The 144,179-nt window shown below is 37.0% G+C and overlaps 1 long non-coding RNA gene and 1 pseudogene across 2 annotated transcripts; both read right to left on the bottom strand.

Annotated features, from left to right (window-relative positions):
• Nucleotides 1-33,874: 33,874 nt before the first annotated feature.
• Nucleotides 33,875-126,693, bottom strand: LOC113918571. 2 transcript variants are annotated; one of them, XR_003518614.2, is made up of 4 exons: nucleotides 126,541-126,693; nucleotides 125,000-125,069; nucleotides 106,618-106,710; nucleotides 105,874-106,194 (listed from the first exon to the last, which is right to left on the bottom strand). It is a non-coding gene; the product is annotated as an uncharacterized LOC113918571 (long non-coding RNA). The 2 variants fall into 2 exon arrangements; XR_003518613.1 differs by lacking the exons at nucleotides 105,874-106,194; nucleotides 106,618-106,710 and adding an exon at nucleotides 33,875-34,079.
• A 10,170-nt stretch (nucleotides 126,694-136,863) lies between these two features.
• LOC113915882 lies at nucleotides 136,864-137,971 on the bottom strand (annotated as a pseudogene).
• Nucleotides 137,972-144,179: the final 6,208 nt, after the last annotated feature.

Raw genomic sequence — 144,179 nt, 5'->3', positions numbered from 1 at the left:
ATTCTTTTTTTTTTTTTTTTTTGGTCTGTTGATTCTTTGATGTGAGAATCCCAACATAATAGTTATAGGTTTAAGTTCAATGGAGCCTTTACTGTTGGAACAACCTCTTTTTCCTCTAGGAATTCTACTCTAATGTGGGAATAAGAAGCAAAAATTCTGCAGGTGTATTAGTGGGAGGATTGAATATAAGGGTTGATCATATTTCAACCCCTTGGTTTATGGACCTGTGTATTCTAATTATTGGGACACAATATTAGCTTTTGGTTTTGGTTCATTAACTCATTCTGGAGGTAAGGGCATGGACTCTACAGGATCTTGTCCCCAAGCTGGCACATAGCTGAGTCTTTAACAGGATACATAGCATGTTTCTACTGGGTTGAATGTTCTGGGTGGCAAGGTTTGTAATAAAGCCAGAGGATCCATTGCCATTTCCCCATTGTTATACCTCTTTCTGTTATAAATAAGCCCCTTACTCTCGGACACTACTGTGTAACACACGATGTGAATGACTGATGGCGCTAGAAGAGGGATTTGTGAAAGGAAGGACAGATCCATATTCCAGAATAGATACTGAGTTGGGTAAGGATTCGTGACTTACCCTCCAAGATATTAAAGGTCAGATGTAGTCAAAGTGCCAAAAAGTGGATAGCTATTCCCCTTGAGGGATGATGCCAGATTGAAGGCATTGTATCATTTTTGCTGCTGGTCAGTTGATTATTTAGCAGTGGCAGTAGTCTGATCCATCTTGCTGAGAGGGAACCCATGCTGTTGGGTCCATGGTCAGCCTCCTCACCTTCATTCATGGCTTATTTCTCCAGCATTGGGTGGCTGAGGAAAAAGGCCAGCATTCCTGGGACATGTAATTCTACCTGGTTGAATGTTCCATCTTTTCTCTGCAGTGGATACATTCTTATGAGCCTTATTGTGGGATGAGAACCTCTGCATACAGAATTAATGACCAAGCATACTGCTCACAACTTTGCTATGTGGAGGTTTTCCTATCACCCTTGTTATGTACAGCCATCCCTGAATGAGAGTAGAGTGTAGCAACATTCAATTTGTGGCCAGTACCAACACCAGCTTTCTGTAAAACAGGTCTAAGAATTTTCCTTCTTGGGCATGTCTCCAAAAAGACCAAGTATACATCTGAGTTAGCTGACATGGGGCCTGGGTCTTTTTTTCTTGTAACTTATTTGCATTTTTCGGATTTGCTCAGGCATCATTCTGAATGTGTCATTTCTATGATGCGGTTGGTTGATTGCTGCCTGCTCTGTTACGGGATGGGCAGCTCCAATTCACAATCACTTAGTATCTCCCATTAGGTCTTAAGATTTTATTAAGACTCATTCACACAGGAGGTGTTTTTTAAGGGCTGGGAGTTCTGCCACAGAAAACATGGTCTTTTTGCAAAATCCTTAGAATTTGTACAGGGGACTCCTCTGTCGTGGTTTACCAGAGACACTGCAAAGATTTTTTTTTGTTTTGTTTTGAATCCACCATTTCTAGCATCATCAGACATGCTAGGTCATATGACCTGAGTGTCAGGACAGCTTCCACTCATTTGAGACTTCCTGCAGGGGCTTCTGTTACTCTGGAAACTATTCTTCTTTTTTTATTTTTTTAAAAAGATCTTATTCATTTATTTGAGAGATAGAAAACACAAGCAGAGGGGAGGTGCAGAGGGAGAAGCAGACTCCCCCCTGAGCAGGGAGCCTGACAGAGGGGTCAATCCCAGGTCCCTGAGATCGTGACCTGAGCCAAAGGCAGGTGCTTAACTGACGCAGCCACCCAGGCGCCCCTACTCTGGGAACTATTAAAAACTGTCAGCATCATAAGTTACTTAATAAATACTTCAAAACAGAATTTTCAAATTTCTTCCAGCTATCAAAAAGGGCTACAAACTGACGTGTTTCTTTTGTCATCACAGAGGGTGCAAAATGCAGCATATTGTCTTTATCTTAAACAGAACGTCTCAGTATTCTTCCGACCCTTGGACATCTATAAACTTCACAATAGAGGACACCCCTGAATTACCATGATATTTATTTTCTACCCTCTGGCAATTCTGTCTTACCAGATTACTTACCACTCTTGAGTGCCAATTAGCAGTATTTTACGTTATAATTGACCGATAATGTTGTTCTGCAGAATCTCAAGATGATCAAATTCTCTGTGTAATAAAACTGTTCCCTGAGGACAGAGAGTGGGGTAGTTAACAGTCCCGAGGAAAGAGTGAATGTGGAATGTGTACTGGTCTCTCTTCCAAGCAAAGGAGAGCTGCTCTCTATCTTCTGTACTGGTAGTGGTTGGAAAGAATGTATCCAGTAGATGAATAACCACATACAAAGTGCCAGGGGCTACCTTGATATGTTTCAGTAAAGAACTACTTCTAGCACAGAAGCAGCTGTGAGTAAGGCTACCACTTGGTTATATTTATAATAGTCCATCTTCATTTGCTACAATCCATCTGCTTTTTCAGAGGCGAACAGGTGAACTGAAAAATAGGTTTGTGGGAAGTGGGAGTCGTATTTAAATTCCTCCTGGATTGAAATACCGCTTTTTCTTTGCCATCCGGCCAGACTGCAGCGGCAGGTTCAGTTGCTCCACTTGCCCAGCCTACCATATGGCTCTTTCTTATGTCAGAGGCTGGAGAACTAAAGTGAAGAGTGTGCCCACTGCCTCCTATAGCCTGTCAACGATGGAATTAGACACTGGAGAATTAACACCAGAATCAATCAACAGGAATTTGGGACCATTGTGAAATGGAATTGGACCAAAATTATCTTTATTACCTGGTTTTTTATAAATCCTTTAACAAATCAGAGACTCCTGATGGGGTTTCATGTCCTCTGATATCAGCGTCTTAAAACAAAACAAAAACAAAAACAAAAAACAACTTTGAGTCCTATCTTTTCCCCACTTTGGGTCATGGATCTCTTTAGGGAGTTATAAAAAGAATGTTTATCATTTTATCATATATGCTTGTGGAGGTCTTTTCTCAAGGGAATCTAACATTCTCTTTATTATGGGCTGCACTGTGTTCCTCTCAAACTCATATTATGTCAAAAATCTAACCCCTGGAACCTCAGAATGTGACTATTTGGAGATAGCATCTTTAAGAAGGTAATTAAGTTGCTTAGTTTTTTTTTAAGATTTTATTTATTTATTTGAGAGAGAAAGCACAGGAGAGAGAGAGATAGAGCAAGCACATGAGTGTGTGTGGGGGAGGGAAGGACCGTGGCAGAGGAAGAAGCAGGCTCTACACTGAGCAGGGAGCCCAACATGGGGCTCGATCCCAGGACTCCAAGATCATGACCTGAACTGAAGGTAGATGTAGGTGTAGATGTAGATGTAGAAGGTAGATGTAAGGTAGGGCCCACCTTAATGGGCCCTAATCCAATATGACCGGTGTCCTTATGAGAAGAGAACATTTAGACACAGTCAGGAGCAGAGGGAAGATCAATGAAGAAATAAGGGGAAGATGGACATCTACATGTCAAAGGGAGAGGCCTCAGAGGAACCCAACCCTGCCAACACCTTGGTCTCAGATATCTAGCCTCCAGAAGTGTGAGAAAGTAAATTTTCATTGTTTAAGCCACCTAGTCTGTGATACCTTGTTAGGGCAGCCCTAGCAAAATACTAGACTCTTTAAGTAATGCAGTCTGGGTATGTGGACTGACTTGGCTTTGGAAGCTGGGTGAAGGATTGTGATTATGCAATAAAGCAATTCATCTCAGCCCTCTTACTTCCAGACCTTAATTGTATTATTTTTAGGTTCATAGAGAAAAGTAACCTCATAATCAGCTGTACATCCATAATGCCTCTTCAAGTACATAATCTCTTAGCCAAGCATCACCACTAATTTCTATGGGTTAAGACACTCTGTCTCTCTGGCTTTACTCTAACATCTAAGTGCTGCACCTGACCTCTGCTCTTCTGTCATTCTGTAACTGCTATTGATATTAGTGAGTTCAGTACAAAGTATCTCCTATTGTCATCCCCTGCCTGTGGAAGTCATTCCCACTGAGTTTTTCAAAGATGCCAGTGCCTCTCTCACTATTTCATTTCTTGTTATCTTTATGAAGACATGTCCTCCAGGTCCTCCCAGGGAACATAATCAGGTAGTAGGCTTTTCAATCGCTAATAGTAAGTTCGTTTAAATATTTTTATTTCCTTAAGTCTTCTGATCCCCTTTTCAGTACCATTCCAAGGACATTTTGTAATCTCTAACTCATTTAATATAGACCAAGCTTCAAAGAGCTAACCCTGTGGTGTGTTAGGACCAAAAGCAGTTGTCCTTCCTAGGACATTGAAATCTGAGTCACAGGTTTCCAAACCAATAAACTATCCTCTATTCAACCATATATTGTGCTTTATCACCCACTGACCACTGCCCAGTGTAGTAGCCTCAAGACCCACCCACCACTCACTCACATGTATATTCTTCTGTTTCTGCTTGTACATGTTAGCAGCCCCTGTAATTCTTTCAATGTGTAAGAAATTTCATTTCCCTGTTTGGGCTGTACTGAGACCTAACCTTGCTTTTTGGTCTGAAAGCAGTGAGGAGGTGTGGATATATATTGCGAAGAGGACAAGCAAAATCTGGCTAGGAATCTGCCTTAGAGTCTTTGCAGAGTCATTGCGAAGGGGAAGGCTACTTTCTTTATCAAGGGGGAGAAGGCTGCTTCTATTGCCTTGAAGCATTTAGGGATATCTTTCGGTTTGAGATTTTTAAAATTTTCCACCAAGAAGATTCCACCTTCAGGTTTCCATGGTGAGATATATATATTTTCATATATATATATATATTTTTTTTCATATATATATATATATATCTCACCTTGAAATATATATATATTTAATAATATTTTTATTATAGAAATATATATATTAATTTTTTAGCAGTGTTCTGATTCTGATTTAGCAGATCTATCAAGGCCATATGCTGAGTCCTTTTGCAGCTCAATAAAATCTTGGGTCTGGTTTTCAGTAAGATGTATTCTGTGGCTATAGGAGATGTGGATCTCTTCAAACACTCTTCTAGAGTTCTTTCTTTTCAAGCATGCCTTGAGTTGATGAAAAGCCAACCTGAGCTTGGCACTTCTTTTTTCAAGGCTTCCGAAGCAATCAGTTAAAGACACCTAAATCCATTCTGTAATATCACATCCTGTAAAATGGCATTCTAATAGCCATGGATACCAACACTTGAACTTTCCATGTGTATACCATTCTAATCCACCTAAGTTGAGATTCCTACTAACTGTGATGCTCTTGTATGCCAGGGTCCTACCACAAATACCATCACCTGACTGATAGAGCTTGATTCAGCTTCCAAAACCCATTCTGAAGTTCGGTTATGTAGACTCAGTTCAAGTACCAAGTGTGTTAGGAGGGTACCCAAGAAAGCAGAGCCTGGGGCAAAAGATTACAGGCAGAGAACAGGAGAGAGGGGTGGGAGAATAAAACAGGGAAGGAGGGAAACTAAAATAAAGATGCATCATTAAGTTGGCAATCAGTATGAGAAATCGTGGGTTGAATTTGTTGCACTTTATGGAGTGTTTTATGAAATGTGTCAGAACGATCTGCCTGGGGGATGAAGGAGGAAGCATTTTTCCTTTGGCTTTCATCTCACGTTGGTTAAGGATGACTCCCGGGCATTCGCTCTCCCCCACTTCCAGATTGGTCATGCCTAAATGCTGAGCAGGCACCTGCAGACATCCCAAGCTGTGGCATTAGAAAAATCCTAAAGACAAGAGCTATGAAGCAATGACCTGAAGTTTCACCTATGTGAAGCTTATCGAAGTTAGTGAAAATGGGTTACTGGCACATCAGCCAGAATAAGAGGTGGGGTCAGGAGCACTTCAAGTGGAAACACAGCATCTCTGATTTGTAGGCCAATAAGTGGCTTACTGGTAAAACATTCACATGTTTTCTTCCTTTAGAAAAATACCGTGGTTATGGGAAAGTCTCAGACGATTGGATTTTGACTATAATGTAGATTTATCTTATGTCTTGATTGTAAAAAATAAAAAGAACTAATAGGGGCGCCTGGGTGGCTCAGTCAGGTAGAGATCTGCCTTTGGCTCAGGTCGTGATCTCAGGGTCCTGGGATCGAGCCCCGCATCAGGCTCTCCGCTCAGCGGGGAGTCTGCTTCTCCCTCTGCCCATCCCCCTGCTTGTGTTCTCTCTGTCTCAAGTAAATAAATAAAATCTTAAAAAAAAAAGAATTGATAAAAATCAAGAATTTTGCAGCTTCCTTTTGTGCACATCATGTCAATAGGCTCCCAGTTTGTTGAACAAGTCCCCTCATAATGCTTCTTTCCATCCGGTTTGTGCAGTGGCCTTTACCTATCACTCTATTCATCAATGACTTGTATCTAGTGGATGTTACACGCCAGAGTGGTGCTGCTTCAGATAAAATAGGTTGCATTATTCTACTCACGAATGTTGCCTGGAGTTGGAGTAAAGCTCATGAGCAGCTCTAGAAAGGTGAAGTAACTTTCCAGAGTTTCACCAGCTTCTTGTAGAAACACAAATATGAAGGTAAGGTGAGATTTGAGCTCTTTTCTCCTTCATAGTTCTGGGGACTGGTTTTCCAAATAATCAGTATCAAATGGGTAATCCCAGGTGATTGAAGATAATGATGATAGCTTGTGAGTTATTTATCATTATTATTTATCATGTGGCACATGGTAAGGGTATGCAATAAACGAATGCTCATCTAAGCTTATTTTTATTTCCATGGCTTTCCTATTCAGTTTTATATAACTTATGACCACTCACCAGAATACCGGAATGCAGTCTGTAAAATAAAACAGATTTGTGGCATCGAGGTATGCTTCATATACATGAGTATGAATGAACTTAAAGTAGCCTCTTTCAGATTATTATCCTGTCCTTTCCCTGTGCTTTATCACTGCTGATTTAACTTTGGTTAATTTTCCCTTACTAACTCCTTTTTCCTATGGTAAAAAGTTTCCTAGTCTAGTTTTATAATTATGAGCCAATTTTCCTTTTAAAAATCAGTTTAAATTTGGCCTTTTGTTTCTTGCAGCTGAAAGCGTTCTTTCAGATGCAGCCCTATTTTTCTTGTATTTTGCTTCTTTGGCCTAGAATGACATTATTCTCTACTGCTGTTTTCTACCAATTTCGTTGAAGTATCATCATCATAGAATAAATCACACATACTTAAAGTGGACAAAGTTTTGCCATATGTGTATATACATGAAGCTATGTAATCAAGATAAGGCACACACTCATCACATCCAAAAGTTTCCTTGCACCCCTTTCTATGCCTCCCTCCAATTCCTCTCTCACTTCCCAATCAGTAATCTACTTTCCGTCACTCTACATTAGTTTGAATGTATTCAGTTCTGTGGATCTGCCGCAATGTTTATCCATTCACCTATTGGTGGACATTTGGGCTGTTTCTAGCTTTTGCTTATTAAAAATAAAGCTGCTATTAATTTTGTGTATAACTTTTTGTATGGATGGATTCTTTAGTTTTTCTTGGATACAATTTCAGAGTGGAATGGCTAGATGGTATGGTAAGTATATGGGTAACCTTTTTTCAAAAACTGCCAACTGCTTCCCCAAATCGTTATCCCTAGAAGTGTATGAGACATCTAGTTGCTCCATATCCTCACCAACAGTTGATGGGGTCCTTGAAACCTGAGCACTCAAAGACATCAGGTCCTAATCTCAAAAACTGTGTATGTTATCTTATTTGGAAGAAGGACTTTGCAGATATAGTTAATTAAAGATCTTGAGATGAGGACATTACCGACATGATCTAGGTGAGGCCTACATGCCGTCACCAATGTCTTCATCAGAGGGAGGCAAAGGGGGTTTTGAGAGACACAGAGAAGAGGAGGAAGTGATTTGAAAGTGGAAGCCGAAACTGGAGTGCTGTTGCTTCAAGCCAAAGGAATGCTGGCAACCACCCCAAAGCTGGGAGAGGCAAGGGATGGAATCTCCCCAGAGCCGCCAGAGGGAGTGCAGGCCTGTCAGTGTCTTGATTTTGTATGTCTGACCTCTGGAATATATATTTCTGTTGTTTTAAGTTCCCAAGTTTGTGGTACTTTTTTATGGCACCCTCAGGTAACTAATACAGTGGCTCTCCAGTTCTCAGAAACATGGTCTGCTCTGGATCAATTGGACACTTCTCCCTAGGACCTTGATGCTTCAGTGAGTGGTACTAGGACATTAAAGAGAATAAATTCACAGAGGTGAAATGGAATATTTCCGGCAGTGGTGCTATAGCCGTATCAGTAGGTGCTGGTCATATGTCCTTGACTAGCTGGAGTAGCTGATATCCTGGCCACACTGTTCTGTTAGTTGTGCTTTATATTTTGTGCATGTTAAAAGTTGCCTTAGCTTCTATTTTCTATTTTAAGCCCGATTCACTGCACTCCTATGGATTTTGTGAGACCCCCCACCCCCGTTTTGTTTTGTTTTTTCCCCCAAATAAATCCCTTGAAACTATAGTTGATTTTTATTAATTGCTATTTGAAGTTTGTAACTGATTCAGGCAATCAATCAATCAATCAATCAATCAGTCAAACGCTTTACAGTTTGAAAAAGAGAAAGAACAGTTTTCCTAGTACTCAAATCCTTTTTCTTTTGGTTAACAACTAAACATACAAAATGCTTCAGAGTTAATAGCTCTTGGGTACTTGTCATCGTCTCTTACTTTCCTCAGAAGCCCAAATTTAATAGCAACAACTTTTAAATCTTGCAACAACAGTGTTATCCCCTAACCCTCCAATAAACAAAATCAACATTAAGTTCCCATTGGGGTAATGCTTTGAGTTCAATACAGATGGATCTGACCATCATATTGTACAATTTAATATTATTTTCGATTCCAGCGATTTATCCTACTCTTCAGCCCACTTCCTTCTACACTTGAAAGACTAGTCCTCTGTTGTACATTCCTGATATAATGGGTTTTATGTCACATTCATAGATGCCACCATTTTTCTCCGTGTTCTTACATAACTAAATATGTTTGTTGTAGTTGAATATGCCTTAGGGGTATAGTGAACTTTGCAATGATTAATTGAAAAAGTTTTAGATATACACAGGACATTTTTCAAAATATCTTATACATCCAAGAAATGTTTAGAAACCAAATAAACAGGAGATGGACATCTCATTACAACAATCCAAACAAACCTGGACGTGAACTTCAGTTTAGTGTAGCTTTTCTTAAGCTCTGTTTACATAATACCATATGAACAGCCCATTGTCTGAAGGAAAAATCAGTAAAAATATTGGGTAATTCATAGCAAAAATTACTGCTTAGTTAATTAATTTTTTTCAGTAGTTGGTGATAGTTTTATATAGAAATAGCCTCAGGGCCAAGTGTTAGCTTATTTCTCTCTCCTGTCAAATGTAATTCATAGAGAGTTAATTATAATTTCCTATGCCCTTTATCCTTTTACTCAAGTGGGCTACACTTGAACAATAAAAGGGAATTAAATGGTGTTGCAGGAGATTAAACACATGCCAATCTAGGACACTGGGGCCAAAAAACATATTCCTTGTTCTCATTTTTACAATTCTGACACTGGATATACAGCCTTAATTGCTTACAAAGAGAAAATATTACATTTCACATGGCCTTAATACTTAGAATGATTAAAATCAACTTAACATTATCACTATCTCTTTGTACAAATAGGAAAACCTGTCACTTGAGTGTTGGGCCAGCTCCTCAACAGTTACTAGTTACTATTATCAAAGGTATCTCAAAAAGCACAATATCTTTGCAATGCCATCACTCTCTAGTGACAAGCTTTTATATTTTTAACGCAACTATATAATTTCAGTCTCACATAAGCATTCTCAAGGTTGTTAGGGCATATCAGCAATATGGTACCATTGAGGGGACCCTGGGTGGCTCACTAGGTTAAACGTGGGCTCTTGGTTTTGGCTCAGGTCATGATCTTGGAGTTGTGAGATCAGCCCCATTCGGGCTCCTCACTCAGTGCAGAATATGCTTGAGATTCTCTCCCTCCCCCTCTGTCCTTCCTCACACGTGTGTGCATGCACTCTCTCTCAAATAAATAAATAAATAAAATATTTTGAAGAAAAGATGGTACCTTTGGAAAAAAATAATAGAATTTTGATTATTAATCACACCATCTATCTAAATTTGCCTCTTCCAGAGAAAGACATGTAGATGAATCTCCTTTAATATTCTTCTAGAATGGGAATGTGACAATAATCCAGATAAATTATGGGGACATATTTTGCATTTGGGAGGAATTTTTACTTTTTCAGAATCATAAGGTTGAAGGGACTTTAAAGATTTAAAAAAAATAATCCCTGTATTTTTCAGAAGAAAAAAAGATGCATCAGAGTGTGATGATATGCTAAAAAAACAACGCAATTTATGACAGAAGTAATGCTAGCATATGAGTCTTCTGATATGTAGTTCTGGGTCTTATCTGTGATAGGAGACATTAAAAGGATTCACAACAGAATCGTTTTAGGTAGTACATGTATTTAGTGCCTACAATATCAGCATATTTGCAAGCATTGCATTTGATAGTATTTTTCTGACTCACATTTAATTAACGCCAATAGTTTCATAGAAAGAGTGCTTTGGTCCTGCCCTAACCATTACTAGTTATAAGACATGAGGTAGTAAGTCACTTTGGCTTTACTTTTTCAACTGGTGATTAGATTATGTGACCTCCAAGGCCTTTTCCATTCCTTAACTCTTATTCTACAGTACACATTTATATCACCTACTGTGTCATTCCACATCTATGTGGGAAACTCTTGATCATGGATAAATTGGCAATACAGGATTTTTGGTGAATGGATTGGTGTCTTACCTCTCTTTAGAGTGGAGTCAGAATCAGCCTTCTTTGCTCAGTTTCCACGTGCCCCCACCCAAACCAAGGCTTCTCCCTGTGATACCACTCAGCCTGGCACAGCCTGGCTTTCTAGAAAGCATAGCTGGCTGAAGTGCTGAGATATTACTATGAGTGGCCAGAAATATTTCTTTGCTTTGAACACTTTCTGAGGATTGGAGACATATGTATTCCATAAGCACATACCGCCAAACATTCAGCTATATTTCAAATATATGAATGTACTATCGTGAATAGGAAAAAAAATATTTTTTTAAGACACCAGTTCAGGGTAAATTTTTGTCTTTTATTTTCTCAAATACTAAAATTATCTAATGTACTAAATGAATACTATTATTTGGGGAGTCAGCACCCCAGTGTCTTACCAGTGTCCTTATTCAGGAAAAGGTTTGGAGGGTAGTATAATGGTCTCAGGTAGGGATAATTAGATAAACCAGTATGCATTGAGACATTTATGGTCAGTAGTGGTTTAGTGAATAATATCTTCATGAAAATATTTTTAATTTGTATTAGAGGCTTGAAGTCTGTAGCAAGTCAGGGTGGGGATTTCCAGGTGCTATGACAGGCTTCTGAGGATTGCATTTTATTTTTTTTATTTTTTATTTTTATTTTTTTAAGACTTTATTTATTTGAGAGAGAGAGAATGAGAGAGAGCATGAGAAGAGGGAGGGTCAGAGGGAGAAACAGACCCTCCGCTGAGCAGGGAGCCTGATGTGGGACTTGATCCAGGGACTCCAGGATCATGACCTGAGCCAAAGGCAGTCGCTTAACCAACTGAGCTACCCAGGTGCCCCTGAGGATGGCATTTTAGGGCAAGAGTATTTTTGTTGCCTCTCCAATCCTGTCTGCTCTGGCGTTGGGTGTTACCTGCTCTGCATACTCATTTTAGTCCTCAAGTTCCTTTGATTATTAGGAATCTTCATGCTTGAAAAGCTGGCTCTGCTACTCCTCCACAGAGTGAGGGAGGAAAATGGCACATTTTGCAAATTTCAGTTCTTTTGAAAGGAATAATGAAAAGGAGGCGGTGCTGTTTCAGAAGGCGGGCTACAGATGGAACAAAAGGTTAACTCAAATTTCTGCTGAAAATAGAAAGTAAAAATAGTAATGATGATCTATACAAGAGCAGAAAACATAGCAAAGTGAAGTTATTCATTTTGAATCAGCAGCTTCTTTTAAAACATCCAACATCCTCTGATTGTTCAAAAGGGTTTTATTTTACAAATTGGCATTCAGTAGGCACGTCTGACAACTGGTTCATTGTGTCTTTTTTACCAATTGTCAGCAATAGTCTTTCTTTGAATCCACTGAGGAACTTCAATGTTCTGAGGTAGTTTCTTTGAGGACAAATGATCTAACTTTTTTCCCCCATGTTTGCTTAAAAAGAATTCAAACCTTAACTTTGCACTCAGTGGCTTCTCTTTATTATGTCTGCAGCTGCTTTCCACTTCCCCCATCAATGGAAGTGGGAGTTTCCTTGCTTTCAGGTATCAGTCTTTTGTCTGTCTGGTACCTCACACCATAAAAAAAGGTAATCCATTTTCACAGAGGTTTCATTACTGTTAAAAAGAGACTGCTTCTATTAGAGACTTCTGAGGAAGGTACAAGTGTTATATGCACAGGAATGTGACTGAAATACAATCATTCCTCCTGAGCATTTCAGATGTGTGGCTTTGAAAAGGTACAGAGCAATCTGACAGGATTGGCTTCACTTACTTCTTGTTAAACCTTAACCCCAGCCCACACTTGAAGAGTTTCAGAGCTTTTGAATTAGGAAAAGCCGTCCTTGCTAAAGAGAAAGATAAAGAATGATACTAAGAAAACTTCAAGTGGCAAAAAAGTATATTAAATCTAGTGATGAATACTTGAAGTCTTTTCTTCGTTATAAACAGAATCTTTAAAATCATGTTGCAAAAGTCATGCCTTAAAAATGCAGTGACATGGGGGCGCCTGGATGGCTCAGTCAGTTAAGCGTCCGACTCGTGCTTTCAGCTCAGGTCATGATCTCGTGGGTCCTGAGATCGAGCCCTTGTCAGTCTCCACACTTAGTGGGGAGTCTGCTTGAAGAGTCTCTCCCTTGCCCCTACCCCCACTCATGCATTCGCACACGTTCTCTCTCTCTAAAAATAATAAATAAATCTTTAAGAAAAAAATGCATTGACATTTGTCCAAAGTGTTCTCTTTATTGGTAATACAATATCCTATTTGCAGATTTTTCTATTCATAGACTCTTATAACCAAATAACACCTTAGGTCTACATAGGACTTAAATGTAAACACATTGTTTTACAGGTGTGATACTTTCAAATAGAACATACCATCATCATTACATTATGGTAACATAGACATTAAAATGCCTGTTAGAGATGACGGATTTGTTGTTTAGGATCTTACATCACTTGCATAAGGTCACTGTGGCAGAGACTGCTAGTTTTCTATCAGTATATATTCCTGGAGTTTGGATGAAGTACATGGCCATGAATGAAGACTGTATTTCCCAGCTTCCTTTGTAACGGTGGCTAAGGTTTGGCAAATACCGTATCAGTGTATGTGCAGGGATATGACCTCATTTTCTCTCTGTCCTCCTTTCACCAGCTCTAATAGGGATCTGATGGTCAGAGCTTGAGCACTGAGGAAGGCATGACAGAAGAATCAGATAAGAAGAACTTAGTTTTGATTAGCTTGCTTTTGCATGAGAGATTAAAAATTTGTGAGTTTATGACAGATTATTTTTTAATAGTCATAAAATACAATCAAGAAATTGAAGACTGGAATTTAATCTCATATTATCTAAATCTGATGTAAATGTTTTTTATATTGCACAACTTCAACACACCTGCCATGCACCAATACTGTAATCTTTTGTCCTTCATCTTGAGTCCAGCCTGTTTAATTAAGGTTTCTTCATCAACTATTGAAAAATCATTGTTTTACTACATTTTATGGGATAGCAGACTATATTATGATCTGGATGCATGTTTAAAATGCTTGAAATACTAAGGATTTTAAAGTACTTCTCAAGCATGAATTTTTATGTAAGTAGAAATGTCCACCTTATAACAGTTTATAGAGATGTAAATGAAGATATTAAAATCTTTTACAAAAGTCCCTGCAACATGTGAGAAAAATAGGGAGTTGGGATAAGAAATGGAGCTGCTAGACTTGATTTCCTCTCCTATCACCAATCTGTCTTATTCACTTCCTTCCAATGGATTCTTTTACTAAAACTCCTATTTCATTCAAACAGCTGGTAGTAGTCTTATCTCCTAATGATATACACCACATTAAAAAAATGCTACTAATCTAAAAATTCTACTCTGTGAAGATAAGCATATGGTTTAGAAGATGAAAAATGCTGACTATATGATTACATTCCCGTCTACTTGTACAATGCATGATCATTAAGCCATTCATCATTCTTTCTGTGGACTTAATTTTGGGGCTGGGTAAAGGGGAGATGAGGTAAGTAGAGAATCAATTAACTTTCACTTGGCAGACAATAGTTCTTGCCCCTGATATTATACATGTTCCTTATTTTAAAGGTGATTAAAGAGAAGTTTAGTGACTTGTCAGTTGGTCACAATGTCAGGGCTTCTCTCTCTGGGTTTTTAAAAGACTCTTGAGTCTAGGGTTTTTCGCCTCCTTGGTACTGTTTTTTCTGTCTTCGCTGTTACCTTTTGGGAAGGAGGAAGAACTGGTCTAAGACCCCCGCCAGGCCCCTTTATTAACCGGGTGATGATGAGGCAACTTACTGAACTTCTTTTTCTAGTTATCAGAAGAATTCAATAATCATCTCTACATGAAGGGGTGGTTGTACTGTTTAAATGAGAACGGGCTGTCAAATACTTTGCCCAGAGCCGAGCACATTGTAAGTGCTTGGTTATTTACTGGAAAACTTGTTTAATCAACAGTAGGAAATATAAAAGCAGTTGAGAAGAGGACTACTTGGTAGGGTTAAGTGACTTAGTTTGTCAAAACTAAAAAAAAAAAATACTTCTAATTTTTCACTCAAGGGACAAGGACATACTGGGAAGGAAAATGTAAGTACAGGTAAATGAAGGAGCACTAAGTCTGTTTTATGCCATAGAAGTGCAAACTTAACTCACAATTTAGTTTATCAAGCAGTTTTGATCTGCCATAAATAGGGCATAGTGAGCCAGTGGAGTTTTCAAAAGTAATCTGATTTACGTTTATTTTCAAATACATTCTATAATTGATGCTCTTGAGTGATTGAAACCTGTGAAGCACCTTTGAATTCACATATATTTTTTTGTATTTGTTGAATACATGAAAGAATAAATATTTACAATATGGTTAGAGGCACGCATTCTTTTTGTTAATGTGAGCCATTCAAGGTTTGTTTTTCAAAAACAAAGAAATAAAGAAATAAAATCCAATCAACTACCCCACGGACTAGTTTAAGCCAAAGACTGAAACACATTATTAACATTAGCAGGGAATTTTCGGAAGTTCCATTGATAGAATTACTGAATTCAGCTTCATTTTTCACTTAACAATAAGAGTCATTCTCCCAAGGTTTATTAAGGGATTACAGAATGCAGGCTCCTTAGGAAAGCATTTCTTTTACGAGGGTGAGGAGAAATGAACATGATTTTTCTACTTTTGGAGCTCATAGCCTAGGGAGGTGGATAGATGTTAATAACAAAAACAGAAAGCTGTCATCAACCTCTGTTCTCAGAAGAGAGGTTCATGGTGCTATGAGATATTATATATAAGGAATTTGACCTAAAAAGGGAGGTCAGGGAAATGACAGGTATGCCGAGATGTGAAGCAGGAGGTTACCCTGATGAAGTAAAACCACCTTTTGCAGAGACGGTGGCCAGAGCAAGCAGGGCCAGTGTGGCTGAAGTGGAGGTGGTGAGCCCAGGAGAGACCAGGCTGCCCCTCCTGGGCAGGCTCACAAACACTGAAAACTCTGGCAAGGAGTTTTGTGTTTATGGCTAAGTGCGTTGGTATTTCAATGAAACATTTCATGCCTTTAGTTGGGGGTGGAGGCAGGGGAGGGCGAGGACGTACTCAGATATGCCCTTTGGAAAGATCACCCAACATGCATCGTGGAGAATGGATTTAACAGAGACCACGGTGCCTTCGTCGTAGTTCTACTGGAAGATGATGGTGTTTCCTTCTTTCTCCAGATGGTTGTTAACTTCTTGTGGGCAAAGACTTCGTTTATAATTTCTTATATTTTATAGTGCTAGACTCAGATTATATAGGAAGTTAATATTTGCAGATTAAATGAAAGAATGGCAAGCTCATCTGTTATTTAGATGATAGAATAATTAGGCTGATTAATTATTATCATTTAATTTAGCCCTATGAACAATCGAAGCTGATCGGATAATTAGTGTTCCATAGCATACTCTGTTTTGAAGCCTCATCATAACAGAAAGGAGTAGAAATTTGGGTTCTGGGAGTTGTCTCTTCATCTCAGGTCACTTGACATGCAAATCAAAGTAGGAGGCAGTTGCTGGTTGTTTATTTTTAAATTTTCTGAGATTTGCTCTATCAGATCTACATGTCATCAGGACTTTTGACTTTTTTTTGTTGTTTTTTAATTTCTTCCTTTTTTTTTTAGAAAAAGAAAAACATGAGCAATCTAAAAAACAGATTGTGCCTCCTACTTGGGATTTTTAAAACAATTTTATCAGCTCATATTTTGTTTTGAATTAAAAATGAAGCAGTTAATTTATTTTATTTGTCTTAGAAATATTCTTGCATGCTAAGTTCTTCAAACTGTCTTTTTACAAACAAATTTCCTTAGGAGTTAACATAGAAGAGGAAATAATAATACACTAAATACTAAATTGATTATCCTTTGAGAGTCCTCATAACATCCTTCAAAAGACTAGATAAGATGTTGGATGGTATCTACATGCTGCTTTCTTCACCATTCCAAGTAGGTACTCCAAAATTATCTTTGGGCCATATTTTTTAAAAACATGATATCAGAAATATTAAAAAATAATGCTTTTTGAAAAAAATAATGCTTTTTGAATTCAATAGATACTTATATCTTAAGTTTCTCTTTCAGTTGACTTTAGAATCATATAAGTGACATTGAAGTACTCTAAAAAGGTATGCAGTGAGATTTTTGTTTTTGGGTTTTTTTTTCTCTCCTCCTCAACCCCCCCCCAACCTTACTGGGTTTCTAATTCTAACAAGTATGAGAAATAGATCAATTAATCTAATACATACACAAAATCATTTAGGAAAGTTGAAGAACAAAAATAGAAATATCAACAAACTTGGACATATTCATGTAAGTAATGTACCTCTGACAAAATCATAGGTAGAATACAATCCATTAAAAGATACTTGTAAGAGAGTCCTTGGGATATTTTCTTTAGTAACTTTAATAAGCAAACACAGAGTGCCTGGGTAACTCAGCTGGGTGAGCATCAGACTCTTGATTTTGGCTCAGGGTCATGAGATCCAGCTCTGCACTGGGCATGGAGCCTGCTTGGGATTCTATCTCTCTCTCTCTCTCTCTCTCTCTCTCTCCCCCCCTCTCCGCCGCCCGCCGCCCACCGCCCCCAAGGCAACTCAACTAGTTCTCACTTCTACATTGTTTTCTGAGTTTAGTGAGGATCTGTCACAGCTACTAGCTTAAAAACAAAAACAAAATAAAACACACACACAAAAAAAACCAAACAAAAAACCCCCTGAGAATGAATAGGTTCCCATACATGATTTTTAAGTCCTCTGCCATGTCTGGTTATCTTTGAGTCTCTCTAAGTTTCTCCCTCAGCTGCCTTTAGCCTGTATCTCTCAGTCTGTTTCCCCTACCCCCATCCTCCTTTTTTATTTTATTTTCTCTATCTTTCTCAGTCTATCTCTTCTCTTTCTCTCTCTCTGTAGCAAGCTATATTAAAATATCAAAGTTCAGTGAATGCCTCCCAGTACCATATGTGACTCTCATTACCCACATAGTCCTAAAAAAAAATCTGATATAACTACCACTCTTAATTAGCAACCACAACAAAAAAGGAAATGTTTTTGTGCCACAAAATCCAGTTTTTCTTTGAGAAGCTCTTCAAATTATTTTCAAAGTCCCTCTCTTTCCTTTTCCATCAAATGTGTATTAAAAATTAGAGTAAAAGGACTGGGGACTTCTTAGTTCTTATTTATGTTTAAAAAAAACCAAAGTGAAATATAGTTTCATTTCTCCTTGTGAGACATAGTAAAGAAATTAAAAATGAATTATCACTGGGTTAAAGGTTATAATGAAATAATTTAGAGTTTTAGGAGTTCTGTTTGATTTAGCTTCTTGTTTTGCTAATATATTTGCTAATATATAGAGAGTGCAGGTTAAACTGGTACCAACCAAAGACCTCAGAATATAGGCTGTAAAAAGATAGATCTTTGTCTCTTTATCATATTCCCGACCAGCAGTCACAGCTGGTTGCAAAATTTTGCTCATTTTGATGAGTTACTTCCATCTCTGTTCCAGTGCTCATTGACTTGTCGGCAGCCACAAAGGGGAAAGAGCCAAAATAGCAACTTGCATTCTCTCTTAGGACCGAGAGTTGGCACCTGTATCTTTTGCTTGCATCCCATTAGCCCATCCTTAGTTACAAGGCCTGCAGGAAATCTATTAATGAGCCAAGGGGAAGATGGACATTGGAGAACCACTAGCAGTTTCTGAAAAATTTAACTGAAGACAAATTGTTTTAGCAAAATTCTCTCCATCCTCAGAATGCATTTAATTTTAAAATCTGGTTTATTTCAGCTTTATTATTGATCAGTTTGTGACAACAAGAAATTTTTTTAAAAGTTGGAGTTCAACCATGAGCCTTATAGTGTACTACCAAATGAACATTTTTATAGGAACAGAAGATGATTAAAATGTATCCAGACATAGGTTGGGCCATACCCTATGTCACTCAGCTTTAACGAAAAAGTCCTTACAATGGTTTTCAAGGCTTTACTAGATCTGATGTCTGGAACCTCTGTATCTCTGTCTCTCATTTCTCTCTTCCTCTCTAATGACACTCCAGCCATATTGTCATTCTTGATATCCCTCCCAAGCACCAGCCACTCTCTTACCTCTGAGCCCTTGTCCTTAATACTCTTCTTCTAAAATTCCCTTTCCTCAAAAATTTCGGCAAGACTTGCCCCATTCTTTAGGTCTCCTTTAGGTCTTTCTTTAAATGTCACTACACAGTAAGACCTACCGTAACCTTCGTCTTTAAAATTTCAAGTCCATGTCCAACATTTTCTATTCCCCTTTCCTGCTTTGTTTATTCCATTGGAGTTAATCACCATCCACGATTCTATATATTTGCTTATTTACTTTGTGTATTGACCATCTTCCATAACCAACTAGAATGGATGCTCTCTGGAGGAATTAATTTTTGTTTAGTTTATGTTTGTTTCCCATGGCTGTAATAGTGCCTGGAACATAATATGATCATCAATAAATATGCGATCACTAAATGAATGATAAACAAATGAATGAGTGATTGAGTAAATGAATCACAAACCTAAAATGGCATTAACTCCGGTCGTCATTTTGGGAAAATTTGATTCATGCACTGACATTTTTTAATATTCTCTCTTTACTTAGGCAATCACACTACGTTTCACACCTTGAAAAGAACTCAATTTATTTTTTATTAGTTTTATGCACCCAAAATATCTAAGGAAAATAAAGTCTTCTGTAGGAAAGAATATTGCATAAAATTATGAATGTTTATCTTGCATAGAAGCTACACCTGGGGTTAAAAATATCCAAGCATTGATTTTAATCATCCCATCTACATTAAAATCTCTTTAAAAGCAAAATTAAATTATGTTTTTGGAGTATCGTTGTAATAGTAAAACTGTTATTTATGGTTTTCTTACATAATGAAGAAAATTCTTAAGGCTAATAGCAAAGCTCTAAATTTCATGACTTCTTATAGGCTTATTTTTAATGCAGTAAGTATAGTTCAAATGATAATTTCAATCATTAGCATCATTCTGTATTTAAACATAAGCTCTCAGAGCTAGTTATTGAGCAGAACTTATTTTTATATTAAGTCATGCCATGCAATGTTCTTCAATATATGTTATCTGAGTGCCAATTAATACCCAAGCAGTAGTTAAGCACCCAGATTAATGTTTCTACTCACCACATGAAGTGATTCTAAAAATCCCTGTGGAGGTAATTGCAAATTTGTTTTAAGTACAAATGCACTGATTTAGTTATATAGTCAGCAAAGTCAAATCTGAATGTAGCCCAAACAAGGTGTGGTTGAGCAAATTGTTCTGAGCATAATTGTCCAGAATGCTTCAAAGTGATAATTAGGATGATAACAAATGAATCCCCAAGGGAGGCAATTGTCAGGTGGCGTATAATAAAATTGGAGTTTTTTTGCAGAACTTAAGGAAGTACTGAGCATATATTTAAAACCACCTCACAAAAATAAAAGTGAAATCGTAAGATTTTTTTTTGATGACCATAAACTTGTAAATTCCACTACATTTATGTAAATGGGAAAGATTTGGTATATACTATCAAATGACATTTTTTCAAATAAGGATTTTTTTCAATCTTGATAAATAGAGAGGCAAATGTTCTATTATAGAGTATTTCTCACACGGAGGAGAGACTGCTGCTATAGCATCCTTCTAAGGAATGTCCTCACCTCCTGCCAACACAGAGGATCTAACATGTATACTTTCAGAGATGAGTGCTAAAATTTCTGGTCTTACAGTGGCAACTCAAGCTAAAGATAATAATAACATTAATAATAATTACCATAATAAAAATTAATATTTATTGAATCCTTACTATGTGTCAGACATTCATGTTAACCAATTTATATACATAATTTAGTTTTCACACCAATGTTGGGAGATGAGATTGTTATATTCATTTGACAGATGGGAAAATGAGTCAAAATTAGCCAATAATAGAGCATGGATTAAAATTCAAGTCTGTCTTGTTCTAGAGTCCTTAATCTTAACCACCATATTACGCTGGTATAGTCACAGGTTGAGTTGACATCCTTTATTGGCATTAATATTCTGTACTATGTTTCCACAATTCTGTTGATCACATACCTCACATTCTCTTAGATGTCAATAGGGCCTTCTTAAATACTTACTTAAAGTGATGGCTTACTTACAGGGATGGCTCTAGCTAGCCATTGATACCTTCTCTTCATCATTCTCTATTTCCTGAACTTGCTAAAGAATCAAGTTACTAAAAGAGCGTCCTTTAAAATGGTCCTTATATAGCTTGTATCTCATATTGATGAGATCCTATTGGCCTGCTATAATGCTTGAAATACTTACATAACTTCTCATTTGGACATTGGTGTATCTAAACATTTTGGAAAATCACGTAACTATTGTTCATTCAGTTTTCTTCTCTGTAAAATGGGTATAATATGACATACTTCCATTGCTGTGTTAGTTATTAAATGAGAAGATATATTTCAAGGTCATGGCACAGTGCTGGGGAAGCCTGGGTTGGTCAGCTTACTGGGGGGAAAAGGCGGCAATTAATTAAGAAGTTTTTTGTTTGTTTGTTTGTTTTTATACATATAATAGGTACTCAATGAACTCTGTTAAAATTGAGTGTTATTTAGCACTGTACCAGGTACTGATACAATGGTGAATGAAATAGATTTTTTTCTGACTGTATGTGAACAAATAGTAGAAAAAGTCAAATTATGGCAAAGAAGAACCAGACCAGGGAGTGATGAGGGGTAGTGATGGGCTGAGGACCTAATTTGGAGTCCACAGTTGGAGAAGTCATCTCTTGAATAGGGTCATGTTTATGCTGAGACCCAGCCAATGAGAAGGAACCAAACCAACGAAGAGTGTTTAAGGCAATATGCTCAAGCTCCGCAATTGAAGGAATTCCACACTGAAGGAATTGAGAAGACAGTAGCAAAGACAGTGGCTACCATGATGGGAATGAGATATATATGTAGAGAGCTGATGTGGCCTAGGAGGGGCAGCAGAGGTCACTGAATAGGTGCACAAAGGTGCCAAAGAGTCATGGGAACAATGCTGAAGACAGACCTGACAAAACTCCCAATTCTTTTTATATGTAGTGCCTTATGGGGCCACGTTGACCTGTGGCCCAAGGACCATCTGCAAGCGAGGAGCCTGCACTAGTGCACTACCTCAGCATCACCTACCCACCCCTATCCCAGTCCCTCTTATTTCTAGCGAGCCCTGGGCAAGCATTTCTATTCTCCAGTTGCCAAAGCAGACCCCAAGAAAACAGCTTTGTGAAGGGCTCTCTGTTGGAACATTTTTCCCTTACAGGCTGTTTCTGCTTGAGGAGCTTATCTGCTCTTGGCCTTGCAGCCCCCCACAAGGTTGCTTTGCTCAGTCAGTTTTGCTTTAAGTCTCTTAAAAATGAATCAGCCAGGTCAATGGAAGGTCATATTTGTAGTCTTTGATGATTAAAGGTAAAAGTAAACATGCTGATAGCTGGGGAAAGAGCACTTTAGGCTGTGTTTTGAACTGTGTGCTGACTTGGAGGAACTTGGACAATTAAGGGAATTAAGCAGAGCCAAATGAAGGCCCCTAATGAAAGGCCCACAGAGTTGATTCTGTCATCTTTCTGACCTCTGCTAGTGACAGAATTTAAAACATTTGTTATTCCGTTTTGCCTGAGTAACAAAGTATCATGACCCAGATAAGTACTGTGACTCCTTGTTTATCTTCTGGGAGAGGCAGGGTGAGGCTGGGGAGAGGGGAGTGGGGAGGGAAAGAGGAGGAGGAGGGGAAGCGGACAGGAGGGAGGGAGAGAGGGTGTATGTGAGTATACAAAAACAAAGCAAGACGATTCAACAAATTACAGATGTGGCTTTCTGTTTCCTAAGAAGCTCTTGGTCCTTGTTGCCTATAACCAAACTGAACACCAGAAATTTGTTTTAAACAAAGGACATTAATTCGCTATCTAGCTGCCAGCCTGTTAAAGCAGAGGTAGCAGTGAAATGGTGCCCACCACTGTGTTTTCAACAACTGATACTGGAAGATGCATCAGGCTGGGAGGGCTGTATCAACACAAAAAGGAAGTGTGTCTGATCTGAGGCATTGGTTCTGTGTCTTTTTCCCAGAGCTTCTAGAAATATCTTATTTGTATTCAGCCAAGTGGCAGCCTGCTTTGAGAAATCACAGGCACACCGCACAACGCCGGGCAGTTTCATGTGCTCTTGTCTCTGGCCACAAGGGGCATAATGTGCTCAGGATTGCCACTGACATATTTGCATCATATTCATTGTGTGGGAGGACTTACAAAGCTCCTGTGTTTGAACACCCCAGCCAAGTGAGTCCCTCAGAAAAATGGAAATTCCCACAGAAGCTCTTCACCAGACTTCTCTTTCCCTGTGTGATAGTCAGACCTGGCAGGTGGAAAAATAGCAGTGGTTTATCCGAATGCCTGCGGAAGATAAGGTATGATGTTTCATAAAAGAGAGCCAGAGGCCTATAGATATTTAAATGGCTGGAGAAATTGAACTACCAGTGACCAAGGGAGCTGACTCAAGGTAGCTGAAACCCTCCTTGGAGAAAGGGCAGCATTAAGTGCTAAGTGTCAATACCTTAACAGACAATGGAATCATTACTGGGCTTACACCTGGGGTATTGGTTAATAGTGAAGATAAATAGGATTGACTTGCTCTGTATAATTCAAGGCATCCTGTCATATCTTTCAAGCTGTTTGCATTTACAAAACATCTACTGGCTACAATGTGCCTTACATTTCTAAAAACAAAAACAACCTGCTTTCCCACACTCTAGATTTTCTCTCTTATTTTTCTGATTTCTCTTCTGCCTACCTTAAGTCTTTATTCCTCCTGCATTCTCTGCACCTGCATCTGTGCAGCTAAATGAGGGTGGAAAAAAAACACAGAGCCACGTTGGTCGCTTTGGCTTTAAATTCACAGCTATTAGCTTTGTGGGCCTTTCGTGTTGCAGCATAACATATCTACATATCTCTGGATCTCCACTCTCCACTCTCCCAGATGTGTGGTGAATGCATTTTTTTTCTCCTCAAACCTGCAACAACTTGACCACCACTTTTACTTTCAACTGATGACCTTGCTTGCTTATTTATTTAGAAAGTGGAAGCCATCAGAAAAGAGCTTCCACAATCTCTCACCACCACATCCGTATGCTGAGTTCATTAGCTTTGCATTGGATGAATATCCACGGTCTCCCCTTGAGCTCTGTGTGCTCACCCAAGGACATTGCTCTGCTAATCTCACACTATTCTGCATCACCAAGTTCCCCCTTTGTACTGGATTGTTTCCTCAACGTAAAACGTCTCTGAAGCATCTTACAATTGGTAAATGGTTGAACAGTATTCCATGGTACATCCATACCGTGGAATACTACTTAGAAATAAAATGGAACTAATTATTGAAACAGGCAGCAACTTGGATGGATCTCAAGGGTATTATGTTGAGTGGAAAAAAAAAGTCAATATGAAGAGGTCACCTACTGTATAATTGCCTTTATATAGCATTCTAGAAAATGCAAAATTAGAGAAATGGAGAACAAATTAGTGGTTGCCAGTGGTTAGGAATGGTAGCAGGGAAGAGGAAGGTCGTGCCTATAAAGATGTAGCACCAGGGAGATCTTTGTGGTGATGGAATAGTTCTGTATTTTCAGGCTGGCAGTGGTTTCATGAATCTACACGAGTGATAAAAAGACAGAGAGCTGTATATACATGTTACACCACAGTCACTTTCCTGGTTTTGATATTGTATAATAGTTATATAAGGGGAAAATTGGGTAAAAGGGTTTTTTGTCCCATTATTTTTGCAAATTTATGTGAATTTATAATCATTTCAAAATACAAAGTTAAATAATATACACACAATAAATGTTAGATGTCAAATTTTAACATATCAAAGACCACCAAATACATTAAACTTGTACTGCCAGGTTGACTAAAACAGAACAAGACAAAAAACAAAATCAAAACAAAAACACCTCTCTTGATCCTATCCCCTCCTCCAACTACTATTTCGTTTCTCTGCATTCCTTCACAGAGAATCTAGAAAGATTCATTTCTACTCCCTGTCTCCAAACTCCTCTTTTCCCATTCTCTGTTGAATATACGTAATCAGTAGTTAATGCCCATCATTCCAGTTTTCTTGGTCTTATCAAAGTCAACATTGGCCATATTGCTAAATTCAATGCCCCACCTTTTCTTCTCATGTTAATAACTCTACCAGTAGCATCTGAGAGGGTGTATTACTCCCTCCTCCTTTGAATAATTTTTAAAAAGTGGTCTCCAGGGTATCACACTCTCCTGTCCTTCCTCCTGTAGCTAGCTGTTCCTTCTCAATCAGCATGGCTTGCTCTTCCTTATCTCTTAGACATTTCCATGGATAGTCTTAAAACTCAGAGTTCAGACTACATCTTTTCTATTTCTACATTTCATATTTAAACACTATCTGTTTACCAAAAACTTCCCAAGTTTTTATCTCCAGCCCTGACTTCTCAGTTCAGGTCTGGACATACACATTTGACAGTCTTCTTGCCATCCTTCCCCTGTACATTTATCAGGTACCTCAATATCAATATATCCCAAACCGACCTCTGATCTCTCCCTCCCCCAGTCTGTTCCTCCTGATTCTTTACCTGTTCAGTTAACAGCAGCTCCATTTTTCCAATTACTTAGGCTAAATGCCTAGGAGATATCCTTGACACTTCTCCATTTTCTACAGCATACATCCAATATATCAGGAAATACACTAATGTCTCTCAAAAATGTATGTAGGATCTGCTATTTCTTACCACTTCATCATCACACCACACTGGTTAAACCACGTCATCCCTATCCACATTGTTGTAATTGCTTCCTAATTGGTCTCCCTCCTTCTGCTCCTCACTTTTCCAGAGCCTAGTCCAAATTCAGCTTTCAGAAGGATCTCTTTGAAACATAAGCCATATCATGTGTTATATAAACATTCTATGAACATTCGTGCATGTGTCTTTCTAGGGACATATGCTTTTGTTTATCCTGGATAAATACCTATGAGTGAAATGTCTAGGTCACAACATAGGTGTGTGTTTAGTTTTCGAAGAAGCTGCCAAACTATTTTCCAAACATATGTGTACCATTTTACATTCCCACCGGCAGTGTATGAGAATTCTAGTCCTTCCACATTATAATCTAAGTAAAGAAAGGTCTGTGGTTGTCTGATAGGAGGAAAGAGGAGAGAGGAGAGATGGAAGGGAGAGATGGATTACACATGAGCACTAGGAAACTTTGGGGAATGATGATTGGATGTCCATTATCTTGATTCTGCGGATGGTTTCGCAGGTATATACATAAGTCAAAACTTATTAAATTTTATGCTTTAAATCTATAGTTTATTGAATATAAATTACACCTCATAAAGTACTTATGGTTATGGAAATGATAATAATAATGTTTCATCTAGTTATCATGAGTATTAAATGAGGTAATACATGTACTAAGCATAAGCCTGGCTTTTGGTAAGTGCTCAATAAGTGGTGACTATTACAACTTTATTGGTAATAAAAGAACCAATCTTGTACTTCACTGTTCTTTAGATATATGGAATCAATTTAGAGTAGGAGAGGAAAATAATCTTTATTCAAGTATAGTTGATATAGTTGTACTTTTAAGGAAAACGCTTGGGCATTTCTTAACACACATAGAGTTCTAAAACATTTCCGCCAATATGAATGAACACATTTAACCCATCAAAAGGAAAATGTGAAATTAGAGTAAATTTTACAAACATGATGAATATGGATGTAACTTCCTTGTTTAATCCTCGAATCTGGCCCATAGGTTGGAATCATGGAACATTAACCAGGCTATGAAGCAGTGGCCATAGACACAGTGAAACTAAGTGGTTAGCTTTGATCTTCCTTAATAGGGAGTTTTGAACTGAATCAGTGCTCTTTCATTTAATAATACCACTGAAAAAAAAAAACAACTCGTATTTTTCTTCACTTGATGCCCTTCTCTTATTGCCTTCTTGTTAAATTTCATTGTCATTTCACGATTCAAAAGACACGTGATTAATTTATTATTTGCCAATTTGGGCTTCCATTTTGAGGAAAAGCATCTTTGGCCTCTATGTTTGCCATGTTGCTTCATTGATAAGAACATAGTTCATTTAAGGGAAAAAAAAGAAAAAGAAAAAGAAAGCAATAGCAACAAAAATCTGAGTATGACTTCTTCTGACCCTCTCCTCAGCAGCTAGATCAGATAATGCACTTTTAATTGAAATAGATGTGTTAAAAATAATCAAGGTTGCTCTGGTACAATGGAGAAAAATACAATTAGACTTCACATGATAGAATGGAACATCATTAAAGATATTGATTTTCAAAGAGAAAAGTTACTGTTTTTTTTTCTTTTTGGAATTTGTTATTCCAGTTTTTTTAATGCTCTGTTATGTAGTTAAACTTCTTTTTGAGTTTATAAATGGGACAAGGAAAACAAATATAGCACACAGTCCTTAGACTGACTGCAGTAATGACCACTGAGTTTATTAAGAACCTTTGCTGTGGTGGTTTCTTAAGGAGTTTGGTTTCTGCAAGAGAACAATAGTTTGTTGTGAAAAAAACTGACTTACTATATATATATATCTCTCTCTGGTATTTTGGGTGCTAAATATGAAGGCAGTTTCAGGGGGTGTCTGCCTGTTGTTAGGGTTGGGTTGGCTAATCTCTATGTCTAGGCAAGATCCTTTTTAGTTTAATAATTCCATGGATATTTAGTTGACCTAACAGGGTATTTGTTGCTATTGTTATTTTTAATTCTCCAAATATTTTTGGGATGGTCTGTAGGTGTTAACTGCAAGAGTTTTGGGTGCTAAAGCCAGAATTGTAAAACTTCGACCTAGTCTATTTAGTTACCAAGAGATGAATCTAGTTAACACCATACAAGGTTATAGAGAGAAGCTATCAGAGCATGGTTATCACACTGGAAACACAGATCCAAGCTTCCTTATCCAGAACGGATGAGATGTTTCTCATATATTATCAATGTAAACTCACCTCAGTAGCTCCTCAGACCAATGGACTTATGTATTCTTGTGGTGAAATAATGAGTACTGATTGACAGGACCCATTGTATTCTTTAAGTGTGTAGTTTGCCTTTAATGCTTCACTGCTTCAACCAACTAGAAAGACAATACCGGATGTGGCTATTAAAAAAGTGTGTTGGTGGGGCGCCTGGGTAGCTCAGTTGTTAAGCGTCTGCCTTTAGCTCAGGTCATGATCCCAGGGTCCTGGGATTGAGCCCCGCATCAGGCTCCCTGCTCCACGGGAAGCCTGCTTCTCCCTCTCCCACTCCCCCTGCTTGTGTTCCCTCTCTCGCTGTGTCTCTCTCTGTCAAATAAATAAATAAAATCTTAAAAAAAAAAAAAGTGTGTTGGGTTCCCTGACATGATCAACTTTCAAACTGGTTCTGCCTGAAGAGATACCCAGTGTGGTGAAAGTGGTTGGCCATATGATATAGTAAGCAATCTTTATTGGCCTATTTGAGATTGAAACTTAATATAAATGATGGATTTCTATCTTAATGGTACAATTTTCATTCAGCATAGGAGTAAGAAATGCAAAGAGAATTATAGTTCAAGGACAGATATTTTGTGGTGCAATAATTCAATGTGCAAATTTTACCTCATAAGTTGTAGCGAACAATACCGAGGGATCAAATTGCAAGTATCTTGCAATGAATTTGCACTTAGAGTATTATTATCTGTTATCTTTGCTTTCGAAGAAATAACAGCAATTCTTGGGCTGATCTACTTTAGTACACGCACGTTTTTGGAGGACAACAGGGAGAAACATAGGCTAATGGAATACACGCAGTTTGTATGTATGGGTTTCCCTTGTAGCTGTAATTTCTTTGGGAAGCAGAAAGTATAGGCAATAAGCAGGCCAGAACTTCTTCCTTCCAGACTTTTTATATGCTTCTTAGTTAGCCACTCTCTCTAGTGGTGACGATTCTTGGTGATACTGAGATTACTTTCAGGTATTCTATAGTTTCTCTTCATTGGAGGATGATGTTAATGATTTCAATTTGTTTTTTTTTCTTGGTGGGGGGGGAGGGAGAGCCTTTAATTTGCCCAAGAGAATAAAGCCAGGTTTTATTATTTTCCCAAATCAGATTTTAACTTCTAGCTCTGTCATGAAGCAGGGATATTTTCTTGCACAGAAAGAAGATGTTTTCTATTTCTTCTAGGCCATAAAGTACCATACAGAAAGATAATAGGTCATTTCATCTTTGTATTCCTAGAGCCCAGCATTGAGGGTGTCAATCTATGCTTATTGATTAGAAGGAAGAGAAGAAGGATGCTAGTAATTTTATTATTGGCTTCTAAAATCAGTTGATTACTTACATATTTCTTAAGTGGTTCATAGATTATAAATTTGAGAATTGTGTTCTACTTTTTGTGAAAAGTATAAATAAAATGCCTGAGGGACAAGTCTTCTTGGACAAGGACAGTTTTATCTCTCTTTTCCCCAATATTCACTGAAAAAGAACTGTGAGTGATAGAACTAAGTTCTTAATCACCATGTAATTTGCTTTGGCCAGTGAAATGTGAACAGAAGTGACATGTATCACATCTCCTGCAATTGTATGCTTTTCCCCTTTTCTTCTGTCATGGTATCCAGTGAGGTTCCAAATGATGGAGTCTAGGTCTCTAAAAGAGAGTGACATGGAGCTGTTATTCCATATATCATAGGAGCAACCTATCATAGATATATCACAAGGAATAATCTTTTTTTTTACTTTAAATTTTTTATTGTTATGTTAATCACCATACATTACATCATTAGTTTTTGATGTAGTGTTCCATGATTCATTGTTTGTGCATAACACCCAGTGCTCCACGCAGAATGTGCCCTCTTTAATACCCATCACCAGGCTAACCCATCCCCCCACCCCCCTCCCCTCTAGAACCCTGTTTGTTTTTCAGAGTCCATCGTCTCTCATGGTTCGTCTCCCCCTCCGATTTACTCCCCTTCATTCTTCCCCTCCTGCTATCTTCTTCTTCTTTTTTTTTTCTTAACATATATTGCATTATTTGTTTCAGAGGTACAGATCTGTGATTCAACAGTCTTGCACAATTCACAGTGCTCACCATAGCACATACCCTCCCCAATGTCTATCACCCAGCCACCCCGTCCCTCCCACCCCCCACCACTCCAGCAACCCTCAGTTTGCTTCCTGAGATTAAGAATTCCTCATATCAGTGAGGTCATATGATACATGTCTTTCTCTGATTGACTTATTTCACTCAGCATAACACCCTCCAGTTCCATCCACGTCGTTGCAAATGACAAGATCTCATTGCAAGGAATAATTCTTTTATTTTAAGTCACTGAACTGTTATTTTTTGCTACCAATAGAGTTAAAGTTCTAATCACTGCTCTCATTTACCTTATTATTTTTCTGCCATTAATTTTGCAACCATATTTTTATACCTAATACTCTAGGAGTTCTCCTGTAGCAGGGAAATATTATCAAATACATTTTCTTATAATTTCACAGATAATGCAGGCTTTTTGACAAAAATGTGGAATAACTTCTTAGCACTATCCACAGAATTTATAATTCCACTTTTCAAAGATAACCAGTGTCAACATTTGTGTATTTGTTTTTGAGCCTTATTTCTAAAAAAATCCTTAAATAACTTTTTATATGTATATACCCATATACTTCACAGCATAAAGTAATTTTAAAAATGCATAATGGAAATCAGTGGAACAAATAGTCACCCATATTATATTCTAACTTTAGGAACATTTTTTTTTCCTCCTAAGAACACATCAGGTTCCCGTGTTAAATGATAGCTATATCCCATTTTTAGGATGATGATGTGAAATGACATTCTATTTTATTTTGTAATTTACCACATTTGGGTTCTCTTACAGTGACATATCTAGAAAAGAAAAAGTCGTGCTTATAAAGTGCACTTTTGCATTTCATCTCATTTATGCCCCCAAGCCAACCTGCGCGATAGAAGTGGCTGGCATTTTCTCTGTTTCATATACATGAAGATAGGATTTGGCAAGTCTGATAGCTGGTGCTGGGGAAATCTAAGCGACAGCCCCAGTGCTCTTGTACTCATTTTATTCACCCTGACAGTGTAAGATTTTCCTAAAAGAAGCTAATGATTTTCACTTGCCTCGGAGAATGATAGACATGAAAACCGGGATATCATCTATTTCAACATTTTGCAGAGCAAGACATTTATGGTACATCCCTAACATTCCAGCTGAAAGCATACTGAGGGTGTGCCTGCGTCTCAGGATACCTCACAGAGTGTGCCTTCCATGATTAGAGGCCCACCCAAGGCATTTAATCAATCTAAAACAATAAAGAGTTATTCTGCATGGCTCAAAGGCTGTCAGATGTAGTGGAAGAGCACTCAACTAAGAATCAGAAGATTTGGTTTCCAGATCCATTGAGCTCCTAACTAATCTCAAGGTAGTCATGTCCTCTGATGTTTCTGTATCTCCTGGGTGGAATGGGGCTAAGAGTAAATGCCTTCTAAATTTTTTGTTTTCAGCACACACACACACACAAACACATGTATTTAGAAATAGGGCTCAATGATTGTCAAATAGTTTCTACTTGATAAATGGCATATATTATCATTTATAAGTGGGACGGACTTCCATTTTAAAGCCACAAGCAGTTTTTCTATGTCTCTAGTGTTGGAAGATTGAGCTCAGGTACGGGGGAAGACTGCTCCTTTGTTTTGGGAAAAATCCCTCTATGGCTAAAAGTAAAGCAAAAGTCACATTTTTAAAAATGAGAATGGTCACTACTCTGCAATAATAAAATAAAAGTTAATCTTTATGGGCAGAGTTCAAAATCTATGGATTGTTTCTTCTGGGAAGAAGTATTTCTTTTCTAAATAGATGTTTAGACTGCATCATCTTGATGAATTCTTTTCTAAAGCAGTTTTGGAATAGTGGTTGAGAGAGAAGGTTTTGAAGTCATTCTACCTGGGCATGAATCACAGATTTCTCATTTACTGTTTGACTTTGGGCAAGCTATATAACCTGTCTGTATCTCCAGGTATAATACTGGAACCCATCTCATAGTGTTGTCAGAAGTGGAGACCTAAAGATGGCAGCCAGGATATGGGGACATATATTCACAGCATGTAATTAGAGAGACCCTTAAAGGGCACAATTTGAGATTCTGTGTTTATTTTTGACGGTCAAAGTACTCTTTGAGATGGTATTTAAGAATAAAGTAACCTGACTAGGGAAACAATACAAGAATGTTAGATTCTGATGAATTGCCCTCATAGCAACTTTAGGCAAAGCCAATCCTTATAGTAAAGGTAGGGAGAAATACGCATTCATATTGTCACGCATCCAGGGAAGAAGTTTAGCCTAGGGCAGAAATGGGTAGCCTAAGCTACAAGCCTTAGAATGGGGTAATAGGGCAAGTTGTTAACTTCTTCCAGGACCGAGGTAGCTAGGGCTTGGGTCCTGAGTGGAGGGAGACATACTTCTGTGCATTTAGCCTGGGGAAGATACGTACAATGACACTAGGTCGTAGGGGGAGTGCCACACAGGAAGAAATGCCTAATGGAGGGGTAAGGCTGAAAATCTGAGGATGCCACAGGGCACAGGTTTAAGCCCTCAGCTTTGTAATTCTTTTGTCTTATTACCAAGTCTCTGGAAAATCCTTACATGGGTTGTAGCCTGGTCACCAGTCACTCTGGAGAATCAAAGAAGGGCTGGTGCCAGTGTGTGAGGGACAGTGTGTTACAGGGAAAGTACATTGGTTTGTGGGTCCCCAGTCTCAAGAAAATGGGAGGTGGATTGTGGAAGGGGTAGTAGTGATCATAAGCCTGACAGCTGGCTAAGATGATTTGTAAAAAAGCAGGGTAAATCTGAAGAACGCCTAAGTATTCCTTAGATATATTCTCAAGAACCCATACAGATTGGAATCTATTAGAATATTGGAAATCTGGTTGCAGATGAAACTGTCATAATTTGAACATTAAAGGAGAAGCTGAGCTATAATGTGGTGAAGTCTGGAATGTTTTTTAATACTGATGTAGGAAAAGTTGAGGTTTGGAGCCGATGGCCAAGAAAGAATTCTTGAGAAGCCTTCGGTGCTAAAAGGTGGTTTTATTATATTGGGACAGGACCTTGGGCAGAAAGGACTGCCCTGGAGTGGTGAGGAGCAGCTGATTACACACTTTGGAGTTGGGGAAAATAAAGACAAATAGAAATTTCCAAAAGGACTTTCATATGCTAAAGACTCACAGGATCAGGGAGGCCCTGCTATAGTCAAGAGAAGGTTGTTTTTTTCCTTCTAGCAAGGCATTAACATTAAGATGGTTGGTTTCCTGGAGGAATGTCCTACTCTGCCTGCCTCAAGTATTTGTCAATGGGCTGCAGGTTATAAGGACATTTAATTTTTTTAAATTAATTAATTTATTTTATTATGTTCAGTTAGGCACTGTATAGTACATTATTAGTTTTTGATGTAGTGTTCAGTGATTCATTAGTTAATATGACACCCAGTGCTCATCACAACGCGTGCCCTCCTCAATACCCTTCACCCTGTTATCCCCTCCCCCCACCCTCAGATTGTTTCCCAGGGTCCATAGTCTCTCATGGTTCATCTCCCTCTCTGATTTCTCCCCCTTTGGATTTCCCTCCTTTCCCCTATGGTCCTCTGTACTATTTCTTATGTTCCACATATGAATGAAACCATGTGATAGTTGTCTTTCTCGGCTTGACTTACTTCACTTAACATAATCCCCTCCATGGAAGGACATTTCATTTTATCTACATTCCCTTCTGCCTTTTCCCCCACATCAGTACCACCACCACCACCACCACTGCTGCCACCACCACCACCACCACCACCACCATCATCATCATAATCATTAACATCATCATTGGTATAAACTGGCTTCACAAATCTGTAATGAAAAATACAGATTTATGTTTATATTAAATTCTTCCATTACAAGCACCAGAGTAACAGAAGTTGCATCCCTCCAAGAGTGTTCTAGTCGTTTTGTGATTTTTCACAGGTTTCTGACAGTCATAACTTCCCTCGGGTCTTCTGTTCCAGTCTCCTCCTTCTGGTCCCTCTTGTCACCTCTTCTGCCTCTACTGTGGCTGCTCTGTTGGCATAGTCATCTCCCAGTGGTGAGTTCCATGACACTGCCTATCTGGCCTCTGGGAGGAAAAAAGAGTTTTTTCTTATTCTCCAGAGCACAAGCAAACCAGGCTGCAACTTTTTAGAAGCCATCCCTAAATGTCACAAGTACAAATATAAGCTGTGACTTACTTGTGTTTCTTATTATTAGAACTCTCAGACTTCAGATTCAAAATCTGAATTCCCGTTTACCCCAAGTATGCCTCCAGATAGATAGTGGAAGCTCACCCACTTGCCCCACACCAATGAGATTCTTCAAAACCATTGCTATATCTCACCTGCCCTGGTCCCATCCCTGTCTTCAGCCTCTGTACTCCTGTCCTCCCAACTCAAGAAAGAAGAGGTGTTCTTTGATATCACACATTGCTTAAAGTCTTGTCTCAGGGTTAAACATGTTCTAACATGATGGACAGTGAGAACATCCACTCCCTTCAGAAGGAAATCCCCATTCCAGCACTAGCCATGTGGCTGGTACAAGACAGTCACAATAGTTGATGGCAGGTTTTTGGTATTTTGGTCTATTAAATCTTAAATAACATTACATCCTGGATACCAAATGTCCAGGACTGGTTGTTTTGTCAAGACCCTTCTCAAAGTCTGTTCTTTAGTGTGAAGTAGAGAGAGGGTCAGTTCTGCTGGCCAAACTAATAATCTGGTCTCAGGAAAGAGTCAAAACATGTATATCCCAAACTAATACTGTTTCTCTCTTTTGTAGCTTAGTATTTTGAAGCATTGCTAAGCTTCGATGTAACTTCTCACTGGAGTGTCTCCACAACCTATAAGACTGCCCAAACAATCCTTCTTAGTGCAAAGGAAAGTCTACTCCAAAGAAAAATTCCATTTCTCCCCAAGAAGACACAGATTACTACCAATCTCTCAGTTTCCTGTTTAAAAAAATGTTAAAAGCTGAAATCTGCCAGGTGGGCTTAGTTTCAGTTTCAGTATGTCCAAAAATAGTAGTTGGTTTTTGCATGGAACATTGACCAATTTCTATTCCTATTGAAAACTGCAAAGATTAGTGCTCTGCAGTGTTCCATAATTAGAATAAAATCACATTCTTAACTCATTTATTTGTATATTCTTTAATAGACCTAGACAGTCTTAATTTATGTTAATAGAGACTTCTGTAAGGGATATTTAAATACCCTTGGTTTCTACAAGGGTTCTACTACTTGGGAATTCGGAAATACTAAAAATGACTCATTGAGAATGCCTTCCCGAAATCCTGGAATGGGAACTTCTATTTATGTCTCACTAGCTTTAGGTAATTATTCTAAATCCGTGTGATTAGGGGGGCCGTCTTGATTCTGTGCCAATTTGGTTTCCTTCTTATTGCATTACTCCAGTTCCAACATCAGTTTTTCAAATCTTATCTCAGAGGCTCTGGCCTGGGATGTCTTCTTTCAGAGCCCTCAGTACTAATGGCAGATATTTCTGAGTCTTTTCATTTGCAAATGTCCAAGAGTACTTTCTGAAACCTCTGTTGACTATATTTTAAAAGTCTGCTTTGTTCCAATGTGCACTGATAAATGGTTATATAGAGAGGTTAAGAGTTTCTACTTTGAAGCCAAATTGCTTGGATGTACATCCTGACTCTGCCACTTACAAACTACATGACCTTGCAAAGTTACTTAATATTTCTGTGCCTCAGTTTCCTTATCTATAAAATGGTGGTAATAATCGTAGCTACCTCATAGAGATGTTACGAGAATTAAATAGGAATGCATGTGTGCGTGTGTGCATGTGTGTGCAAAACATTGTATGCATTGAATAGATATTATTTACAAGTTTGATTACAAAATGGTTTTCCAGTATTCTTAAAAAAATATTGGTTGCCGGTTTTATTTCTGCATGTCACTTCAACTCTGTCTTTAATTTATTTTGTCTTGCATCTTTGCACTACAAGCCATAACTGTTCTACTCAAAGGTGAATGAAGAAATATTCTAAACTAGGAAATGTCAATTACAACCTGGAGCCCTAGTTGAAATCAGATCCCATTTGCATGACACTGTGATAACAAGAAACACTAGACCACCACCTCCTCCCCCAACAGGGGTGTAGCAATTCCAAGAAAATTATTCCTTAATCACTCATGGCCAATATTCTGTGGGCTACAACTGTACTATGCATCCAGGAGCACTGCCCTTTTACTAGAAGGTTCTGGTAACTCACTAAATTTAAATCTCTAGTTTTTTCTTGAAACGCAATAACTTATAAAAGTCAACATTGTGGTATAAAATATGGAAAAAATAAAGGTCTTTGCACGAGAGTCTTCTATTTAAGACCACTCATGAAATCTGACATGTCTAACTTCCTGTAATTATGCTGTCAGTTGCAGACTACTGTTTCTAATTATAATATTTGGCAGTTTTTCATCTCCTTGGCTTTGACTAGATCTTAAGAAAAAGATAAGGATAAAATACAATTTCTGACTGATCTTATTTCATGGATTATGATTTTTGGTACTGAGTTTTGAAGCAGAAACTTAGAATGAAGGAATACTCTTTAAATCCTCTAACAATCTCAGGAGGAAGTAGTTTTTGTGAGGTTCACACCTGATAAGAGCAATGTGTTGTCTTTCCTATAGAAATGGCAAGGGACAAGATGTGTGGTGGGTAAAGGCATGTGCCCTGGAGACAGACCACCTGGGTTCAAAGCTGGCATTGTCACCTACTAGTTGTGTGGCTTTGGTGTTTTCATTTAACCTCCGTCTCTGCCTCAGGTTTTAGCTAAGATATGTTATAATAATACTTGACTCAGAGCATCATTCTGAGCACTAAATGAGTTAATATATGTGACAAGAGTATCTGACACATATGCTGGATGAGAGCTAGCTTCTACTAATAACTTCCATCCAAGGTCATCGTATCTGAGTTGACTTATTCATGTGGCACCTTAAGACAGTAATAGGCATCTGTAATTTCTTTCTTTCCCTTCGCATCTAACTAGTTATTAAGGTTATTGATTTTTTAAAATAATCCTTCTGAAAGTTTCATTTTGATGGACACTAACCTTTTTTGTTCCTTACGATGTCTTCCTCAGATGAACAAACCAGTTTTCCATCTGATTTCCATGTCTTTAGTCTTTTCTCACCTCACTACATCTAAAAGCGTTACCGGCAGATCCATCTTCCTAAAAGTCAGATTGAGTCCATCGCTGTTCAGCTTTGGATCTTTAGTAGTGCTCAATTTCTTACAGTATAAAATCCAGACTCTTAATCTTTATATATCCAAGCTCCTTGGGTGTAGCTAGCCTCAACCTTGACAAACTTCAATTGTGCCAGTCTGCTCAGTATTCCTAAAGCATGTTTTCCTTTATTTATGTTGTAAGTTTCTTCTTTCCTCTCCTTCCTTTGACATATTCTCTTCATTTGTCATTTGCTGTTCAATTTTATGGGCACATATCAAAATAAATTATATACGTTTTTAAAGAAAGGAGATATTGCTGAAAAGCCTCCCATACAAGGCTATGCAAAAGGTAATAGCTTAGTAAATATTCACCAAGTAAATATTTTCTACCTTACAGCCAGTGAATTTCTCCTTCTTGAAGGAAGATGGATTTGGTTCAAATTTCAATAAATTGCCACATGAACTGATTGGGGACTATCCTTTAGGAACTGTTCCAACTGTTATCACATTATGTTAAATAACTTCATTCTAAAGAATGTATTTTTTATATTTTGGGATGTTACTTTTACATCTATTAATATCTATTTTTAGTTAATTAATAATAAAATGCCCCTAGGCTATGCCAGGTACTCTATGTACAATATCTTACTAAGAGTACCCCAGTGAATGAAGACAATCTATTACTATAATCCTTATTTAGGTAACCCGAGGCTCAGACGGTTAAGTTACTTTCCCAGGGTGTGTCAGCCTATATAAACTGGAATTCCTTAACTCTCAAGTCATAGTGCTTCAAGTTAATGAAAGTAAACAGCAACTCAATTTCCATTATTAATGGTTTTAGGATTTACTTCCCAAAAGCTGGCTAGGAAATTTAGTTGGGAAGAAGCATTTATCTGGAAGCAGGAGAAACTGGTCTGGAACTATCTGTAGCACCCCTTGTCTGGTTTCTAGAAGTTTAGTGTGATCAATTTTAGAACGTGATCAAGATTCAGCACGAAAATATAAGGAGTATTTAACTAGCAAGTATAATGTGACAGGCAGATGGCAGGTAACATACAGTTGGCAGAGATATGTTCCCTTGTAGATGATGTTCTAAGAACTGAGGAAACAATAGGTACCAACATTCTAATTTGATCTCCAAATAACCTCAAACAAATGGAGACACATCAACAGTGTATATGTATGCAAATCCATAAAACATTGCTTTCAAAATTCAGATATATGTAGCTTGACATGCGCCACAGATTTAAAAGAGAAATCTCTTTTGTGTAAATCTGATTTATCTCTGCTTGAAGAGAAAATGTAAAGCACCTGCCACAGCCTACATCTCCTTTGAAAGGGAGAATGTACGTGTATGTGTGGGTAGAAAGAAACTTTCCAACTTTCTCTTCTCCATCGCTGTGTGAATATCTATTATTTTTATTTTTTAAGCCCCCACTGCATGTTGCATCCAACACTACATTCTTGTCAAAAATCTGTAGTTTGAGACCACCTATGTTGTCCAGATGTGTATGTGTCCAGTTTGTGTGTATGTGTATAAATTCTAGGTATAGATTTATAGATACCAAAGAAAAAAAGCATTTCCTCAGACAAGCAATAATAATTTTTATATTAGAATTTATTCTCTTTGCATGCTTTTGAGTAACTATTTTCCTCCCCAAATCTGTTAGGTTAGTATATACTTTTTTTTTTCTTTTGTGAATTTAAGAAATTAAATTATTACATTGAAATGTAAAATTCTTTACATTGAAAAATAAGACCTCTGATGTGTTAAATGGAGTTTAATTAAAAATGTGGAGTGGATTTTATATGTAAACATGCATAATTACTTTTCTTATAAAAGATGCCTTTTATGCTGCCTCGGAAGAGTTTACAGTTCTGGGTATACTTTTTTTTTTTTTTAAACAGTGATTCAAAAGGCACAGATGTGCCAAGGAGCAGTGGTATTCAGTATGCCCTTTTGGGTGGGCTGGCCTGAGCAGATGGACCTCCAGTCTGCATTAAGGTCAAATGATGTGTGCTTTTGCCAAATCAGTTTGGGAAAGAAATTTCAAATTCTCTGTCTGATAAGTGGCTCACCACGTATTTTCTGAAAATTTAAATTTAGCTGTAATTGTTTCCAATTATTTACAGAAAGTCCTGGTGGCTAAATTTAAAGCCTAAATAAAATTTGAAATTTTTAGCCTGAAATTTGGCTTTCAAAACTCTCACACTGATCCTGGTCCATTATTTCAGCCTAAACTTCTTTATACTTTACAGATCCCTCCACTCCCCTAAGCTATGTCTCCTAACCAAATAGCAAATTCATGCAATTCTCTGAATGGGAAATGGCATTCTCTTTGTAAGTAATGAGAGGACTTTCCCTCATGCTCTAGTTTGAGTTCCCTCTTGCAAACAAAACTTTTTTTTTGATCACTCTAGCGAATAAAATTGTTTCTTTTTCTAAACTCCTTTATTCCTTGCTGTATATTTCATTAGTTTAATTTTTAACATTTTAAAAATTGATGTCATTCTCATTTATGCAACTATTCTGTAACCATGTGTGATATGTTAAAATGGGGACTACTGTAATTCCTGTAGTAGATATGGAGGAAAGTAACTGGCTTAGCAAGCTTTGTAATCAAGACATTTTTTCTGGTGTAATGGAAAAAAAAGACAGCAAGCCTGAGGCTTTGGCCTTTTGCTTTCAGTTCTTACTCTTCTGGGGGCTTCATTAACAACTCAAACTTCAGGCATGCCTAAGTTATTGGAGTGTGATAGGGAAGTTGTTCCTTATTTACCTATGTCAATGATGCTTGTTTGCAAACTGAGTTGAAAACCAACATGAATACATTCTTACTAGAGTGTGTCAACCTTTTTGGTGTTGCCTAATCTAATATCTGTCTAATTACATTTTGAAGAACAAGCATGGAATATGAAGATTCATATATCACTATGAAAGTCAAGTTCTACTAAGTGGTTTTATTCATCTTGAAAGTTTTTCTGGTCATTTGTGCTTATACAACTGAAGGTTATGCCTCACAATTAAGGTTAAGTCTAGGCCCAGGGACGAACACCTAAGGAGAGCTATAAAGTATCCTTAGAAAAGGAGTAATTGTGGGGGTGCCTGGGTGGCACAGTCAGTAGAGTGTCAGATTCTTGGTTTCAACTTAGGTTGTGATCTCAGGGTCCTGAGATTGAGCCCCCAGTTGGGCTCTGTCCTCAGTGGAGAGTCTACTTGAGATTCTCTCTCTCAATCTCTCTCTCTCTCTCTCTCCCCCTCTGCCCCTCACTGCCCCCTCCCCGAGCCCATGAGTGCACGTGCTCTTTCTCTCTCTCAAATAAATAAAACTTTGGGACGCCTGGGTGGCTCAGTTGGTTAAGCGTCTGCCTTTGGTTCAGGTCATGATCCCAGGCTTCTGGGTTCAAGTCTGGCCCTTGCTTCTCTCTTTCCCTCCAGCCCTCCCCTCCCCATGCTTGTGCTCTCTCTCAAGTAAATAACATCTTTAAAAAAAGTAAAAATAAATAAATCTCTGCAAAAAAGAAAAGAAAAAGAAAAAAGAAGAGGTACTTGTGGACTTTAACGCCTATTTGAAAAGCTTGAAGTTGGTTTTCTATTATGCTTCTCACTATGTTCTTCAAGTTTTCTTTGCTTTTCTTCAAGGAAGGAAAACATGCTGAGGAGAGTTGGGAAGGAAGGAAGAAGAGATAGTACTTGAAGCATTAGGGACGGAAAGGAGGGAAGAATGTGAAGAAGGGGCTGAGATTGAGAGCTGTGATTCCCTCTTCTTAATGCTCCATTCATTCTCTAGACAGGAGGTGCAAACCCTAGCTGTGGACTGCAGTTAGGTTTCCTTCTGCTGAAAGTGTGTTGTGCTCAATTCTCATCATATTGCTCTGCATAGTGTTTTGACAATCTTGAGGTAGATTCTAATATTTCAAAATTGAGAAATTTTACCCACAAATCTAAGTTATGGCTTCTTTGGGAAAAAATTCTTAATCCCTCTACAGGAATAAGTTGCTTGAATTTAGGGTAGTGGCTTTCCCTTTAGCCACGCCAAGAGTGCTTCAGGTTTGAAAAGGTCCCATTCAGCACATCCATTTCCTTCCGTTACATATTGGCCTTGAGGCACCAAGTTCCTAAACCCATCAAGTTGATGCTAAGGGACTAAGTATCAGATAAACTAGGACTAGTCTTGAGTAATGTAGATAGCATTTTTGTTGTTACCCTGATGAATAATATTACTGAAAAACAAAAAAAGCAAAACCCTAGATAGATATTAGCTAAATGTACATGAAATTTACAAATGTCCATGTTATTAAGTTGTCAGATATATGGAATTTCCCCTACTTTTATAAAAGTACTTATTAAAAAATGTGTCAACATAAATATTTAACAATGTAACTCATGAAAAATTTGGATCGACTTAAAAAATAGAATCAGCATTCCTTTTTAGTAATTTGGGAAGTAATCTAATGTACTTCATAGTTTAATTCCAAATATATGTCTGCTCTTTGAAAGCCAAAGGTCTCACCTATTATGCTTATCAAGGAATAGTTCTTGAATATTCCCTTTAATTTCATAAAGTCTTCATCAAATTGTTTTTGAAATGTGGACTATTCCCCAAGGAATAGTCCTCCTTTCCTTTCCTTTTCTTTTCTTCTTTCTTTCTCTTCCTTTCTCTCTTCTTTCTTTCTTTCTTTCTTTCTTTCTTTCTTTCTTTCTTTCTTTCTTTCTTTCTTTCTTTCTTTCTTTCTTTCTTTCTTTCTTTCCTTCTTTCTTTCCTTCCTTCTTTCTTTCTTTCTTTCCCTTCCTTCTTTCCTTCCTCCTTCCTTCCTTCCTTCCTTCCTTCCTTCTTTCTTTCTTTCTTTCTTTCTTTCTTTCTTTCTTTCTTTCTTTCTTTCTTTCTTTCTTTCTTTCCCTTCCTTCTTTCCTTCCTTCCTTCTTTCCTTCCTTCCTTCCTTCCTTCCTTCCTTCCTTCCTTCCTTCCTTCCTTCCTTCCTTCCTTCCTTCCTTTCCTCTCTTTTTTTCCTTGCTTCTTAGATCAGTCCTATTGAAAGCAAAGAGAACTTGTTTAAATGACCTCAAATAATTCACTTGTAAAATGTGAACTCTTTAAGGCTTCCTTCAGAATTATCAGTAGGGTTGTTTAGAGAGCTAAGATCTATCCATTTATTTCATATAGGCTGTTAGAAAGCTTCCAGAGAATAATGCCTTTTGGACATACCACAGAAGTATAGCAAGAGGCAGCTTTAACTTTATAAAAACAATGTAACTTTGGAAAAAACTTGGTGGTAGGCAGATTTTTAGGGAATTTCCCTCATTCACATTTATAGACTTGAACTTTCGCCAGAATACCTTTGGTGGATTTTAAAGATCTCTAAAAAGGTGCAAAAAATGTGCAGATACTTTAGGTAAAGGACTTTCTGTAGCTACTGCTCTGTGTAGGAAATATGTATGATGTTACTTTATTACAATGAGATAATTTTCCATTGGTGAAAACTGCATTTTTATTTAGTCGTGCTATCTAAAACTTTATCTAAGAATCTGACTGTTACTGTTTGGTGGCTTCATCCTAGAAAAAAGGAAGTACAATGACACAAATTGATACTATGTTTTTTGTTTGTTGGTTTGGTTTGGTTTGGTTTGGTTTGGTTTGGTTTGGTTTGGTTGTTGAGGCTAAGGGAGAAATGCTGTAAAAAATCCATTCCTGGGTGGCTCAGTCAGTTAAGTGTCTGCCTTTGGCTCAGGTCATGATCCCTCCTGGGATGGAGTCCTGCATCTGGCTCCTTGCTCAGTGGGGAGACTGCTTCTCCCTCTTCCTGACGCTCCCCCTGCTTGTGCTTGTGTGCTCTCTTTCTCTGACTGACAAATAAGTAAGTAAAATCTTAAAAAAAAAAAAAGAAAGAAAGAAAATTCATTCCAAACTGGTTGGTCATAGCTGGAAAACTCAGACAATGGCCTGTGACTTTGCAAGGTGAATGCACTGCAGAAGTAAAGATTATTCACTCCTTGGCTTGGTTTTATCTTTCTCTGTAACAGAGTAAATGGCTTTGGAAGACAGTCTAGCCTTAAACAAATGATATAGATAAAGTTCTTTAAAAACACTGTATTTTAACCAAATTGTCATTGCAGTTAATGAGCAGAATATGGCATTTCATGAGTCGATACTAACTTACATGAAATTTTTTTCTTAGTGGAAATAATGCATGTTCTCTGTGTCCTTAGGAATTGCAAAATTTATGAAATCCCTCATGAACTAGAAAAGCAGAGATCATTTAAAGTTGACATTTTCTTTTTCTCTGAAACTATGTGGTGAAATTGCAGCATCTTTAGGGAATGAAGCATTAAAATAGACTACTTTTACAAAGTAGTGAAATCTAGTTTATTTCATATTATCCTAGAAACACTGACATTAAAGGGATTATAAAAATTATCTTGTTCAACTATCATCACATGCTGGTATCTTTTCTGTATCATCTCTGACAAGTTAAAGTCCTACTTCTGCTTGAACTCACTCTAGTGATGAGAAAGCTTTCTGCCCTGAGGCAGCCTCTTTCATTTGTGAATATCTAAGATGGTTACAAAAGCCTTCTGGTCTAGTGTTGAAATTTGTGCCTTTGTATTTTATTTTATCGTAGTGATTCCCTCTAAACAAGCTGTATATTTTTCAATATGATAGCACTTCAGACAATTTGACGACAGTAAACAAATTCTTCTTAAGCCCCTTTCTCATGAGTAAGCATCCATAATTTCTTCGGTTACTCCAAAATTGATGTAGTTTTGAGTTCCTTTATTAGTTTGTTCTTTTCTTTCCAAATAGATTCTGATTCTTCAGTATTCCTCTTAAAATGTGATTCCCATAATTTTCCATAGATTCCAAGAGTGGTCTCATTTACATAAATTAAAATGTGATTTTTCACTCGATCATTTTTTTATGTCCATTTGAAAATTTAAGATTTTTTTTTTTTTTTTATTCATGAGAGACAGACAGAGAGAGAGAGAGGGAGAGGCAGAGGGAGAAGCAGGCTCCCAAGGAGCAGGGAGCCTGATGCGGGACTCGATCCCAGGACCCTGGGATCATGACCTGAGCCGAAGGCAGATGCTTAACCATCTGAGCCACCCAGGCGCCCTGTCCATTTGAAAATTTAAAGTTCTGTCTTGTTGGATGGTCTCATCACATTGCTGATTGATTGTGTTTCCTGTTAACTATAAACCTCCTAATATTTTACAGAAACTAGTACTAATTTTTATCAATCCTGGTCTTAAAATTTTATGATTACTCCTTTTAAATCCAAGTCCAGGTGCTTAGGAGGTGTATCTTAGATATTCGTTTTTAAATTTCTATTTAAGAAATATTTGCATCGTTGGACTTAAACTATTATTCGAACTCATTGTAAACATTTTGAACCTTGTTTGTGTTATCTATCATACTGACTTTCTTGACAAGCTTTATGACTCCACTAAACATGCTATTAAATCATTATGAGCATTTTGAACAAGACAGAGTAAAAATCTAACAAGTATTCGAGACCTCATTAGTATATTTCATGGCTTTTTCTCCCCAGGATTGATCCATTCCAACTTCCCCTTGACCTGGAGCAACAGTGAGATTGGGGAGGGATTGATCCATCATCTCTAGACTTGGGCCCTGATTGGTCGGAGCTGATCGGTATAATATAGCAATCTATGTCACAATGATTGGTTCATGGACAGCCCACTCAGAGTAAAGGATAGAATATTAGGTTGAGAAAAAAGAAATCTCTTTCTTTTGTTCTGGATAATAAGATATGCAGCAGATGTGAGGCCTGGAACTGCTTGTAGCTACTTTGCAACTGTGAGGGATACCAGCCTGAGGATGAAACCAAAACACATGGTTGATAAAAACATCCTATAAATGAAATTAAAATTCTGCTCTAACAATATTCAAGGCTTTTTCTATCTCTAAAATTTTTAGTCATATGAGTTATTATATGAAAGGAGGGAAATTAATGCTACTACCCTAGGATATCATGGAATACAAGTAGCTTAACACAACAGAAGCCTCTATTTTATTCACATAATTTCTGATGTGAATTGTCAGAGGTTATCCTCTCTCTCATGACTCAGAGAACCAGGATCTTTCCATCTTATGATGTCACTGCCTCAATCTGTGGCAGGGAAAGAGAAAGTTAGAGGGGGAATCTGGCTTTTAAACTGTCTTGGTCTACAAATAAAAAATATTGCTTCTGCTCATAATTCATTAGCCTGAACTTGTCACATGGTTCCATATTAAATGCTAAGGAGGCAGGAATTATAGAAGAATATTTTGAATATTTGATGAGCACTAGTGGCATCTGCAACTCAGCATCCTCTCTTCAAGGAATATAGATTTTCACAAAAGAATGAAGGAGCCACTGATCATAAACCCTGTCTGCTTTCTACTTGTAAACATCTCAAAGGTGGGGACGTATTAATGGCCTTACTCTTGGTTTAGAACAGTGAGAACACACACAAATTATGACAATAAATTCTAAGACACTATCTTTTCCTTTCACTTTGAACATTAGGACTCAACGTTTCTAACTTTGGATTCCTGGTCACATCTCCTATTTTCCCCAGGGGCTGGAAGATAAGAAATTTCTGTTCATGCAGTTCACTATCTCATCTGCAGGTTTTTACCATACTCTGGTATGTAATCTTCTTAGGCCTGGAGACTTGAAATCATTTAGAGAAGTTAAATGCTATCTTATCATGTCTTTACATATCTTGAGGTTCAATTGCTTTTACCAATATTGATTCTACCTTCTCCAGGCTAAAGATGATTCTCCTGGTCAGAGACTATGGAAGTAAAAGAAAAAATTCAGAATCCAATTTTGTGTCACATGTCAAATTTATAAAATCCTGCTAGACATATTATAGGTAAACTCTTTGTTCTTGCTCTGGATATAACTGTCACTTTAAAGAGTTTTATTTTCCTTATGCAGTTTATTCACAAACCTTAGTCCATTCTGGTTTTCCCACACTGTTCTCACAGGCTCATGTTCCTTTCATATTTGTGCTTGGTTAAATGCCTCTGAAACCCATTTCTACATGTAAATTTAAAAGTTTAAACCATCAAGTGGTCTTTATGAAGTCACTGTGAATCTTCAGATAATCTCCTCGATGAGGTGGCTTCTTTTTTTTTTTTTTTTTTGGTAATTTCAAAGGTGGAAATTCAATTTCAAGTGATTTCCAAACTCTCTGAACTTCCCTATATTAAGAGTCTGAAACTACATGACCATTTACATCTTTCACTTGACTTCTTTGACATTTTTCTATCTGAAGTTTAGGGTAGCTTTTCCCCCCACATCTCATGGTCACCATGTATTTGGAATACTCTGATGCTTAATATATGATTTTTCAATGAATGCGTTTGAACCTCACAAGTACAAGATTCCTTTTCCATGAGAATCCCATCTCTTCTTTTCTTCCTTTCTTTCCTTTTTTCCTTTCCTTTCCTTTCTTTCTTTCTTTCTTTCTTTCTTTCTTTCTTTCTTTCTTTCTTTCTTTCTTTCTTTCTTTCTTTCTTTCTTTCTTTCTTTCTTTTTCTTTCTTTCTTTCTTTCTTTCTTTCTTTCTTTCTTTCTTTCTTTCTTTCTTTCTTTCTTTCTTTCTTTCTTTCTTTCTTTCTTTCTTTCTCTTTTCTTTTCTTTTGTCAAATCTGAATCTTTGGTCAATCATAACTGATAGCTTTTTTTTAATTTTTTTTAAATATTTTATTTGAGAGAGAGAGAGAGAGAAACAGCATGAGAGGGGAGGGGATCAGAGGGAGAAGCAGGCTCCCCGCTGAGCTGGGAGCCTGATGCGGGACTCGATCCCAGGACTCTGGGATCATGACCCGAGCTGAAGGCAGTCACTTAACCAACTAAGCATTTTTTTTAAATGGATTTTTTTTTTAATAACTTCTGACAAGCTTTCTATTCATGGAGATCAAAACTTTTACATAGCCTACTAAACTCTTTTGAGTGAGTGTAACACTATCCATGTCAAAGTTACAGGTTTAACATCCATATAGACTGTTCTCATTCTACAGATAATTATATGTAATCTTGTATTCTTACCAACAGGCTACACTGATCATCAGAGACATAGGTCAAGAAAATAAAAATAGCTCAATATAATTCCATTATCATTACTAATGGCAGAAAACTTTTTTCTTTAAATTTTTTATTGTTATGTTAATCACCATACATTACATCATTAGTTTTTGATGTAGTGTTCCATGATTCATTGTTTGTGCATAACACCCAGTGCTCCACGCAGAACGTGCCCTCTTTAATACCCATCACCAGGCTAACCCATCCCCCCCCCCAGAACCCTCAGTTTGTTTTTCAGAGTCCATCGTCTCTCATGGTTCGTCTCCCCCTCCGATTTGCCCCCCTTCATTCTTCCCCTCCTGCTATCTTCTTTTTTTTTTCTTAACATATATTGCATTATTTGTTTCAGAAGTACAGATCCGCGATTCAACAGTCTTGCACAATTCACAGTGCTCACCATAGCACATACCCTCCCCAATGTCTATCACCCAGCCACCCCATCCCTCCCACCCCCCACCACTCCAGCAACCCTCAGTTTGTTTCCTGAGATTAAGAATTCCTCATATCAGTGAGGTATATTTGATATCTCTTTCACGTCTGTTTTCCTAAGATTTTATGAGACAAGCTAGTCTATATTCAATAGTCCATAACTTTATAAAAGTTTTACTCAATCTCATTGAAGTTCTTCAGTATTGCTTCAGAATAAAGGGAGAAAATATGTGCTAAGTTTAAATGCAAGTCATTAGCATCAGAGAAGGAAGCAGACATTCATGAATCATAATCATAGAACTATTATATATGAATACTTAAACCTCAATAAACCTGTAAGAGATATTTTAAAAGATTCACTATTAAAAGAAGAAGAAAAAAAGAATAGGTAAAGGCAATAATTAATCAATTAGCAGAAGAATTTTGAAGAAAAACTTGAATCTTTGAAAATGGAAGGACTTACCTAGATAACATGGTGGAATTCCTGCATTTCAAGTCTGATGACTCAATGAAAAGAAACTCACTTAATTATGGGAGACAACAAATGATATAGTCTTGGGAAAATTTATATTTAACTAATTTTGTTAATTATGAAAGATTGAAAATAAATGAGTGAAACATTTAACATTAGTAATTAGAAAGCAAAACAACAATAAGCCATAAAATACAGCTGTAAGTGTGTGTATCTATCTATATATTTCTTGTATTTTATTTTCTGACGTTAGTACTTATTATTTCACTTTTTTATCTGTGACATTTTCTAGCATTACTATAAAATATTGAAATATAACAGTGATAATGACTTCCCTGTTATCTATAATTTTAAGAAATTATTTGAAGTATCTAAAATTGGTTTAGGGTAGTCTTCATCATATCTAAGTTTCTTCTGCTCTTACCTTTTAGAGTTTTTATTGGATTCTGGAATCTTGTTAAATACTGTTCAGCATATATTTATATGACTTTTTTCACCTTAAATAGGGATTATGCTGATAGATTGGCTTTTTTGGATATCCTTTATTTCCTGGAATTAAAGGCCTATGGTTTTGGGTGCCCAAGTGGCTTAGTTGGTAGAATATGTGATTCTTGATCTCTGGGTTGAGAGTTCAAGACCCACATCGGGTATAGAGCTTACGTAAAAAAAAAAAGCTACAATACTAAATTCTATTTGTTAAACTCCACTTATATCTTTGCACATATATCCACAATAATGATTTATGTTTTTGCTGTATTTTATTGTCTTAATAAAATTGTGGCATTTTATGAACATTTCTATGTTTTCATATGTTCCGGAATATTTTAAATAATATAAGAATTGTCTGATCTTTTAAAGTTATGTAGAATTTGTTGTGAACTTATTCTTCATTCGAGCCTTTATTAATGCTAAAATTTAGAGTCCTTTTTTATTCAGATTTTGTCTCCTGTCTCAAGTTAACTTTGTAATTTATAGTTAGATTAAAACTCTTCAACTTTCTCCATAATTTTTCTTCATTTTTATAAATATGTATATAATAAACTAATAGTTATTATAATATGTGTATTTGGTTACTTTTCTTTTTAAATCTTAACTCACTATTTTATGTGGTTTTCCTTTTCCCCCCTAATTAAGCATACCAAGATATATGCTTTATTGCCTTATCCTTTCTGTATTTTTCTCTTTGAGGTATTTCATGATTTAGCTTTGTTAATTCCCAGAACCTATATATTATATATAATTATTGAGGTATAATTGATGCACAAAAATGTGCACATTTAATATAGGCAATTTGATGAGTTTAGACATATGCATACAATATGAAATCTTTATTTTAACCTTCAAATCTCTTACCTTTTCCTTCCTCATGCCCACCTCTTTGAGATTTTGATCAAGAATCTGAGACAGCGCTCTTAAAGTAGAGCAACTTATTTCTCCAGTTTCAACCATTTTGTATTTTAGTTTATTGTTATTTTAGTTTTGGTAAGTTTACAGTGATACAATTGTAGGTTAGTGAAAATAGTTAAATTTCTTCAATAGGAGCAATTCTAGTTGTTCAGCTTTATCTTCTTCCCTTAAGTTAGTATCTTCCTTTACATACTGGAACTCTTTTCATTGCTTTATTGTTGGGAGACAATTCTTCATAAATGTCTCACATTTCTTCTGCACAGTATGGATCCTCTGAGTGAAGAGATTTACAGCCAAGTTAAGGAATGTTTATATAAGGAGATTTTCTAATAGTAAATTGTCAGGTGTTTCCAAATTAATGATAAGGTCTATTCTTTCTGTCCAGAAGAGGATAGATATATCACCAACCACACTATATAAGATTAGAGTATCCTAAACTCAGGATTCCTCTCTAATGCATCCTACCATATGTGTGTGTGTATGTGTGTATAAGTATAAATATAAATGTCTATAAATATAAGCCCAGTGGTCTCCATAAGTTTAGAGATATATCCAAGATGGGCATGGTAAGTGCATAGAATTTATGGAGCAAAGTATCAGAGATGAAAAAGCTACAAAGAGGAAGAATGAGGGGCACCAGAGTGGCTCAGTCAGTTAAGTGTCTGACTCTTGATTTTGGCTCAGGTCATGATCTCAAGGTTATGAGATCAAGTCTCTCATGGGGCTTGGCACTGTGTGTGGAGCGTGCTTAAGATTTTCTCTCTCCCTCTCTGCCCCTCCCCTGCTCTCTCTCTCTCTCTTTCTCAAAACAAAACAAAACAAAACAAAAAAGAGAAAGAACTTAGCCAGTCCAATATGGCACAAAAATGAGAGACATTTAGATTTGAAAAGTAAAATTGTCATTATTTGCTAATGATATGATTGTAAACTTAATGGAATCTACACAAAAGCTCCAAGGAATAATGAGTGAATTTAACAAGAATGCAGGATACAACATCAATATACATGAAAACTTTTGGATTTTTATATATTTTTAACATTCAGAAATCAGAATTTTAAAAAATTCCATGTATATTAGCGTCAGAAAATATGAAATCACTAGGGATAAATATAAAGATGTGCAAACTTATATACTGAAAACTACAGAATGCTACTACATTTTAAAAGACCTATTTAAATGGAGAGATATACTCCGATCATGAATCAGAACACTTAATTTGGTTAAGATATCAATTCTTCCCAAATTGATCTGTAGTTTCAACTTAATCCCAATAAAAACCCAAGCAGACTATTTTTTTTTCATAGAAACTGAAAAGCTGATTCTAAAATTCATATGAAAATGCAAAGGACCTAGAATAACCTTAAACAACTTTGAAAAAGGGTAAAATTTGACAAATAGTACCACCTGACTTTAAGAAATTATAAGATTTGTGAAGCTACAGTAATGTTTTTATTGGCATTGCATAAAGGTAGATATATAAGTCAATGGAAGAGAATAGAGTGAGTAGACTAACTCACATATTGACGGTTTAGACAGAGGTGCAAAGACAATTCTGTTGAGAAAGGCTAAATAGTCTTTTTAACAAATGGTGCTGTGACAACTGGAAACATATGCAAAACAATGTACTTCAACCATCTAACACAATCTACACAATTTAACTCAAGATGGATCATTAGCCCAAATGGAAAACCTTAAACTATAAAACTTCTAGATGAAATCATTAGAGGAAAGCCTTTGTGATCCTGCATTACAACACTAAAACCATGATCCATAAAAATACAAATTTTTGTTAAACTCGTCAAAATAGAAAAATTCTAATTTTTGAAAAGCATTGTTAGAAGACAAGCCAAGACTGGAAGAAATTATTTGTAAATCATATATCTGATAAAGGAATGATTTCCAGGATATATGAGGAACTCTCAAAATGGAGTAATATGACAACAAAAATCAAATTTAAAAATGTCAAAAGGTTTGAACGGGCACTTGCAAAAAAGAAGACATATGGATGGCAAATAAGCACAGGAAAAGATGCTCAACTTCATTAGGGAAATGAATATTAAAATTACAATGTGATGCCTCTACAAACCTATAAGCATGTCTAAAACTAAAGTGACTGACTGTACCAAGTGTTGGTGAGGATGTGAATAAACTGGAAGTCTTGTACACTACTGGTGGGAATGTAAAATTGTATAACAATTTTGTAAAAAGTTTGACAATTTCTTAAAAAGTTTAACATTCACCTATCATGTGATGTAGACCTTCTCCACATTCCATATATCAAAAGAAAGGAAAGCATACACCCATAGCAAGACTTGTACACAAATATTTGTAGCCATTGTAATGAGTTTAAAAAAAAAACTGGAAACAACCCATATATCCATTCACAGGTGAGTGAATGAATGAACTGTGATAACCGCATAGTGGAACACTTCTGTGTAATCAGAAGGAATGAAATACTGATCCGTGATACAAAAGGAATGATTCTGAAAATACTTATCCTGAAACAAGTGAGGCCCAAACAAGTACATATCGTATGATTCCATTTGTGTAACATTCTAAAAAATTCAAACTGATCTATAGTGACAGAAAACAAAGTATTGGTTGCTTGGAAATAGAAGGTAGGGTGAGGAATGGGGTCAATGGGATGGCAAAAAGAGATTATAAAGGATATGAGAAAACTTTTGGGGGTGATCAATATGTTCAAATCTTGATTGTTTTCCAGGTACATATGATGCCAGATCTTATTAAATGTACACTTTAAATATGTGCAGTTTATTATACCTTAGTTATACTTCAATAAAGCTGATAAAACTAATAAGAGAATGTGGTTATGCAGTTTTATTAATACAACAAATAGCAGTAGCTTTTTTTTTTTAAAGATTTTATTTATTTATTTGACACAGAGAGAGAGAGAGAGACAGCAAGGGCGGAAACACAAGCTGGGGGAGTGGGGGAGGGAGAAACAGGCTTCCCACCAAGCAGGGAGCCCGATGCAGGGCTCAATCCCAGGACCCTGGGATCATGACCTGAGCCGAAGGCAGACACTTAACGACTGAGCCACCCAGGCGCCCCAGCAGTAGCTTTTTTTGATACTGGAAATAAAGACCTAATAGTGGAAATTGGAAACAAACTTTTTTGGTATGAATACCCAAACTATGGCATCTTTAGGAATAACTTCATTAAGAATGCTGTGGAACTCAAGGAAAATAGATTTTCAGTTTAATAGAAGGATATAAAATAGGATATAACAAAAGGAAATAAAATCATGTTCTTCTATGAGAAGACTTAATGTCATATGAAACTTAACATTTCCTATAGCTAATATTTTATAATCCAAGCCCTGTTTAGGGAGGATACAGATTTGATCAAATAACCTCAAAATATTATGCAAGACTATATGATTTAGAATAGCCAAGAAATTTCATTATCAATAAAAATAATGATTTGTGACTTAACAGATTTCAGAATATACTACAAATCTACTATAATCAAATTTATATCTTAGTATAGGAAGAGATAGATCAGTGGAAGATAATCTATAAATAGATTCTGGTACATATGATAATTTTATGTATATATAAAATGATATATAAATTCAGTGAGAGAGAATAGTTTACTTAATCTGAAAACAACTAGAAAAAATTGGATTGGACTCTTATGCAAATAAATTTTGGAATCTATACAATCAATAACTTGATAAAGTCAGATGTTATTGGTCCCCATCATTTCTCTACTTAACTTCACCTTTCTAGTACATGCAAAAACCAGATGGATTAGGTTGATTATTTTAATCTAAGCAGGTGATAGCTTTAATCACTGCTGCCTGGAATAATCTGAATATTAGACCCTCTGTGTTATAAGTTCAGGTATGACTACAACAACCTTTTGAATAATAGAAATTGTACACTTGATATTGGACCAAGTTAGATCCAGAAGGTACAAGGAAATTATATGAATAAATGGTCTAGAATCCCATGGTATTTACTACTCTTGCACTTCAACTACTATCTCCAAAGTCATTCCCTACACTAACTGAAAGGAGAGTAAAGCACTTGGATCTGATTCCTAAAATGCCAGCACAAGATGGTACGATGAACTCATAAACAGAGCAGCCATGGTGGCAGAGATGGAGGCTATAAATGGACTCAATAGCATAGTCTTCTTTTTACCAGGGTTTACTAGCTACTACTTTTTTTCTGAATGTCTAATCTGCCAACTTCAGAGATTGATACTAAGCTCTTCATATGACACCATTCCTTGAGAAAAACAACCAGCTATTGATCACAGAGTGACTACATTGGACCTCTTCCCTCTTGGATAAGAAGGCAATTTTCCTTTTTACAATCAATATTTATTCTAGATATGGGCTGGTTCTTTATCCATAATACTTCCATTGCAACCACCGTCTAAGTACTTACAGGATGTCTGGATTATAAACATGTTATCCCACAGGACATTGCTCAGACCCAGGGCCCCATCTGTTGGCAAAGGAGGCATAAAGAAAACAAAACAAAACAAAACAAAAAAACAGAACCATAGATTCCACCAGAAGCAAGTGATCCGTTAGAATGATGGAATGGACTGCTAAAGGCATAGCTAAGACACAAGCATATGGACAGCATCCTCCAGAAGCAGGACATGGATATCTAAGAGGCTATATATGTACTGAACTAACCATTTATTTTCTGTTGGGGTGTCTCCCAAAGCTAAAATACATAATTTCAGGCAACACATGTTGGAAAACGTATTGGTTCTTATCCACATCCTTACACTGTCTGCAGATTTAGGTTCAACAGAGGATCCTGGTTTTCAGGGAGGTAGCACAGGTGTCAGCCCAGGGGACAAAGGATATCACTGAATTGGATGCTTATATAGCATCCAATTGTTTTGAGCTCCTCCTCACAGTGGACCAACAAGCAAAAATAGGAACTCCTGTTTTGCCAGAAGTAATTAATGAAAATTACCATGAAGCATTAGGGTTGATACTACACAGTGGGAGCCAGCAGTGTCTAGTCTAGAGCCCAGCGTTTTCACTAGGGTAGTCCTCGGTGCTTCTGTGGTACTGTGCATTGTATTAATAGTAAATGGCCAATTTATGGACAGCTAAACACTCAGGAACTTTGGGGAAGAGGACTGGAAAACTCCATTTCAATTGGTTTTAAAAATATACCAAAAAAATGTTATCTTGAGAATTTACACATGACATATATTTGTTTTACATGTTTTGGCTTCCTTAATATTCCTTTACTTTGCACTCTTCTGTTCCCACTTCTACTCTTAAGTACATTTTCACATTTTTTAATGAAAATGGTTTTAAATCCTTGTATTTAAAACCTCTGAAGTTTTCTTTACTAAACAAAGATAGGTTTATCTTTTCTTCCTAAGTTCACCCAGTCAGGGTCACCAAACAATAAAACTATACTCATTGTATTTTTTACAGTTTAAAACATATTTTTTTCTAAACATTTTCCTAAGACACAGGGCCCTTAATTTATTTATTTGAGAGAGGGAGAGAGAGAGATTGAGAGAATGAGTGGGAGAAGGGGCAGAGGGAGAAGCAGCCTCTCTGCTGAGCAAGGAGCCTGATGTGGGACTCAATTCAAAGGGCCCTGGGATCATGACCTGAGCTGAAAGCAGACACTTATCTGACTGAGCCACCCAGACACCCAAGAAATGGGGCTTTTATATTGTTTCCATGTATTTCTTATCTCTGTGTGTAGGCTCCAGAAGCAAAAAATGTCCTATAGTTAATTGAATGAATCCCTTCCTCCTCAATATCCATTTCTTTCAAATAAGGAAAATAACACTAGAACAATTTGGAAGAAGCTTTATGGGATGTTACATCTATATTACAAATAATCTTGGGATATATCTTTATATTTATTTAACATAGAGATATACAGAAGAATATAAGAGAAGGAAGAAAACATTATATCTACTTTTATGGCCATCGGAATCACAGCTGGTTGTATAAGGAAGCATCTAAAAAATAGGTGACAGTTTCAAGGTATCTAGATCTGGTTTTACAAATTTTAGAATTTATAACATGGATTAATAGTAATATATTGGGAGACTTGAAAAAATGTTTCTAGTATGAATGTGTTTTACATTGAATAAGTTAGCCATTTAATACATTATATCCATATGCAAATTGTCTGTGCAACTTGGAAATATGTAATAAATAATATTTTATTATTTGGGAGGTCATATTTAATGGGTACAGAAAGAAATACATGAGAATTCCAGGTTAATAATTTCAATATTTCTATTTTATTTTAATATTTTATCCTCTACATCTGTCCAATCAAATAAGATCTTAGAATTTAAATCCTTACAGCATTTCATTCTTGTCCCTGGAAACAGAATGATCTGAGGTCTTATAATCTCCCTGTGCCCACCACAGTGAACCTCATGAGTACCCTGCATTAAATGACCTAAGAATATTACTTTCAGCCTTATGAATAATCTGGTATAAGTTTCTGATTCATGTATCAGTTTGATGACTTTTAGAAGAACCACATTCTAAAAATAAATCACTTATTAAAGGCTTAAGCCCAAATTTTGATGATTAAAAGTATTTTAAATATTTTTTTTTCCCTCAGGCAAATTTGTAGGCCCTGATGCTAAGAGCTCTGAAAAATCTGATTAGGTGTCCTTAAGATCTGAAGATGTTCCTAGTTCATCCAAACCCCTAACCACGGGAGTACATTCAGTTTAGACTAATCAAATTCAGAACGATTTTTAGCTGCAAATTTATTAAAGACTTTTACAAGCTCTCATTTACTTTTTCACTTACTATTATCATTGTTACTGTTGTAATTTTTTGGAGCAGTGGTTAAGCATTTCTCAAATTACAATGCTGGATAACAGCCAGAGTGCCAAATTAGGTCAAGGGGCCAGGGAAACCATGTACAAATGATCTCTAACGTTGCAGGTTAAGATTATTTGCTGTTGTATATACAAGTCCTAGGGATTTGTGTTGAGCTCTAAGTCTAGAGAGTACTTTAGCTGTTCTTACCTGAAGGAGAACAGTGCTGGGATTTAACAACTGGCAAAGCTAAGTGCTGTATGTGTACCTGTGAATGCACGTACTTGAGGGAGTTATGGGTTTAATTGCTTGTGCACTAGAGATTACCTCATAGCAGGCATTCAATCAGTCTTTACCAGGGTGTAAGACGTTCAAGGGCAGGAACAGGCTTTGTGTACTCTCTCTTATGTTCCTGCCTTGCCCCCTGCATATCCTATACGATATGCACAGTTCAAGACAAATAATTTATGTAAATGAATGAAGGAATCCTAATTTGCTGTATAACATACTATAAGAATGTCCTTTTATTTAGAGTATGTTGAAAGTGAATTTAGAAAGGCACAATGATAGCTTCCCTACTGTGCTTAAGCTTTTTTTTATTTTTTAAAGATTTTATTTATTTATTTGACAGAGAGAGACACAGTGAGAGGGAACACAAGCAGGGGAGTGCGAGAGGGAGAAGCAGGCCTCCCGCCAAGCAGGGAACCCAATGCAGGGCTTGATGCGGGGGGGGGGGGGGGGGGGGGGGGGGGGGGGGGGGGGGGGGGGGGGGGGGGGGGGGGGGGGGGGGGGGGGGGGGGGGGGGGGGGGGGGGGGGGGGGGGGGGGGGGGGGGGGGGGGGGGGGGGGGGGGGGGGGGGGGGGGGGGGGGGGCTCGATCCCAGGACCCTGGGATCATGACCTGAGCCTAAGGCAGATGCTTAATGACTGAGCCACCCAGGCGCCCCTTAACTTAAGCTTTTTTATGATGCAAAGAAAGGACTTCTCTGTTGGATTCATAAGTCAAAGGGGTTATGTCCAAACAATCTGTGTGTGAACAGATGTAGTCCTCTTTTTAAGTGGTCTTGATAATATTTCTTAATATTTGTTTGACTTTTAATTGGTTAAATAATATGTTTTCTTATCATAGTAAATGCAGATTTCTGACCAATATTGTTATGTCCTTTGGCAGAGAGGCCTTATATCTTTTAATAATAAGAGAAAGAAATTAAGTCAATTATAATATTATTAATTACAGGAGAAAAATGCTAAGATTGCACTGATGTCGGCAGGCCTTGATAAAAACTTAGGGCATTTAAACACTAATTTAATTTAATTAAACACTGTCATGATGCAGGCCTGTTGAAATGCTCCTGAGCTCAAGAACCTTGACATGACCCTGCAACTGCCCTAAGCAACCACTTACCAGGATCTATGGAGTAGCAAAACTCAATGTTAAATTGGGCTTATACAGACCATGCATTCCTGCCCCTTATGTAATGAGCCATGGCCTATACAGTAACTCAAAATATAAAACTGGTTTCTAGCATTTACAAAAACGGCAGAAATAATTATTGATCATTATGCTCCTATATGATCAAGAATGTGATTCGGTGTATTGTTACACTGATAAATTTAAGCAAATGTTGACAATTGCTCAAGGGAACAACAAAAAAAAGTAATTATATTGAGAAATTTAGCTTAGTCATAGCCTTGCTATTACTGGCAGCAAATTTAAGAAAAAGTTATTCTTTTTTTCATGATGCTCATTTTTTTTTTCTATATTTTAAAAACATTTGGTTTTTGTTTTACTTAAGAATAGGGGAATGGATCTGTTTTTCTTGGGTGCTAATTCCTTTTAAGTTTTGAATCTTTTCATGATTACAGCAATTTTTCTCATTTATATTTTACCAGTCACTTTATCATTAACTTTCCCACTTTGTTCTGAGTTCCATTCCAGCAGACCCATGTGGAAAGTCACTTCCATACAAGAGGGTTTGCTTTTCTGCCTTCAGACCCATTTCTGAGTGGGGTGGTAGAACACTAGCCACATACTTGCATCTAATTTTAGCGCACTAAGCAGATCCATTCATGATAAGGTCCACACCTTTTCCTCTTTTATTAACTTGTCATAGGGAACTTTCCACGAGACCAAAGATGTAGGTTGAGAAAGAGGCAGTTAAACAGTAGGAACAGGTACCACCAAAGTCTTAGTTATCTGCTTATGCAGTTCCTATGTCTTTAGGACCTATTAGAGCTTTGTCTTATATATCTCATCACTACTTTATAAAGGAATGCTGCTGTGCAAACCGTTGCTAAGGTTTGTTAGATCAGGAAACATATCATCATAATGGGCATTTTGGTTTATGGTCATTAGATATCTCACGTTCAGTCACTTAGTCCATACAAGGGCCTACTCACAAGCCAGGAGCTGCTTTTCAAATGTGGAACAGTTGCCAAAAGAGGAGGACATGATCTTATTTCAAAAAGCCCTAGGGATTTTGCTTATTTTCTTTCTGGAGTTTACCAAAAACTTCCTATATCGTCTGTATGCCACAGACAATTCCAAAACCCTTTGAACTACTGAGTCATTATGCCCAGGAGTAGCAGAACGGTGCTACAACCTAAACCTGATGAAATGAAATTTCATGTTCCAGACCACACTCAACACAGGCAAGTGAGGTACCTGGTAACTTGGTGCAAGAAGCTCACTGAAATACTAGATATCTTGTCTCCAAAATCCAAATATATCTACAGAACAATGTGCTTATTCTTTTTTGACGTTGGTCTTGTCTTTTAGTTTAGAAAGAATATTCTGACATGACCTAAGTCACTGGACTCCTGGAAACCCCACCAACAGAACAGATTGATGAACAGTAGTGGTTTATCTCCTCTCTTTTGGTACAGGTTTGTTGTACTAACTTGTCCAGAGTGCTAGCTAAGTAGCAAACTAACAAACTCTCTATTAGGAAAGAAAACTAGAGTTGACAAAACCCAGTGGCAAGACAGTGATGTTACAAAGTTGTCTCAGACTTGTAAATGAAAGTGTTTATGATTTTGCTTATTGACTTTAATAGAAAATCAATTATTTGCTGCATAACAGGTACTAAAAGCTGTGTTGAGTTGTGCCTGTAAAGATACCTAATCTGGAGCCATAGCTGCAGATGGGAATCAACACTTGATTAAGTTTTTGATATTCTACTGTCATTCTCCATGACCTGGTAGGCTTTTGCACTGACTGAACATAATAATCAATTGGTGCTGTGCTAGTAATCACAATCCTTGCATATCTCAAGTCCTTGATGGTAGCAATAATCTCTGTATTTCTCCCAGGGATGATGTTTTGGTTTACTATTTTCAAGGAGAGAAGAAATACAGAGGGTTTTCTTTGGTTCTATAGTAATAGCTCTGTTCTAAGTATTAGGGAACCAGTATAAGAATCCTGCATGCTTGGTATATTTGGTTTCCACTATAAGCTCTAGGACCACTGCTAGAACAACACAAGACTTACTTTGTCTAGTGGAACATGATGGTATTTGGGTCTCTGGGAATATGCATGAGTTCAGAGCCAGTATCTAATAAATTCTGATGTATGGGTATTTCCCTTTCTAAAAGCATTCTGGTAAATGGTAATGGGTCCATTTGGGAACCTAATGCAGGTTTCTTTTTCAAACTGATCAGCCTCAACCTTTATCATGGGCTATGTTTTGTCTTCAACTGACTGAGGTAAATTACGGTCAAATTTTTGCCCAGCAAATCTAGACTTTATCATCATATATAGCACTTAAGTTGACTCCTAGAGATCCATTTATTTAATTTCTGAAGCTATGAATAATTAGTAATAACCACAGATTACTATGAGTGAAAACACTATGGTGATGATGACCATTTTCTACCTACAGCTAATGGTATGGCACCATTATGGTATGGCACACCTTTTCTCTAGTAGTTGCATGCCTCCAGATGCCATTAATCTAGAGTCCCATTATTGCCATTGAGATCATAGAGGCAGCTTTTACTGTAGCATCTCATACTGGCATCTCTGGCCTACAGAGTATAACCACCAGAGACCTCATTGAGAATACCCATGACCCCCTCACGAAGGCATTTCTTAATGTCTTGTTGAGGGAATGTGCTCCCAGATATCCCAGGTGGATATGGCTAGGCAGTGACTGAGAAGGTTCCACTTAACAGATTTATTCCATCAAGTCTATTTTCTTAAGAATTACAATTTTCCTTTAGAGTATGACAGGTAGTTTTTTTGCCTTTCAATTTCATTAACCATAACTCTTTGTTGTGAAGGCTTAGATTAGCCAACCTAGCAGAGTATTTATGTCCTGCACAGGTGCTCAAGCCTGCACAACAAATTCTGAAACCAATGTGAGTGCATCCATGCCATTAATTAGAACCTAATGAATCTTAAATTATATCTGTGGTCTAACAGGCTTAGAGCCAATTACTGCACATGCTTCCCAGACTCCCAACAATTTAGATTTGTGAATGATTTTAACTCATTTGATGTATACATTATTTCCTTCTAGAACAGACCTTGTACCACACTGTCTGAACTATGCTGAGATATAAGCCTTGATACATATCTGGAAGGAAGGAAAGAAAACAAGATAGTTCTGGAAATGATTTCATCACCTTATGAAGCCAATTGCCTCAGTGCAACCAGGTGCTGAGGATGGACCAATCTAAATTCTGATTCTTAATTATGGTTATCATATTAGCCTATGTGATTAGTATGTTTGTTTGTACCTTTTTCATATTGGTTTGATTTCCTATTTTTATTTTAGCAATCTTATGCAACTTCTTTAACCTCTTCATATCTTTTCCTATACATAGTTATAAATTATAAATAAAATAAAACAAATGCATTTGGATGTTAAAAAAAAAAAAAAAAAAAGCAATGGCTAGAGTCTTGGAAAACCACAAAGATAAGTGCAGAATCCTAGAACCTTGCTACCAGAAGCAAATGTTACCCTCCTCAGGTATAAAGGTCTAAAATGTGTGGTAGGAGAGGTTTTCAGGACTGGAAGGAAATATAAAATGGGCCATCCTGAGTGCAGTAGTGCTGTCTATTCAGGAGGGACAGCCAGCCTGAGGTGACTTCAAAGGAAGGGAATCAGGAGAATTAAAGCTGACCTTGCTCTCATCCCTTCTTCCAAAATTTTCCTGGGCCTCTCCAGCTAGAAGTAGAGGGCACAGGAGATCTGATGATGTATTTCAACAGGTCAGCCTCTTGAGGCACAGAGTAAGATGAAACAGAGAAGAGAGTGGAACTGGAGGGACAAATGGGTGGAGATGCCAAGCGCACTTTATTTTCATTGACTTTTTATGAAATTCTGAATATAGCCAGAAATTTCATTTTTCCCTGATTGGGTGTATCTGTAATTTCTAAGATGCAACAGTTACCAAATGTCCTAAGGATGCTCCGTACACACAAGAAAGATGGTAGTACATGTGTATTTAACATAGTGATTATATGATTCAGGAAAATAGCATTAATAAGAGATTCAGTCCTGGAGACTGTATTTGGGTTTATGCTGCTCAAATTTACCAAATGATCCAACTTTTTCAGTGCAAACATGAAATTCAGACATTGGGATGCTATGATTTATCCTATAAATGATCTCCAGCTCTATCATAGCATGTAGGTAATTTCCTCAGATTAAAGAATAATTTGATCTTTATAATCGTCTTTTGTTTCTTCTTTGAAAATATGAAGTAGGCTGAGAGCATATATTGTAGTAAAGCTATGCACATAAATTTGATTTCAAATAAGTTTGATCTGGGATTAAGTGGTGTGTTATATACGATTTATAAAATAATATTATTTTGTAAGATAAAGTAATTTAAATTATATGACACTGTGTATACATTTAGGGTCAGATATTTTTGACAGCTCCGCATGAGTCCCTTTCACTATGCATGCTGAAATAATTTATAGTTTCCTCATTCTTTTTATCTACGGTACAGCCACTTAAAAGTCAAGGAAACTAGAGCAATCTGGGCTCTACTTTGGGGGAAACTTTCAATTTTCATAGCTCTGCTATAAGCAATAATGATAAATATATTGCTCAGATAAAATTTATAGTGGAAACATTTCCAACATCTCCATCTGCTGTTACCTTTTAGTTTAATATGTAAGTTAAAGCAGCATGTTCAACCTGCAAGCCACATTTACTTCACAGTAATAAATACCACTGATCTGGAACATTTAAAATTCAGCATCATTGTAGAACTGATGAAAAGAGACAGGAAGAGAATTTCTATTTAAACTAGTGCTATGTTAGTAACAAAAGGACCAGTAACAACAACTGGGATTCACACTATTTTTTTCCTTCATTTTTTGATGTAATATGAGACATCAGAATCATGAATGCTTAGATGGAAATAAAAATGTCTTTGCGGAAAAAATGCAATAGTGAATAATGTGCATACTTGTCTATGGCTTAGTTTTAATTCTTTCTTATTTATACTTTGATTTAAGGCTAAAAATAAGAACATTTTCTCAACCTTCACGCTGTGTCCATCTGGAAGGAAATGTGAATATTTCATGTTAAAAGACTCAGCTGATGGACAAAATATGCCATTGAGAAGAACAGTTATGGATTGTTCCTAATAAATAGCAGTTAAAGTCAAGTGTAATACAGATTAAATCACTAGGAGCAAAGCCAGAGTTTTAAAGTTTAGCTGATACCAGTTATTTTAGTTATTCACAAAACCAGGCTATAGAAGACCTAGAAAGGAATTATTAGTCTCTGATATTAGAAGTCTTAAGTAATCAGACTTCTTTGTAATTCTAATAACAGCAAAAAATTAACCTAGGGTTCTTAGCATTTTGACCTCAGAAAAACCGCATTGAAGATTTGCTCTTATTTATGCAGGCCATGGAATAAACTACTGTTTATTTGTCTTGTGGTCTGCTTCATACAAAGCAAACACAAATTGCTTAAATGTTTCAAAAGTCCAAATAAATTGAAACTATTGTTTACAAATAATTTATTTTGACTTTAATTGTCACCATAACTTCAGAATACAGGCTGAATATTCTAAAGCAGTATTTAATGATTTCTAACTGATTGATTAGAGGGAAAAGTGGATAAAGTGAGAGTAATCATATTGTTTCCTAGGTGAACTACAAAAATCAAGATTTATTTCAAGTTTTAAAACTCTGATTGACTAATCTATCAGAAATGCAGAGGAATAAGAAAATTCTGGTTGATTATTCTATCTGAAATTCAGAGGAATAAGAAAAGTAAAATAGTGACAGACAGAATTTGTTGTTGCTGTTTGAGTACAGTTGACACAATATTACATTAGTTTCAGGTATACAACATAGAGTTTCAACATCTCTAAACATTATGCTGTGCTCACCAGGAATGTGGCTACCATGTTACCATGCAACACTATTACAGTATCATTGACTATATTCCCTATGCCATACCTTTTATTCCCTTGACTTTATCATTCCATAACAGGAAGCCTTTACCTCTCACTCCCCTTCACTCAGTTTGTCCATCCCCCACACCCCTTTCCTCTGGCAACCATCAATTTGTTCTCTGTATTTATGAGTCTGATTCTGCTTTTTGTTTGTTTATTCATTTGTTTTGTTTTTAGATTCCACACATAAATGAAATCATATAGTATTTGTCTTTCTCTGACTTATTTCACTTAGTATAATACTCTCTAAGTCCATCCATGTTGTCACAAATAGCAAGATCTCATCCTTTTTTATGGCTGAGTAATATTCCATTATATATATATGGAAAAAATATATATGTAATTTTATATTCCATTATAGATAATATATAATATATATATTCCATATATACATAATGGAATATATATATATGTACTGTATACACACACATATATATATATATATGCACTGTATACACATACACATACATATAATTCACATCTTTTTTATCCATCCATTTTGATAGATACTTGGGATGCTTCCATATCTTAGCTATTGTAAATAATGCTGCGATAAACATAGGTGTGCACATATCTTTTCAAATTAGTGTTTTCATTTTCTTCAGATAGATAGATACCCAATAGTGGAGACATTGGGTCACATGGTATTTATATTTTTAGTTTTTTGAGGAACCTCTATATTGTTTCCCACCATGGCTGCACCAGTTTACATTCTCACCGATAGCACACAAAGTTTCCTTCTTCTCTACATTCTCATCAACACTTATTATTTCATGTCTTCTTTATTCTAGCCATTCTGACAGGTGTAAGGTGATCTCTCATTGTGGTTTTAGTTTGTATTTACCTCATGATTAATAATGTTAAGCATCTTTTCATGTACCTGCTGGCCATCTGTATGTCTTCTTTGGAAAAATGTCTATTTTAATTGCATTATTTAATTTTTTTTTTGGTGTTGAGGTATATTCATTATTTATATATTTTGGATACGAACTTCTTTTTTTTTTTAAAAGATTTTATTTATTTGAGAGAGAGAGAATGAAAGACAAAGAGCACAAGGGGGAAGAGGGTCAGAGGGAGAAGCAGACTCCCCGCTGAGCAGGGAGCCCGACATGGGACTCGATCCTGGGACTCCAGGATCATGACCTGAGCCGAAGGCAGTCGCTCAACCAACTGAGCCACCCAGGCGCCCCTGGATATGAACTCTTATCAGATATATTATTTTCAAGTATCTTCTCCCATTCAGTAAGTTGCCTTTTTGTTTTGTTGATAGTTTCCTTGGCTGTGCAAAAGCTTTTCAGTTTGGTGTCATTCCAATAGTTTAATTTTGCTTCCCCCCACCCCATGCCTTAAGAGGTATATCTAGAGAAATGTTGCTTTAGCAGAATTTTTTAGCAGAAATTACTGCCTATGTTCACTTTTTGAAGTTTTATGGTTTCAGGTCTCTTTAATCCATTTTAAAATTGTGTGTGTGTGTGTGTGTGTGTGTGTGTGTGTGTGTGTGTGTGTGGTGTTAGAAAGTGGTCCAATTTCATTCTTTTGCTTGTAGCTGTCCAGTTTTCCCAATACCATTTATTGAAGGGACTGCCTTTTCTCCATTGTATATTCTTACCTCCTTTGCTGTAGATTAATAGATCATATAAGTGTGGGTTTATTTTTGGGGTCTCTATTCCATTCTATTGATCTATGTGTCTAGCAAACTGCATTGAACTATACATTAAAAGAATCATTCACCATGATCAAATGAGATTTATTCCAGAGATACAAGGATGGTTTAATATTTACAAATCAATAAATGTAATATAACACATAAACAAAACAAAGGATAAAAATCATATGATCATCTCAATAGATGTAGAAAAAGCATTTGATAAAATTCAATATCCATTCATGATAAAAACTCAACAAAGTTAGTGTAGAGGGAACATACCTCAACATAATAAAGGCCATATATGAAAAACCCATGGCTAGCATCACACTCAGTAGTGAAAAACTGAGAGTTTTCCCTATAAAAAGTCAGGAACAAGATAAGGATGTCCACTGTCACCACTTCTAGTCAATATAGTACTAGAAGTCTTAGTCATAGCAATCAGACAAGGAAAGAAAAAAGGCATCCATATTGGAAAAGAAGTTAAAATGTCACTATTTGCAGATGCCATGATACTATACATAGAAAACTTTAAAGGCTCTACCAAAAAACTATTAGAAATAATAAATTAATTCAGTAAAGTTACAGCATACAAAATTAATACCCTAAAGACTGTTGTGTTTCTATACATGAATAATGGAGTAGCAGAAAGAGATATTAAGAAAACCATTCAATTTACAATTGCACTGAAAAGAATAAAATGCCTAAGAAAAAACTTAACCAAAAAGGTAAAAGACTCACTCTGAAAAGTGTAAAACATTGATGAAAGAAATTGAAGATGATACAAATAATGAAAAGATACTTCATGCTAATGGATTGGAAGAAAGTATTGTTAAAATGTTCATACTATCCAAAGCAATCTACTGATTCAATGCAATCCCTATCAAAATGCCAAGTAATTTTCACAGAACTAGAACAAATGATACTAAAATTTGTATGGAACCACAAAAGACCCCCAAAAGGCCAAAGCAATTGTGAGAAAGACAAACAAGTGTGGATGTATCACAATTCCAGGTTTCAAGATACACTACAAGCTGTAGTAATCAAATCAGTATGGTGATGACAGAATTTTAATGAGTCCAGACTTACCATATATTTCATAAAAGGTAGAATTATAGATTGGATAATGTGTTCTAACAATATTATAAACCATTCAAAGTGTAAAACTTCAAAAATGACTTGGGCTCTCATTTGTTATTGTGGTCATTCATATTCATTAATTCACCAAAAATGCCCTGAATCCCTTTAAAAGTTAGAGACTGACTAGTTTCTGGAGATTTTATAACAGTAAAAAAAAAAAAAAAGCACTTGCATTTAATAACATGATGTTTAATATTTTTTAATTTCATGAATGAGTTTATTAAATCTGTATTGTATTCGAAATAGTTGCTTTGTGCTTTCAGAATATTCAGAATATTTTTAAGTATACCTCTTTGCAGTGATTTTTGTAATAATTTGTTTGCATTTCTCCTACTAGAGACAGTGGTTGATTAGGGAGTTGAAGAATCATTTTCTGTGTTTCATGTTTTTAGTGTATACTAACAAGTGCTAAGCTTAGAGATTGTATCCACTCAATCTTTTTTCAGTGGGTGAATCAGTTAAAGTTGTGTGGTCATATAGCAATCCTATTGATCTTTGAAAATGAGAAGAAGAAAGAAAGATATATTAGTAATCATCAAAAAATTTTGTTTAGGTTTGACTGAATCTATCCATGCTACCCTACACTAAAATAAAATAAATGAACAAAAATAAATACAGCAAAGAAACTAAAAGATGAAAACCTCACAATTTCAGGATAGTCAAATTATTTGCTTCTCATCAATATGTTCTTGGAGAGATGTAAATGCAAATGCTTTACAAATGATTTGGGGAAGACAGTTGTCAAAATGAAATCAGTGGCATGGATGGATATAATTCAGTTGTACAAACATTTATCATTGTAAAGGCAGAATTCTCAGTTCTTTCTTCTTTAAAGAAGAGTGTTAAAATAAAGCTTGTGAATATAGTTGATTATTTGAAAACAAAAAAACCAAAACCCTAAGTGCTCTGTATCAGTAGAGTGCCACTTTGATGGGAATCCTGAAAAGCAACTTAGATGTGTATTTCTGGACATTTTCTGATGCTGATCATATCTCTTTCATGGATTTTAATAATATGTTCTGAATCTACAACATAAATTTTTATTGATTTATTCAATTTTGACCAGCATTTATTAAACATCCATTTCGTGTACAACACTGGGAATATAAAATTAATATGAAAATGCTATTCTTCTTTCAGGAAACTTATATGTGAAAGAATGCAGTATCTAGAAAATCTTCAAAATATTTAAATAAATGGATCATATAAAATGATCACTATGTGGTAACACAAATAAATAATAATAGTTAATTTTTCAAAATTAGGTAATTTATTTAAAGAAGCCCAGAGATAGGGAGACAAGTTAAGGGATCATTTGAACAGTTGAGGCTGAAGAAAATGTAGTCAATGAATATAGGGGCATAGAATATGCAGAAGCCTGTCCATGTTGCTGAAGTCTTTGGTACACACACAAACATTTGTCTTCTGGTCTCCACTTATATTCAGATTTTTCCCTCCCACTACACATTTCAAGATCCTTTTTACTTCAGCCAACACCACAGTTGGTAGGATTCTTTTTTTTTTTTTAAAGATTTATTTATTTATTTTGAGAGAGTGAGAATGAGAAAAAGAGAGAGTACATGAGAGGGGGGAGGGTTAGGGGGAGAAGCAGGCTCCTCGCTGAGCAGGGAGCCTGATGCGGGACTCGATCCCGGGACTCCAGGATCATGACCTGAGCTGAAGGCAGTCGCTTAACCAACTGAGCCACCCAGGCGCCCAGTTGGTAGGATTCTTTACCATATCATGATGGATCTGAACCTTTGTAGTTCTGTGTAGGGTTAATATAGTGTTCCATTAAACTGTAAAACTGTGTACATTAGTATAAGGAGAAGACCTAGGGATCAGTTGGGTTCCATCTGTATTGCTTTTTCTTTAAAAAAATATTTTGTTTATTTGTTTGACAGAGAGAGAGACAGAGATAAGGATAACACAAGCAGGGGGTGTGGGAGAGGGAGAAGCAGTCCCCCCACTGAGCAGGGAGCTCAATGCGGGGCTCGATCCCAGGACCCTGGGCAGTTGTTAAGGCAGACGCTTAACGACTAAGCCACCCAGGTGCTCCTGTATTGCTTTTTAATACAAAACACATATTTTCTTTTATAATCAAAAGGAATTATCAGAAAAAATGCAGAAACCTTATTTTTCCCCTTCAGTTTATTCAGTGGCATGAAGAACCCTAAAAGGCTAAATGAGTCTCTGCTTCCAATTCTGTGGAGCCATTTATGTGTCTCTTAGTGGAAGCATTACTTTCTTGGGCATCAGACTTCTCACAGATTTGAGAATAGTGAGATTGAAAAGAAATATTTCAGTAAGTGTTTAGGTGTATAAGGAAAATTATGATCCCTATTTATACCACCTGGTTCTATTAGAATTGTTGGAGAAACAGCACCACATCTTGGCTATTGGCTTAGAGCTTACCACACTCTGTCTTGCAGCACTGTAGTGGTTGATACTTAAAGTAATAGTACATCATTCCTCCTTTCCCTAAGGTCAGCCATTTTTGTGTGATGTGGTAGATGGTGAGCCCTTGGACATAAAAGTGTTGCTTAACTGCTTGCTACTAATTAAGTTGCTTAATTTAAATCAATGTTGTATGTGTTACTATAATGGCATATAAGGCATTTAGTTGGTCTATGGTGAATGCAATTCCACAACTAGATTAAGTATCTATTTTAGTAAAGGAAAATGTTCATCCAAGTTTATGGGTGGGGTTCCAGTGCAATCAACCTGCTATCAAGTTTTTATATGGCTCTTACAACACTAAAGTTTGAGAAACCCATAAGGACTGCATTTTTGATGGCTGCTAAGGAAAAATCTTATACTAAGTATTGGTATTGATTGGATTAATGGGGGCAAGGCCATTGTGTGGGCCCATGCATAGACTATCTCCATTGCTAGGGATGCTTTTTCATGACATCAATGAACATGCACTATAGTGACTGAGAAAGTATGGTGACAAACATGTACAGAGTGGTTCATCTTCCATTTGATTATTCAGATCTTTATACAAAATGGCAATCTATTGAATGTGAGTGCAAACAAGACTTAAATATTTTTAAAAGTGGGCCCATTTGAGAGATCCACACACAATCTCCTTTTCCAAGTCTCCAGGTCAACAATCTTCTAATATTCATTCTTAAAAATGCCTGAACATCTAAACTAAACAATTAGTCACTGCCTAGGGACCAATAAATATCCTAACTGCAAGCCTCAACTGATGACAGAGTCCTCATAGGTTCACTGGTTTATGTGGATGGAGAGTTGAGTTATAGCTGGAATACATGCCTTGGAAATATGAAGGAATTTCCAGTGTGAACCATCTGTACTTTCTGCACAAGACTGGGCATTGTTCCATATGTATGACTTTTACTTTATAATTAAGTGATATTTTGCACTACTAAAATATTTGTCAGGATAAAAATAACTAATTCATGACTAGAGACAGGTTAAAAGGTCATTTATTATTCCATGATAAATTGCTCAGGCTCTGTCAGGTTTTCTCAGCAAATCAGAAACTGTTTTGCCAAGGAGAGATAGTTGGTAAAGGAGACATACAACCAAACCTTCAGAATACGCACTGACCTTATCCCAGATACCAGACAACTTTCTTATGCACTGGAGATCTTTGAGCACAATTGATTTCTGTAAAGTCTTAATAGCCTGGAGGAGGAACTACTTGCCCAGTAGCCTATATTATGCAAGAGAATCTTCTTTTTGGTGGTGGTGGGATCCAGTTCAAAGACTATAGGTTTTTAGGATATCTGTAAATAAGTCTTACTGGCTCACCAAATGTAGTTTATGTTATTTGAAACTACAAAGATGTTCTCTAAATATTGTCTCTTTCTTAATTGTGGAGAATGAGGGTGCAGCAACTTACCCTTCATTTTCAGGTGGATGTCCTGATATGCTTAAAACCTGAAACATATTTTTTATGGGATTTGTTTCTAACTTTTTCTCATTCATATATCTTTTTAAAATATATTGTTGATTCATGAATTGAATTAAATTGTTCTGGAAATGAGACCACATATGGAATAGTAATTATAATTTGGAGTCACTCTCTGGTAAAGTTTATAAAAATTTACTCTCCTTTTCAAATACTCATCCAGCTAATTTGGTGAAGCAAATTATATTCATCTTTCAAGTTTCAGTGGTAGTACTCATCTCTGTCATTTTTCCAGTTCTGTGATATACCATCTGGTTTATTATTTTGGTAGAAAGCAGGAGTTCATAGGAATTTATCTTTGTTATTTGTACCAGGAGAATCATAATTCTCCTTCATAGGACAAGAAGACATGTAGGAATTTTTCCAGTCAGTATCTTCTTCAAGAACTAGAAATGTAAACAAGCATGGGTTCGAAATCCCCTGACATTGCTGTAAAGGCTACAGAGAACAGTCCCTAAATGCTTTTCAAATATGCTTCTGGAGCACCTCTCTTATTTTGTTTATTTTTTTTCAAAGATTTATTTATTTATTTTAGAAAGAGCAAGAGAGTGCATGGGAAGGGGCAGAGGGAGAGGGAGAGAATCTCAAGCAGACTCCATGCTGAGTGCAGAGCCTGATGCAGGGCTTGATCTCATGACCCTGAGAACATGACCAGAGCCAAAACCAAGATTTGGATGCTTAACCGTCAGCAACACCCATGTGCCCCTGGAGCACCTCTTTTAATTTATTTCTCATACTACTCACAAATGTCTTGACAAAATTAGCAAGCTTTGGGATTACTTTAGTGCATAAGCCATTTATCCTTGGCATGACCTGACTATTCTACCCAATCCCATACCAGTCATGCTGGAATTTGGTTCTAGTTATATCTCCGGAGTCAGTAAGAAATGGGAGTGAGGATGGAGCATTGAGATTTTTTTTTTTTTTCTGATAAGGTTTTAAAATAAGGGGAAAAAAGATTTTCAGACATGGGGCTGCTTGGACTGCTGGGGAAATATCAAAGAGTATTCCATGCCATTCAGATGTGCAAATATGTACTTTCTAGTTTTTAGGATCCTAGGTTTTCCAAAACAGAGTCATATCCTATACAAAAGATAGAGCTTGGCTGCAAATGCAACTGTCATTATAAATCAGCAACTTACAGGATTAATCTTTGCATTTGGTTTTCAACTATCTGTCTGTGACTACAGGTGATAATAGATATTTTAACACCATCAAAGAGTCTCCAGATTTAAGTGCATTAGTTGAGCTAAAAACTTAGGAATGTGATTTTGTGCTCTCTAAATCTGTCAAACAGTGTTAAGAGCAATCACATTGCTCCACATTTCTTGAGTTTCTCATTTTTTAAAGAAATATCTTGTATTAGTTTCTTAGGTCTACTATAACAAAATACCACAAAGCCAAAGAGGCTAAATACCACAGAAATTGATTCTATCACTGTTTTGGTGAACAGAAGTCTTAAATCAGGTTGTTGGCAGTACGTTCTTCCTCTGAAATCTGTGAGAGAATACCTTCCTTACCTCGTCTTAGCTTCTGATGGTTTGCAGGCAGTCCTCAGTGTTCTCTGGTTCACAGCTGTATAAGTTCAATCTTTGCTTTCATTGTCACATCGCATTTGCTTTCATTGTCATATGCCCTCTGTGTGTCTCTGTCTTCCCATGGCTGTATTCTTTTTTTTTTTTTAAGATTTTATTTATTTATTTGAGAGAGAGCGAGAGAGAGCACAAGTGGGGTGAGGGGCAGAGGGAGAAGCAGACTTCCTGTTGAGCAGGGAGCCCAATGTGGGGTTCGATCCCGGGACTCTGGGATCATGACCTGAGCTGAAGGCAGACGCTTAACCAAGTGAGTCACCCAGGCGCCCCACCCATGGCTGTATTCTTATAAGAACACCAGTCATATTGGACTAGGGTCTCACTCTCCTCCAGTATGATCTCATTTGACTTAACTAATTCCATACACAATGGTCCTATTTCCAAAAAATTTTACTTTGTGAGGTGCTGGAGGTGAGGATTTTAATGCATCTTTTTCAGGGTTACACAATTCAACCCATAACATATTCTTGGCTCCAGCTACATGTGCAGCCCCATAGGTCTTGCTTCCAGGTAAACCCAAGTTATAATTCAGTTAATGGCTTTTCCTTTGTATGGATAAAATTCTAACTTCTGAATATTCATAGATTTTCAGTGATTTTAGATTCATTTAAGATAGATAATGTATCCTACATTTCTTTTATTTCCCTAAGGGTCTGGATCCTGAATCTCACTCCTGGTACCAGTTTTTGTGACAGATTTCTTTGTTACAAACAACTGGGGCTAATTTAGACTTTTTTTTTTAAGGGATATATTGTTAAGATGCCTGGAAGCCTTCAGTATACATGAGAATGCTGGCTAACAATGCTTCATAGCATGTCAGAGGCAAAATGATGACCAAGAACCTGGCTAAGATTATACCAGAAAAATAATCACCAAGAGTGAACACTAAAACTATGGACTTTAGTTAGTAATAATATATCAATATTGACTCATCAATTACAAAAAAGAATGCCCACACTACTGTAAAATGTGAATAATAGGAAAAATCGTATGTAGGGTGTTGAGGACCCTTTACTTTCCACTCAATTTTTTCTGTTAACCTAAAACTTTAAAAAATGAAGTACATTAAAAATATATGTATTGATAGAAAGAACAAGAGCATGTTGAGATAGTAAAATAACATGGAGGTTCTTACAGGGTACACTTTGGTGACTGCTCTGCTTGAAATATTGGCTGAGCTGGAAGCAAGTGAAGGGCAAGAGTTGGAAGCTGAGCTAGACTGAGCAGCCTTAACCTAAAGCTAAAGGATCTTTGAGCAGAGGGGTAGATTGCTGCAGCTAGTTTAGAATAGCCTACGGATTTCTGAAACATGCAGAAAGTTGATATCTTAGGATAATAGGCTGGTAGTAAGAGAGCCTGGACCCCCAGAGTATGGCAATACGTGAGTAAGAAGCAATCGTTATCAAGTCTCCTGTGGAAATGTGTTAAAAAAAAATAGTAATAATGGTGACTGGATTCATACTTTTTCTCTGTCCATCTCTACTGGCTTCTCCTAAATTTACAGATTGGCTTCCATCATCTTCATCCATGAACAAGACATTTCCTTAAATTTTTAGTCTTACCTAAGCAATGTGTGTGTGTGTGTTTTTTTTTTTAAGATTTATTTATTTGAGAGAGAGAGAAAGAGAGATTGAGATTGAGAGCACAGTGGGGAGGGAGAGAGAGAATCTTAAGCAGACTCCATGCCCAGTGTGGAGCCCAATGCCAGGCTCGATTTCATGACCCTGAGCCAAAACCAAGAGTTGGATGCTCAATTGACTGCACCACCCAGGTGCTGCTTACCCAAAAAAGATCTTGACACCTCCCTTTGCTACAACATACTTCTTGAAAGAGTAATCACCCTCACTGTATTCATATTCTTAGAAACCATTTTCTTCTTAGCAAAATCTTTTTCTTTTTCTTTCCTGTTTCTTCTCCTAACTTGGATTATTATTATTTTTTTATTCTCCACCTTTTTTTTTTTTTCTCCTGGCTATTCTTTTTCAGCTCACTTGTTAGTGTTGGCATTCTCTTGAATAGTGTCTGCCTTTTCAGTGGAAATATAAGGAGGGTTCTGAACTCAAATCTCTTTTCTTTACAACATATGCCTCTTCTGTAAGCAATCTCATGCATATCAAGGGCTTCTATCTCACATTCTCTATCTCAGATGCCCCTTTTTATTCCATTGTCTGCCTCTGAGTTCCACAGTCAACTCAAACACAAAATGTTTAAAACCAAACACTTTTGTTGTCCCTATAAACTTTCCACTCACCATCCTCTAACATGGAAATCCTGTAATTATACTTAACACTTCTTCCTGACAACCCATCCCTCCTTACCCATGCCATTTATCATCAAGTTTAGTAAATTTGCTCTGAAATGATTCTCAAGTCTACTCTTTTATTTCTATCTGGACTTCTTCGAGTATTCACTGTCATTTACCTGAATGATTATAATCACTTTCTAACAGGTTTGTGGCTACCAGTGTCTTTTTCCTTTGATGCCACCATTGCACAGCTGCTAGAGTTCTCTATCATGTGAATATGTGTCTAGTCTCATTTTTAAAACTTTTTTTATAGGATAAAATTCAAATAATTCAGAATGCCACACAACCTATTTTACATTCTAGCTTCAACATTATTATCTAAGCCAGTGATTCTTAAACTATCTGTGGAGAAGGCCAGTTTTTCTTTTTTTTCCTTCTTTTAATCCATTGTGGGCCATACTTTTATAAAATTCAATAAAAATTCTATATTAGAATAATTATCACTTGCTGGGAGCTGTAGCAATGTCAAATTGCTGTAAGAGTATTTAAACACCTCATTACATTTTCTCTAGTGTCGCTAAATGTTCATAGTCTGCAGTCCAGTCCTAGAGGCATGGATCTAGGTTAGTATTTTGGCTTTCCCCATAATACTTTTGTGTAACTTTTGTGGTAATCACACTATTTGAGAAGTCTTATAAGAGTTAAAAAATGTTTGCTGAATAACTCATTAGTGTGCAAAAATGACACACAAATAAAGGGGTTAAACATAACTTTGAGTTCCTATATTTATAATTTTAGAATTTTGCTGTCACTTGATAGTAACAGAAGAGTAAAAACATGGATATCTTAAAAATATTAGCTCTACAAATACAAGATATACAATTAGATAGAATTACAAATTAGTTCAACCACTTTGGAAAAGTGTTTGGTAGTATTTATTAAAGGGAAATAGACATATCCTCTGTGACCTAGTCATGCCAGTACTACAGGTAGTGAAATGATGGAAATGTCGTATACTCCACAGCCATTAACAAGAACCCCCCCTATTCATGGTAGTCCCAAACTGGAAACTGCCCAAGAGTCCCTCAACCATAAAATGGATTTAAACATTTAGTATATTTATACAATGAAGTTTTACTTAGCAAGGAATATAAACAAACTGCAACTATACTCAAACAGCATAATGGACATCTAAAATATAACGGCATGAAAGGAGCCAGTTGCATAAGAGTATATACTTTGTGATTCCACTTAAATACAATTAAAGGCATAACTATTTGATAATGTTAGAAGTCAGGATAATGAGTACTGTTAAAGGGATAGTGGCTAATACAAAGCACAACAGTGAGTTCTTGGATGCTACTGATATACTCTTCATATGTTTGCCCCACAAATCCTCGTGGTCCATTTATAAAAATTCATTAAATTATGCAAATATGGTTGTATATTTTATTTTGTATTTATGTTGTACTTTAGTATAAATTTTACTTTAAAATGTTAGTTCTAAACTGAGTTTCTGCTGATGACATATCTAAGAGGAGATTACCTAGAGGCAGGTGATAATGAAGGACCAAAGAGTAAGAACTTAGATGCTGAAGTCGAAAGGAAGGAAGTGACTGCTAAAATCATTTATACGGAAGAGCTGTCATTTTGGATGAATATGTGTACAGCTAGAAACTGGAAGTCAAGTTTTCAACTTTAAGGTGTCCATCATATGCATGTCAGAAAGAAAAAAAATGGCAACAAAAAGAGAGTCAAAGAAAGGGGGTAGAGGAAAAATTAGAGAAAATTTTTATGGGAGTTGAAGAAGCTAAGAATTTATTTTGAGACTATACCAATTATTCCGTGATAGCAGAAGAAAAACCGAACAGGGCAAGAATCAGTAAATGCATAGTGGATAATCTCACAAGGAATCACTGGCCTTTTTGGCGAACTGTCAATGGTTTGGCCATAATTTAAATCAGACTTGGGATTAGTGATAAAATAGGTAGTAAAGAATGGAGGCAGTAGTCGTTGCCCACATTTTGAATAATTTCACTGGTAAATGTGAAGAAAAATGATGACTTTGTAAAGAGCACTTACAAAGTTTCCTATGACAAAAAATACAACTCCTCAGAATATCAACTAATCATCTATCTTCAACTTTATTTTTCTGAGAGACATCAATATAAGAAACTTTAAAATGAAAACATCTATAGAAAACTTTTGTCACCTATGTAAATCTTTTTTAAGTTATGTATTTTAGATATATCTATGAACTTATGTAGTTCTTATGGTGGCTAAAGATAATGTTACAGAAAGATACCAAAAATTCATTTTGATTGCTTATTAAAATTATGAACACATGTAAGCATTTTCAAAATAGACAAATAAAAGCTGAAATATGTAATTAACTATGAATTGAGTTATCAATGCTCAGACAGCATAACTGATTCAATGAAACATCGCTCTGTGCACTTCACATTTGTGAGTTTATTACACTTATTACAAACTAATTAGCATTGCAGTGTAATAGTACAACCTAAGGGGCTGGCTTGCCTTCAGTAGTTCTGAAAGTAATGGAGGTTGAAAGCTTGTCTGTTCTGGTAAATAGTCCTCCTCACTCATGAGGTATCTTAATATATGAAATAAGAACATGATGCAGTGTAAATTTGAAAACTTAGAAAAATGTGAGATGAAAATGTTGAAAGGTTTTAGAAACAAAGCTTAGGATGTGTTAAGTCATGTGTCTATAAAGGAAGTGAATATTTAACTAGCAACACAAAACTAAACAGTCCCTTTCTCTACCCCATGCCACTACAGGAGGTGATAGCCTTTCTCCTGGAATCAGTTGCTACCTACAGTCTTCCAATTACAGAGGTAGTGTTGTATAGTAGTTGATTAGAACCCTATTGCCTTGATTCAAATCCCAGTTGCACTACTTCCTCATTGTGTGGCTTAGCCAATTTTTAAAATCTCTTTCTGCCACAGTTTCCCCAACATTAAAAGGGGATGTAGTAATTGTCCCTTTATCAGACGTAAGTGGTGAGGATGATGTAAAAGCATTTGAAACAGAGTCTAGCATCTGAACGACCACATGCAGAAGAATGAAAATTGACCACTTTCTTACACCATACACAAAAATAAACTCAAAATGGATGAAAGACCTAAATGTGAGACAGGAAACCATCAAAATCCTAGAGAAAAACACACGCAACAACCTCTTCAATGTTGGCCACAGCAACTTCTTGCTAGACATGTCTCCAAAGGCAAGGGAAACAAAAGCAAAAATGAACTATTGGGATTTCATCAAGATAAAAAGCTTTTGCACAGCAAAGGAAACAGTCAACAAAACTAAAAGGCAAACTACAGAATGGGAGAAGATAACTGCAAATGACTTACCAGATAAAAAGCTAGTATCCAAAACCTATAAAGAACTTATCAAACTCAACACCCAGAAAACCAAAGAACCCAGTCAAGAAATGGACAGAAGACATAACAGACAGTTCTCCAATGAAGACATCCAATGGCTAACAGACACATGAAGAAATGCTCAATATCTCTCAGCATCGGGGAAATACAAATCAAAACCACAATGAGATACCACTTCACACTAGTCAGAATGGCTAAAATTAGCAAGTCAGGAAAAAACAGATGTTGGCGAGGCTGCAGAAAAGGGGGAACCTCTTGCACTTCTCATGGGAATGCAAACTGGTGCAGCCACTCTGGAAAACAGTTTGGAGGTTCCTCAAAAAGTTAAAATTAGAGCTACCCTATGACCCAGCAATCACAGTACTAGGTATTTATCCAAAGGATACAAACATAGTGATTCTGAGGGGCGCTGCACCCCAATGTTTATAGCAGCAGTGTCCACAAGAGCCAAACTATGGAAAGAGGCCAGATGTCCATTGACAGATGAATAGATAAAGAAGATGTCGCATATGTGTACAATGGAATATTACTCTGCCATCAAAAAGAATGAAATCTTGCCATTTGCAATGATGTGGATGGAACTAGAGGGTGTTATGCTGAGCTAAATAAGCCAGTCAGAGAAAGACATGTATCATATGATCTCACTCATATGTGGAATTTAAGAAAACAGATGAACATAGGGAAAGGGAAGGAAAAATAAAATAAGATAAAAATAGAGAAGGAGGCAAACCATGAGACTCTTAACTATAGGAAACAGACAGGGTTGGAGGGGAGGTGGATGAGGGGAAGGCATAATTGGGTGATGAGCATTGAGGAGGGCACCTGCTGTAATGAGCACTGGGTGTTTTACGTAACTGATGAATCACTAGATTCTGCCCTGAAACTAGTAATACGGTATGTGTTAACTAAATTGAATTTAAATAAAAATAAAAAAATTAAAAAAAAAGAAATGCTTTAAAAAAATCATCAAAAAAAAAAAAAAAAAAAAAAAAACCAGCCTGGCATGCAGTAAGTGCTAAATATTAGCTCCTATTTACATTATTTGACCTAGGTCTTCAGATATTTAAATGGAGGTCTGAGCTTACAGTTAAGGACTAGAAGAAGTATATTGCTCTTCATGTTAAAATCTAAGCATTTGTGTGTTGTTATGGTTACTGAGAGAAAGAGCAAGAAAAGAGAGAAGTAACAGCAAAGACAGTGAGAGAAAGGGTCAAAAAACATGTGAGGAGACCATAATTCAAGAGGGAGAGTATCTGAGGTAGCTTTCATTAGATTATATTTTACAGAAGAAGATTAAGAACTTTTCAGCATAGAATTTTTCAAACATGCAAAGAGAAAATAGTATGATGAATCTCGTCCCCTCTGCCACTGGCAATGTACCTATCTCTACTTCACATGTTGCTAATTGTTTCATCTATATACTCTGCTCCTTCCTCCCTCCACTTGGATTATTTTATTTTATTTTATTTTATTATTTTATTTTTTAAATGTTTTATTTATTTATTCATGAAAGTCAGAGAGAGAGAGAGAGAGAGGCAGAGGCAGAGGGAGAAACCAAATCCCAGCATCAGATCATTTCATCTCTAAAGATTAGGTCTCTTGATATATATAATAACCACAACTTCATTACCACAATGTAACAAAACATAATTCCTTGGCATCATCAAATATTTAGTCAGTGTTCAAATTTCTGTTTCTCATATGAGTATGGATATTTTGCATGCAATTTAAAATTAGTTATGTTGTTAGGATGTAAATAATATTTCCTCTAAGGCTTTAAGGAAAATTAGTTACATACATAAACTGGCTTTGCGTGTGTATGTGTGTTTGTTTTGGTCGGGGAGGTTGGTCTACATGGAAGTGGTATGAAGTGGAAAGTGTAATGAATTCAGGGAATGACAACACTTGGATGTTACACTGAATTAATCCTTCAGAAGGTTAATCTGGTTCAAAACTAATGGTGAATGATTCATTCATTCAATGATTATGTATTGAGCACTCCCTTTATATCAAGTATATGTGTGGGCATTAGGAATCCAGCAATTTGGGGAGAGTACAAATCTTAACAAAATCCCTTGGAATAAGATTCAAACAATGTTGTATCTATCTTAGTGAACAGAATTTCCCTAACTGGCATATGGATTGCAAATACTCTTGAAAAAAGTAACATTAAACTTGCTGAAAGAGCACCAGCACAAGAGAGGAGAAAAGACCATCGGAGTAAATTTGTAAATACTTGCAAGAATGTCCTGGTCACTCTCAGAACAGAACCCTATGAAAGATATGACATGTCTGCAGCCATACAAGACTAAGATTCAAACTAAATTAAGATATCTGAACTTCTCTTACTTGAGTAAATCTCTCATCTTCTCAGTTGAATGCATTCCTTTCTTAGATACAAGTAACTGGCAGAAACAATATTTATATTTTGGATGTACTTGGTCATTCTTTTTGCATGTAGATCTCTAGCAAATGTTTGAATAATGCCATATCAAAGAAACTTTGAATCCTTCTCTTTTAGAGAGAAATTTTATCAACATCTTGTCATTAGATTTTATTTATTTATTTATTTATTATTTTTTAAGATTTTATTTATTTGTTTGAGAGAGAAAGAGCACAGGGAAAGGGAAGAGAGAGAGGGACAAGCCAACTCTGGGCTGGATCACAGGACCCTGAGATCATGATCTGAGCTGAAGGCAGATGCTTAACTGACTGAGCCACCCAGGACCCACATCATTAAATTTTTATTTTAAAAAATTATTTTTTGCTGTAGAATAGTCAACTACAACTTTTCCAGTTGGCGTTTCCAGAACACCAGGGGCCTTGTGCCAGTTATTGTGCTGGATGTAGAGTTGTTTAAATATTGTTCCTGCCTCAGAGAAGCTAACACTTGGAGAGACAAATTTAAATTTATATGATTGAGAACATCATACACTAAGTATCATTTGATGCTAGAAACTAAGATTTATAAGGATAGAGAGAAGAGTAATATGAAAGAAAATGTGAAAGACTGAAAAAAATAATTGAGGTCCTAATCGGCAGGAAAGGCATAATTTACTTTTGCTGCTGTGACAAATTATTATAAACTTTGTGAGTTTAAAAAGCACAAATTTATTATTTTATAGTTTTAAAGTCCAAAATGGTTCACACTGGGCTAAAATCAATTTGTCAGCAAGACTGCGTTCCTTTTGGAGGCTCTAGGGTAGGAATTATTCCCATTGGAGTAATCCCTTCTTCTTAAGTGCAGGTGGAACCTGTGATTTGCTTCTAACTGAAGAAAAGGAAAGAATTTCCTTCCAAGGAATTGAACTGAAGAAAAAGGGGAAAGAATTTGCTTCCAAGAACATTCTCCCTGTTGGCAGAATTCAGTTCTTTGCAGTTGTTGGGCTGAGGTCCATCATCATTCCCCTGCCTGCAGTCAGCCAGAGCCTGGTCTTTGCTCCTAGAGGCTGGCCTCATTTTTTGTCATGGCCTGATCCATCTTCAGACCACCAATGGCATGTTGAAGTCCCTTCTTGTGTTTCCACCTCACTTCTTGTTTTTAACAGGGCCTGTGTGCTTTAAATCAGGTCCATGGATAATCTTCCTATGTTGAAGTAAACTTGTGCTGTATAAAATAACACTCATGGAAATAATATCTCAGTATATTACCAATACAGGAGATTAGGACATGGAATCTTGGGAGCCATTCTTAGAATTCTGGCTCTAAATTCTAAATTTATAATTTAGACTCCATCTTAGCAGACTGGTGAGAGCCTCCTACTGGCCTTGAAGAAGCAAACAGCCATGTTATGAACTGCCTATGGAGAAGGACATATGACAGAGAACCACAGGCAGCATTTAGGATTTGAGGATAGCCTTCAGTCAACAGTCATTAAAAAGTTAAGACTCAGTCCTATAACTACAAACTCAAGAATCTAAATTCTGCCAACAACCATATAAGCTTGGAAGAGGACCCTGAGCTTCAGAAAAGCAGATCGCCTGGTTGACATTTTGATTTTAGCCTTCTAAGAGCTTGAACTACTCCTGACCCACAGGAACTCTGAGATGGTACAAGATGATAAATGTGTTTTGTTTTGAGCAACTATGTTGTGGTGATTTGTTACCCAGCACTAGAAAAGTAATACATGGGACTCGCCTTTGTAGATCTTGATTCAGAAAATCTGGGATCAGAATCCAAAGTCTGTAATTTAACAAATAATACAGGGGAATTTGATGCAGATAGTTCCTTAACTAGTTTGAGAAACCCTGAACTACTTTTCACAATTTCCATCTTTCATTAAGTTGTAGGAAAAGCTAATCACTGTGATTTTGTGCCCAGGAGAACTGCATGTAGCCAGCGTTGTCATTCCTTCATTTCCTTCAGGAGAACATTATTCACTGAAAGGAGCTTAAAATCTGTAATAACCTGAGAAAGACCCCAGAGCTAGAGAATCTACGAAATCCATGGTACTCGAGACATAAAACAGCTTGTTCCTTCCAAAGATTGGGTAATTCAATCATCTTCCAGAAGGCCACCAGCAGGAGAATGATAGAAATGACATATTTGCTGTTCATGGAAGGAAAAAAAATGTAATTGGAAGGAAATAAGACAAGATGTTCATAGATAAAGGAGGAAATATCTGCTGGTTTAAAAAATTGGGTGCTAGTTTACTCATCTGCCAACAATAAGTTTCTATTTTCATTTTCACAATTGAAGCTTGGTTAGAATTAAACACAAAAAAAGTTTTTGCATTCAGCAGGACAGATTTGTTTTTAATGTCTAGAGATAGATCTATAAAGAATAAAAGCTAGTTACTTTAGCAGAACAAGGACCTGTTTATCACTTCACAAACCTAATAACTGATTTCCTAAGAAATAGTAGTGAGCACTGGGGCTGCAGTTATGACTCCAGCACATACATTTCGGCATTTAGGAGCAAATTCGATTTTGTGATTAGCAAGCAAACTGCCTCGCCTGTGCTTATTGGACTATATATTTTTGAAGTGGCTTTGGGGCTTTGGTCTGTAAAGTCTTTTACAGGCTATATTAATCATATACATATATATTTTTTTTTACCCAAAGTATACTTTGACATCCTTGAGGAATCAATATAGCTAATTCTGTATTGAAGGCAATGTCTAGTGCCATGTTGATACTAAACTTGTTAAATCATGGCATATTTGGGTAGGGAGGATCAAGCTGTCAAATTTATGTGTTCATTTAAACAGATACACGAAAAGTTTTCTATTTGTCACTCATATCACTTGAAATGAGAACCTAATATTGAAGTATTTCTTTAAAAAATAAAGTTTCATAGTTGATGAAAGGAGGAATAAAGAATTTAAGGCCTAATTACAGCTTTTGAGGGGTAAAGACAAGGGGGTTGAATGAAAAATAACATTTTCCTGAAAATAACTGAGAAGCTTTTATTGAACTAGATTTGTACTGTTTGTAAAATGCATTTGAATGGCATGTTAGGATTTACCAAACAAGATTTGTTAAAACCTGACCTGTGACAGGAGACGCTGCTCTAGCTGTTGGCAAACTAAAGCCCATGGGCCTCTGTGGTCCACGGCCCAATTTTGCATAGTCAACAAGCTAAGAATGGTTTTTACATTTTTAGAAGATTAAAATAGAATATGCAGCAGAACCTGCCTGTGGCCTACAAAGCCTGAAGTCTAGCCCTTTCCAGAAAAAGAGTTTGCTGATCTCTGCTCTAGAACTAGGTAGGACAATTTGCTGAGAACCACATTATAAAATTTATAAAGATCTCTCTTACCAACACTGCTCCCACAGGCTTTCCATCATAAAGTACTGCAGACTAGGTGACTTACACAGCAGAAATTTGTTTTCTCATAGTTCTGAAGGCTGGAAGTAAAAAATCAAGATGTTGGCAGGGTTGGTTGTTTGGAGATCTGTGAGGGAAGTGTCTATGCTAAGCCTTCCTCCTTGGCTTATGTGCCTATCATTGTATCTCTTCACTCTGTCTGTCTTCCCTCTGTATGTGTCTCTGGGTCTGAAGTTCCCACTTCCCAGAGTCATCTTCGATTAAAGACCCATCCTAATGACCTCATTTTAACTTGACTGCTTCTATAAAGGTCCTATCTCCAGATAATGTCACATTCTGAGGTACTGGGGGTTCAGATGTTAATATATGAATTTGGGGAGGGACGATACAATTCAACTCATAACAGTAGAATTCTCTAATATCCTCCACATCACTCAAATAAAATTTTAACTTGAGGGGCACCTGGGTGGTTCAGTCATGTAAGCAGCTGCCGTCAGCTCAGGTCATGGTCCCAGGGCCCTGGGATCGAGCCCTGCATCAGGCTCCCTGCTCGGCGGGAGTCTGCTTCTCCCTTTCCCTCTGCCCCTCCTCCCTGCTCGTGCTCTCTCTCTCTCAAATGAATAAATAAAATCTTAAAAAAAAATAGAAATAAATAAAATTTTAATTTGAGAGATGCCTAAACAGGTCATATGATTTGCCCAAGGCCAAATGTCTAATACCCACAGAAATAGGATGCAAATCCAGAATTTATTGCCCCAAGTATATTTTCCCCTTCTTTCAATTGCCCTGAGGGACAAAAATAATACCCATATCACACATTATTCATTCATTCAGTTATTTAAGTCTATAAATATGTATATCTTATATCACATGCATGCTTATACAAATAAGTCATATGCCTCTGTAACGGGGGACATGTGAAAGGTGATGAATGTCATTACAAAATATCGGTAACTCAAAGAAGAGGAGGTTTTATTTCCTTCATAAGTACACTTTTAGTTCAAGTGGCTTATGTCTTATGATGTGTGTTCCCTCAAGATTCTGTTAAGATAGAAATTTCCTCTCTTCACACTCTGGAACCAGAATTTGAAATGCCACTACAAGTTAGGATCTACCTTTTTTGGGTATCTTTTCTAGTAACACATGGTAGGATCTTTTAAATCGGGACGTTGGAAAGATAATAGAAAAGAAAAAGGCTAAGAATGGAATCTATAGCATGCGATGAGAAGTATATAGCAAGCATTAATAGGAGCGCAGGCAACAAAGTAAAATTAATATGCACTGTGGCATTTGGCTATTAATTTCTGTTCCTGTCTTATACTTCAGGAATTTAGTCACCGGGTAATTCAATTCAAAGAGACCTGTTAGGTTCAGTTTTGTTTGTTTGCTGTGATTGCTGTTGTTGTTCTCGTCATTCTGATATTCTGGATCTGGTCATTGGAGTCTGCTTTTTTCTGATTTCCTTAATTTATGCTCTGATCTATTGGAGGGCCATTTTCTTATATCAAGGAACTTAATGTCATTACCTGGGAATTCTCAGGATCACTTTAAACAATTTTTAAAGGTTTCTACTAACTATATTCGCCACTGAATCTCTCCAGGCATGCTCCCTTTCCCAACACATGGTCTTTACGAAATGCTGGGCTCCTGCCTCTGTACTCTGCCCTGTGATAAGAGCTCAGCCCCCGGCTCAGCTAAACTAAGCTACTTGGTAGAAGGACTTTCACAGCTCCTTGATTTTGGCAAGAAGAGAACTGCTTCCAAGATGAAGCTAAACTGAGAGAGTTTCTTCCACTGCACAGATGTCATTGATTTACTTATATTTCCTGTGATAAAATATTGCCTGTCTCCTCCTAGCCGCCACCACCTAAAGTTTTATTGTTTAACTACAGCAACCCTATTTTTGAAACATTCGACCGTGATACATGATTTCATCATCTTTTTAAGTGCATTATCTAATTAGAGACCAGAGGACAAAACACATTCAAAGTGACTGTTCCAACCTAGTTGGACCAGCCTTCTCTCTGCTCTGTGGTTTAACCAGAAAGGTAAATATTAGCCTTTTTTCCAGATAGGCTTACAGAGTTACAGGTGTCTAAACAACTGAAGCAAAATATTTACATTGAATTGTATAACCAGCATTTTGTAGCTGTTGTCCAAACTGTACAAAGAAATGCCAAGAGTCCATGTTACTTAGTGGATATTTTTTAGAGATTTACTTTTATGTCTGAGTAAATACACATTTCTGTATACATGTAGATATTTACCCATCACTCCTCTTTTCTGTCTCAATAAAAAAATTAAATTGATTTGTTTAAAAATTTGTTATTAGTTTTGTATATAACATTACTTTAGTTGTATTTGTATATAATTTGTATATATAATCTGTACATAATTACAGTGATTTACACTAATTACTATGCTTTCTTTTTTTGAAATTAGGGAATCAACAACACACAATAAAAACATGTGTGCTGTGCTATTTTGCTTTTACAACTGAAATCCAGGTGTTCTGCTCATCAGAACTCTAGAATAGTTGAACCCTTCCTTCGCTGAAGATCCTGGCTAAAGTTGAATAGAGACCGAAAGTGAGAGGAATATAAGACTTCTCTGTGGGACACTGTGTCATTCACACTACATAGCATATCCCCCAAAGCCCTAGGAAACCCATGTGGGTTTTGTGGAGTGGGATTTGAAGAATTCTCCATACCAGGTAGTCGTGGTGGAATTCCTCCCAATCCCAGGAGGTGCTGGGAAATCTCAATGTGATTCTCACAATAGAGTTCTGCTGGCAATCTGTGGAAACAACTGGAAATCTCAACATGCTCAGTTTTGAGGAGGATAAAGTGGTGAATTTGCTGTCTCTAGGAACTTCAAAGTGGAAGGGAGCTTTTGAGGCTTGAGGACTACTCTAATATTGTGACTGTCTATAATTTAGAGGTGGGAGGCAGGGATTGCTTCTCCCCACGTGGCCAAACATGTGAATTGCTACAACAGGTAAAATACATCTGTCTGTAAATACTGGTAATGCTTCCATGGAACCTGCAAATCTTAATTTAATGCCATGGGATAAGGCCCAGAAACTTCCATTTTCAATAAGCATTCTGGTGTTTTTCATTCAGGTGATCTTTCCTTTGAGAAACTATATTGAGAAGGTAACAATTTTTAGTATTATCTCATTGTTTACATAAGTGGAAAGGAATATTTTGCTGTTAAATCAAATAGGAAAAAATAATTTAAAATAATAAATAATAACTGTGTATTTATCCTTTCTATCCCAGTATATCACATAGGATTTAAAAAAAATAGATTTTTCTTTTCAAATTACCTAGTGATGCTATGTTGTCAATTCCAAGGAGGTATAATAAAAGTATAATTATTATCTACAAAAACAGCATCCTATTTTAAGTGTACAATTTTATGAGTTTTGACAGATACACACACCCATGAAACCACTACCACAGTCAAGAAATAAAACGTTTCTGTTACCCTTAAAAGTTTCTTCATGCCCTTTACATTTTATTCCTCCCAATGCTTTTGTCCCCAGACAACCGCTGATTTGCTCCTTTTCACTTTCTCATGTGCTTATTGGCCATTCTTGTATTTCTTTTGTTAAGTGTCTGGTCAAATATTTGTCCATTTTCCATTGATTATCTCCTTATTATTGAGTTTAAAATTTCTTTATATTATTCTGGATCCAAGTTCTTTGTCAGTTATTAACACAGAGAATATTTTCTCCCAGTCTGTGGATTATGTCTTCATTTTCTTAATAGTATCTTCCAAAGAGAAAACTTTTAATTTTGATAAAGTTTAAGTAGTGCCACGTTAGGGGCTCAGCACTGGTGTCTGTGGGAGCAGATGGGACATTCAGGGTCAGCAGTAGCTAGACTGGCCCTGCTAGGAGGGAGTCTGGGCTAGAGGACCCATGTGTAACCTCTGTCTCTACCACTGTGGCCACTTCTATCAAGTGCTCATCATGCCAGTGCTGGAGTAGCCAGTTAGGAAGGCCAGGTAACATCAACTGGCCTAGTCATTTTGTCTACTTGTTTGTGTGGTGCCTCTTCCATGGAGGGTAATTATTTAGTGATAGACTAAAATACTCCATGATACAAAAACCTTCACACATTTTGCCCCTTTTCATTTCTCCATCTTGTCTCCAAGACTTCCTAGTCTTCAATCTTCTACTTTTTTTTTTTCTTTTTACTTCTGATCGTTTGGTCATACCATTAGCAACTGCCCAGAAATCTCTATATATTCTTGCCTTGAGCCACTTCTCTTTTTATATAAAGTAAATGCCTAAGTGCACCATTCACTACTCTGCCCATAAAGAATATTTTCCCTCTCCCACTGTCTTTCTATTGTAATTGTAATCGAATTGTAATCCCGAATTATAATCCAACTAGTGTCTATTTTTGGCTTGCATGCATATCTAAAATCCAAACTCAGGTTTTTCTCCTTCCTTCAGCTGGTTGTATGGGACCTCTTATATTATAAGGTCATAGGTGCAAGCCAGGGAATGGTGTTGGTACAACTGTGGTGAGTGACATGGACGTTTGTGCTTTCTGCTCACGCTTACATCTGGTTCTGTTCAGGATCTATCCCAGACATACATTTTCTTTCTTATTAAGGATTGCTATTGGACCCATCCTGTTTTATGAATTGATGCATCCAACAGAACACAACTCATACTAAGCAGCTTCATAAGTATAAGCATGTAATGACATGGTTAAATGGCTTGTCTTTACCAGAGCCTAGTGATATGGCACATCATTCTATACATGATTTTATTTTACTTCAACTGCTAAGTATTGCAATTTTAATTATGTACTTGGAGACTGGGGAAATGACCACTGGGTTGCTATACAGACCCAATTGGTCCACTCCTATTTGGACTTTAGTCATAATTCCATTTTATTATATGGTGCCCATTAGCTCCCATTTTAAAAGCGGGCCATAATGATGCTTTGGATCTCTAGATATCAATAACCTATTTCCAACAGTACTCAAAATATTTGGGTATTCTCCTTTTCACAGTGTAGTCAAACAAAGTAAATCATTTTGGGTTCCTTTGGGAAGGACTGGGGAAATCATTACATCATATTAAATACTTATCACAGTATCATATGTATCAATATATGTATCAATGTGTTCTAGATCTGAAAATAAACTTAGGTCTGGGAACTTAGCAATAGATCATGACTTTATATTGGGACAACTGTCCTTTAATCCCTTCTCCTTCATTCTTGTCTTTTACATTTTTGTACTGGATTCTAATCAGCACTTGTGTTACATATTGTCTAGTTTGCTGCTAGGGATGTCACCATGCTTTATTAACTATCTGTACAGTGGGTACAGCCCCTGCTTCAGTGTTCCTCTTGCCTTACCTTACCTTAGGGCCTCCTGGCTTCTTGTAGTTAAGCACTGACCCCTGATCCCATCATCCCCATGGATATTAATGAGACCAGCTCTATGACTGCGTCTCCTTCCATCAACCCGGACCTGTGGAAGGGACCATACTGGACTTATTATTTATACTGGTCCTTCATTCACTAGAGCATATATAATGACCTTGATGAATGATCTGTGCCACTTGTTGCCTTCTTCGGGAGATACATCTGAAACATCTTCCAGAATGGGGAAAGGACTGCCTTTGTCAGGTTTGAAGGGTTGGAGGTCATCTGCTGAGCCCCCCAGGGGAGTTCATCCAGATGTCCTTATGTCATGTCTCAAAATCCCACATTACTCATAACCAGGGCCCTGATCCTAACAAAACAGATCTGCCATGGCTGAGATTCAAACATCTCTCGAGCTCTGCAACTCTATCAGTTTTCACTTTCTTGATTAGCTTTCTCAAAATAAACCATTTACTACTTGTCAGTGGTTTTCAGTTTCTCATAATCTATCTTCAAGCCATTCATCCAAGTTAGCGATAACCAGTCAACTTCACTGTCATTGTATGTGTGGATTCCCCCCATTTTCCAAATGCTTGGATCACTAGACCTAGAGTGGCATTCCCCTCTACTGGGACATTTTCTCAGGTCACTACTAAGGAAAGTTTTAACTGTTGTCTTGTGCCAGGGACTATCTGTACCTCATCTGTCTTCTCTGTCCACTGTGTAATGAGTCCTAAATTCAAATATTGCCTGTGTTCTTGGACCACTCTCAGTACCACTAGTGTTAGTTTGGGTCCTCTGAGAAGCAGGTGCTAAGACAGGACTGTATATATACGGATTTATTTGGGGAAAATGCCTATAAGGGAAAATGAGATGGAGCCAGAGGAACTGGTAGGTAAAACTATGAGACCATAATGCAGGAATAACCCCTATGGGGTAGAGAAGAAAGGGTGGTATAGAGGGAGTCTCAGAGTGCAATACATTTCTAGGAAAGTTTTGAGCAGTCCCATGGGGAGTCCTTAAACCAAAGTCACTCGACAGGGGAGTCCCACTTCTCATAGGAATGGACCTGCTTTAGTATCCCTGCCATACTCAGTAAAGCTCCACAGGGAACAGCTGTGGGAAGCATGGTCTCAGTACAATTGCAGTGGCTTCAGAGTACAGCAGCTGAGGCTGTCTGTCGATTATGTTCCCCATAGCAGGAGATGAGAATGGTCTGTTTTTATGGCCACTGCTCATGAAAAAACATTTCCTGGCAAAAATAAAATTCCTTTCAGTATATGTACAAATGTTAAATATATAAAAACAAACCATATTATTTCATTTGAATATTGTATTTGGCTGTACATAGCTTAAAATTTGTTATATCAGGGATTCTGGAAGGTCATTTGATTTGCTAAATATGGCAAAGTAGGGTTTGGAATGGCATCATGGCCCATTTGCTGGAAAATCTGGCATTGGTTTTGGAACTTAGAATGGTGTATGGGTGAGAGGCAGAATTAGAGATTTTATACCAATAGGTGAAGGTCAAATGGAGTTCAAGGATGAGCTTCTTGTGTGAAGGGTTCAGGTCGAGGGGATGAAGGAGTGGTAAGACAGGGCTTTATTACCTAATCTCCCTACGGAGGGTTGTAAACATGTCCCAAAAGGTAAAATACTATCAGCAGTACAATCCTAACGATCCAGGAAGGGACTGTTTCTTTAGGAAGGCTCTGCTCTCTTAATGTCTCTGGCTCTGGTTACTTGCTCTTGTTTTCTGCTATCACTTTTTCTTCATGTCTATACGCTGTTCTATTTCACACACACACACACACACACACACACACACACACACACACACACACCACAACCACACACACCACACACACCACACACACACACACACACACACACACAACACCACACACCACCACACCACACACACACACCACACACACACACCACACACACACACACACACCACACACACACACACACACACACACACACACACACCACACACACCACACACACACCACACACACACACACACCACACCACCACACACACACCACACACACACACACCACACACACACACACACACACACCACACACACACACACACACACACCACACACACCACACCACACACACACACCACACACACACCACACACACACACTCCACACACCACACACACACACCACACACACACACACACACCACACCACAACACACACCACACACACACACATACCACACACACACACACACACACACACACACACACCACACCACACCACACACACACCATACACACACACACACACACACACACACACATCTGCCTCATTCTTTCTGTTGATTCTTTTCCTCTCTACTTCTTTGTCTCTCCTTTCTTTTCTCCTTGCTCCTTTTTTTGTTTTTTTTCTCTCCTTTAAGGTCATTATAGCTGAACCATAATATAATAGTCACAGTGAAGTGAGAAAAGGAGAGATTGGCAAAGCTGACTAAAAATAAGCAATCAATCCAAAAGGTTATGGGAGAACTGGTAATTATAAATGAATTCAACCTAATAAATTTTATCACAGAGAGAAAAAAACAGCTAGTAAGCTTTAAGGAAGCCTGGATATGAATCAGATTTTAATTAATTTCCCTATATTTTCAGGGAGCTCTTAGTGCTCTCCTGTCAACAAAGTCATCTGGAAGAATCTTTCTGTTCACATTGTACCAACAGAGGAAAAGCTTACTGTTAACTGGGAATTTGTTTTTCAGTTGGGAGTCTGGTTCCAGTTGTATAACACAATATGGAGTAATGAAAAAATTATATGTTCTCTCATAATTATAATGTAAACCAATGAAAAACTAAAATTTGAAATAGAAAAAAAGAATATCTTATATTCTGAAATAAGCCAATGATGTCTCAACAATACACAGTGTGAAGAACATAGATAATCTATAGTCTGAACTTCTAAAATTAATTTGTTTTGATAGACCTCACCACTGATCTTCAGGTTTTATTAACCTCTGAGACCCTACTAGTGATTTTAATAGTTCCTCTCCACTCCATACACACACACACACACACACACACACACACACACACACACACACACACACAATTTCCAAAATCAAATTAGCTTGTTCTTGGTTCTTATTGGTTCTTATTCCATTTTTTATCCTCTTCAGTATTGAGCACAGTGCCTTGGAATGAATTCACCTCACTATAACTGTAAGATGTCTATCCCCAGACAATTCACATGCAAATGCAAAGACTTTTGGAAAACTGATGCATTTAATGATATCTCATTCAAAGTAGGCACTTATTTAGCTGTCTGAGAGTGGAAATTATTTTCTGTCAACAACTAGGTGTTTTTTGCCCAATGTTTGCTATCTCCAGGGGCAAAGTGAAATGAAAAACTGAGATCCTTATGGGTTTTTCGGAGATGAGTTAAGTCCTGAGTATAGTCAAATATGAAGCTAGGACCCTCTTCAGCTAAGTATTTCTCCTAAGGAAAGGACAGTGTCTGATCTTTTGCACGAGAATAAACTACAGATTCTTATCTCCTTAGTGTGCCAGTGGGGACACCAGCTGACTTGCCTTTTCTCAATCTGTCACCAGTCCCTCTTGCTGCTACTGTTGTTGCTGCCAATAGTCTTTCTGCCTTCAGGACTTTGTATAGTTTGCCATGTTAGTGTCTGTCAACCCCAAATTCAGTTACCTTTTCGTGGGTTCTTTTCTTTGAGCTTTTGATTGTTGCTAGGGTACTGTTTTAGAAGTAACTTAAGAATTTTTTTTTAATATCCTATGTCAAATGCCATGTGGTATTAGCATTTGAATATTTTTTAAAGTAGTACACAGTGGATTCAAATAATTTGTGGGGAGATCATTCGAAACAAAATTTGCAAGTGCCCTAGATATTTAAAAATTAATTAAATGTATTTGAGAAACTGTTCAGGTCCTGCTGTTGCTTCTCATTTATTGGATATTTTGAAATTTAATATGATATTAGTTTCTGCCTTATTAAATTGAGTGCTAAAATTGTCAGTATAATGATTATGAAGATTTGTTTGAAGCTAAAAAACGGAATCCGATATACAGGGGTTTCCTGCTTGCAGAAAGCTACTCTCCTGAGACTCAGAATGTAACAGACAATGTGGTTGCTTTTGTTGGTGAAGCAAATTCCTAGTGATGATTGTGTGCAGATCAGAATAATAATTATGGTAATAATATCTGTTGAGAGATTGAAATTGTAAAAGACACCTGGCTCAAATGCTGAGAAAAATAGAAAATTGTGAACTTTGGCCATTTTTAAACTGTTAAAGTGAGAGGGAAGCTTTTATATCATTAAGCTAAAAAAAAAAAAGAAAGAAAGAAAGAAAGAAAGAGAAAAAGAAAAAAAGAAAGTGACTTCCTTTTATTGAGGTATAATTGACATATAACATTATGTCAGTTTCATATGTACAACATAATGACACAATGATTCAATATTGGTATATATTGCAAAATGATCACCACAGTTAAGTCTAATTAACATCTGTCATCATCCACAGTTAGGAAATTTTTTTTTCTTGTGATGAGAACTTTTAAGATTTACTTTCTTGGCAACTTTCCAACATGCAATATAGTATCATTAACTACAGTCACCATGCTGTACATTACATCCCCATGACTGATTCATTTTATAACTGGACATTTGTACTTTTTGATCACTTTCACCCATTTTGCATGCCACCCACCCCACCTGCATCTGGCAAGCACTATTCCAAAAATGTGACATTAAAGAAAGGGTGATATTTTAATATTAGATCATCTATTTGGGCTATCCATTTTGATGTGATGCAGCTTCACTCTTATTGGTTGTGAACTTCTGAAAGAGGCTAGCAATATCTTAGAAATGCCAAGTATTATTGATTGAATTATCTTCCTATCTGCTTACAAGCTCCAGAGGCCAGGTGCTCTGCCTTGTCACTCTTTGAATCTCCCTGCCTTTGTTCTTTGCTGCTTCTTGCTACTTTTTCACTGCCTACATACTCACTCCACATTTAGCAGAGCACTTCACCCAGAGCAAGGATATCTAAATCCTTATTTTTGTAGTCATTTTAAGCATTAGTTATGTTATAAAAAGTTTGAAGATGTTTTGAAAAGAGAGTATCAAACAAGTGTTGAAGCTCATTGGAATTCATATATTCATAATATTTGTTCTGCAGGTAACTTAGAAAAAAATTATCTAGCAAGGAAAAAAAAAAGTGGGGGGGGTGCCTGGGTGGCTCAGTTGGTTAAGTGTCTGACCTTGATCTCGAGGTTGTGAGATTGAGTCCAGCATTGGACTCTGTGCTGGGCATGGAGCCTGCTTAAGATTCTCTCTCTCCTGGGGCGCCTGGGTGGCTCAGTTGGTTAAGCAACTGCCTTCAGCTCAGGTCATGATCCTGGAGTCCTGCGTCGGGCTCCCTGCTCGGCGAGGGGCCTGCTTCTCCCTCTAACCCTCCTCACTCTCATGTACTCTCTCTCTCTCTCTCATTCTCACTCTCTCAAAATAAATAAATAAATCTTTAAAAAAAAAAGATTCTCTCTCTCCCTCTCCTCTGCACCTCCCCCCTCCCTCTCTAAAGAAAAAAAAATTTCTAGCAAGATTTTCATCTTTTGTATATTTCAGTAAATATTGCTCTATATAGTGGTGTGCTGGTAAATGTTTACCAAAAGAATGTTTCTCAAAAGAAAAGACAAAAAAAAAAAAAAGACTGATTTGCAGCATTTCCTGATTTCCATGGTGTAAATCCTTCCACCACAGCTGCTTTCAAGCTACCCATGTGAAGTCACCAAATGGGAACTTAGGGAAAGATGTGGAAGGAAGGAAGGAAGGAAGATCTTGGAAGTGAGTGCGAGCTGACTTCAACACCCCACTGCCTCTGGCCAAAGCTGTTGTTGCCTTGTCCAAGTTTCTTATGACCATACAGTTTCATTGCACCCTGCCCTCAATTCCAACAGCTGGTTTTTGCATCTCTCTGAGAGTTATCTGTGTATGTGGGATCCCTTTCTACTTGAGCCGGAAGTGCCAAGAAATGATTTCCCCTGGCAGCTGCATTTGACCAATTACTGACAGTAGCTGCTGCATAAATTCACCATCTCCCTCAAGTCTGATCGGATAAGTTAGATGTCTGGGCTCTAAAACGGCTCCCATCATTCTCCAGCCGTGAGTTTCAGGGTAATGCATTCTATATTGATTGTTTCCCCTTCCCTTTGTTATTTTCCTCCTCATTTACAGGTATTTCCCAAATCAACCCTAATAAAACTATTTGCATTGAATCCTGTCTCAAGATCTACTTCTGTTGGAGCTCAAACAATTCAAACACCTTCTGTTCACTTCAATTTCTACCTTTTGCAGAAGTCTTTGGAATATTACTGTCTATATTCCCTATTCATATATCTATTTGGTATTTCCCATCATTACTTCAAACTCAAAATGATCTCTAATTCTATCAGATTCCTTTTCTTACTATATCATTTCTATCAGAGGTAGGATGGCTTTTGGTACTTCTTGCTGGGGCTAAAAATAATCAACATATCATAGCATTAGGCCTCCATTAAAGGAGGCCTTGTAATGAAGAGAATTTGCTACCAAAAATGACCTGCTTGCAGACCTGGACAAGATAGGCTCTGATTCTTTTGTTGTGATTTCAGGTTGTATTTTAAGAAATGTGGAGATCCAAGGCTGAGCAAAGGACTGTATGTGGGGGAAGTAAGTCCAAAGAACAGAGCAAGAGAGACATGGAAAATATCTTACTGATCTCAACCAAACTTAAATTTTTTGAGGTGTTTTAGATATAATCTGTGTGTTCTTATAATTACTTCCTCTTTTTTTCTTCTATGCTGGCAATATTTTCTCTAAATTACTTATAAACATAAATTTGTTTCATTTTATTTTGTTGCTCAAGTATTGTTATGTTTTTTTTGTTTCCTTTTTTTTTTCCACATGAAAAAAATCTAGTCCAAAATACAGCTATAATCACAAAAGAGTAGTTTTAATGTCAGTCTCCATTTTCAAACTGGGACTAAACATTTACCAGGAAAATGAAAAAAATCTACTAGAAGGAAACTTCTGAAATGTTTGATTTGTTAAAAAAAAAAAGGTCTCTCCTACAACCCATAGCACATGCATAATGACGATTTCCTTCCACACTGGCAATGCAAACAACATAAGAATAGGAGCAAAAGCTCAAGGGAGAATATGCAAAAAAAAATTATATTTTCCTCTCTCATGATGTACATTTTGCCTAATTATGACAGAAGAGATGCCATCTGTGTGAGACTGTTGGCTCAGAATTGCCTTGATTCTTCTCATGTATGCCACGGGAGCCATAAATCCTGTAGTAGTAAAGACAGGAAATGAAAGTACAGTTCAGATTTGAAGCCTGACTTTCAGTGCTTCCCCTAGTTTATTAAGTTATGGGAGTGATGTCATAAGATAGCAACATAGGATACTGACTTTGTTTTCCTTCATAAGAACAACTAATAACTATTCAAGAACAAGACACCACTGGAAGAATCCTCAAACATGGGGTGGGGTTGAAGCACCCCCCGACCCTGTACCACAGAGACATAGATGGACTGCATTGGAGGGGTTAGAGGAGTGGCTGCATGTTGACTGCATTGTCCCTCCTCCAGGCCAGCCCAGCCCAGCACCTTGAGAGGTTTCCCCTGAGCCCCTGGTTTCTCCAGTGGGAAAGAGAACAGGGCAGGGGACAGCCAGCTCCCTCCCCCCGCCCAGCATTAGGGTCACATTGTGGGAACCTCTACTCTGTTCTCACACCATGGGGATTGCAGAGAAATATTTGGGGGCTCAGCCAGTGGTAATCACAGAGAAGCAGGGAGGAGCTCAGAACAACCAGCACACAGATCTAGTAGACTGAGTTCTCATCTGCAGTGCTCAGGAGTAATCCCAGCCAGTGGTTTTGCTCATCTGGAGAACAGGGTTGGGGATGCACTCTGAGCATGGAACTTGGTGGGGTGTACATGTGCCTGATTCAGATACTCAAAAGAGAAACTTTGCCTACCCTCAAGCCTGTTTTGCTCACACCCACACAAGGAGAAGAATCACAGTCCCCCTGTTATGGAGAGGGTCTTCTGGCCCCTTCTGAGCAGAAGGGCTGGCCACAACTCCTGGAAGCTGTGTGGCCCTGGGGCACTCAGGCAAAATTAATCACTGCTAGAGCTAAGTCAGTGCTGGGCATGGAGACTCCCCATGCTATCACAATCAGGGGCCTTAATTCATAGCCAAGGCTGAAGGTAGCTCCCAGCCCCTCCCAATCAGAGAGTCTGTTTGGGAAAATGAGTGTAGCCTAGAGTGGCCCCTCCCCTCTTGCCCAGGCAAGAGAGCTGAGACATAGCCCTTCTTACTGTGGAGAGTATCTTCCAGTCCCATCTGACCAGAAGAGATGGGGTGACAACTCCTGGAAGCTGTGCAATCCACCCGTCCTCCAATCTAGTGAAGGGAAAACAGCATCAGTAGTTGGTAAAACGAAGCCAGTGGCCCTGGCTCAGCCAGGGAACTTGAGATGCAGGTTGGCTTGAGTTGAGATAACAAACAAAGAGATTTTTTTCTTTTTTAAGATTTTATTTATTTATTTGACAGAGAGAGACACAAGGAGAGAGGGAACATAAGTAGGGGGAATGGGAGAGGGAGAGAAGCAGGCTTCCTGGACCCTGAAATCATGACCTGAGCCGAAGGCAGACGCTTAACGACCGAGCCACCCAGGCGCCACACAAAGAGCTTTACCAGCTTTAAAGCTTCTTCCACTGCACCTGGGCAGGAAATCTAATTTGTTGCCCTAGTCATTGCTGAATATAGCCTTTAGTCTGTCTAACCAGGGAAGCTAACCATAACAATAGACAAAACAATAGGGCAAAATCAAGGGCCCAGAATAAACTCAAACATATATGGTCAACTAATATTTGACAAGAGAGCCAAGAATACTCAGTGGAGAAAAGCCCATCTCTTCAATAAATGGTTGTGGGATAATTAGATATTCACATGCAAAGGAATTAAACTGGATCCATATCTCACACCAGTAACAAAAATTAAGTTGAACTGGATTAAAGACTTAAACGTAAAACCTGAAACCATGAAGAAAACAGAAACAAAGCTCCTTGACATGAGTCTCGGCAATGATTTTTTGAATATGACACCTAAAGCATCAGTAACAAAATAAAACAAGTGGGACTGCATCAAACGAAGAAATCTCTGCACAGCAAAATAAACATCAACAAAGTAAAAAAACAACCTACAGAATGGGAAAAAAATATTTGCAAACCAAATATCTGATAAGGGGTTAAGATCTAAAATATGTAAAGAATTCATACAATTCAATAGCAAAAAGCAACCCAATTAACAAATGGGCAAAGGACCTGAGTAGGCATTTGTCCAGAGAAGATATATGAAAGGCCAGCATCACTAGTCATTCAGGAAATGCAAATTGAAACCACAATGAGCTATCACCTCACACCTGTTAGAATGGCCGTCATAAAAAAAGACAAGAGGTAAGTGGTGGCATGGATATGGAGAAAAGGGAACACTTAAGTACAGCTGGTGAGAATGTAAATTGGTACAGCTACTATAGCAAACAGTATAAAGGATCCTCAAAAAATTAAAAATAGAGCTAGCACGTGATCCAACAATTCCGCTTCTGGGAATATATTCAAAGGACATGAAAACATTAACTTGAAAAGATATCTGCACTCTCAGGTTCACCGCAACATTATTTATTATAGCCAAGACATGGAAACAGCCTCAGTGTCCACTGAGAGACGGATAGATACAGAAGTATATATGTGTGTGTATATATATACTTATGTGTGTGTGTGTGTGTGTATATATATATAATGGAGTATTATTCAACCATAAAAAATGAGGAAATCCTACCATTTATAACAAAGGGAACTTGAATGCATTTACGTTCAGTGAAATAACTCAGAGAAAGATAAATACTGTATGATCTCACTTATATGTGGCATCTTTAAAAAGAAAAAAAAAAACAAACCTCATAGAAAAAGACATCTGTGATTACCAGAGAGAGCATGTGGGGGTGGTGGAATTGGAGGAAGGTGGTCAAAAGGTACAAACCTCTGGTTATAAGATAAGTCAGTACTAGGGATGTCGTGTACAACACAACTGACTTAGCCAGCACTACTGTATGACATACAGGAAAGTTGTTAAGAGATTAAATCCTGAGTTCTCATCACAAGGAGAATTTTTTTTTTTCCATTTTTCTTCTTTCTTTTTACTGTATCTGTATGAGAAGATGGGTGTTAGCTGAACCTATAGTGGTAATCATTTCACAATATATGTAAATCAAACCATCACGCTATACTCTTTAAACTTAAACAGGGACGTATACCAATTATTTCTCAATAAAGCATGGGGGGGACATGTAGGTTCTACATTTAGCCAAGTACTTGAATGTCACCATGTGGCTTATGAAGTCAGTTTACTGACACCTGGAGTGAGTCCTTTTTTAGACACTTGGCAATGATACGCTTTTGAGGTCAAAATTAAATCTTGAAGTAAAGTACTTCTTGTCAACGCACGATTTGCTCTGGCTGTTATCACAGGTTAGCTGTTCTCATTTTAAGTGAAATTAGAGCAGCATTTTTCTTTCACTCAGAGCTCTTAGAGTAGCTTTGAAGCATGGGTAGGTTGTGGAGACTGAGGGCTGGGCCTCGGTGAGAACATGTGTTTAATTAGTGAATGTTGAATTAAAGGAAAATTAGGGAAGGTATATGTGGAAGAGTCAAGCACTATATGAATTAGACAAATTGTTTTTGATATTTTGAGTTATTGAATAAACATCATTCAGTGACATTTTTATTCCTTTGGCAATAATGATCCTAAACAGGGAATGACCAGTAGTTGACATTATTGGCACTAGGTGATACCGTTGGGCTTTGTAATAGAATGAGAGTAATACAAATCAAATAAACTTCTTCTTAGGAAATTTTTATTGAGATTTTTCTACATGGGGAAGGATGCCACTTTTCATAATTATATCAGCTGACATAAACTGTTTAATCATGGGGCGCCTAAAAAAATGTTTTACCATGATATGTTTACTGCCACATTTTCTTATATTAAGACTTCTGATCTTTGACTTAATACTTGTCTTTGGTCACCAAGTCACATTGCTAAACAGTGGCTGAAGTGGGGTTTCTGTCGTTTGTTTTTGAGGAAGTTGTTCTCTTCTGTGACTTCTATTATGGCCGTTGTTAAAGAGAAAGGGCAGCAGATAATTTATTAGGGAATAGGATCATGAAAATTTAATGAAGTTTTTTTCTGATTATATGGAGTCATGTAAGTGGCCTATTGTAGTTTTCTCATATTGCATAGATTTTGTTCTTAAGTATCTTTCGGCATTTTAGAAGATTTTTTTTTCACAATGCCAAAATGACACATGCCTGTGAAAAAATGAAAAAAAAAATTATGTTAAATAAAAACCCTAATATAGTCCTGTGTCAAATTTTGGAGCCCTCAAACTGAACACTGAATACTACAGAACACTTCAGCAGGATCTAGAAGAGCAGAATTATCATTAATGGAGCAGCATCGGGTTACCGTATTGGTCTAGGCAGAATTTAATTTTCTGCCTGATATTTTCTTCGGTTCCTTTCCAGTTTCTAGATTCTACCTTCCTTATGCTATGTGTAGTTCCTTATGCTTTTTTCTTGATACCTATTAACTCCTATTTTGACAGTTTACTCAGGTCTCTCCTAACAGAACTTTAATTTCCTCAGAGAAACCTTTGTCAGTTAGAATACAGAGGCATGGATGACACATAAAACTCAAGCTTTCTGGGTACAAATTCTACTTTCCAGTGCATTCAAATCAACCTCTGATCAGTCAGGTCCAGATAGGTGTAGGCAGATCATTTGAGACTGAGGAACACATAAGCAATCCTCCAGTCCCCTCTTTTATTTTCATCAAATGGACATGCGTGGCTTAACCATCCACAGGGTCATAGAAGGAAGTTCATTGAACTCAAAGAAATTTGAAAATCTTTTATGTAGAAAATGATCGAAAGCTAATTTTCATGTCTAATGCAAGCACAAAAACACATGGGCTTAAAACTAATACCCGAGAATTTTGAGATTTAGGTTACACATAATATGTGTTTGGAAAAGCCACTTAGATCAATATTCTCAAAATATATTCGGAGGAAAACTAGTCTCAAAATTCTACCCCGCAAGTCCTATCTCACTCTCTACTCCCAACTTCATCAAAACAAAAACAAATATTTGATGGTTTTTAGAAACCGTCACACTGTATTCTCTCTTGAGGAACAATAATGTAAATTAGTAAAATAAAGTCCTACAATGCCTTGCAGTGGATTAGCATCTCTAATGCTGTTTAAAGTTCAACATCTTCAAAATCTATTTGATTCTAAGAATTTTATATATATATCACAGCACTCTTTTGAAACTGAAACAAAATATTAATCTTCCTTGGGTGGTATCCTGTAAAATGAAGGATCTGAAAATAAGTGAGTAGTTGAGACTTAGGTTTAATGATTATCTAACGGAAAAAGTATATGGAGAAATCCATTCCCATATGGGCGTATACATGAGATGATCTCTTTTTTCAATTTTAATTTTGTGTGATTTTATGACTATATGAACTCCAAGCTTGTTTCTAAGTGGAAAGTGTGCTGACTCGACCATAAGACAGACTGGACTCTGATACCGTCTAGAGTTTTAGATCTGTTTCCAGATCTAAAATGTCTTAATTCTTAGCAGTCTATATCAGTTGAATAATTTACTTAGTAAGTATTCAAATGGTTCATGAGAAGAAATTTGAAAGCCCCGACTCCATTAAATATAAAGTGTAAATTTACTGTATTAAAATTTTTATGGATTCATTTAGGAGTACAGTTAACATGAATGTTTACAGGAACAATTGCTGCTTTTTTGGTGTTGGTGTTTTGTTTTTGTTTTTGTTTTTGGCATAATTAGGAATTATCTGTGGGGTTAGTGAAGTTGTCCAAATTTCTTTTTTAATGTTAGGTGATATACCTTTAGGCAACTAATGATGATGTGTTATCCCTATATTTCACCATGTGCACAATTTTTTTCTTTAAAAAACTTATTTTCTTTATTTTTAAAAAAGATTTTATTTATTTATTTGAGAGAGAGAGAATGAGAGAGAGAGAGAGAGAGCACATGAGGGGGGGAGGGTCAGAAGGAGAGCAGACTCTCTGCTGAGCAGGGAGCCCGATGCGATGTGGGACTCGATCCTGGGACTCCAGGATCATGACCTGAGCTGAAGGCAGTCACTTAAACTGAGCCACTCAGGCACCCTAAAAAACTTATTTTCTTTAAAAGATGTCTAAACTTTTTCTCATGTTTTCTGCAACTTATTTTTTCTTTCTCCTTCCTTTAGTTTCCTTCCTTATTTATTAGTTTTTATCTTTTTCTTTCATTTCTAAATCTTGTTACAAGATCAGGATTCCAGTAATTGCTAATACAGTTCTTGTTCAAATATCTTTTTCTTTCTAAACAGGTTGCATGCCATTACGTTTTCATAGATTTATTTATTTTTTTCTTTTTTTCTCTCTGCTTTACAGCTTCAGAAACTTAGAAGGGTCACAGTTTCTGCCCAATATTTCCCTTCTATCTCCTTTTTATAAAATTTCATTTCTTTAAACTCATTCTACAGGACATTTCTGTCTCAGAAAATGAAACAGACAGTGTTAAGCACTGTTCATTACTACTGTATTCTTCTGTTTCATCATTGTAAGATATACTGAATGACATGTTCAATTGTGGATGTGTCAAAACAAAAAGAGATAGAAGTTTAAGCCCTTTGTTCATTTCCTTCCTATTATACTTGGACTATTCTATATTTTGAAATAGCTTTCAGTTCATATAAAAACCTGTATCCCTTTTCCCTTTTCAGCAAAACAAGGCAGTAACTTTTCATTTAACCATCTTTTCTATAAAAAAATAAAAATAAAAACAAGCTTTGTGGTTTTGTGTGTTAAGGACCAAACAAACATGATACAGTGCCTGCTATTATCTTGGGGAATTGGCTGAACAGCATTCAAAGGCTTTCTTCCAAGAGCTCCCAATTCATTTCTTTGATTTTTGAATAGAAATTTGGCCAAGCAGATATATGAATCAGAGAGGATTTTTTTTTCCCTCAGGAATGACTTTTGACATCCTCAGTCCTGCTGTCTGTCTTTATATGTCTGTCTGTGTAGCCTTGTAGAAACTGGCTTCATAAGACCACAATTTTCTGTCATGCAGAAGACTGTCTAGTTCTACCTCAGGAGTCCCACACATTAAAGAAACTGTGTATTGGGCGCCTGGGTGGCTCAGTTGGTTGAGCGGCTGCCTTCAGCTCAGGTCATGATCCTGGAGTCCCGGGATCGAGTCCCACATCGGGCTCCCTGCTCGGCGGGGGAGTCTGCTTCTCCCTCTGACCCTCTTCCCTCTCGTGCTCTCTATCTCTCATTCTCTCTCTCTCAAAATAAATAAATAAAATCTTAAAAAAAAAAAAAAAAGAAACTGTGTATCCAGCAAGAACATAGTCCATTGGGAATGTATTTAGGTAATGTTTGCAATGAGAAGAGTCTTATCAATAATGTGACTAGCAATTTAGACATGATTTTGTGGCCCATAATAAATGGAAAGAAAGAGTTCACTGTCAATATAATGCAGGGTTATTATGCACAAACAGAGTCAGAGCCATGTTCATGACTGTTTTCAAAATCACCCTAGCTTTAGGCAGGAGCTAATAGAATGAACAAACCTAAGGGCTTTTTAGATTTTCAGGATAAATGATAAGTAGGATTTGTAGAAGAGGCAGAATGAAAAGTAAGGCATGGTGTGGGTATCCCCTGATGGGTTAGGAAAGGCATGGTTGAGAATCTCTTGAAAAATCTCAGATGGTGTAGTGGAAGGTGTGCTGACTCGACCATAAGACAGACTGGACTCTGATACCGTCTAGAGTTTTGATCAAGTTTCTTAACCTCTGTGAGTCTCAGTTTCCTCAACTGTAATGTCAACCTGACAGTATTATTGATAAGCTCTTGAAAGGTAAGGTTTATAAAGAGCTTGACTCAATATGTGACAACATGTTAGTTATTAAGTTCTTATTGTTATCAATATGCTTATTATTATCTTTCTCTTCATTCCTTTGTCCAGGAAGGAAGTTAGATCTCTTTACATTGTTGCAGATAACAACAATGAGAAATAAGGGCTATGAAGTTGTAGCTGTGGAAATATAGTCTTTTTCCTAGATGTTGTGCTGTGAAAACACTATGGAGCATGTAATTAATTTATGAAGACTAAATCTGAGAAAAGTATGTTCATTTTTAAAAATGACATGTTCTGTTGCTTATTTTGTTAACTAAAATAGAGGAAAGCAAAATCTACAAGGTAGATTTAGAACTTCTTACTGAAAACCACAAGAGTATGAAGATGCTCTATGAAGTTATTGTAAAGAGTGATACAAATTTAAATATGTTTCAGTCATGGTCATCTTCCTACACTTTTCACCTTTTGTTCTTAGTCTCTACTTTTTCATTCTTCTTTTTTTTACCAGTTCCCTTTTCCCCTTTTTCATTGATTTTTTTTTTTTATTATTAACTTCATTTTTCCTTCAAAATCTCATTATTAGGGCATTCACATACTAAATGAATCTTCTATTGGTACCATTTTGTAGGATATAGATGGACCTAGATATACTCACTAATACATTCAAATAAAGTTCAAATAAAGTTTTCGTATTTTGTGGTTTTTGAAATGGTTGTGAAAGACATGCTAGCATGATTTTTTTGTTCTGGCAACAGAATGAACTATCTCAAATTCTCCCTAAGAATTTAAAAAAATATTTAAAGGCAGGCACTGATAAGAACTATGGTTTAAAGACTTGAAGAAACTTTTGTCTCTTCATGGAATGGATCCTTGAATTTTGTATTTGGAGAAAGTCTTTTGAAAGGGGGTGGAAATGCTCAGGGGAAAGTGTGTTATAAGGGGCCTTGTTTACACTCTTGAAGCCAATAAAACCACCCATCATTACTGAATAAACAGTGAAATCATAAGCACTTATATTTTCGATTAAGAATCCAGTTTTCTCATCCAATAATGTGGAATATTATCAATGGCTGTGCCACAGCTATGTGTTGGAGACTTCTTTTATTTCCTTTGTATGGATTATGTGTGTGTGTGTCTGAGATGAAGAGGTGAAAGAGTTGGGAAAGTAGGAAGATGCTTAGTTTTAATCATCACCTCTTGCTGAAGAAGGAGCTAAGAAAGAATTTGCTATTCTGTAAAGTTCAACACCAGTTAGTATGTAGGTAGTTATATCTAGATAAAAGAAATTGTCCTGCACTTAGACTCTTCAGCTCTGATGCACTTGTCCTATTTGGATGCATGGTGGAGTATACAACTCTGCTTTTAGGGGATTGTAGTTTTTCCCAAAGCAACAACTGTTCCCACAGAATCATCAAACTGTGATGAGGGGTATCCTTGGGTAGGAATTGATGGCTGAAGATATGGACAATTATTAATATACTCAGAGCTCTCCTGTTCAGGATGATTGGATCTGGCAAGGGAAGGCTGATCACTAGGCTCTTAGGGCAGTAAGTACACAGTGAAGAAATCTCAGCCATAATAGGGAACTGAAGAGTTGAGCCTGCTACATGACTGGGAAATGTGGCAAAAGGAGGGTACTCCTCTTTTACTTCCTTCCAGATAAACCACCTTAGTGTAGAGTCATTGTTAGTTCACAGTCTCGGGGGCTTCCTGGATATCATCTGGGAAGAGACCTGAGAAAGTCAGACCACTCCAGATTGGTAGGCGGCAGTTTTAATAAGCAAGGGAACTTACATATGAGGCTTGTCTTGGGCAGCCACAATAAGAGTAAATCTCTGCACCCACCCTCCAGAATCTTAGAAGTTATATAGAGGCCTGAACTGGGTTCAGTTATGTACCCGGTCTGCCTAGCCTCAACACCACATTTCTATCTCAAGGCTATATCCTGGGTGCAGCTTCTGGGAGCAGGGAAGGCAAGTGGACTACACATTCCAAGGACACAGGAGGGGATGGGGAGCCCCCATTTGCCCAAGTCCGGCTTGTGGGTCAACTGATGGTCACATCTTCTTGTTGACCTCCTCCAATAGTCAGACTCTTCTTGAAGGGACACAGTGGTTCCTAAGCTGCCAGATGGTCAGGAATGGTGGTTAAGTGTGGAGGCTGAGGGAGAGGAAACAAGACTGAGGTATTTGTTTGTTCTTGACAGAACAGAGTGTCCCCTGCTTGATTCTCAGATAAACATGGGGACTCTGAAATGGCTTAATGCCTATCATAGAAATGTGACCACAGATAATACAGGCTGGGGAAGAATGGATGCCCCCCCCTCCCCAAATAAGCCCAATTCTGAAGGGAGACTGATCTCTTTTGGAAAGTAATAGGACAAAAACAGCATTAATTAAAAATAGAAAATTCCTTTTGTTATTGAATTCTAATGGAAATACTTAAGTGCAATTGTATTGACCTAATTTACATGCAATAAAATGCAAAGATCTTAAGTATATAGCTTGATAATAAAAATGCATATGCTATGTAACCAACACATCAAAATGTAGAGCTCTTTTGTAACTGGCTTTTTTTGCTCACATGTTTTTGAGATTCTTATGATGTTTCACGTAGCTATAGTTCTCTCCTTTTTGTTGCTGTCTAAAAAGCAATTTTAATGTCTTCTTTGTAGAACTAAGAAGTAAAAGAAAAATACAACTCATTTTAATTCAAGTAACAAGGAAACCAGCATTATGTTCCTATGGATTTGCAGTAACTTGGATTTAAAATATTTTTTAATAAAAATAAATTATTAATCAGGTGTGATTTAATGAGAAATACAAACTTCTAGAAATCAATAGGAATTTTCCAAAAATTTTACTTGTTGTTCAACTACAATACATTTATATTAAATATCGAATCATTAAATCATTTATGAAAAAATTTACAATTGAACATGTTTATTTGTATTATTTGTGGACTAAATTTGTTCCTATGACAATGGAGATGTGAATTTACTCATAGCAATTTAAATATGTTAGTGTTCTGATTTAATGCTACGGAGTTTGGAAGATAGGGACAGAAGAATGGAAATACACCCTATCTGAAAATACTTATAAACTGGTTGATGTGATCATGCTCTGCTAGACATTTGTTTACACCTGTTTTTGGTTCCTGTGCTTTTCTGGGTCCTTACTCTAGAATTACTTCTCTTTTTTTTTTTTTTTTTCTATTTCAGCATATCCCTTCCTACTAAGTCCTTGTCTTTCTTTCTTTCTTTCTTTCTTTCTTTTTTTTCTTCTTTCTTTTTTCTTTCTTTCTTTCTTTCTTTCTTTCTTTCTTTCTTTCTTTCTTCTTTCTTTCTTTCTTTCTTCTTTCTTTCTTTCTTTCCTTTCTTTCCTTCCTTCCTTCCTTCCTTTCTTTCTTTCTTTCTTTCTTTCTTTCCTTCCTTCCTTCCTTCCTTCCTTCCTTCCTTCCTTCCTTCCTTTCTTTCTTTCTTTCTCTTTCTTTCTTTCTTTCCTTCCTTCCTTCTTGCAATGCCTTTATTGCATTACTGGAGCAATTTGGCCAGATTGTCCCCTTGGGGGGAAGGTATTCAAGCATGCTCAGCTCTTCTCATCTTAAAAAAAAAAAAAAAATACACATTCTACACATACATACACATGCCCACAACCTCCTCAATACCACATTTCCTTTTACTGTTCCTCTATTTATTGCTTTCTTTCCACTTCTAGATTTCTTAAGAGTTATCTGGGTATTCTATCTTCAATTATAAACCCCAGATGTATTCTCCAAGTCACTCTAATCTATATCTCACATTACCGCCACTCCTCATCCTCCCTAACAGGCCTCTTACTAAGGTAACCAATAACTTCCCTGTAACTGCAGCCAATGCATATTTAACCTCTCAAGCAGCATTTGACACTCTTTCTTGAAATTCTTCTTTTGGATTCCATGTCATTCTCCAGGGTTTGTTCCAAAATCTCTGGCCACACTTTGCCGGTCTCTTTGCTGGCTTATGCTCTTTTATCTAGCCTTTGAATTTCAGGTTATTCAAAGTTCCTTTCTCTTCTCATTCTATATTCTCCTCCTAGGTGCTCTTCTTTTTACCATAACTTCAATCACCAATATAGTAACTCCCAAATATTTATGCCCAGCTCTGGACACACCTCTGAGTTTTGTTTACATATTCAATTGATGATTTTATATCCCTAATGGTGCCCAAAGGCACCACAAATATAAGATGGCAGTATATCAAATATTCCCACAAGAAAACCTGGTCTTCCTCCAGAGTTCTTTACCTCCGCTGAGAGCCACCTTCATATTTACGGTTGCTCAAGCTCAAACCCTTTTAACACCTTTCTTTCCCACTTGTCCTATTTAATTCAGTTCAAAATGCAGATAATTCTTCCTCTTGTAAACACTTGGAGTGTATTCATTTCCATATCCTCTATACAACACATGTTAGAAGCTACCATCATTTATCACATGGGCTATTTTAGTAGCCTTCTAAATTATTTATTCATTCACAATTTTCTACAACACAGCCAATAACATTGCATTTTTAATCCAAATCTTGTCATTTCTCTGATTAAAATCCTCCGATGCCTCACATTTTTTATAAAACAATAATTAAATCCTTAATAGGTTCTACCAGTCATGTAAGATCTGGTCTGTCTATTTCTACAGGCCTGTCCCATACCACTATGTCCTCAGTCCGTCAGCCTGTGTCTCCTTGAGTTGCTTGAGTATCCTGTGCACTCTCCCATTTACTGGCCTTCCACATACTCTTTTCTGACCCAGAACATGAGTCACTTTGCTACCTGCTCTGGTTAGAACATGCTTTCTTTTCCATCACACCTCAGATGAAAGGTCATTTCTATAAGAAGTCTTTACTGACACCCATATTACAAAGCTCTTTGTTTTTTTCTTTCTTCTTTGTAGCACTTTTTTCATGTGTTATAGGTAATAACTGAATCCTACCCTGGGCTCTAAACTCCATTAGGACAAAAGCATTGTTTTGCTTGTAGCTGTATTCTCAGTTCCTGGCACAGTGCTTGGTAAATAAATAATAGGTACTTAAGAGTTATCTGTGTATTCTATCTTCAATTATAAACCCCAGATGTATTCTCCAAGTCACTCTAATCTAGGTGCAAGGGTGCTTAAATATAGAAAGTATTTAAAATATCTTGTCAGTCATGGAAAATGTTCTTCATATACTACCAGATGTTGGAAAAATCTAGAAGATCTATGAAATGTTTATTTTTAATCAGGTATCAGAATGACATAATTTATTGACATAATCACTGAACACATACATAGGGAAGGGGGTGTTTACATACATAGGGATTACTCTGACATTTTGAATAGTTCAAACATAATTTGTTACAGAGAAAATAAAGAGGTCAATAAAAGGGCTATTCAGGTTTTTCCTTTTTTTTTATTAGGAAAGTATGGAGTACAGTATTTCCCATAGTATAGGTGATATGGACTAGCTATTACCACCATATTTTAATGTTAAAATGTGAAGGATTTGGAAACACTCAGATGTTTGTAATGTTCATATATGTATTATTTCACACTTTATGTGTTTTATCAAGTCATCTTTATGTCTTCTCAATTAATTGCTTTGTTTTCTAGAATAAGAGGATATAGAAATCCCTTAGACACTGTCAAACACATGAAACCAAATCTTGTTGCAACAAGCTGAGTTTCAGGGGTCGCTAGTCCTGTTGTGGAAGCAAAAACAAGCCTCAATTGGATCTGGCAGGCCATCTGTTATATCTCAGGTGTCCTAGAAGCCTCATTTCCTGTAGAGGTAGGTCAGTAGATCCAGCATATGTGTCATACTTCTGAAAAGTTAGCTTCCCTTCTAGACCACTAGAAGGAAGTAACTGGTGAATGTTATTTTGGAAAATAATTACTGGCACTAAACTAATATCTTTATCAAAATTTATTATTCATGCCTATCTCTTCTTTTCCCTCATTGATTTTTTCCACTTTTCTATTTCTGCCTAACAAACCCTCCAAAGCATAGTGGTATGAAACAGCAACAACTTTATTGTACTCACAGTTCTGGAAGTCAGAAAATTGGGCAGAGCTCAGCAAGAGCAGTATTATCTCTGATCCGTAAAGACTAGGGGATCAAGTGCTGTGGTTTAAATTGCTGAAGATAGCTGAGCATCTCTGTAGTCTTGGGTTCTGTCAGACAAGTTCCTTCATTCATCTACACATCAGTCTGCTGGGGTGAAATGTCCAAACGCTTCTTTACTCACGTGTCCGGGTCCCTGGCTGGGAAGGCTCTAACAGCTGAGGCTGACCCGGCATCTCGTTCTCTACACATTCTCTCCACATAGCTGGCTTGGAGCCATGTCAGGGAAGTAGGACTTCCACAGGTACCTTTTTCCTAAGAGAGTATCCAAAAGAGACCAAAGCAGAAGCCTCAAGGCTTCTGATAACCTTGCAAGCCCCACCTTGTCACTTTTCACCCTCATTCTGTTGATACACAGAGACAGCTCCTATGCAGTGTGAAAGTCTGGATACCAGGAGGTGTGATTTAAAAAGTGGTTGCTTTTTAGGATCTAGCTACCACATTTGTGTTTTTGGATCACTAATTTTCTCTACATATGTCTTCCAATAAATATTAATCATTATTGTATTTCTTGAGATACAAAGGAAAAAGGATTGCTGTCTTGATTTTCATCACTGAAATAATCAATGAATCTAAGGTGCTTGTTTGGAGAAAGTCACATCAGGATTGTGAAAGACATGGGAGCGAAACTATTTATATATCTTTACCTTCTCGCTTGACGGCTAAATGATTTGTTCCTGTAGATTTAAACAGTCTAAAAAGAAAAACATGAATATTTTATATATTACACTGTTATTTTCAAGTTTAGAATTGTTACCAGGCCAAAAAAGCTGCAATAGTTGAATTCTTAAATGATGCTGTGTACTATGTACACAGTGCTCTACTGTTGAGCATAGCCAAGTGGAGTGTATTTCTGAACATCTTTGTTCTTATATTTCTAGTGAGCTTTATTTTTTTTTTAAAGATTTTATTTGTGAAAGAGAGAGAGAGCCCACAAGCACCAGCTGGGGGAGGGGCAGAGGGAAAGGAACAAGCAGACCCCCTGCTGAGCAGGGAGCCCAATGCCGGGCTCAATCCCAGGACCCTGGGATCATGACCTGAGCCGAAGGCAGACACTTAACCAATTGAGCCACCCAGGTGCCTCCATAGTGAGCTTTAGAATGAAATAAAAATAATGTTTTTTCTATTTATTTGTTTGCACGATATAGTGCCTGAAAGAAACCAACAAGGAACCTACAAAAATGAATTTGTTATAACATCCCCTTCAGATGTACAAATGCTAAATCTTATTGGTTAAAATGTATGTAAATATAGACTGTCTTAAAAAGATAGAGGACTTGCCTTCTTTAGCCTGTCACAGATGTTTTTTTTTTTTTTTTTCCCCTGAATGATCAAAACAAATTTAAGTTCAGGCTGTGTTTGTACAACATAAAGGCTACGCTTACAACATGAAAGAGAAGAATTGCCATGGTAATTTCTTCACTGTATAAATCAAACCAAAACAGATAAAGCAGTCTTCACTGTATTGATCTACTCTTAACACAATTTAACAAATATTTATTGAGTAACTATTATATGTCAGGAACATTATTACTAATGTTATGTTAGTAATGATAGTTACTAATTGGAAATTAGTAAATGAAAATATTGAGATAGATAAGACATAATCCTTGCTATCAAAAAGTCTGCATTTCGGAAGAAGAGATAGGCATCTAGACAAATAAATGGAATATACTGCATCAGGTACCCATCAAATGCTACAGAGAGCTATTTGGAGTCATTTCTTTAGCCAGTTGTGGAAGGTGAGGAGAAGCTATAGAAAGGAGATGACATTCTGACCTGTATTTTTATGGCCAGGGGATATACACCAGTGTATGAACTTTCTTCCAAATTAGAGTTCCTAATGTCATATAAAGATAATTGTGCTATCCCCAAAATTGAGATGAAACAAGTGAGAAATAGGACAACAATATATCCTTATAGCTTATTGAATGTCTTTCCATGTATCAAAAGAAATAAATATTCGATAATCAAGTTAAACATAAACAAGGTTGGAATACACATGCACTTGGTAAGCACACCTTACTGAATGATATTGGGCTTTGATTCAAGAAATTCCATGTAGTACTAATTTAGATTTACATTTTTATTTTATATGAAGGTGATAGGATATTTGTAATTTTTAAGAGTCTTATATGAGATTATTTGTATAAAATGTAGATGCTTTTGTTTTCAAAGAAAATTTAATGATTTAATTATTTAACATGGAACCCATTTTTTTTTTTTTAATTCTCAATTACAGTTAACCCTTGAACAATTGGGTTTGAACTGCATGGGTCCACTTACACGCAGATTTTTTGGTAAGTACAGTACTGTAAATTTATTTTCTCTTATTTTCTTAGTATTTTCTTTTCACTCTCTTTATTGTTAAAGTACAGTATATAATACATATAAATACCAAATACATGTTAATCGACTATGTTATGGATAAGGCTTTTGGTCAACACTAGGCTATTAATAGTTAAGTTCTGGGGAGTCAAAGGTGTTTGGGGATTTTTGACATTGACGAGGTGGGAGTTGGCTTCCCTAACTACCATGTTGTTTAAGGGTCACTGTACTCTGCTTTATACCAAGATGAACTCTCTATGTGTTTCTAAAGGTCTTCCAGAAGTTCCTAGTCTACTTGACTCCTCATTATTTATTTTTAGGAATGATAGGGAAATTTTTCCCCAGTATCCTCACGTAATGTCATGAATTTCATTTTAAGTGGACAGGATCAGGAGTCATACTTACCATTGAACCAGTCATGATGGCTAGAGGAATGGAATGCTCAATTGGCTTAGCCTAAACTACACATGCCCCTGCAGAATTCGGCATAAATTTAACTTGCAAAAATGGAAATGAAGGTTATCAAAAGTTCAATGTAGGGATGCTTCTGAGGAGACAATCAGTAATTATACACTACACAGATAAATATATGGATAAAGGGGCTCCTGGGTGGCTAGTTGGCTGAGTGGCCCCCTCTTGATTTCTGCTGGGGTTGTGATCTTGAGACCCCAGGATCGAGCTCCATCTTGGGCTCCTCACTCAGCAGAGAGTCTGCTTTGGGATTCTCACTCTCTCTCTGCCCCTCCCCCCTGCTCACTCTCTCATTCTCTCTCTCTCTTTCCGAAATAAATAAATCTTTAAAAAAATATATATTTTTATAATAGAAATAGTATAATAGTGGATTAGATGATAGTAGATTAAATCATATAATAGTAGATTAGATAGTAAATAATAGATTAGATAATTAAAAAATGTTTTGATTTTTGATTCTACGTGGCTAACATAAAAAAAATATATATATATATATATATATATAAGTTCCATTTCATGGAGGCTGTTGTCCTAATGGAATAATGATGTAATGGATGGAAAGTTAGCAAACATTCACAACCAAAGATGTATGTTCACTTAAACTGAGAAAGAATAAAAATTTACCTCACTGAAATAGCTGCACAAAACCAAAAACACAGTAACACTTCTTACAGTTTGGAAAGATTCCTTTGCCTTTAGGTCCCAGCAAGATTCTTCCTGTGCCAATGATACCACCTCACAGTGTTGAACACACCATCAGATTCTTTACAAATTTCCCTTTACTGTTTTCATAGGGATTTTTATGCCCCATTGGCCCCTTTCAAGCAATTGGGAAATTGCTTCTTATCCTCTTTGCTCAACAGGTACACTATACCTGAGTTTTTACTGGACATGAGTAAATCAAAGGTCAAGTTTCACTCAGTTAAAAGGGACTAGAAATCCAGTGAGAATAAAAGTCAGAGTTCTCAATCAGTCATTTTCCCAGTTTGCCAGTTTTTTTAAAAGGCAGAATTTTAGCCCTACTTGAAACCTATTTTCACAGCATTATTATTTAGGGACATGCACAGTAGTGTCATTTTTTGGCAAACATTAAAAAATAAACTAGCTAATAATTATTAACCTGGTTTTGCTACCTTTGGAGTTTTCTACAGGTAATAAGCTATGTGAAAATGGAGACTCCTTATGCATTTATTTACATATATCAAAATTTGTAGCTTTAAAAATTAGTGATTTTCAATATTTGTAAAAAGACAATAATCATAAAAACTTGGAGGAAATATATATTTAAAAATCACCTGAAAGCTCACCATCTAAAGATAATCATTATTTTTTCTTTATTTTTTAAAAAAAATTATTATTGAAGTCTAGTTGATATCCAATGTTATATTAGTTTCAGGTGTACAACATAGTGATTCAACAATTCCATACATTTGTATTTTTTTAAATTTAAATTTTAGTTAACATACAGTGCAATATTGGTTTTTGGAGTAGAATTCAGTGACTCATCACTTATATGCAACATTCAGTGCTCATCACAACAGGTGCTCTCTTTAGTACCCATCACCCATCTAGCCCATCGCCCACCCACCTCCCTCTATCAACCCTCAAGTTTGTTCTCTATCATTAAGAGTCTCTTATGCCTTGTTTCCCTCTCTCCTTCCCCTCCTTCCCATATGTTTATGTTTTCTTTCTTAAAGTCCACATGTGAATGAGATCGTATGGTATTTCTCTGGTCTTTCTCTGGTCTGATCTCACCAGTGAGTGAGATCTATTGTCTTTCTCTGATTGCCTTATCTCACTTAGCAAAATACAATCAACCTCCATCCACATCACTGCAAATGGCAGGATTTCATTACTTTTGTTGGTTGAGTAATATCCACTGTGTGTGTATATATATATATATATACACCACATTATACACACACACACACACACACACACACAGTGGATATATATATATATATATATATATATATATATATATATATATATACACACCACATTTTCTTTATCCTTTCGTCAGTCAATGGGCATTTGGGGGCTCTCCATAGTTTGGCTATTGTTGACAATGCTGCCATAAACATCAGGGTGCATGTACCCCTTCGAATCTGTATTTTTGTATCCTCTGGGTAAATATCTTGTAGTGCAATTGCTGGATTATAGAGTAGTTCTATTTTTTAACTTTTTGAGAAACCTCCATACTGTTCTCCAGAGTGGCTGTACCAGCTTGTATTCCCACCGACGGTGCAAGAGTGTTCCCCTATCTCTGCATCCTCACCAACAGCTGTTGCTTCTTGTGTTAATTTTAGCCATTCTGACAGGTGTGAGGCGATATCTCAAGTAGTTTTGATATGTATTTCCCTGATGATAGTAATATTGAGCATATTTTCATGTGTCTGTTAGCCATCTGGATATCTTCTTTGGAAAGATGTCTATTCATGTCTTTTGCCCATTTCTTAACTGGATTATTTGGTTTTTGGGTGGTGAGTTTGATAAGTTCTTTATAGATTGTATATATTAACCCTTTGTCAGATATGTCATTTGCAAATATCTGCTCCCATTTCGTAGGCTGCCTTTTAGTTGTGTTGATTGTTTCCTTCCCTGTGCAGAAGCTTTTTATCTTGATGAAGTCCCAATAGTTCATTTTTGCTTTTGTTTCCCTTGCCTCTGGAGATGTGTCTACTAAGAAGTTGTTGCAACTGAGGTCAAAGAGGTTTCTGCCTGTGTTGTCCTCTAGGGTTTTGTGGTTTCCTATCTCATATTTAGGTCTTTCATCCATTTTAAATTTATTTTTGTGTATGGTGTAAGAAAATTGTCCAGTTTCATTCTTCTGCATGTTGCTGCCCAGTTTTCCCAACACCATTTGTTGAAGAGACTGTTTTTTTTCCATTGGATATTCTTTCTTGCTTTGTCAAGGATTAGTTGACCATATAGTTGTGGGTCCATTTCTGGGCTCTCTATTCTGTTCCATTGATCTGTGTGTCTTTTCTTGGTGCCAGTACTGTACTGTCTTGATGATTACAGCTTTGTAATAGAGCTTGAAATCCAGAATCGTGGTGCCTCCAGTTTTGTTTTTCTTTTTCAGGATTGCTTTTGCTATTCGGGGTCTTTGCTGGTTGCACAGAAATGTTAAGATCATTTGTTCTAGCTCTGTGAAAAATACTGGTGGTATTTTTTTTAAGATTATATTTATTTATTTATTTGAGAGAGCACAAGGAAGAGGGACAGAGGGGGAGAGGGAGAGAGAGAATCTCAAGAAGACTCTGCACTAAATGTGGAGCCAGACACAGGGCTTGATCTCACGACTCTGAGATCACGACCTGAACCAAAATCAAAAGTTGGACATTTAGCTGACTGAGCCACCCAGGCACCCCATGCTGGTGGCATTTTGATAGGGATTGCATTAAATGTGTAGATTGCCTTGGGTAGTATAGATATTTTAACAATGTTTATTCTTTCAATCCATGAGCATGGAATGCTTTTCCATTTCATTGTGTCCTCTTCAATTTCTTTCATAAGTGTTCTATACTTTTCAGGGTACAGATCCTTTACCTCTTTAGTTAGGTTTATTCCTATCTTATTGTTTTTCATGCAATTGCAATTCCTTGATTTTTTTTTTTTTTTTTTTGCTGCTTCCTTATTGGTATATAGAAATGCAGCAGATTTCTGCACATTGATCTTATTTCTGTAACTTTGCTGAATTCTTGTATTAGTTATAGCGTGCATTCTTTTGAGTTTTCTACACAGTATCATGTCTTCTGCAAATAGTGAAAGTTTGACTTCTTCCTTGCCTGTTTGAATGCCTTTTATTTCTTTTTGTTGTCTGATTGCTAAGGCTAAGACTTCCAGTACTAATGTTAAGTAGTAATGGTGAGAGTGGACATTCTTGTCTTGTTCCTGACCATCAGGGAAAGGCTCTCAATTTTTCCTCATTGGGGATATTAGCTGTGGGTCTTTCCTATATAGCTTTTATGATGTTGAGGTATGTTCCATCTATCCCTACTTTGTTGAGAGTTTTTATCAAGAATGGATGCTGTATTTTGTCAAATTTTTTTTTCTGCATTATTGTCAAGATCATATGGTTCTTACCTTTCTTTTAATAATGTGGTATATCACGTTGATTGATTTGTGAATATTGAACAACACCCTGCAGCCCATGAATAAATCCCACTTGATTTTGGTGAATAATTCTTTTAACGTACTGTTGAATTCAATTTGCTAGTATTTTATTGAGAATTTTTTCATCCTCTATTCATCAGGAATATTGGCCTGTAATTCTCTTTAGTGGGGTCTTTGGTTTTGGAATCAAGGTAATGCTGGCTTCATAGAATGAGTTCGGAAGTTTTCTTTCCATTTCTATTTTTTGGAACAGTTTGAGAAGAATAGGTATTAACTCTTTAAATGTCTGGTAGAATTCCGCTGGGAAGCCATCTGGCCCAGGACTTTTGTTTGCTGGGAGATTTTTGATTACTGGTTCAACTTCTTTGCTGGTTATGGGTCTGTTCAAACTTTCTATTTCTTCCTGTTTCAGTTTTGGTAGTTTGTAAGTTTCTCAGAATTTGTCCATTTATTCCAGATTGCCCAGTTTGTTGGCATATAATTTTTCATAGTATTCTCTTATAATTGTATTTCTGTGGTGTTGGTTGTGAAATCTTCTCTTTCATTCGTGATTTTATCCATTTGGGTCTTTTTTCTTTTTGATAATCCTGGCTAGGGCTTTATCAATTTTATTAATTCTTTGAAAGAATCAGCTCTTAGTTTCATTGATCTGTTCTACTGTTTGTTTCTATATCATTTATTTCTGCTTTTTACCATTTCCCTTCTTCTGCTGGCTTCAGGCTATTTGCCGGTCCTTTTCTAACTCCTTTAGGTGTAGGGTTAGGTTGTGTATTTGAGACTTTTCATGCTTCTTGAGGTAGGCCTGTATTGCAGTATACTTCCCTTTAGGACTGCCCTTGCTGTATTCCAAGGATTTTAGAATGTTGTGTTTTCATTTTCATTTGCTTCCATGTACTTTTTTTTTTTTGAGTCTCTTTTCACATAAAATATGCTTCCATGTACTTTTTAAATTTCTTCTTTAATTTCTTGGTTAACCCATTCATTCTTTAGTAGGATGTTCCTTAATCTCCATGTATTTGTGGTCTTTCCAGATTTTTCCTTGTGGTTGACTTCTAGTTACATAGTGTTGTGCTCTAAAAACATGCATGGTATGATCTAGATCTTTTTCTATATGTTGAGGGCTGATTTGTCACACAGTATGTGATCTGTTCTGGAGAATGTTCCATGTGCACTGAAAAGAATGTGTATTCTTCTGCTTTAGATGAAATCCTCTGAATATATCTGTTAAGTCCTTCTGGTCCAGTGTGTAATTCAAAGCTATTGTTTCCTTATTGATTTTCTTTTTTTTTTGAAAGATTTTATTTATTTATTTGACAGAGAAAGAGACAGTGAGAGAGGGAATACAAGCAGGGGGAGTGGGAAAGGGAGAAGCAGGCTTCCTGCCCAGCAGGGAGCCTGATGCAGGGCTCGATCCCAGGACCCTGAGATCATGACCTGAGCCAAAGGCAGTCACTTAACCAACTGAGCCACCCAGGTGCCCCACCTTATTGATTTTCTGCTTAGGTGATCTGTCCATTGCTGTAAGTGGGGTGTTAAAGTCCCCTACTATTATTATATTATTATCCAAGAGTTTCTTAATGTTTATTATTAATTGATTTATATATTCTGTTGCTCCCAAGTTGGAGGCATAAATATTTACAATTTTAGATCTTGATGGATAGACCCCTTAATTATGATATAATGCCCTTCTTCATCTCGTTATAGCCTTTGTTTTAAAATCTAGTTTTTCTGATATAAGTATGGCTACTCTGACTTTCTATTGATGTCCATTATTATGATGGATGGTTCTCCACTCCCTCATTTTCAATATGTAGGTGTGTCTAAAATGAATATCTTGTAGGCAGGATATTGATAGATCATGTTTTTTTTATCCATTCTGATACCCTATGTCTTCTGATTGGCACATTTAGTCCATTTACATTCAGAGTGATTATTGAAAGATATGAATTTAGTGTCACTGTGTTACCTGTAGAATTAGCATTTCTGGTGATGTTCTCTGGTCCATTCTTGTCTTTGTTTCTTTCCCCCCCCTTCTCAAAGAGTTCCCCCTTAATATTTCTTGCAGGATGGTTTAGTGGTCACAAACTCCTTAGTTTTGTTTGTCTGGAAAAGTCTTATCTCTCCTTCTATTCTGAATGACAACCTTGCTGGGAAAAGTATTCTTGGCTGTATATTTTTACCATTCAGCACATTGAATATATAGTGCCACTCTTTTCTGGCCTGCCAGGTCTCTGTGGACAGATCTGTTACAAACCTTATCTGTTTTCCCTTGTAGGTTAAGGACATGTTTTCCCCCTTGCTGCTTTCAGGATTCTTTCCTTGTCTGTGTATTTTGTGAATTTGACTATGATATGCCTTGGTGATAGTGGGCTTTGTTTCCCCTCTTCTTTTCAGCTTCATTATTTTCCATAATTTTATCTTCTGTATCACTGATTTGTTCCTTTACCTCATCCATCCTAGTTTTTATGACATCAATTCATGTTTGCATCCCAGTTATAGCATTTTTAATTTTGGCCTGACTAGATTTTAGTTCTTTTACCACTGCAGCAAGGGATTCTCTAGTGTCTTCTATCTTTTTCATGCCCAGTTAGTATCCTTATAATTGTTTTATTTAATTAATTATTATTATTATTTTTTGTGAGGAGGGCGAGGAGAGGGAGAAGAGAATCTTAAGCATGCTCCATGCCCAGCGTAGAGCTCAGTGTGGGGCTCTATCTCATGACCCTGTGATCATGACCTGAGCCAAAATCAAGAGTTGGATGCCTAACTGACTGAGCCACCCAGGTGCCCTGTTATTATTGTTTTATTTATTTATTTTTTAAAGATTTTATTTATTTATTCATGAAAGACAGAGAGAGAGAGAGAGAGGCAGAGGGAGAAGCAGGTTCCCAAAGAGCAGGGAGCCCGACATGGGACTCGATCCCAGGACCCTGGGACTATGACCTGAGCTGAAGGCAGACACTCAACCATCTGAGCCACCCAGGCACCCTATAATTCTTTTATTTTTTATTTTTTTATTTTTTAAAGATTTTATTTATTTATTTGAGAGAGAGAGAATGAGAGATAGCACGAGAGGGAAGAGGGTCAGAAGGAGAAGCAGACTCCCCGCCGAGGAGGGAGCCCGATGTGGGACTCGATCTCGGGACTCCAGGATCATGACCTGAGCCGAAGGCAGTCGCTTAACCAACTGAGCCACCCAGGCGCCCACCCTATAATTGTTTTAAATTGTAGTTCATACATCTTACTTATATCTGTATTGATTAAATCTCTGGCCATCATTTTTTCCTGGTCTTTGTTTTGGGGGTAATTCCTTGGTCTTGTCAGTTCGGAAGAAAAAAGAAGCAAAATAAAACAAACTAAAAAATTAAAAATAAAATTAAAAAATAAAATTAAATACATAAAGGAAACTAGATCCTAAGTGTGTTTTGGTCTGATTGTTATGAGAAGCTTGATAGAACAAAGACAGAAAGAAAGGAAAAAGAAAAGAAAAAAAATTAAAAGTATATAAAACAAAATAAAATTAAAAATTGCTATTTCTTTCATGGTCATTTTTCTAGTTTGTAGACACGCAGTTTTGTTCTCTAAGACTTCCAATCTATTTCTTGGGTGTTTAGAATGTTTTGATATTTATCTAGCTCTGTTCAAGGGAGGAGTCAAGCTTAGGGTCACCCTACTTTTCCACCATCTTACCCAAGGATAATCATTACTGATGTTTTTAGGGCCATAGGATGTATGTTGTGCTTAGTGCTCAGTAAATGTTCAATTAATGTTTTCTGTTTGAATGCTGAATGAATATAAATATGATATGTATGCACTTATAAAGATGTGTTGATATTCATATTTTAACATGGATAGCTTAGTTCTTTTGTAAACATTTACTTTATCATGCTTGATTAAAATTTAAAACAAATGAAATAAGATGTGCTGTGCAATATTTTGCAAGTTGTTATTATCTGATGGGAATTCACACTTTCTCGTCTTATTTGTATGATGCCATTTTAATTACATATCACTGCGTAAGCAATGGGTGAATGAGTGATTATGCCTACCAGAACATTTGGCACATGATGGGGGGAAGGCAGAAGATTTTCAATTTATTATGACTCACTCAGGTACAAAACATGACACTCCTGGACAAGGAGTATGTTATTGTCAGCTTGTCACTAGCACTAATCCCTGATCCGTCACAGGAATTTTCTTAACAAACCACTTGGGGAAAGGTCACTCTGTTCAGGAAGCCAACAGTTTAACTTAGAGAAAGGTGAAGAAATGGGGAATGGTTTGTAGTGCTCACTGAAAAATACGACTTGGTTTTTTTATTGTGTGACATTCATAGGGAATAGAGCTGAGGATACCTGATGGTGGACAGGAGGAAGTGAGAGAATTTCAAGAACATGCTAGTGATAAATAAGGATCTATCACCAGGGTATGCCTTAAGGTTACATTCTGGGAGCTTTCCCAGAATGACGTTTTCTTAACATCCCCAAATTTTTCCCAGTGATATTTGGTGATTATATCACAATCTTCCCAGGACATTAAGAAAGTGAATATATATATATATATATATTTTTTTTTTATTGGGCAAAAATTCATTGGTGCACATATGTTTGTTTGGTTTTATATTTTAACAATGCCCTTAGGATTAATTTGCTTACTCTTCATAGTGAATCTTTCATATTTAAACTAAAATGAAGGTAGCAGAGAGAAGGATAATAACTCAGGCTACAAAATACACTCTTAAGTCATTAGCTTTCTGTAAGTAATGAAAAGGGAGGTCTATATAAGTTGCTTTAAAGTGTATTCTAAGACAAAGTTAAGCTATCATGTTTCCAAAAAAAATATGTTGGCAAGTCCCATGTAGTGGACTAGTGGAGGGAAGAAAGGGAAAAGGTAATAAAGGGAAAGAAAGTTTTAAAAGAGAAAGGAGTAATTATGAATGTGAGAGAAATATAAATGGGTCTAAATTGAGCTCTACTAATTTCTAGTTATCTGACTGGGGACACATCTTTGTATTTCATTTTTCTTATCCATAATATGTGGTTAATAATAGTAGTTATCGCATAGAGTTATTTTGGAGTTCCAGTGAGTTCATATATTGAAAGTGCTTAGACCTTTTAAAAGAGTACCTGCCACATAGTAAGAGAGAATAAATGTTAGCCTTAATCATTATGTCTTGATTAGACAAGCCTAATGGGAGTTGAAAGACAAATAACGTAGGAATAGCAAAGGGCACTTGTAATACAAATAAACTTTCAGTGTTCTAGGGCATTCTTGTCAACCTATTCAAAATAAAGGAACTTATTTTATTCCTAGAGTCAGTGTCTGCCCATTCTAGCAGATCCATATGCTGCTTGGAATCCATGGGAAACAGGAGATTTACTGAGGAGTCTTCTGTGATTTCAGGAAATGCTGTACCTTCTTCAATAGATTCATTTTGAGAAAACTCCCCTTATTCTAGAGGACTCTGGTGAAGATCAAATGCCTGAGCACTCCTGCACAAGTGAACAAGCACCCCAAGGTGTCCGTGTATGACAAAATGTCTATCTTGAACTAATTGTTCTTGTATCTATCCACTGAAAAGTTTAAATGTTCTGTTCAGCATTTCAGTTAAGTGATATATATGAGACCAGTATTTCATAAACTCTGAAGCAAACAGACATCAAAGCTTATATTCTTATATAGGGAATGGACATTCTTATGCCAGATTATAAAGGTCTTGGAATTAATACTTTGGGGGAAGAAATTTTGACAGGGTTATAGGGAAGGGCACTTTGGAATAAACTCAGAATTGGAAATTTTGATATCCCACGTGAATATTTACCAAAAAACATCACCTCTATAAAGAGTCTCAAATCAAGTGAACAAGATGGTCCATTCTGCAGAGATGATCTATATTCTTTGTTTTGTAAAACTGGTACTTGTTCAAAGGCCTAATGAAAAATAAGGCCTTGGAATTATGCCCTGTTAAAATAGCAAGCATTTCCAATTTGGCTATCACCATTGCTGAGTGCTCAACTTAGCAGAAACTGAGTCTCTGATATGGCTCCTATGTGGTGAAGAATAGTCAACTTCTTGATGGTGATTCTACTATATGGTTACCCTCTCTCATGAAACCTTCACCATTACTACTATTACAAGTTACTATTCTATATTTGGATTAGATTTACTTCTTTTTCATCTTTTTTTTAAAACTTCAGTCTCTGATACACACACACATACATATACACTTAACATTCTTAAATTCATAAACTATATTTCCAATCCAACCACACATTCTTGGCTAAGGCATTTTCCTTACTTATGGCTGAATTTATGATGGATGGATGGATGGATGGATGAAGATGCTTCAATTCTGTATAAAGAAGTGTTGAGCCCAGTATGCAGATATTCAGATGAAAAGACATAAATTCATCTAGTCATTCATATATTTCCATATATACAGATATACAGTGTTATGTCAGTAAAATATTAAAAAAAGAAATAATTTGATTTTTGATGGTACATTTTTTGTCATAGGTACATAGACTTTTATCTTAACACAATTTGGGTAGTTTGGCATACTAATAGTAAATTATACACATCCTAAATAATGCTTCACCAAAGAAATTAGTTCTTAAATGCAAGTTGCATAAAGGCACCTGCTTACCTGTTCTTTTAACTCCAAAGCCTGATTTGAAGATGTAATGCAATTTGTCATGCTCTGATTTCCCAAACATGCCTGTCCTTGAATGTCACTTTCTAAATTATGATTAAGGAAACAAACACACTCTTCTACAATAAAAAGGTATTGAAAAAATAGTTTTTGTTCATGTCACTGCAATGTAAAATTGGCTAGCTGCAGGACAATGAATATTCCTCAGCAGTGGAACCACTATTAAACACAATGTATCAAAAGCCAACATATTTCCTTTCAATCAACGTCTGCCCTCCAGTATATAATTCCTATTGAGGTTATCACTTTTAAACCTATTTCAGGGGATTTATGAAGTTTGGCCATAGCTTGTCTTATGAGAGAGATTATTTTTAGAAAAAATGACCATGTTTGTATAATAACCTTTAGCAATGAAGCTTGTAATATATACCTTCTAAGGTCAGATTGATATATGAACTTTGGTGTTACTAGCTTATTTCTGATAGTTTTGAATATATAAAACAATAGAATTATAAGATCAGAAGTAAGCTTACATATCAAAGATCCCTTGTGACCAGCCTGTTATTCTACCCCTTTTATCAAGCAATTAATCTGTGTTGTGAATATTCTAGTGAACTAGTCACTTGCCTAGACAGCCTCTTACATTTTGAAACATTTCAAAGTTTGCTTTTCTTTTTAACTCAGTAGAAATACGTCTTTCTATAATTTCCATTTATTAGTTCTAATTCTTCTTTCACATGATACTGCTTCAGATATTTGAAGATTGCTGCTATGTTTGAATAAGTAATTTTTAAGGTCTTGAGTTCTCCAACTCTTCTCAATATTATATTGAATGAGTGGCTATACTGTTTGTAGATTTCTTGACATTGTTATTACTCTCTTTAGGGGGTTTTACTATATTTTGTTCTCTTGACTACAGATAGCTAGACTAAAGAACAATTTATGTTATCACGTACAGTTTTATATCTGGCTACTTGGGGTTTGTGGGCCAATGTACTATGGAGTGGATAGAATTTTTCACTTTTTATTATTTATGAATGTTATACTATCACATATTCTTATTATGTGAATATAGCTTTTTCCCTCAGTTTCTTTCTGAACGATTTTACCTCATGATAGGAGATCAGGGATATATATATGTATTTTTCCTATTGAGTAGGCTCCTGAATCCTTCCAAAGGAAGGTTTTAAAAGAGTCATATTTTGTAATACAAAATCAATGTGGTGAAGGACCCAAGCTCACCTCACCTAGGAAAACCTTACCTGCATGCTCCATTTGAAGCAAACTATGTGACCTCAGGGAACTCATTGCGAATGGATGCATCAGGGAGATCTAAAGCAGAGAGGGGAAGAATTTATTTTGAATGTGGCTCCATTTTGGATTTTTAAAGAAGTTTCATCATGGCAAAACAGGTATGAATATGTATTCCAAATCTTCTACATATGCATAGAAATCATCAGTATGAAAAAAATGAGTAATGAATGTCAAGCTTAGATTTGTCACTTCACTTCTTAACTTGATGTCCATCACCTGTCAAAAATACTTTTGGGCAAATAAAGGGCAGTCTCTTTTATAATTACTTTATAATAATCAAAATTAAGATATTAATATTCATACCTTCTTATCATCTAATCATCAGACTCATACCAGTTACACTAATAGTCTTAATGTACTTTATGTCTAGTGGACCCGGCTCCAAGTCAAACCCCTTATATTTAATGTTCATATCTCAGTCTGGAAATATTACTTTGTCTTTCCTTGAATTTCCTCACATTGGTACTTTTTAAAGTTATTGTAGGATGTGAGCCAGTTTGGGTTTGATATTTCTTTATAATTAGAGTGAGGTTATGCATTTCTGGCTGGAATAATCATAAAAATGATTTGCTTTTCTCATTTGCATTAAGGTGGAAGACATTTTGATTTATCTCATTATATATGATGTTCAGTTTAATTACTGGATTAAGATGGTGCATGTCCGGCTTATCCAATGTAAAGTTACTCTTTCCCCTTTGTAATTACTATGTATTTTGTGGGCAGTTACTTCCAATCCTTATAAATTTTATATTCATTAGATATTTAATTAATTAATATTTCTCTGGATTTATGATTTCCTATTTTATTCAGTGGGTTTTGATCTGTTACTATCAGCTTTTATTTTGATGTTTAAATTGTCCCTGATATGAGCAGGAGGAGCCTTTTCAAGCCATGGTTCTATTGTTTCCTTTTTATATGTGCCAGACTTTTTTTTGGAACTCTTCCTTGCTTTTTGACACAAACAGGTATTCCTGGTTCACCTCCTATTTTCTGTACCTCAGCCATAGAGTCAAGCATTTCTCTGAGGAGCCTTATGCCTTTTCATGGACAATCGTGTTTAGAAGCCAACACCTAGCATCAGATGTGCTCATTATTATTGAGGTTTTGCTTCTTCTATATTCCCTCAGTGGGCAGAATTAGGGAATAAACTCATGCATATGCATACTCACATACATACATATGTGTGAACATAAACTATATGCATAATATAATGCACACACATGCACATGACATATACACCTTATTATTTACATTCATTTTTCTATCTCTGTCCATCAGAAACACTGAATTCCTATCAATATTTCCAATTCCAATCCAATCAAACAGGGTTCATTCTAGTTTTCTTCCTTTTCTTCCTTTAGCTTCCTTCTCTGACAGTGATAAATCTGATTTCCATTACATTGATTAATAATTTGATCATTCTTTCATCATGCAACCACTCTCCCATATCTACTGCCACACCCTGCCCCAGGCTGGTGCTCTTACTTACTAGGGCTCTGACCCTCCATGCTGTGCTTCCCCCAGGCAGACACTCTTCTTACCCATCCTGGGCTCCAGTACCCTATGTGGGGCTCTACCTTCCACGTGAAAGCTGTTCTTTCCCTTCTCAGGCTCTGCCACTCTGAGCTGGGCTGTGTGTACACCTTCCTTAGAATACTCAGGCTCCCTCCGAAAACCTACACGTCTTCTTTTAATGGGCCATCCCCCCTCACTCATCTTACTTGGGCACTAACATCTTACAGTGGACTAGCCCACACCTACGCCTGGCATGTGGTGTCCTTCTGCTCAGGCACTGACAGCCCATGCCTGGTGATGGCTCTGTGTGGGCACCCTCCTCGTCTTGATTGGGTTATGATTCCTGAGGCCAGACTGCCTCCCATCCCACATGCGGATGCATCACCCACTCCGCTTAGGTGTTGACATCATACAGCCTACTGTCTCCCCAAAGAATGGTCTTTGCTTTCCACTTGCACTCCAGCATCCTAGGCTGGTTGCCATGGGTGCCCTTCTCACCCCACTCAGGCTCTGACACTATGTGGATCACACTCTCTCCCTCATGTCTTCTTTAAGTAATGTGTTCTCACACCCTATGCTGGGCCACACCTTGTGTGGAGGTCTTCCTCTCTCTGCTCAGGCTCTGACACTCTGAGCCAGGCAGCCTTGCTACACCATTCAGACTGTAACACACAAATCTAGGTCATGGTAACTTCTATTCCTCACCCCTGTTCGCTTGAAAGCCTGCTTTGCTTGGTCCATCTAATGGCTTTATAACTGAGTTGTCTGGAATGGAAAGAAAAGAGGAAGGGGAAGAGAAAAGGCTAAAAGGTTTCTTATTTAGAAGAATTTAGTTAGTATCCTATATATAAAACTAACCGCATTTTTCCAATGCAGAATTTATTCATCACTCCATTCAGTTCTCTTTCATTTCCAATAGGTCTGAAAAATGTACTAATTTTAGAACTCTGGAAAACTCAGTGTGAATAGGATCTTGGAAGGAAGAGTTGGAGTCTTTCTTAAATTCCACACTTTCTGTCTTAATATCTGGACACATACACGGGTGATACTCTCTTTTGGTATTGAGGAAAGTGTTAACTTAGACATATGCATATTTCTAAGCAAACTGACTTTGAAATCCTACAAAAAGTCCCATGCTATCAACAGTTCAACTGTTCATGCCAAGAACACAGCTAAACTAAGATGTGCTTCTGCCTTTCTGCATTTTATGCCAAAAGCAATTAGAGTTGAGAGAATCTTGGGCTCAGAAAATTAGGAACCTGCTCATGTTGACACACATTTGCAATGTTGATGCTTCCAGTCCAGCATAGATTTTCTATTTAAGCCCATTATGTAATCCTTTTCTACTGAATTGAAAAAAAAAATACTGAATGTAGACTAAAAAAGACCTTGATGTATGAAAGCAATCATTAAGATCTACATTAAAACAAAGCATGTAAAAGGTCCAGTTTAACAGTTTAAGATGTCTTTCCCAAGCTAAACCAATTGCCAGGGCCTTTTAACATTTTTCTCCTTTCTCTATTCCTTCTTTCCTTCTTCCTCGCCTCTCCTCTCTTTCCCCTCCCCTCCCTCCCCACTGCCTCTCCCTCTCCCTGCTCACCTCTCTCTCTCTCTCAGAATACACTGTAATTCTTGCATATCATGATTCCCATCTTTCACAAATTTTGGAGAATTCTCAGCTAGTATTGTTTTAAACATTTTCCTTCTCCTCTTCTCTCTGTCCTCACATGCTGAAACTCCACTTTAGCTTGGGTTTGGCAACTTATTTCAACCTTCACGTCTCTTAGATTCACATGCATTTTCCATATTCCTTTCTTGTCTGTCTGTGCTGCATTTTTCAAATATATGTTTTCCAAGTCACTATTTATTTCCTCGGAAATATGTGTCTAACGTAAGTCTAAATGTCTAATATGATGTTTATTTTGTCTATTGAGTTTTTATTTCAATCATGCTATTTCTTTTTTTTAAATGTTTTCTTTTTTTTAAAGATTGTATTTATTTGACAGAGAGAGACACAGCGAGAGAAGGAACACAAGCAGGGGGAATGGGAGAGGGAGAAGCAGGCTTCCCGCTGAGCAGGGAGCCCGATGCAGGGCTTGATCTCAGGACCCTGGGATCCTGACCTGAGCTGAAGGCTGACGCTTAACGACTGAGCCACCCAGGCACCCCAATCATGCTATTTCTTATTCTTAAAATTCCTTTTGGTTCATTTTAAAACTTGTCCAGTGTTCCTTGCATACTGTTTTCAAGTGTGTTTATGTATCTTTAAGGTTTTATACACAAATCGTTTTATATTCTACATGTGATAAATCTAGTAACTGTAGTTCTTGGAGAGTCTAATTTTTAAAATTTTTTGCTGTCATTTTTGTTCAATTATGTTTTTTTTGTTTTTTGTGGTTTTTGGTTTTACGTAGTTCCTGGTAGTTAACATATATTTGGCTGTACTTGATCTGTGGGACTCCAGAGGCAAGGAAAAAGTGAAAAAATTTTAATTTTAATTCTAGCATAGTTAAAGATGCTTTTTTAAGGGAATTTTTTATTTGCTTCTCCCAGGTTATGGGCATTTCTATTGAGTTTGGACAAAGTTAATTTAATATTTGTGAATTTTATAACTATAAATTTTGACCCCTGAAAGTGAGTTTATAGTTAAAAATTCTTGTGCACAAGTACTTTTTCTCTATTATTATTGTATTATCATTATTATTATTACATCATCATCTAATGGGACTCATGACTGAAACATGTTTTGGCTATATAAAAGTAGATAAAAATGTGGATATTAAGAGAAAACTACAAGAAAAAATTCTATAGGTTGTTGATGTACTAAGAATGAGAAAGAGAATCGAAAACATAGCACAGGAAAAGAGTTATCTATGTCAATCTTTAGATGATTGATATCCCCAATTTTCTTTTAACAATAAAACTTAATTCAGAATATTTCTTTTGAATTTCCTTCCTGTAACATTGCGTTTTTATTGCCTTATCAAACTTAGTCATGTTCCCATATTCTCTCCACTATAATCCATTGTCCATATTCCTGTCAGACTCACATTTCTAAAATACAAAACTGAACGTCTCACTCATGATGCTTATATGACAAAAAAACCATATTGCTTAGATGGCATTCGTAGTTGCCCACAGCCTAATGTCACTTCGTCATGCCTTTCAGGTCTGTGATACATGTAACCCTGCAGGCAGCCTGCATTCTTCTTTACTCCCCAAGCACGCATTTCTAGCACTGCTCTGTGAGTTTGTACACCCCCCAATAATCCCACCTTTCCCCCATTTCCTTAGTGAAGTTCTTCTACTTGTCATTCATTCAATATACAGATTAAATACTCTCTTCTCTGTAAGATATTCCCTTGTTACTTTCCAGGAATAATTGTTTCTTCTCAATTCTTTCACAGGATTTTGTATAAACTAACCATATTATTTATAATATTATTATATTATATTATATTATATTTTATTTTATTTTATACTGGTAGTCACACTCTTCATGTTTGAACTTAAAATTTTTAGTGAACAAGGATAATGCTTAATTCATTTTTGTATCCTCAGAATCCATCACAACACTTAGATTCATGTGATGTTGAATGAAAGAATGAATGGTGCCAAGAATTAATAAATCATCAAGTCCTAGAAGGTGGAACAATAAATATGATATTCTAGGAAGATACATATTAAACGTATAAATATTAAAAGTGAACACCCTTTGAATGCAAACTGAGGAGTAGGGGGAGTTAATAATATTGGAAGAAGTACCCAGATGTCCATATTTTTATTCAACTGGGCATCTATTGTTGAGTAAAACACCATTGAGTAGCATTTCATTCCTTTCAGTGGAATTTAGATAAGCCTTCTATAGCAAGAGTAGAGAATACTGTCACAAAGAAGCAAAATATAGCTGAGGGCACCGTACGGAACTACAGCATGATTCTACCATTTCTTGTTAAAAGCAGAGGAGGCTGCTGGTGTTTTTATAGTGCATAGGAGAAAGTGGAAAGTTTTAACAGTAGGATGATAAAATTGTCATAAAATAAAATTATGTTTCAAGTGCATAGACTAAAGATTTCCTACAATTTTTCCTGAAAGCTGCAATCCCAAAGCAGACTGTTGGGCATTATGGCGTTACAGAGTAGAATATTAAAAAAGAGAACAGATGCTTACAAAAAGAAAAATCGCAGAGATCAGGAAATGGAAACTCCTTTAGCCATGTTAATAAAGACTTATTACCACTTCCTTCATTGGGAAGTACCAGAAGTTCCTAATAAAACAATCTATTACACTATATCTTGGTGAATTCACAAGTCTCTACAAAGATGTTTGTTTTCACATGTATGTGAATTAAGATATCTTCACAATTGGGTTCCATTTTGGTGAATTTGTATGCTCTGAAATTCTTGTTTATCCTTCTTGGTGAATCAGCACACTTGAATCCTGTCAATTCCAGTTAAGTCATTAAACTATGATGTCTAAAAACACATACCTGATTATTGGTGAGGCAGAGATTAATTTTTTTCTTCTCAGAAATAAAAAATTCAGGTTCTATTCTTCACAGAGAAAGTTATCTTGAAGCAGATTTTCTTAAGGCAGCCACCATCGTGGTTCTGCAGATTAGCCTGAGAAGCTTTTGGGCCTGGAGGCTGCCTGCCCTTTCTGAGACTCCTCGTAATTCATTGTCTTTCAGGTGGAGTAGAAACATTTGCAAAGGTGTTCCAGGGCTTTCTGGAATATATAGGACTAATATCATGATGTGAGATTAGGAAAATCTGAAAGACCCTTACCAAGTTCCACTGATGGGAAAGGATTTAAGAGCCTAGTGTTTGTGCGGAAGTGACCAAAGCCCTATCATCAGTGGTTGAAATAGCTGTGATGGTTAAAATTAGAATCTGTTTGTTTATTTATAATGAAAAAAATATACCTTCTAAATAAATGAAATTCTCTGTAGAACTATATAGTACTTTCCTGCAGAAAAACTAGAAAATCATATTATCAGAAGTTTGCTTGGTGAATATGGAGCTGAGATAAAGAATATATGACACTATTTAATGGCATTAGGTTCTGGGAAGTGCAGCATCTGCCACCTGTTCCCCTGGCTCTGGGAGGATCATCCCCACTCTGGGCCAGGCTTGGAGGGGCCCAGGTAGGCAATGGTTCCATCTTCTTTTTTTTTTTTTTTATTGCATTGCTGATTGCAATGCGCTAATAAATATATATCAGTGCAGTAATTCTTAAATTCTTGGGTCTCTGGACTCCATTATACTTACTGTGGACCTCAGAGAGGTTTTGTTTCATATGGGTTATAACTATCAATATTTACTCTAATAGAAATTAAATGAGAAAGTTTCTTGTATTTATTTATTAATTAAAAATAAATGATAAGCCCATTACATATTAACATAAATAGCATTTTTTAATAAAAGTAACTGTTTTATAAAAGGCACTGTTTTATATATATATACATTTTTGAAGATTTTATTTTTTCATGTGTGAGAGAGAGAGAGAGAGTGCACGCATGCACACGTGCATGAGTGGGGGGGAGGGGCAGAGGGAGAAGCAGGCTGTCTGTTGAGCAGGGAGTCTGATTCGGGACTTGATCCCAGGACCCCAGGATCATGACCTGAGCCGAAGGCAGACACTTAACCTACTGAGTCACCCAGGTGCCCAGAAAGCACTGTTTTATATGTTTGCAAATCTCTTCCATATTTGGCTGACGAGAAGACAGAGAAGTTCTAATACACTGTTTACATTCAACGTGTTGTAATATGTTGTTCTGGTTGAAGTATACGAAGAAAATCTGGCTTCATGTAGATGTGTAGTTGTAAAAAGGAGTATTTCAAAAGCCTTTTCAGATAGTTGTGGATATTTGATCCTATACAAAATTTGACAAGTGGTAGTCTTTGAAAGGTTAAGTTACAGTATTTTGAAACGTATCAATAAACTTATACTCTGTTACATTGAAATCTGCTGTTCTTTCTTGCACTGGAGACTGTCTTTTACCCATGCAAGTTTTTTTTTTTTTATTATCATGTGTTGGTAATTTGGAAAATACTGGTTCATTAGATTATGCTTTCCTTCCTAGTGTTGACTTAGGAGTCTATTAATAGTACCACTTTTCTATAGAATACACTCCTTCTATAAATGTATTAATATTTAAACCATGGGCACCTGGGTGGCTCAGTCGGTTAAGCGTCTGCCTCTGGGTCCTGGGATCAAGCCCCGTCTCAGGCTCCCTGTTCAGTGGGGAGTCTGCTTCTCCCTCTGCCTCTGCTTTTTCCCCTGCTCGTGCTCTCTCTCTCTCTCTCTCACAAATGAATAAATAATATCTTTTAAAAATATTTGAACCAGCCTATATTAAAATACTCAATTTAAAAACTTAAATATGTGTTAAATTAAGAAGAAATATATTTTAATATTAACTGTAAGAATTAAAATCTAGAATATAAGACTTATGCCAAAAAACATTAAGCACATACACACACACACACACACAATTCCAATCTGTTGGTAGGAGCATATTCCTAGAAACTGTAAAGAAGTAATTTGATTTAGAATGATTAAAAAGACTAAGATTTTTTTATCAATAGAGATTGTGTTTTATTTATTATTAGATATGTAATGGAGCTTAGAAGAATGCTTGGCATGTGATAGATGAGCAATAAATATTCGTTGAATGTCTAACTGACTTGAATACAAAGATGCTTCAGACTGTTTTGAGGTTTATGTAGTGGGTGACAGATGACTGGTCCCTTTTTTTTTTTTTAATTGTTCCTTAGCAGAGACAAAAAAAAAAAAAAATTGTTAGGTAAGAATCTGACCTTAAGCCATTCTTAAGTCATCTTCACAGATAGACGTATTTTAACTTCTTTGTGTATCAGTTGCTTAGTTCTAACCTTGGCAGGGAAATGATAAGGAATTTTGCTGTTAATAGCTTAAAATGGTAGTACTTTCTAGTTTCACTGCTTTTTGATTTGTGCTTTGTTTACTGCCTGTGACATGAAAACTATGATTTAGTTGGTGCTGACTGTTGGTATGAGTTAGGCTGCACTCTGCACTGTGTATTCAGATTTTATTTGCAGTGAACCAGGCAGGTAGCAGTAGCTTTTGGTCAATTCTAAGTGGAACAAGTGAAGTGACCTACCACACAGAGTTCTTAATGGGAATTTTGCAATTTTTAAGTGCTTGAGTACTGATATAGCACAAAATAAAATTCTGAAGATTTGTGGCTTCATACCGTTATTTTTCCTAAACTGTGTTTTGCATGATCATTTTGCCATGTGAGGATGTCAAGTCACACAATGAAATTTGACTTCTGTCTCTCAGACATTGTACCAAAGTAATGATGCCAAGTGGCATCTATATGTAAAAGTTAATATCTAACATGGAGCGTGGGTTGAATTGTGGGCCCCCAAAATTCATATGTTGAAATCCTAATGCCCAGTATCTCAGAATGTTACCTTATTTGAAAATAGGATCTTTACAGAGGTAGGGAAGTTAAATGAGGTCCTCTCATGTTCTTACAGAAAGTGGAAAATTTGGAGACAGACATGCTAAGAGAGAGAGAATGTAAAATGAAGACGAAGGCAGAGACTGGGGTGATGCTTCTATACCAAAGACTGATAATAAAACCACCAGAAGTTAGGGGAGAGGCAGGGAACAGATTTTTTCCTAACAGCCCCCCAAAGGAATCAACCCTACTGACTCTTTGATCTCAGACTTTGAGGCTCCAAAATTGTGAGATAATAAATTTCTGTTGTTCCAAGTTAGCCAGTGCATGGCATTTTATTATAGCAGCCCTAGCAAACTAAGACATCAAGAAACGTAATCATTTTTTATTGTTGAATTAAACTACTTTTTTTTTTTTCAGCTTCTAAGGATGCATTCCCATTTAGTGGATGGGAAGCTCATCTAGGGCTAAAACCATGTCTGTCTTGTTGAAAGTTTGTGAATGTTCAGTGTTTTTGACATGAGCATTGGCATGATGAAATTAGTATTTTGGAGGTTATGGAAAATGAGACTGCAGGTATTTGCAAAGTTTATTGAGGTTTATGGATAAAAGCATCAGATGAAGTATGCATTATAGATACTATAATCAGCCTGAAATATACTGAAAGTCAGCTAGGATTGTGCCCAGTGGGAAGCTAATTGCAGTGCCTTTCTGATTAGGGCATACTAAAGATACTTAAAATAACTGACTTCCTACTTGGCCAGTTGATTATATTCCACCATCATTTTCCCTAAAATAGGTGAATCACATGGGATATAGTTAATCTATAGAATGGTGGCTTACAACTCTCATGTACTGTGTTGGGATTTTCATGGAGAGAAAACACAGTTTAAAATCATCTCAGCATTATGACTTTAACATCAATGTGGTAGGCAGAATAATAGTCTTACAAATATGTCCATGCCCTAATCCCCAGAATATGTGAATATGTTATTTTACGTGGCAAAAAGGACTTTGCAGATGTGATTAAAACTATGAGCCTTGAGGGGTGCATGGATGGCTCTGTCTGTGGAGCATGTGACTCTGGATCTTGCTGTTGTGAGTCCAAGCCCCATGTTGGGTGTAGCAATTACTTGAAAATACAATCTTAAAAAAAAAAAAAGTATGAACCTTGAGATGTGAAGATAGCCTCATATTATTCAAGTGAGTCCAAACTAATCACATGGGTCCTTATTATTGGACTGAGCTCAGAGTCAGAGGGAGATGTGACAAAGGAAAAAGGATCAGACAGACACAATATCGCTGGTTGCTTGCTTTGAAGATGGAGGAAGGTGCCATGAGCCAAGAAGTGAGGGCACCCTCTAGTAGCTAAAGAGTCTCTCTGCTGGAGACTTCAGTAAGGAATATAGCTCTGCCAACAACATTTTAGCTCTGTGAGATCTGGGTTAGATCTCTAACCTACAGAAATGTAAAATGGTAAAATGGTGTTGGTTTAAGCTTTTAAATTTGTGGTGATTTGTTACAACAGCAATAGGAAATTAATGCAATCATAAATTGCCAACAAGTATTTTTTGATCTTCTAATTGTGCGAGGTGCTTTAAAATTCTATGTAACAGACAATAAACAATAATAACTTTAACAGTTTATTGTGAAACTGAATGAGATATGAGACTCAATATTTTTAAACCCCTTCATACCCATAGCAATCTTTTTTTTTTACTTTGACAAGGGTTTTTATTTATTTTACATTTTGTCATATCATAGTTTCATGACATTAGCCACCAGAATACACAAAATTAGGTTCTTTACTTTATACAGAGAGGAAAATAATGAACTCCATTAAAAGTTCACCTTGACCAAAGAGACAACCTCTGATGGAAAACCACACGTAGGAGAACCCGATATATCTATATTTATAGATATTTCATCTGAAAGAACACAGGAAAAAAAAATCCAAGATTTGCAGCACTATCTATAGTAAGGATTAATTCTACCAGCTTTTCAAACCATCACATTTGATATTCAAAGGAAGCATGCCAGTGAATACAGCTGGGGACAGACTAATACCCCACCAGTCTCCAGAACAGTCTAGTACTGACCTAAGATTCTAGAAGGGGGTGATATGTGCAAAGGAAATGTGGATGCAGGGGGTCCTCTCAGTCTCAGAGCACCCCCCACACAGCTGCCCCCTCCATAGCCCTGCAGTTTTCATTGCTTTGTCCCCTCCTTCACTTGTTTTAGGGTTTGTGGCAATTAAGCTCCAACACAAATGGCTCTAGTTTCTGGGCCAGGAGATTCTCCCTGATAGTGTGGGTGGGCAGGAAGTGTATGGCACAGTCCTGGGCTTCAGGTGAAAGGAGGGGACCTGGGTACGTGGAGAGCCTTTCTCCTCAGTGTGGCCCATGTTCACTTCAGGAACCTTCACTTCCCACCCCAGGACCAGCAAGCCCCAGCCCAAGCCACTCTAATAGTCCTGAGATGGTGATGTGGGCCTGCAGATGTCTCACTACCTTGGATCATATCTCTCCAAATAAACTCTTTTCTTCCTTAGTGATGCCCACATAAAATGTTGGCATAGCTTAATCAAAACTCTCCCTAGCAACACCACGTTTCTGGTGGCCTTGGACACACTGCTGCTAATTGGGTTGTCATCCATGGAACCTGGGGGCAAAAATGGGGATCTACTGTGACCCTCAGCCAACACAGCCTCAGCCACATACTGGCTCCCAAAGGCAGACAGCATGAAGTTCTCATGGGTGTGTTCAACCCTCATGGGCTATACCAGCATTTAACCTCAGCCCCCAAGTCAGGTCCCCATGGAGATGGAGGATCAGGCAACTTTCTACCTCAGGGCCTTGGCTCAGACAGGGAAAATGAGCTGGCAGGAGGATTGCAGTATTTGGACAGGGGCAGGCATGTGTCTTTGCTGGGCCATGGGCTCCAACAGGACAACTCCATGGTGTGACTGATCTGGCCCAGCACCTCATTGCTGTCTGAGTGGGTACAGGCTTGTGGGTGGCTGCCTTCCACTGAGCTGGTGCCAGTGAGAAATGCGGGCAAGGCTGGCCCTGCTGGTCGAGGGCATGTAGCCCATTCCTTGCAGGAAGTATTTGAAGGCCTCAGTCAGCTTGCCTGGCTGTGTGATCTGTGTGATCTCTGGGATCTGCCACCTTTAGAAATGTCGTGGTGGTTGGATCCAGTTTGGAGTTGCACTCCACCACCCTGTCTTCGGCAGGGACCTTATCCCCAACCACCAGCATCACCAGGCAGAGTGTCTTGGCATTGGGCACTGCTCCAGGCAGGTTAATGTCCAGGTCTCTGCAGCTGTTGTACATGTTCCAGAAGAGCTGTGGATTGACATGGCTATGCCAATGTTCCAATCTGCTATGTTCCAATCTGCTGCCAGTAGCTCTGAAGTAGCTCCATGTTGTTCACCAGCCCCTTCTGGCAGAAGAGGTGGGATAGTACTGTATTAGCTAAAGTTCTGGTCACACCAGAGAGCTTGGTGGCCACACAGTCAATCTGGACTTTGCTGTTGGGATCGGGGTTCATCAGCACCAGCCCCTCCACCAGGTTGGGGAAGATGAGTGCAAACTTGGCCAGCACATAAGCTCTGGATCCCATCCTGTACTCAATCACATACTTGAACCCAAAGTGCTGTACCCCATGGGGGAGCATGGCAGCCAGCTACTCCATGGAGGGGAGCTGATTCCCCTGGGGAAACTGTGAGCCCCCAGCTGCTGACCAGGGACATCCACGTGGCACACCACAAAGTGCTTGGGGATCTCCTGCATGCCCTCAAAGTTGAAGAAAGTACTGGACCATAGCTTGTGACTGAGGCCCACGTCATGGGAGGTGAGGATGGTGGGGGGGGGTTTCCCCTGGGGGAGACCCAGTTCACCCCATGTAGAAGGTGGTAAAGCTTCCTGATATCATGTTCCCCACCCCAGCACTCCACCAGAAGGCACTCTGCCTCTACCAGGAAGGGCAAACAAAGGCATGAGTCACCAGGGTCCAGAGGGAGGGGGCAGCACCAGGGGAAGTGATGGCGCTGTGTCTATAGCAGTCTTTTAAGCAAAAAGATAGAAGCAATTTTTCCAAGACCACAGAATACTAGTCTAGTTTTGTCTAACTTCATACCTGGGTTCTCTTAGCTCCTCTGCTGCTTCTCAGAACTGCTGATACTGGGGCGCCTGGGTGGCTCAGATGGTTAAGTGTCTGCCTTCAGCTTAGGTCATGATCCCAGGCTCCTGGGATCGAGCCCCGCATCGGGCTTCCTCCTCCACGGGAAGCCTGCTTCTCCCTCTCCCACTCCCTCTACTTGTGTTCCTTCTTTCGCTGTGTCTCTCTCTGTCAAATAAATAAATAAAATCTTTAAAAAAAAAAAAAAGAACTGCTGATACTGACAAACTGACACCCTACGTGGATCACTAACTGGTGTCACATGTTTATTTTTAATAAAAGTGATATTCCAAAGAAAACTTGGAAGTCTCCAGAGTAAATAAGTAATATTTCATGCATTATTTTTATTATATGTAAGTGTAACTACATTTGTGATTGTCTTAATTAAAATGAGAACTAAAACATACAATATCTTTGGAGTATGTCTGACTCTTTGGGGAGCATATAGTTTTTGTTAATGATTTTGTTTTTAATTTGATGCATCCTCTTGGACAAAACAAGAAATGGTCCCTAAGATATCTACCCACAGAGCAGAAAACTCTTTCTTAGGCACCTCTTACTTCATGGAGTTTAACCACAATGTTTTTCTTGGACCTTTCTTTGGAAAGGTCATGCATATGTCAGCTGGGGGCCTCCTCTGCATCTCAGGGATAAAAGTTACCTTATGTCTCTTAATAGCATGATTTACAAAAGTCCAAAATTCTTCCTAAGATTGATGCAAGTTCCCCGGGGGACTTACATATTCAGTCTTCTCTGCCTCTTGGGCTTCTGATTCTGTATCTGATGAACCATATTGATCAACATTGGCCTCTTAAAATTTTACAGTGTGAGCACACTGTATTTTTCTAAAGACTTCAGTGGTAGAAAACAGTGGGGTTTGTATCACAAACAACTTCAAATGGAACTGTAGGTATCCTTATTCTTGAAAATCTCTTTCACATTCCCTCCATTGTTGACTTCCAAAGAATATTTTTCATTGTGATAAAATAGACATTGCACAGAAGTTACCATTTTAACCATTTTGAAGTTCAGTGGCACTAAGTACATTCATAATCCTGTACAACTATCACCCCCATCCATAGTCCAGAACTTTTCATTTTCTCAAACTGAAACTTTGTACCCATTAAGCAGTAAAACTGACTTCCCATTTTCCTCTTCCTCCAGTCCTGGCAACCACTATTCCACTCTATGAATTTGACTATTCTAGGTTCCTCAGATAAGAAGAATTCTATAGTATTTGTCCTTTGGTATCTGGTTTGTTTCATTTAACATAATGTCTTAATGTTGTAGCAGGTGTAACATGTCAGAATTTTAGTCCTTTTTAAGTCTGAATAATTTTCTATTGTACGCATATACTACATATTGTTTATCCGTTCATCTATTGGTAGATGTTTGGGTTTGGGCTGCTATAACAGAGTACCATAGACTGAGTGCCTTATAAACAACAGAAAAGTATTTCTTACAGGGCCACCTGGGTGGCTTAGTTGTTAAGTGTCTGCCTTTGGCTCAGGTTGTGATCCCAGGGTCCTGGGATTGAGCCCTGCATTGGGCTCCCTGCTTGGCCAGGAGCCTGCTTCTCCCTCTCCAGCTCCGCCCCGCCTCCATGCTTGTGTTCCCTCTCTCGCTATTTCTCTCTGTTGAATAAATAAATAAAATCTTTTTAAAAAAAGTATTTCTTACAGATCTGGAGGCTGGGAAGTCCAAGATGAAGTTAGCAGATTCGGCATCTGGAGAGGGTCCATTCCTGATCCATAAACCACTGTCTTCTTGCTGTGTCCTCACTGGTGGGAGGGAGCTCCTGGGATCTCTTTCCTAAGAGCACTGAATCCATTCATGAGAGTTCTACCCTTTATAACCACATCACTTTTCATAGGCTCCACCTTCAAATAAGATTTCAGTATATGACTTCGGCGGACACAAACATTTATTCTATAGCAGCACTTAAGCATCTTTCCCCTCACATCATCTCACTTTGTCTTTTCTCCACCCTCTTTGCAACAACAGAGACATTTTCTTTCTTCAGCTTAAATAGGACAGTTTGGTCTTCTCTGAAGCCTTTGTAACACCTTTGCTTTTCTTGGATCTAAATTGTTACCATAGGGTTGGTTAAACTACTTTTCCAAATTATTATAGTTCCCAAACTAAGATGAATTCCTATACCAACTACTAAACTAAACCACTTTGTTTTTCCTTCTTCTCAGGAGCTCATAGCTTATCCACTGTGAAGGTCTGAATTAAAAGTGGGAGTACCAACTTAGCACATTTTCTTTTATAGTTTATTATTCTGTGTGGATTAATGAAATAGAGAAATATTTCCTAATTACTCTGACTGGTCTTTTTAATATAATAAATTATTTTTATTTTTTATTTCTTTTAAAGATTTTATTTATTTATTTGACAGAGAGAGCGAGCACAAGCAGGGAGAGCACCAGAGGGAGAGGGAGAAGCAGGCTCCCCACTGAGCAGGGAGCCCGATGCGGGGCTCGATCCCAGGACCCTGGGATCATGACCTGAGAGCCAAAGGCAGACGCTTAACTGACTGAGCCACCCAGGCACCCCTATTTATTTTTAAATAATATGAAATATTATTCTTGACTCATGTAATGGAAGAATCTGGGAATGGATCCTACTTAGGCAGTGATACCTTTAAATTGGAAGTGAGAAAAACATGTAAATCCATCCTATAATAAATTAATATAGATGATAGATGGATGAATAGACAAATGATAGATGATGGATGGATAGATAAGAAGAAAGAAAGAATTGCAGAACTATTCTAGATAAGGTTTTAAATAATACAGACTAGAAAGTGGTAATTAAAACATTTGATTGGAGGAGAGAGAAAGAAAGATTTTATCAGGAATCTTTGTTTTTGTTTGTTTTTCTGAAGTCTGAGCTTGTATGCTTCTGTGGTGATACTATATACAATTCCTTTCAGCTTCTACATGGTTTACCAGAGAACAGTCTATTATAAATTCTTATGGATTCTAAGACAAAGGTAATAAACAGAATTCCTTAAATGTTAAAAAAAAAATAGAGTCTGAGCAAGCTTCACACTATATTTTAGGGAAAACCCCCAACTATATTAAGGAATCCCATCTTGATGCTGAGTATCTGATTATTTTGGATTACATGTGGTTCCTTTCTGAAATATTGGTAAACTCTAAATTTGTTAATCAATTGAGATATTCTTATTTTTCGGAATAACTACTCTTCATCATTTGGATCTCATGGTCCCATAATTCTAAAAATGGTTTAGCATTCTTTAAATACTGAACATTGGGGGTGCCTGGGTGGCTTAGTCGGTTAAGCGTCTGCCTTCAGCTCAGGTCATGATCCCAGGGTCCTGGGATCGAGCCCCACATCGGGCTCCCTGCTCAGCGGGGAGTCTGCTTCTCCCTCTCCTTCTGCCTGCCGCTCTGCCTACTTGTGCTCTCTATCTCTCTGTCAAATAAATACATAAAAATAAAATCTTAAAAAATAAATAAATACCGAACATTGGTTAATTCTTTTTAGATAAATTTCATGTTCTCAAAAAAATGCTGGTAGGGAAAAATATTTACTTTTCAGGCAAACTAACCATGACAACTAATCATTCAGGCTATTTGCCACCTGAGGCAAATATTGAAGAATAGTTCCTACTTGTCTCTAGTGTGAATCAGCAATAAAAAAATATCATCTACTTCCTAAAAGGTCAAGTGGATTATTAATTAAAAACTAATTACACCACTTTTGAATTGTGTAGTTAATTTGCACTCAATAATTCTTGATACTAGGTTTATTAGGCATTGCTTTTCCTAGCTATTGTTAATGTTATAGATATGTTCATCATAATATTTATAGAAAATGAAATGTATATTGAAATTAAAAAACAACAAGCTTTTCCAGGCTCATATTATAAGCTAGCTACATATTATAAGCTAGCTGAAATGAATGCCTTTTAACTTTTAATGAATTAGGCACATTTATAATTAATTGTATTTCAATTTATGAAAAATGTATTCTTTTACATAACTTACTCCTCTTGTATTGCTCCAAATTTTAGTATTGATTTTCCCTACAGTGTCGTTTTCACTGATTTATTTTTCAGATACTTATTACATCTTGGTATAAATCTCTTTTTTCACACATGGTGGTATATTATCATTTATTTAAAAGAACATGTGTGTTTTGGATTTGGGTAGGAAAAAAGGTACTCATTTGTTTGCCTCACATAGAAGCTATAATATTCATATTCTATATCAATTCTGGTGCCTATGCAGCTATCCACAAAGTAGATTCAGAGGACTCACCTTATCTGTTCTTCCTCTGAATTCTCTTCCAAATTAGGAGAGACTTTGAGACAGGTTATGTTGTGATATCATAAATTGTGGTCCACACCTAGAGTCCATATTCTCTTGGAATATGACGGTAGGTAGGACTTGAGAATATAGACTTCTCCATGGGATGTAATGACACTTAGATCAATTCAACTCCTACCATTCACAAAGCATTTTATAAATATTGACTCCTTTCATCCTTACAATAACACTATGAAGTAGGCATTATTAAATTTTGACCCTATTATATAGAGTCAATTAATGGAAGGAGCATAGACTTTTAGAAAAATATTTAGAATAGGACTTGGATTCTGGATTTTACTTTGTAATGTTTCAAAGTTTCTTGGAATTGTATTGTTTAGTTGCATTATCTTGAAAATGTTATAAATACCACCCAATGACAAGATTATCAACGAAATCTTATTAGAAAATATAATTATAGGGACCATTTATCATGAATTTTTATGTGCCAGGCACTGTGCTAAGTAAGCAGTGTTTTTTTTTTCTTTCTATTACTTCATTTGATTTTTGCAACCACCATGTGAGGTAAATCATAAAATAACTCGTATTTATGTTCTGCTTACCATGTTCTAGACACAGTTGGAAGAGCTTCCATAAAGTAGCTCACTTAATAATCACAAGGTATTACAGATTAGTCATCAACCTTTGTTGTCATTGGCCTTTTACAGGTGAGTCAACATTGGCATAAGGAATTTAAGAAACGAACTTAGGTCATGTGGCTATTCAGTGGGGGAGCCAAACTTCAAACTTAGAAAGCCTGGCTCCAGACTTCATATCCATCACCACAACATTTACAGCTCTCTAGTAAATAAATCTTCCAGCAGAGCACAGTAAACAAAGTTAACTGCTTTTCTCTCTTCTTTCCCTCCCCAGTTTACAAAGAAAGGAACTAAAAGAAAAAATTAAGCAACCTGCCAGGGATCAAACTAGGGAAAGGGAAGATGGACTCAAACCAGTCTTATAGGCAGGTTTAGTATCTTATTTTGCTTTACTGCCTTCTTGACATCTCTCTGCCTTGTGCACATTCATGTGCTGACTCAGGCTTTGGCAGACAAATGTCTTGATTATATACATTGTAGTTTTTTTGAAGACACTCTCGATTCAGAATATTTTCAAACTAAATTTCTTCTCATATATACGCGGGACAGAAATCTCAAAAATGTTAAACTGTCCAATCTCAGAAGTTCCCCAAACTAACACACACTCTTTAACAGTTAATAGGCTACTTCTTGAGTATTTATGCAGGATATTAGGCAAAGATACTGAAGAAGCCTTAAAAGACTGACATAAATTTACACAACAGTGATTTGAGTGATAGCACTCTTCCTAAGTATTAAACTGTCTTTGCGTAGAGGCTGCATCAGAAGTTCGTTCTCCAGTTTTGTTTATTTCCTGTGGGAAAATAAATGAGCACTATGAGATTGGAGAAGAGTCAGTTTATAGGAGAAGAGCTGGATTTTCAAATCTTATCTTACACCTTGCATTATGCTGAGCTTGATTCAGTTGGTCTCCCCCAACCCCTAGAATGCGCTCCTAGCAAACAAAGCTCCTGTCTTACTTGGCTTTGTGTTCCTAGCGCCTTGTTCTCCTAAACCTGCCCTTACCTGCCTTGCTCTGTCCACCTATGCTCTGGAATTTATG

Source organism: Zalophus californianus, chromosome 1 (assembly GCF_009762305.2).
Source record: "Zalophus californianus isolate mZalCal1 chromosome 1, mZalCal1.pri.v2, whole genome shotgun sequence".
Lineage (NCBI taxonomy): Eukaryota > Metazoa > Chordata > Mammalia > Carnivora > Otariidae > Zalophus > Zalophus californianus.
The sequence above is the reverse complement of the archived record's forward strand: the minus strand, read 5'-3'. Positions and strand labels throughout refer to the sequence as shown.